Source organism: Hypomesus nipponensis, chromosome 7 (assembly GCF_054491055.1).
Source record: "Hypomesus nipponensis isolate SF chromosome 7, ASM5449105v1, whole genome shotgun sequence".
NCBI lineage: Eukaryota > Metazoa > Chordata > Actinopteri > Osmeriformes > Osmeridae > Hypomesus > Hypomesus nipponensis.
Window position 1 is genome coordinate 12,983,828 of NC_140367.1, and position 142,977 is coordinate 13,126,804.

Consider the following 142,977-nt stretch of genomic DNA (forward strand, 5'->3'; position numbering starts at 1 on the left):
GTTGATCTCTTTATTCAATTCCTGATCAGGGTTGTCCGCAGAAACATGTTTCTGAGTTTTGTCTGACATACCTGAAAATCACAATAGGCCACGGTTAGGATACAATGTAAAAAGCTATCATAATGGATAATCAGTTTGTTTCGAAATAGCCCTTTCAGGTAAGGAGCTCACCTGATTAAGAGGAGAGAATTTGGCTCCATTACTCCCTTGCTGCTGTGGTCCAGTAGCTTTTAAAGCTACCCTCGCATCTATGCCCATTTACTGTCATGATCTCTCGCGATTCGAAACCTGCCATTGACAGTTACTGGACTGCGGTGCGCCTCAGGCTGTGGTTTGTATAACGCTTTGACAGAGCGGCTGCTTGGCTGATGTTGGGCATCATGAGGCCGAGGGAATTGTGACCCATGTGCTCCCTTGAATACCAAATGTGTTTACTGGCAAGGAGAGATTGGTCCTTTCTTAGGGGATGTAAATAAAAAGCTGTGGCATTCGGTGGGCAATGTGACAGGTATTTTTTTCAAGTTGAAACCGGGCAGTTTTGATTTCCAGGTTCTGAAAATATGCATCCCCTATAGATTTCTTGTGATGAGTCTCTTGGGTCTTCATGATTCTTAGTTTCAGCGTTATAGGACAGAGTGATGTATTATTTTCCGTTTTCGTCTTTTATTGACAGAAATGACAAAGTCTCGGTTCCCCTCCCTACCTCTTCGTGCCAGCTGTAGATTCACATCATACCACAACTTCCGCACCAATCCAGTGGCTGTATCAGTAGAGAGAGCCAACGAGTCTTTTATGCGCTTCATGTCCGCAGGAGAGATGGGAGGATGGTGTTGGCTGGTATCTTTCCCTGATCTGCGAAGGTCTTTGATTACTGACTTGAATACACCATTGCTTGATTGAAATTCCGGACTCCGTAGAATGTCCAGCTTGGAGAAACAGTTGATGCCAGCTCGGAGGCTATTGTAACTGGCAACGGAATAACTTTCACCAGATAATTTCTGCACTGTTGCATAAAACGACCTTAAAGTCTGGTTTAAAGTGTCTGCATTATAGTTTTCAATACTCGCAGACATTCCCTTCTCCACTATGCTAACTTAACTAACTTAACGCTCATGTCAAATTCCAACGGGACATCAGTAACTGCTGTGTACTGGCGTTCGTCGAGACCTGGCTGTCTCCGGAGATCTCCGACACAGCGGTTACACCGTTGGGATTCACCATATACCGCCAGGACAGAACAGCTGATTCAGGGAAGTGCAGGGGCGGAGGTGTCTGTGTTATGTTTAACTCTCTCTGGGATGTAGCGTCTCTGTCTCCGGATGTAGCGGTACTAGCATCTCACTACTCTCCGGTCCTTGAGCTGCTAACTGTAAAAATCAGACCCTTCTATCTGCCTGGGGAATTCACTGCGGTCGTCATGAGTGCAGTCTACACCCCCCCCCCCCAAGCAGACAAGGCCGCTGCTTTGGATGAACTGTATGGGATTATCAATGGACTGGAAAATGTGCACCCAGAGGCAGCCTTCATTGTTGTTGGTGATTTCAACAGAGCCAACATGAAGTCCTGCCCAAGTACTATCAGCACATTGACTTCTTCACGTGGAGACCAGATTCTTGACCATTGTTATACAGCATTCAAGGGCAGTTACAAACCCCTCCCCCGCCCTGCTTTTGGGAAGGCTGATCACACCTCCATTCTTCTCCTCCCTGCATATGAACAAAAGCTTAAACATCATACGAGAGTGTGGCGACCCTCCAGGACTGCTTTGACACCACTGACTGGCAGATGTTCAAGGAGGCAGCAGATGGGGACATTAACGAATACACAGACACTGTTTCCAGATACATCCAACACTGCATTGATGACGTTGTCCCCAAGAAGTTTGTCCGGTCTTTCCCAAATCAGAAGTCCTGGGTTGATGTTGCGGTCCGGGCCAAGCTGAGAGCCAGCACTGTCGCCTTTAACTCTGGGGACCCTGGTGAGTACAGGAAGGCCAGATACAACCTTCTGAAGGCCATCAAAGCAGCGAAAAGGGCTTACAGGACCAAGGTTGAGTCCAGCTACCATGGCTTTGACCCCAGGAGCATGTGGAGTGGACATAAAGCCATTACTGACTACAAAGGGAGAGGCTACAATGAGAGCCAGTCCTCTGTCCTACTGCCAGACGAACTGAATTCCTTCTACGCTCGCTTTGAGAGTATGACTATGCACACCGCTCTCTCCCACCTGGACAAGGGGAATACCTATGTGAGGATGCTGTTCATTGACTACAACTCAGCATTCAACACCATCATCCCCTCCAGACTGGTCTCCAAGCTTGTGGACCTGGGACTAAGCACCTCCCTCTGCAAGTGGATCTTCCACTTCCTGACGGGGAGGCCAGAAGTGGTGAGAATCGGTGACCGCACCTCATCTGTACTGATCACCAACACAGGTACCCCCCAGGGCTGTGTGCTCAGCTCTCTCCTGTTCTCCTTGTTCACTCACAACATGCACAGGCATGTAAGGCAACGCACAGCTCCAACCTCCTTGTTAAGTTTGCTGACGACACAACCACCGTGGGCCTCATCTCTGACAGTGACCAGTCAGCCTACAGAGAGGAGGTTGACATCATGGTGTCAGGAAAATAACCTCTCTGTCAACATCAGCAAGACCAAGGAGAATATAGCTGCAAGCAGCAATGGAGGGGCCAAGCAGTCCAGAGCAGGACAAGGCCTCCATAGCACATGCGCAACAATGAAGTCACAGCAACCTGTTGCACTCATGCAACACACCAAGTTTGGTTGAAATATCTGTTTGCGTTCAAGAGTACTGAGTGTTCAAATTTTTATTTTGTTCTGGTATAACACCACAGGCCTCCTCTGCTCCTCATGGGAACGAAGGAACCGAAGTTTGGTGATGATCAGACACATTTTTGCTGAGTTATGCTCTCACGTGTCTTTTGCAGCTTTGCTGCCGCCTTTGATCAGCTCTAACGAACAAACGGTTTTGAAAATAGAAAACCCATGCAACACCTTTGTGAAGCTTGGTCTGAAGATCATCTGTGCCAAATTTAGTCAACATTGGACAAAATTTGGGGCGTGCAAAAGGTTTTTACACTTTTCCATGAAATCCAAAATGGCGGCCGCGTCAATTCGGTTATTATGAAATATTATCAATGGCCAGGCTTGATATCTCACAAGACATCAAGAGACAAAGAAATTACTTTATTAAGGTAAACACTTCCATAGTTATTAGCCAAAACACGTTTATGCTTCCGGCCACGCCCCCTTTTAGTCACATGACACCATTTTTGGAGGACATCCTTAGAATAAAGTTCCGAGTAGGCCTAACAACTTTGGTGTCACTGCTTCAAAGAACTGCTGAGATATGGCTTCACTTCCTGTTTGGCGGCTTTTCTGCAGAATTTGATTGGCTGTACTGGACAAACGGTTTGGTAAATCAAATATCCTTCCATAAATTTTGTGAGGCTTGGTCTGAAGATCATCTGTGGCAATTTTGAAGAAGATTCGACAAGAATTGTAGGAGAAGTAGGCTTTCAAAGGTTTTTGATAAAACCGGAAATAGCGGAAAATCTGTATACCGGAAATTGACGCCATGGTGTGCATTGAACTCGGCGTGATCCAGGGAATCCAGTGGTACCTCATTTTTGAAAATGGGTCATACGGTTCAAGAGTTGCGTGTGTAAACACAACTCAAACTTTGACCCGTTGGTGGCGCTAGAGTGCCAAAGCATGGGACATGAAACTTTGTGAATTGGACCAGGGTACTGTCCCCAATGAGTGTGCCAAATTTCAAAACTTTCGATCAAGCGCTTCTAGGGCCTGCCATAGACACCCAGTCTTAAGAATAATAATAATAATAATACTACCAATTACAATAGGTGCCTCGCAGCTTCGCTGCTTGGCCCCTAAATATAGCTGCAAGCAGCTTCGCTGCTTGGCCCCTAATAATAATAAATATAGCTGCAAGCAGCAATGTGGTGGCCAAGCAGTCAAATGACCCATAAAACACTTAAGAAATCCTCAGAACAGGGTTCCGAGGGCATGCAGCAAGTTTGGTGTGAATCCATCAAAGATTTTCTGAGATACGACCCAACTTCCTGTTTGCTGGCTTAATTGCACATTTTGACTCCCTGTACCGGGCAAACGGTTCTGAAAATAAAAAAATCATGTGAAACTCTTTGTGAGGCTTGGTCTGAAGATACTCTCTGCCAAATTTGGTGAAGATTGGACAACATGTGTAGGAGGCGTAAAGAAAAAACGTTTTTCAATTAATTCAAAATGGCGGCCGGATCAATTCGGCTATTATCACAAGTTATCATGTATCACACACGGGATGTCCCAACATATCATGAGACAAAGGAATCCCTTCATAAAAGCAAACAAATCAACAGTTATTGGCCAAAACACATTTTTGCTTCCTGCGGCCACGCCCAGTGATCACATGACACCAAATTAATTGGACAGCCTCAGATGAGGGTTCCGAGTCATCATATTAAGTTTGGTGTTGATTTCTCAAAGATTAGCTGAGATATGACCCAACTTCCTGTTTGGTTGCTTTGTTGCCAATTTTGATTGGCTGTACCGGACAAACGGTTTTGAAAATTGAATATCCTTTGATAACTTCTGTGAGGGTTGGTCTGATGATAATGTGTGCCAATTCTGGGGAAGATTTGAAAAAAATAAAAGTAGTTGAAGCAAAAAAACGTGTTTCCTTAAAATTCAAAATGGTGGAAAATCTATATAACCGGAAATTGACGTCATAGGGTGTGTTGAACTCGTCTTGATCCAGGGAATCCAATGGTACCTCATTTTTGAAAATCGGTCATACGGTTCAAAAGTTACGTGTGTAAACACAAGTCCAACTTTGACCAGTTGGTGGCGCTAGAGTGCTCCAATGAGAGACATGAAACTTGGTGAATATAAAGAGGGGACTGTGCTTAATAAGTGTGCCAAATTTCACAACTTTTTACCATACGGTTCTAGGGGCTGCCATAGACTCCAATGACAGAAGAAGTGTAATAATAAATATAACTGCAAGCAGTAATGGCGGATTCCTCCAAACACTGCGAACCATTGAAAAATGTTTATTCTTGACTAATTTTAACTGTATAGAAAAATGTATGCTGCAGAATTGCATACCAAATCTGAAATGCAATACCATCAAGATCCACAAGGGCCTTTATTTCAAGCCAGTAAGTGTAGGAAGGGGGCTTGGTGAGCTTATCCATTCCAGAAAGCCTTATATCTTTATGCATTAAGGCGTGGCCTGTAGCGCCACCTATGGGTAATGGTGGGCCATTTGTGGTGTGGTAGTTACTCTTGGCCTATACTATTAATATTTCAGGATTTTAAAAACTTTTTACCATTGCATATAAAATCGGAAATGCAATACCAACAGGATCCACATGGGCTTTGGGTAAAGTGTGGTAGTTACTCTTGGCCTGTACTGTCAATGTGTCAGGATTTAGAGACCTTTTTACTATTGCATACAAAGTAGGAAATGCAATGACACCAAGGTCCTCAAGGGCCTATGCTGATATTCAAGGAATGAGTGTGGGCTTGGTAAGCCCACACAGTCCTGATATGTTACGTGTGTGTCTTGCCAAGCCCGCGCGTGTCAAGGGAAGAATGAGTGTGTGAGAATTTGGAGCATGCGCGGGGAGGAGCAGGGGACACATTTCATTGTAAATTTCCTTAGAAATTAGCCAAGCATGCATGTTTCAAAGATTCACCAAAAATCTACCTTTTATCTTAGAGTCAACTTTTTCTCAGATTTGTGTACTAAACATTCTCAAGAGTCTTCATATGAACTTGTTTGACTGGCTTACGTGTAAAGCATTGCGAACCATTCAAAAATGTATATTCTTGACAAATTGTAACTGTATAAAAAAATAAATGCTGCAGAATTTCCAATGGGATACCAAATCTGAAATGCAATAACATCAAGATCCACAAGGGCCTTTATTTCAAGCCAAGAAGTTAAGTGCTTTAATCTTCACAAGAAGTGAAGTGCTTTGTGCTTTAGGGCGTGGCCTGTAGCGCCACCTATGGGTAATGGTGGGCCATTTGTGGTGTGGTAGTTACTCTTGGCCTATACTATCAATGTTTCAGGATGTTTTTAACTTTTTACCATTGCATACAAAATCGGAAATGCAATACCAACAAGATCCACATGGGCTTTTGTTAAAGTGTTGTTGTTACTGTTGGCCTTTACTATCAATGTTTCAGGATTTGGAGAACTTTTTACCATGGCAAACAAAATCTGAAATGCAATACCATCAAGATCCACAAGGCCTTTGCAAAAGACCAAGGAATGAGTGGGGGCTTGGTAAGCCCACACTCTCCTGAAATGTTGCGTGTGCGTCTTGCCAAGCCCGCGCGTGTGTCAAGGGAAGACCTATGGGTAATAGTGGGCCATTTGTGGTGTGGTAGTTACTCTTGGTCTATACTATCAATGTTTCAGGATTTTTATAACTTTTTACCATTGTATACAAAATCGGAAAAGCAATACCAACAAGATCCACATGGGCTTTTTGTTAAAGTGTTTCTTTGCCTATACTATCTATGTTTCAGGATTTTGAGACCTTTTTACCATTGCATACAAAATCGGAAATGCAATACCATCAAGAGCCACATGGGCCTTTTTTTCAAGCCAATAAGTGAAGGGAGGGGGCTTGGTGAGCCTATCCATTCCAGAAAGCCTTGTATATTTGTGCTTTTTGGCGTGGCCTGTAGCGCCACCTATGGGTAATGGTGGGCCATTTGTGGTGTGGTAGTTACTCTTGGTCTATACTATCAATGTTTCAGGATTTTTATAACTTTTTACCATTGCATACAAAATCGGAAATGCAATACCAACAAGATCCACATGGGCTTTTGTTAAAGTGTTTCTCGGCCTACACTATCAATGTTTCAGGATTTGAGACCTTTTTACCATTGCATACAAAATCGGAAATGCAATACCATCAAGAGCCACATGGGCCTTTGCTAAAGACCAAGGAATGAGTGGGGGCTTGGTCAGCCCACACTCTCCTGAAATGTTGCGTGTGCGTCTTGGCCGCGCGTGTGTCAAGGGAAGGCTGAGTGTGTGTGAGATTTTGGAGCACGCGCGGGGAGGAGCAAGGGAGACATTCATTGGAAATTTGCCTAGAAATTAGCCAAGCAAGCATGTTTCAAATATTCACCAAAAATCGACCTTTCATCTTACAGTCAACTTTTTCACAGATTTGTGTTATGAACATTCTCAAGAGTTTTCATATGAACTTGTGATTGAATCAGAGTATCAGTTTTTGAATGGCTGATGTGTAAAGCATAATTTTAGCGTTAGCGATAAGTTCAATTTGCTTTATATCAATCATTTTTTGAGATATGAATTTGCCTTTGCACATGGTAACATGTTGTAGTGTCTTCCTCCGATCTACCAAGTTTAGTGTTGATATCTCAAAGATTTGCTGAGACATGACTTCACATCCTGTTTTGCGGCTTTTCTGATGAATTTGATTGGCTGTACCGGACAGACGGTTATGAGGATCAAAATTCCTTTGATAACTTTTGTGAGGCTTGGTCTGAAGATCATCTCTGGTGATTTTGAAGAAGATATGACAAAAATTGTAGGAGGAGTAGGCTTTCAAAGGTTTTTGATAAAACCGGAAATGGCGGGAAATCTATATAACCGGAAATTAACGCCATGGTGTGCGTTGAACTCGGCTTGATCCAGGGAATCCAATGGTACCTCATTTTTGAAAATGAGTCATACGGTTCAAAAGTTGCGTGTGTAAACACAAGTCCAACTTTGACCCATTGGTGGCGCTAGAGTGGTCTAATGGGAGACATGAAACTTGGTGTAGGTATAGAAGAAACTGTCCTTAATGAGTGTGCCAAATTTCACAAAAAGTTGTCGATGGGGTCTAGGGGCTGCCATTGACTCCCATGGTACAAGAATTACAAAATATAACTGCAAGCAGTAATGGCGGATTCCTCCAAACACTGCGAACCATTGAAAAATGTTTATTTTTGACAAATTGTAACTGTATAGAAAAATGTATGCTGCAGAATTACCAATGGCATACCAAATCTGAAATGCAATACCATCAAGATCCACAAGGGCCTTTATTTCAAGCCAGTAAGTGAAGGAAGGGGGCTTGGTGAGCTTATCCATTCCAGAAAGCCTTGTATCTTTATGCATTAAGGCGTGGCCTGTAGCGCCACCTATGGGTAATGGTGGGCCATTTGTGGTGTGGTAGTTACTCTTGGCCTATACTATTAATGTTTCAGGATTTTAAAAACTTTTTACCATTGCATATAAAATCGGAAATGCAATACCAACAGGATCCACATGGGCTTTGGGTAAAGTGTGGTAGTTACTCTTGGCCTGTACTGTCAATGTGTCAGGATTTGGAGACCTTTTTACTATTGCATACAAAGTAGGAAATGCAATGACACCAAGGTCCTCAAGGGCCTATGCTGATATTCAAGGAATGAGTGGGGGCTTGGTCAGCCCACACAGTCCTGATATGTTGCGTGTGTGTCTTGCCAAGCCCGCGCGTGTCAAGGGAAGAATGAGTGTCTGAGAATTTGGAGCATGCGCGGGGAGGAGCAGGGGACACATTTCATTGTAAATTTCCCTAGAAATTAGCCAAGCATGCATGTTTCAAAGATTCACCAAAAATCGACCTTTCATCTTAGAGTCAACTTTTTCTCAGATTTGTGTACTAAACATTCTCAAGAGTCTTCATATGAACTTGTTTGACTGGCTTACGTGTAAAGCATTGCGAACCATTGAAAAATGTATATTCTTGACAAATTGTAACTGTATAGAAAAATCAATGCTGCAGAATTTCCAATGGGATACCAAATCTGAAATGCAATAACATCAAGATCCACAAGGGCCTTTATTTCAAGCCAAGAAGTGAAGCGCTTTAATCTTCACAAGAAGTGAAGTGCTTTGTGCTTTAGGGCGTGGCCTGTAGCGACACCTATTGGTAATGGTGGGCCATTTGTGGTGTGGTAGTTACTCTTGGCCTATACTATCAATGTTTCAGGATGTTTTTAACTTTTTACCATTGCATACAAAATCGGAAATGCAATACCAACAAGATCCACATGGGCTTTTGTTAAAGTGTTGTTGTTACTCTTGGCCTTTACTATCAATGTTTCAGGATTTGGAGAACTTTTTACCATGGCAAACAAAATCTGAAATGCAATACCATCAAGATCCACATGGCCTTTGCAAAAGACCAAGGAACACTCTCCTGAAATGTTGCGTGTGCGTCTTGCCAAGCCCGCGCGTGTGTCAAGGGAAGACCTATGGGTAATGGTGGGCCATTTGTGGTGTGGTAGTTACTCTTGGTCTATACTATCAATGTTTCAGGATTTTTATAACTTTTTACCATTGCATACAAAATCGGAAATGCAATACCAACAAGATCCACATGGGCTTTTGTTAAAGTGTTTCTCGGCCTACACTATCAATGTTTCAGGATTTGAGACCTTTTTACCATTGCATACAAAATCGGAAATGCAATACCATCAAGAGCCACATGGGCCTTTGCTAAAGACCAAGGAATGAGTGGGGGCTTGGTCAGCCCACACTCTCCTGAAATGTTGCGTGTGCGTCTTGGCCGCGCGTGTGTCAAGGGAAGGCTGAGTGTGTGTGAGATTTTGGAGCACGCGCGGGGAGGAGCAAGGGAGACATTCATTGGAAATTTGCCTAGAAATTAGCCAAGCAAGCATGTTTCAAATATTCACCAAAAATCGACCTTTCATCTTACAGTCAACTTTTTCACAGATTTGTGTTATGAACATTCTCAAGAGTTTTCATATGAACTTGTGATTGAATCAGAGTATCAGTTTTTGAATGGCTGATGTGTAAAGCATAATTTTAGCGTTAGCGATAAGTTCAATTTGCTTTATATCAATCATTTTTTGAGATATGAATTTGCCTTTGCACATGGTAACATGTTGTAGTGTCTTCCTCCGATCTACCAAGTTAAGTGTTGATATCTCAAAGATTTGCTGAGACATGACTTCACATCCTGTTTGGCGGCTTTTCTGATGAATTTGATTGGCTGTACCGGACAGACGGTTATGAGGATCAAAATTCCTTTGATAACTTTTGTGAGGCTTGGTCTGAAGATCATCTCTGGTGATTTTGAAGAAGATATGACAAAAATTGTAGGAGGAGTAGGCTTTCAAAGGTTTTTGATAAAACCGGAAATGGCGGGAAATTTATATAACCGGAAATTAACGCCATGGTGTGCGTTGAACTCGGCTTGATCCAGGGAATCCAATGGTACCTCATTTTTGAAAATGAGTCATACGGTTCAAAAGTTGCGTGTGTAAACACAAGTCCAACTTTGACCCATTGGTGGCGCTAGAGTGGTCTAATGGGAGACATGAAACTTGGTGTAGGTATAGAAGAAACTGTCCTTAATGAGTGTGCCAAATTTCACAAAAAGTTGTCGATGGGGTCTAGGGGCTGCCATTGACTCCCATGGTACAAGAATTACAAATAATAAAACCACCAATAACAATAGGTTTCCTCCTTACGGAGGAATCCTAAATATAACTGCAAGCAGTAATGGCGGATTCCTCCAAACACTGCGAACCATTGAAAAATGTTTATTTTTGACAAATTGTAACTGTATAGAAAAATGTATGCTGCAGAATTACCAATGGCATACCAAATCTGAAATGCAATACCATCAAGATCCACAAGGGCCTTTATTTCAAGCCAGTAAGTGAAGGAAGGGGGCTTGGTGAGCTTATCCATTCCAGAAAGCCTTGTATCTTTATGCATTAAGGCGTGGCCTGTAGCGCCACCTATGGGTAATGGTGGGCCATTTGTGGTGTGGTAGTTACTCTTGGCCTATACTATTAATGTTTCAGGATTTTAAAAACTTTTTACCATTGCATATAAAATCGGAAATGCAATACCAACAGGATCCACATGGGCTTTGGGTAAAGTGTGGTAGTTACTCTTGGCCTGTACTGTCAATGTGTCAGGATTTGGAGACCTTTTTACTATTGCATACAAAGTAGGAAATGCAATGACACCAAGGTCCTCAAGGGCCTATGCTGATATTCAAGGAATGAGTGGGGGCTTGGTCAGCCCACACAGTCCTGATATGTTGCGTGTGTGTCTTGCCAAGCCCGCGCGTGTCAAGGGAAGAATGAGTGTCTGAGAATTTGGAGCATGCGCGGGGAGGAGCAGGGGACACATTTCATTGTAAATTTCCCTAGAAATTAGCCAAGCATGCATGTTTCAAAGATTCACCAAAAATCGACCTTTCATCTTAGAGTCAACTTTTTCTCAGATTTGTGTACTAAACATTCTCAAGAGTCTTCATATGAACTTGTTTGACTGGCTTACGTGTAAAGCATTGCGAACCATTGAAAAATGTATATTCTTGACAAATTGTAACTGTATAGAAAAATCAATGCTGCAGAATTTCCAATGGGATACCAAATCTGAAATGCAATAACATCAAGATCCACAAGGGCCTTTATTTCAAGCCAAGAAGTGAAGCGCTTTAATCTTCACAAGAAGTGAAGTGCTTTGTGCTTTAGGGCGTGGCCTGTAGCGACACCTATTGGTAATGGTGGGCCATTTGTGGTGTGGTAGTTACTCTTGGCCTATACTATCAATGTTTCAGGATGTTTTTAACTTTTTACCATTGCATACAAAATCGGAAATGCAATACCAACAAGATCCACATGGGCTTTTGTTAAAGTGTTGTTGTTACTCTTGGCCTTTACTATCAATGTTTCAGGATTTGGAGAACTTTTTACCATGGCAAACAAAATCTGAAATGCAATACCATCAAGATCCACATGGCCTTTGCAAAAGACCAAGGAACACTCTCCTGAAATGTTGCGTGTGCGTCTTGCCAAGCCCGCGCGTGTGTCAAGGGAAGACCTATGGGTAATAGTGGGCCATTTGTGGTGTGGTAGTTACTCTTGGTCTATACTATCAATGTTTCAGGTTTTTTTATAACTTTTTACCATTGTATACAAAATCGGAAAAGCAATACCAACAAGATCCACATGGGCTTTTTGTTAAAGTGTTTCTTTGCCTATACTATCTATGTTTCAGGATTTTGAGACCTTTTTACCATTGCATACAAAATCGGAAATGCAATACCATCAAGAGCCACATGGGCCTTTTTTTCAAGCCAATAAGTGAAGGGAGGGGGCTTGGTGAGCCTATCCATTCCAGAAAGCCTTGTATATTTGTGCTTTTTGGCGTGGCCTGTAGCGCCACCTATGGGTAATGGTGGGCCATTTGTGGTGTGGTAGTTACTCTTGGTCTATACTATCAATGTTTCAGGATTTTTATAACTTTTTACCATTGCATACAAAATCGGAAATGCAATACCAACAAGATCCACATGGGCTTTTGTTAAAGTGTTTCTCGGCCTACACTATCAATGTTTCAGGATTTGAGACCTTTTTACCATTGCATACAAAATCGGAAATGCAATACCATCAAGAGCCACATGGGCCTTTTTTTCAAGCCAATAAGTGAAGGGAGGGGGCTTGGTGAGCCTATCCATTCCAGAAAGCCTTGTATATTTGTGCTTTTTGGCGTGGCCTGTAGCGCCACCTATGGGTAATGGTGGGCCATTTGTGGTGTGGTAGTTACTCTTGGTCTATACTATCAATGTTTCAGGATTTTTATAACTTTTTACCATTGCATACAAAATCGGAAATGCAATACCAACAAGATCCACATGGGCTTTTTTTAAAGTGTTTCTCGGCCTACACTATCAATGTTTCAGGATTTGAGACCTTTTTACCATTGCATACAAAATCGGAAATGCAATACCATCAAGAGCCACATGGGCCTTTGCTAAAGACCAAGGAATGAGTGGGGGCTTGGTCAGCCCACACTCTCCTGAAATGTTGCGTGTGCGTCTTGGCCGCGCGTGTGTCAAGGGAAGGCTGAGTGTGTGTGAGATTTTGGAGCACGCGCGGGGAGGAGCAAGGGAGACATTCATTGGAAATTTGCCTAGAAATTAGCCAAGCAAGCATGTTTCAAATATTCACCAAAAATCGACCTTTCATCTTACAGTCAACTTTTTCACAGATTTGTGTTATGAACATTCTCAAGAGTTTTCATATGAACTTGTGATTGAATCAGAGTATCAGTTTTTGAATGGCTGATGTGTAAAGCATAATTTTAGCGTTAGCGATAAGTTCAATTTGCTTTATATCAATCATTTTTTGAGATATGAATTTGCCTTTGCACATGGTAACATGTTGTAGTGTCTTCCTCCGATCTACCAAGTTTAGTGTTGATATCTCAAAGATTTGCTGAGACATGACTTCACATCCTGTTTGGCGGCTTTTCTGATGAATTTGATTGGCTGTACCGGACAGACGGTTATGAGGATCAAAATTCCTTTGATAACTTTTGTGAGGCTTGGTCTGAAGATCATCTCTGGTGATTTTGAAGAAGATATGACAAAAATTGTAGGAGGAGTAGGCTTTCAAAGGTTTTTGATAAAACCGGAAATGGCGGGAAATCTATATAACCGGAAATTAACGCCATGGTGTGCGTTGAACTCGGCTTGATCCAGGGAATCCAATGGTACCTCATTTTTGAAAATGAGTCATACGGTTCAAAAGTTGCGTATGTAAACACAAGTCCAACTTTGACCCATTGGTGGCGCTAGAGTGGTCTAATGGGAGACATGAAACTTGGTGTAGGTATAGAAGAAACTGTCCTTAATGAGTGTGCCAAATTTCACAAAAAGTTGTCGATGGGGTCTAGGGGCTGCCATTGACTCCCATGGTACAAGAATTACAAATAATAAAACCACCAATAACAATAGGTTTCCTCCTTACGGAGGAATCCTAATAATAAAACCACCAATAACAATAGGTTTCCTCCTTACGGAGGAATCCTAATAATAAAACCACCAATAACAATAGGTTTCCTCCTTACGGAGGAATCCTAATAATACCACCAATAACAATAGGGTTCCCTCCTACAGGAGGAACCCTAATAAAACCACCAATAACAATAGGTTTCCTCCTTACGGAGGAATCCTAATAATAAAACCACCAATAACAATAGGTTTCCTCCTTACGGAGGAATCCTAATAAAACTAACAATAACAATAGGTGCCTCGCAGCTTCGCTGCTTGGCCCCTAATGATTGTGGACTATAGGAGGCGGCAGGAGGAGGAGCATGCACGCCTACTCATCAATGGATCTGAAGTGGAGAAGGTCAGCTGCTTCAAGTTCCTCGGGATCAGCAACAACCTCACCTGGTCTGTTCACACGGACGAGGGGGTCAAATCGGCCCGTAAGCGTCTCTTCTTCCTGAGGAGACTGAAGAAGTTTGGTATGGACTCAGTCATCCTCACTAACTTTTACAGATGCACTATAAAGAGCATTCTTGTATTACAGTTTGGTATGGGAGCTGCACAGGCAAGGCCCTACGAAGTGTGGTCCGTTCTACTGAGTTCATCATCGGCAGGAAGCTCCCAGCCCTACAGGACACCTACCACACACGTTGCCTAAGGAAAGCCGGCAGGATTCTAAGAGACTGTTCCCACCCATCCTTCAGTCTCTTTAGCCCGTTGCCTTCTGGCAGGCATTACCGCAGCATCCTGTCGCGCACACGCAGACTGGACAACAGCTTCTACCCAAGGGCCATCAGGCTTCTGAATGGACACTGATATGGACATTGATTTACTGCATACTTATACACTGTCACTTTCAGCTACTGGTTGCACTCAGTAATCAGTAATCAGTAATATTGCACTACTGTACCTCACTGTACCTCGCCACCAGGCTCCTGTATGGTCAATGACATAGTCACTGATCTGCAATTTTGCACTATTGTACTGTACTCCATTTAGGTTAGAATAGGTTATAGGGTTGAAATAGGTTTTATGTGCATTTAGGGTTAGTATAGTGTATTATTTATTGTTATCTGTAACTTAGGAAATATCAGGAAATATTCACCGGCGAACGTTGGGATGGCCCATTCAATTCAACTGTACTTTTTGGAACGTTCTGAAGAGTCGTATAATAAATGTATTTATTATATGGCAAGGACGGTACAAGCTTTCTGGCTAATGGGTAGTCATGCCAGCCGCGTATTGCCCTCCACGCCAGTCAATACGAATCCGTATTGACCTCTTACGTCAGCTTCAAAATGAGCGATATTGACGAGTCAGCTGCCGAGTTTTACTATCCAGATGATGCTGAAAAGATTTGTCATCGAAAGTGAGGATGAAGACTAGACTCTTTGAATCACTTGTGTCGTTATTTTGTGTTGAAATTAAAGCCATTTTAGCAGAACCATGTTGTCCGCTTTCTATCAAAAGTAATGAGTTGCTAGGCAATACATGAAACACACATGAGAACACTTGAGAGCTAGCTACAATTAGCCTAGAGGTACCATTTATTTTCGTTTACAAAATGAAAAGAAGCTAAAAATGCCATATAATAGACTACTTACTAACCTCGACCGTTCAGTCCGTTTGACCGTTCGGTCAAATCTCGGCTTTGCCGTATCGACCGAGCGGCAAAGCCAAGGTTTGATTTTTCCCAGCATGACCTCACTTTCGGTTAGTAAGTAGTTTATAATTGTGTGATTATGATGTCATGTATATTTTCATTTTATGATCTGTCTTGTATTTCTCAGTCCAGATTATGTTGTCCACCGATATCGTGTTCGGTGCACCAGGAGCATGACCCTCAGCTGCCGAAAACTAAATGTCAACAAAACAATAGCTTTGACTTAGCCTCGCTGCCAGCCCAATTTAGCCCCGCCCTCAAAGAAATGTGGTCGGGAAGTTGGGTCTGGGGTCGCTAGTTTTGGGAAAAAGTATGTCCAAACAGGAGCTGTTCGGATAGGGGGGTCAGATGGCTGAGCGGTTAGGGAGTCGGGCTATTAATCAGAAGGTTGTTGGTTCGATTCCTGGCTGTGAAAAATGACGTTGTGTCCTTGGGCAAGGCACTTCACCCTACCTGCCTCGGGGAGAATGTCCCTGTACTTACTGTAAGTCACTCTGGATAAGATTAGTGCTTGAGGGGTAAATTGAATTTTCTCTGTATTTACCATCTTGGTACCAATCTGTAATACCCAATAATCAGTGTTGGGAATGTTACAGAAAATTAGTAATTAGTTACAGTTACTAGTTACTTAGTTCAGAAGTAACTGCATTACTTAACTAGTTACTGCATAGAAAAGTAATTAGTTACAAGGGAAAGTAACGTTTGTGTTACTTTTAATTCCCTGCTTCTCTTATCAAATTAAGATAGTTATAATATTTTAGTGTGGCAGTGGCACAGTGTGGGACAAGACAACTGTAAAATGTAATATCATTGTATGTTGCTAATTAGTTGTCTGACGGCAAAGAACTCAACTGTTGACATAGGTCGCATGTCTTGACAACATACCTGGCAATCAGTCTGTTGAGTTCTGCCTGGCTTAGAGACTGGAAATACTTCTGTTTGAAATCAAGCCTCAGCTGTTTTGATGAAGTGGCTCCGACTGCTTGATCATCGGAGCTTAGCACTGGGTTCTTTCACGATTAGCTTTGTAGAAGCGTGTTGTTTTACTAGGTACTTGTGAAGATTATAATTACTATTCTTTGCAGTGGATGAAGTTCTCGCACCTGCACACAAACTACAACTAACCACTATATTTGTCCAGCTCCTTGATCTGGACAAGGGAAAAATAATGTAGATATTTTCATGACAAAAAGCTTGCACGGTCCGAACTGTCGGCCATTGTGTGGGCTAGTCTAAAATGCGGATTGATACATACATACATACACTGCGTCGCCGTAAACTTGTTTAAGTTAGATTAAAAACAGGAAATTGGGAAATTCATGCAACAAAAAAGTAACGAGTAACAAGCCCAAATTTCAGTAATGTAACTGCGTTATTTAATTGAAAAAAGTAATTAGTTACATTACTGGTTACCGCCAAAAGTAGTGGAGTCCCAACACTATCAATGATACACAAAACATACCCTTTATTTTCTATGTAAATACCTAGTACTTAAGTGAACTGTAAAAGGAAGGGTTACCAAAGGTTCAAACTTCGTTGATGACATCAGCGGGGGCTAGCATCGGGCCCAACGCTGGGCCCCTAGGGTGTTCTGTTACTACGCATCAAAATTTGATTGGCTGATGACACACGTCAGTCAAAGTTATAATCAAATGGGACAAAAGGCTTGCAATGCTACTAGTGCTGGTCCACGGAACTGTGATGCCTTTAGATGACATGGAAAATCCAGCAACTCAAAGGATAACCATATTCTTTCTTGAAATATAATCATAACGTACTGAGTAATTGATTTCAGACACATTTAGACACACATACATTTTATTATGAAAAAATATATTTGATGAGATCACAGATGGCCCTACTGGCCCTGACAGCCCACCACTGGTGAAATGGCTTCTTTGAAAGCAGAGATGGAAATGAATTTCTGCAGTTTGAGGTGTTTTTGCAGAGCATTCCTATCAGAGGCGGACTGAAATGATGCAAGACCAAGGGTAGATTTAAGTTGGGGAATTTTTAACTGGATATGGAGAGAGGACCGGGTGTTGTGCGTGACAGGAAGAGGATGCAGCAGGTGAGATAGGCAGGGGGTGTCCAGTGAAGAAGGGTCTTGTAAATGAGGATAAGCCAGTTAATATTACGATGGGTCAGTTTACTATAGTCAGGGCCAGTTTACCAGGGAGTAAAGAGTACAGGAATGAGTTCTTACCCCAAGTGAAGGAGTTCTATTACCTCAGGGTCTTGTTTGCGAGTCAGGGGAAAATGGAGCGTTCACTGTACGCCAATTGACAATTGGGGCAGCGGGAGAGGTATTGCCTTCGCTGTATCGCACTGTTGTCACGAAAAGAGAGCTGAGCCGAAAGGCAAAGCTCTCGATCTACTGATCAATTTTTGTCCCTACCCTCACCTATGCTCAAAAAAGATGGGTCATGAAATAATTAGGTTGCGAGTACAAGGTGCAGAAATGGGTTTCCTTAGGAGGATGGCTGGCGTTGTACTTGTCGCGGGTCCACAGGCCAACGTTAAAGAGTCCCAACGCATGCTCGCCGACCAGATTCTGAGTGCAGAGCAAGCAAATCCGGATTCCCTGGTTATCGTACTCGGCAACTTTAACAAAGGTAATCTCTGCCACAAACTCCCCAAATAGAGACAATTCATCAAATGCCCTACCAGAGAAGGGAGCACTCTGGACCAATGTCATGGCAAAGTGTGCTGACTTGGGTTTTCATACTTGCAATATTGATATCAAGTACAACTTTAACACACATTAAGCAAAAATCCAACACGCTGGCTGGATGTAGCAAGATGTTATCTACTACTCACTATACTATTTTTTTAGGTATTGTATTCAGAGTGAAAGATTAAATGTTTCAGTACGCGATTGGACGTGAACGCCACTAATAGTATACAACACAGTCTCACAATATCGATAACACAACTTTTAAATACATAATGCAAGAAATCCCATACGCTGGCTAGATGTAGCATGATCTTATCCACTACTCACAATACTTTTCTTTTTTGTTTTTTATTTAGGGTGAAAGATTAAATGTTACAGTATGCCACCGGGCACTCGGGGTAACCAGTCGTGTAACGCCGACGGGGATAGCTAGCTAGCACAGAACAAAGTTACGTTGTGATACAAGACTGAATTCCAAAGTACATAAACACCACTAGGAGCAACAACATCGTTTCGCCATGCCTCATTTTTACAGGACAGCTGATTCAGGCAAGTGTAGGGGCGCCGGGGTCTGTGTTATGGTTAACTTTCTATGGGCCACAAATATAGCAGTACTAGCATCTCACTGCTCTCTGGTCCTTGAGCTGCTAACTGCAAAAATCTTACTGTTTACAGTTTACATCCCCCCCAGGCAGATAAAGCCACTGCTTTGGATGAACTGTATGGGATTATCAATGGTCTGGAGAAACAGGTCAGACCGGTTGCGAGGTCAGTCCATCGTTTGCTCCTCGCTGCCTCCCACCCTGGACCCTATGCAGTTTGCATACCGGTCCAACAGGTCTACAGACGATGCCATCGCCCTGACAATGCACACCGCTCTCTCCCACCTGGGTAAAGGGAATACGTATGTGAGGATGCTGTTCATTGACTACAGCTCAGCATTCAATACCATCATCCCCTCCAGACTTGTTTACAAGCTTGTGGACCTGGGACTAGGCACCTCTCTATGCAAGTGGATCTTCAACTTCCTGACGGGGAGGCCACAAGAGGTGAGACTTGGTGACCTCATCCACACTGATCACCAACACAACCCTCTTCTTGTTCTCCTTGTTCACTCACGACTGTGCGGCAACGCACAGTTCCAACCTCCTTGTTAAGTTTACTGATGACACAACCATTGTGGGCCTCATCTCTGACAGTGACGAGTCAGCCTACAGAGAGGTTTATACCCTGACATCATGGTGTCAGGACCACAACCTCTCTCTCAACGTCAGCAAGACTAAGGAGATGATTGTGGACTATAGGAGCTGGCAGGAGGAGGTGCATGCACCCCTACACATCAACAGATCCAAAATGGAAAAGGTCAGCTGCTTCAGGTTCCTCGGGGTAAATCAGCCATGATCTCACCTGGTCTGCTCACACAGACAACGTGGTTTAAGCGGCCTGGAAACACCTTCTTCCTGAGGAGACTAAATAAATTTGGCATGGACTCAGTCATCTTCACTAACTTCTACAGATGCACTATAGAGAGCATACTGACTGGTTGCATCACAGTGTGGTATGGGAACTGCACAGACATGGACTGCAAGGCTCCACATCATTGGTAGGAGCCTCCCAGCCCTACAGGACACCTACCACACACAATGCCTCAGGAAAGCTGGCAGTATTCTTAGAGACTGTTACCACCTATCCTTCAGTCTTTTAACCCTGTTGCCTTCTGGCAGGCAATACAGAAGCATTCGGTCTCGCACACGCAGCCTGGACAACAGTTTCTTTCCAAGAGCCATCTGGCTTCTGAATGTACATTGATACACTGTTGACACTTTCTCACTAGCCACTTTACACACTGTCACTTTCAGCTACTGGTTGCACTTTTAGCAATTTTGCACTAATTGTACCCCTTTAGGTTAGTATAGGTTTATAAGGGTAGTATAGGTTATTATGTGTATTAGAGGTTTAGTATACTGTATTGTATATTATATATTATTTTGTATATTTAGGAGGTTTATTATATTTTAGCTTATTATAAATGTAATCTATGTTCTGAGTACTTATATTGGGAAAATGTGTCCAAACCTTTGACTGGTACTGTATGTTATGCCAGGTTGTTTCGCGTTGTCTTATCCTAAGAATTTCAGTGCCCAGTCTGACCTTGTGTTGTTCTGTGCATCTGACAATAAAAGACTTGAACAAAAGGGAATTGTGCAGCATTGTTCTGTGGCTTCTTCATCTCCTGAGGCCTTCTCCTCAGCTCTGGCATGTCCTTCTCCTTCCTCACCTCTTGCTTTTCTCTCTCTGGGAAAGGCAGAGCAGTTTTCTCATTGCACTAAATTGCCCGTTCATGCTGCTCATTCAAATTCTTATTCTTATTTTTATATATATTTTATTTTTAAAATTGTTATATTTTTAAATTGTTTAGTTCTTAGAATTAGTTTAACTATTGTACTTTTTAACTTAATTTAAGACCCGTATATGTTTATTGTTTGCATCTTCCTGCCACAGTAAACTCCATGTTTGTGTAACATAGGCTACATGGCAAATAAACCGAATTCTGATTGTGATGGAGATGGGAGTGGGAGGCCACAATTGTTTCAAATCAAGTTCACATACATAGAGATTTCTCATGAAAATATTTGTATAATCATTGAAGAAATGTAACATGCCATAAATCAAAACAATGTAACGTAGCTTCGCAGAAAGAAGACCCTGGCCTCACCAGCAGTGCGCACGGGCCAAGCTTGCACCATTAAAATAGCATCTGAATAACGAGCCATTGACTTACACTACGTTTTTCCTGGTCAGTGGCGGAATTGTTTTTACGAAACTGCAAAATAGCACCAGGGAACCGCCCCCGGGAGCGCAAAGTCATTCCCTAATTTACCGACGTGCGTCTGTGGAGGGAAAAGTCCGCTTTACGTCGAGTGCAAACTAGGAATTATACTTGCGTCGTTGACAAAGTCAATTGCGCTGGGTGCAAGATACGGCCCATAGAGTCAAATAACTGCAATTTCCACTGGGATTGGCATTATTATGTGAATGTTAATACACTGTTAAGTTTCCCGTCTTCCTTCAAACATAGTGGAATTAGTTTTGGTTGTTTGGCCAATATTAAAACCCCCAACAGAAGTGAGGGTTAGTGCTTTTACAATACAACCTACATTTAAATTGTTGCTATACACTTAAAAAAAAAAAAAAATCATCCAATATTTTTCACAGAAACAGAGTAATGGAGCATTCGGCCACTTTTAAACAGATGGTTAAAAGGGATTGGTTGGTTGTCTTTTTCATGTGCAAGTCTGAATTCACCTATATTTATCACACTTAAGAAATACAATAGTATTCTCAAAAGGTTACGCCACTCTGACATTGACATTGTGGAGAATCACTGAACCTAAATTCAGTCTAAATACAATACACATATCTGACATCTAAAATCTGTTGTATTCTCTCATGTCTTGTTTCACAGTAACTCCTTCCAGTGCAGAGGAATCCAAGCAAACAACCTCTCCAGAGCTCGAAACTCAAGAAGAATTTGGTAATACTGTCTCTACAGATTCTAATATTAATTTGTCCAACATGGGTCATTTAAACCATTTCTTTAACAGACCGAAACATGGTGAGACTTTCTGCTATTTTGAAGTCATTCCCAAGTGCAATGCCAACTGAGACCTCACAAAAGTCTTCTGGCCAGGAGCTGTGCTGCATCTGCCACAAGACTATTTGTTTGCATTTTCTAGCTAAATGTTTGGGAGTAAAAAAAAATGTGTTGGCACTTCCATTTTAGTCTGAAAGCTGAAACACTAAAATATATGCCACTCTAACCATACTCAGCCAATTTAATTTCAACAAAAGCAAAGTTGGAAATAAGATGAATGGTTTAGTATTTTCAAGGGAATTATTTACCATGTTTTTCTTTCATAGGTGCAGATTGTATTCCTGAGGAGTGGTTGTGTGAGGCATGTGATGTGTTTCTTCATAAGAAACGGCCACTCCACAACTGAGACAGCGTGGTAGATGGCTTCTTCAGAGCCATTCCTCCATCCACTTATGTAGCTAAAGGTGAACCTGGTAGTATACCACCCTAGTATACGCTTCTTTTACCTTGTCATATTACTAAGATTTTGGATTTGTTTTGATTATCAGTTGTATTGAAAGGTTGATCACAGGTTGAAGAGCAAATGTGAACCTCACTTGTCCTGGTACAGTAGGTTTCTGTGTTCCGTCTGCATGATTAGTTGAATAAACATGTTCCTAAAAAGATTTCGAAGCTTGCCTTTTACCCACAGTGCGTGCTCCTAAATTATGTGCTCCTGTGAGCTCGCCCATGTCACTGCGTTCCTCATTACCTTCCTCATCCTCATTACCATGAATGGTAAAGCAAGAAATTCCCCACATTGAACATTCTTTAGTTAGTGTATGTTCTGTTAGCATAGTACTGAGTGATGTTGATAATATTTGACTAATTTGTCACCAGGACGTTATGACTTGTACAGACCCAAGTATATGTGCAATATCTGCCTGCAAAAGTGAACCCCAGAAGTCAGGGACCTGATCAGAAGTGGTTATTGGCCAACTACAACACATTCTCAAACCCTGTACTCTATTGACCTCCTAAGCTCATTCCAGGTCTGCTGGTGAGTGCATCAGACGTCAAATGACCACTCTGCTGAGTTATGATGGATTTTATCCCTATACCATGGGTTTCCCCGTTATGTCCAAGCATTCACACTAATAGACTATAATGCTGTATAATCTTACTGATTATTACACTTCTTTTTTTAATGAATTATTTTGATTTTATGTATTTTTGATTTTATTGACTGTGTGTAGGTGTGGTTTTGTAATAACACATTTTATTCAGTATAAACAGGAGGGAGATGTCAGAAAAATTGAAGATGTAACCTTTTCAGCACCAGGTTTCAGTTACTTTCCTCGGGTTGCAGGTTTGTGGCCAGGGTTTTTCCTTCATAGAGAACATTTTGGCCCGCGCCAAAGCCATTTTCCTGAGCGCCAATGACAAATTCCAAGCGCCAAAGCCCCCAAAAAGTCTGCAATGAAAAAAAAAAGGGTGCAATGAATGTCAGCGAATATGTTCTCAATAGTATGTTTCAAGTAGGCTACCTCTGAACCCTTGTTCTCTTTTGATCAATAGTAATCAAGTTGATAAGTCTTCTTGTCTGATCAATACGCAACTGTGAGGTGCACGAATGGACAGAGTGGCCACTAAACTGTCGTTCCGCTGCAAGGGCCAGACAGACGTGCATGAATACACCAGTACAAATGCAAATGAGATTTCCACTCAAAATGCTGACAAAAGTTTGATTCACAATGTCCAACGCAGCCTCCATTGGTATTCTTAACCTTTAATGATAATATATAGTGCAGTGTTTCCTCTATGGCTTAATTTCTGCCGCCACGGTATCAGAAATGAGGCTGTGCAAAATTTTAGGCTGTCTATCAGTGATTCAGCTGGATATCAGTGAATCAGTGATTGTTAGAGTGCATGACGGAGAATTGCATGTACACGCGCTTCACACCACAGTTGCGATTGCGTGTGTGCGTCCTTGAGAACTGTAAGTCGTATATCGTAAGTCGTATTTTCACATATGATGAGTTCATGGCACATAATAAGATCCTGGTAACACCAGGGGACTGCAAGAGTTTTTGGTGCAATGTCTTCTAAAATCGTTGTTTAGACATGAGAAAGTAATAAACATTAAGCAATGGTCCCCACCTAATATATTAAGCTGATGTGTAGGCAATATTGTTATTTCTCACCAAACTCACGAAATAGATTCATCAGAAACTGTCTTTACCATGTATTTATATATGTTGGAATCATTTTACGGACTATTGTTTGGAAAAATGTTTGGTTTATACTTAATCAATATTTCAGTACAATGTCGAGGAGGTGTCTTTTAAAATTATACATAGGATTTACCCACTAAATCATTACTTGGCAAAATATGCCCATTGTAAGGCTATTTTGGAAGATGTCTGTGATTTTATTTCAAAGGACGTTGATGTCCATTATTCTGGAAACATTAGTTGTTTGGTCTTTTAGAGAATTGTGGAGACAAAAATAGTTTATTATATACTAGTGTAATAATTGGACTAATACGCTGTTCCTATTGGTACAGAAGACATTCTCAAAAGTTTATTCTGTTTTAATCCGTTTATTATATGGCAACGACGGTACGAGCGTTCTGATTGGCTAATGGGTAGTCATGCCAGCCGCGTATTGCCCTCCTCGCCGGTCAATACAGATCCGTATTGACCTCTGACGTCAGCTTCAAAATGAGCAATATCGACGAGTCAGCTGCTGAGTTTTACAATCCAGATGATGCTGAAAAGATTTGTCATCGAAAGTGAGGATGAAGACTAGACTCCTTGAATTACTTCTGTCGTTATTTTGTGTTGAAATTAAAGCAATTTTAGCAGAACCATGTTGTCCGCTTTCTAATGAGTTGCTAGGCAACACATGAAACACACCGTGAGAAGACTTGAGAGCTAGCTACAATTAGCCTAGAGGTACCATTTCTTTTCGTTTACAAAATGAAAAGAAGCTAAAAATGCCATATAATAAACTACTTACTAACCTCGACCGTTCGTTCATGCCGGGAAATATCAAACCTCGGCTTTGCCGTATCGACCGAGCGATAGCGATAGCGTTCCAGCCTCAGTTTGATATTTCCCGGCATGACCTCACTCTCGGTTAGTAAGTAGTTATTATTGACCTCCCGAATGTTCGCGGAGGTAAATAAATGTTTTTAACCAACCAGAGAGTTGTTCTGTTCAGTTGTTGATATGTTGCCTTGGAGATGTAGTGACGTCACCAGTGCAAGTGCAGCTGATTGCTCGACAACATGGCGTCTGCTCCAGATTCTACGTGTTTGATTGGGATCTTCCCACGTATTGTTGTAGTATATAAGAAAGCAAATGTTTACTCTTCGACGGGTCAGCAAACGCTTTGTCGCATCGATTTGTTAAAACGATTTGTTTGTAAACCTCAACCTACGGTCTTGATTAACAAACATTTTAACAAATCTCAGTTTACAAAGGCGTTTGCAGACCTGTCAAGGAGTACAAATTTGTTGTTTATATAATATATTGTATTATTTTGATGGCAACATTTCATGTTCACAAATGTAAGTTTTCCTGTAAAAAAAACTTTTATATCAAGAAAAAAGTGGAACTTTATAATGACTCAATATGATATTCTTTTATGCAAAAAGAAGTTTTTTGTTGATAATTTGTAAACCTTTCAAATGTGTCTATAAATCTACATTACACCCCCACTACTGTTCAATTGTTGATATATCTATGTTTTCTGTTATCAAATATCTGTAAAAGAGACTTCCGGCTATGGCGGCGATGCGAGCAGCGGTGTAATTTGTGAGCTCCCAGATTGGTCCACAAATTTCCCCACTTCTAGAGAATTATTCACGCTAATATACACACAAATCTCATGGGGAAATATAAACTAAGGAAGGCTAAGAACGCTAGAACGAAAAACGAGGAAATGGCGACTGGAGAATCTGATCTAGATGTCGACACGGACGAAGCTAACGAGCACGCGGACATGAACGCTCTGCAAGCTAGTATCAAGGCAATCCACGCTGATATAAAGGCAGGACGCGCCGACATGAAGAGGGAACTGAATGGTTTCTGCGAGACAATTAAGCGAGACATGAAGGAAGAACTGGGGAACTTTAAAAAAGAAGTTAACCAGAAGCTGAGTGAGATCGGTGTGGAGTTAAAAAATGCAGAGGTCAGACTGGACGAAGTAGAGACTCGAGTGGCCGAGGTGGAAGAGTGGAACGCTACCGCAAAGAGCGTGCTGCTTGAAACTTTGCAGCAACAAGAGCACATTCACTCCAAATTAGTGGACTTAGAAGCACGCTCTCGCAGAAATAACCTCCGCATTTTTGGAATCCCCGAGGGTGAGGAGCATGACAATGCCTGTGCGTTTTTAGAGGAGTTTATCAAATCCGAGCTGTCGCTCCCCGACGTTGACCTTAAAATACAACGCTGCCACCGATCTCTCGGCCCGAAGCCACCTCCTCAAGCCGCCCCGAGATCCATGATCGCCTACTTTCTCGCCTACAGCACCAAAGAACTGGTGCTGAGCACTGCTTGGAGAAAGAAGGAGGTCCATCTCAATGGAAAGAGAGTATTTTTCGACAACGATTACCCGGTGGAAATCATGAAGAAAAGAAAGGAATATGCCCCGCTGAGGAAAAAAAAAAAAAAAAAAAAAAACACTACCCTACGTCAGAGTTTAATCACACAGCTACAGGTATAATATGTTTTAACAGGGTGTTCGTGGCTGATTAACGTTTGAATATCAGTCCTGTTGTTACTTTATCTGTTTATATACTATTGCTATGGTATTGAGTATACTTAGCCAAAACATTAGACACTCTCTGGACCAGTAATCTGGGGGGATTAAGCTGCACTAAAGCCGCTGGATGTGTGCTCTGATGACACTTATAATGTCAATGCACACCTGGAGGGGCCCTCCTCCTGAGGCCTCCCCTCCCTGTTCAGAAGTTACATTTGTACTTCACTTTTGGAGGTCACTGTTTTTTTTGTTTTATTGTACAGCACAGACTTTTTTTGTTTATATGTTCAGGTCATTGGAGGAGCATTATGTGTATATTAGACTAACGGGATAGGATGATAAACCAGGAGTACAGAGTTATTACTTTGAATGTTAATGGATTGCTTAACCCCATCAAAAGGAACAAACTACTAACTAAAATGAAGAGAGAGAAACAACAAATAGTTTTTTGGCAAGAGACTCACCTTTGTGATGAGGAACACGAAAAATTAAAACGCTTTGGCTTTAAAAATACTTATTACTCATCCTTTGGACGTAAACAAACAAGAGGGGTAGCGATACTAATTTCAAATAAGGTAACATTCCAATTTTCCAAGCAAGTAACGGACACAGAGGGACGTTACACATTAGTAAAGGGACATATAGACCAGAAACCTGTGACACTGTTAAACGTTTATAGACCCCCAGGCAATGATAAGATATTTATTAAGAAAATATTTGATATAATAGCTGAGGAGACCTCAGGTGTGCTTATTTGTGGTGGGGACTGGAATGTACAGCTACAACCCTCCCTTGACTCTTCTAACTTAACAAAAAGAACGAATCCTGAGACAGTTACAGTCAAAAAACTTCTTCATGAAGCAGGTTTGATGGATATTTGGAGGCAAATTCACCCGACAGAAAGAAAATTTACTTTTTTTTCCCACCCTCACAGAGTACATTCACGAATTGACTATTTTTTCATGTTCAACTTTGACAGGCATAGAATCATACAATGTGATATAGGTGTTAAAGATATATCTGACCACGCAGGTGTATATCTATCTTTACATCTGGATACCGAAGTTAAAAATACAACATGGAGGCTTAACACTAGCTTATTAAATGACCCATCATGTAAAACATATATTGAAAAAGAATTTAAAGATTATTTAGAACACAATGACAATGATGAAGTATCTCCAAGTAACATATGGGATGCAGCCAAAGCTGTAATCAGGGGAAAACTCATAATGTTGTCTTCTACTAAAAAAAAGAAAGGCAGAAACAACTAAATGACTTACTACTACAGCTAAAAAACTTAGAAATCAAACATATGGAACTTAATGATCCCCAAGTATTAGATCAGATAAAAGTGACTAAACAGAATTTGAATAGGATATATGACAGTCAAGAAGAGATGAAACTTAAATTTACTAAACAAAGATACTATGACAATGGGCCAAGAGCCAAAAAATTATTAGCCTGGAGGATAAAGAAACAACAGGATGAAAGGTCCATTCATAAAATTAAAGATACACAATCTGGCAAAATGTGCCATAAGTTGAAAGAAATACAACAATGCTTTGAAAAGTACTATAAGGATTTGTACACACAACCGGATAGTGCAGAATCCCCAAGCATTGTAAACTTTTTGAACTCATTGGACCTGCCGTCAATTGGCACGGAACAGAACAGAATAATGACATGTGAGATAACGAAACAAGAATTGGACAGTGCCATCTCGAGACTTAAAACAAATAAAATGTCTGGTGCGGACGGATATCCAGCGGAATGGTACAAAACATTTAGAGAGATATTATCACCGATATTATTGAAATGCTTTAATTTTGCGCTGAAGGGGGGAGAAACTCCAATATCATGGAGACAAGCGATCATTTCTGTCATCCCAAAGTTAGGAAAGGACAAATCTGAGTGTAGCTCGTATAGACCCATCTCGATTCTAAACATAGACTACAAACTTTATGCCTCAATAATTGCTAAAAGATTAGAAAATATAATTCCAGATATAATAGACGACGATCAAACAGGTTTCTTAAAGAACAGACAGACACAAGACAACGTAAGAAGGGCTTTACACCTGATGGAGCATATGAGTAAAAATGAAGATGAATCCATTGCTCTCAGCCTGGATGCCGAAAAGGCGTTTGACTCGGTCGGCTGGGAATATTTATATCTAACACTGCAAAGATTTGGTTTTAATAGCTCAATTATTCTATTTTTAAAAAACCTATACCACTCCCCTACAGCCAGAATAAAAATAAATGGTAGTCTATCAAACCCTGTTCAGCTTGGAAGAGGATGTAGACAAGGATGCCCCTTAAGCCCGGCCTTGTTTGCCTTATTCATAGAGCCACTAGCGCAAGCAATTAGAGAAGATCAAGAAATAGGAGGAATTTGGATTAAAGAGACTGAATATAAAATCTGTCTTTACGCGGATGATGTATTGGTTACTCTTTCCCAGCCCAATTTGAGCTTGCCTAAATTATTTTCTTGCTTGAAAACGTTTGGTCATTACTCAGGTTACAAATTGAATATAAATAAAACACAAATATTGTCATACAATTATACACCCGCAGCACAATTACTTAATCCGTCTGTCTTTAATTTGGACAATGATGTTGTAAAATATCTTGGGATAAACATCCCAAAAGATCTATCCAAAATATACACTATAAACTATTTACCACTTAATAAAGAAATAAAGGCAGATTTGAATAGATGGACATTATTACCACTGGACTTGCATAACCGAATAGACATAATCAAAATGAACATCTTACCACGATTACTTTTTTTCTTTCAATCATTACCTGTAGAAGTACCTTCAAAACAATTTAATGAGTGGAGAAGAATGTTCTCTGTATTTATTTGGAAAGGCCTAAAACCTAGAGTTAGATATAATACATTGCAATTACCCAAAGAAAAGGGGGGACTATCTCTACCGAACATGGAACACTACTATATGTCAGCTCAACTGAGATATTTAATTTATTGGTGCAACCCATGTTACAGTGCTAAGTGGAAAAATTTAGATCTGAATCAATTGGATATTCCCCTCCAAACATTACTTGGAGACAGAAACTTATACTCATCTGTTAAAGAAAATTTAAATTGCTGGACAAAAACACCCCTCAACATTTGGTTTGGTGAGTGTCGGAAATTAAAATTGGAAAATCATATCAAAATTCTAAGATGGGTTGCACACGATAAAGATTTTAAACCTTCCCACATGGATGGGAGATATAAGTATTGGTCCTTTAAAGGCATTACAACATATTGTCTTATCTTGGATGGCGGTGTACTGGTTGACTTTCAAAAACTTAGTGATAGGTACCATCTAGAAAAGCAAGACTTCTTCAGATATCTTCAAGTTAGATCTCACTTTAATAGCAATATAAAAACAACAGAAGAATGCAACACAGACCTAATAACCATCTTGATTGATGCATACAAATCTAAACTCAACAGAAAACTTATCGCTAGAATTTATTCATGTTTACAGTCACATAACGGAACATCCACCCTTTATATTAAATCAAAATGGGAAAAGGAATCTAAAATAACTATTTCAGAAGAGGATTGGCTGAACATTTGTGAAACCCATCGGAGCACTTCGAGTTCAGGACAGTGGAGGGAATTTGTGTGGAAAAATATGATTAGATTTTTTATCACCCCTAGAATAAAGCAACTGCAGAGGGGTTTGCCAGAGTATGGGCACTGCTGGAGGGAGTGCGGAGACACCCAGGCTAACCACTTCCACATATTCTGGGACTGCCCAAATATCCGACCCTACTGGTTGGAAATAGTAGGGAAAATTAACGTTATAATGGGCTTCGAGATCAAACATGACTTTCGCACAATATATCTTGGGAATATCTCGTCCATAATCAACTCTAGCGATAAGTATTTGCTCAAAATAATGTTGGCAGCTAGTAAAAAATGCATTACAAAAAGGTGGCTTAACAAAGAACCCCCGACAAGAGGGGAGTGGATTGGAATTGTAAAAGAAATGTATCACATGGAAAGGCTGACTTTCTCCTTAAACCTATGTATGGACAAATTCACAAATAGATGGAGAAAATGGTCAACTCATTTTAAAATTGTTTAGATAATATGGTACTGATAGGTATACAAGTAGAAAATTGTGTGTGAATTCATGATGATGTATATGTATGCAATGCATGTAAGTATATCCACCTGTCTAATACAGATAAAAACATAGGTCTGCTGCCCTTTGTATGCCTGCGGAATATAGTGCCCCCTTTCAACGAGCATCAAGAATTTCTGTGTACAACTGGACAATGGACTTTCACTTCGGACCTTTTTCTAGAAATGCCCCCGTGATACTCATTGTCGGGCCAAATGTCGGGCCCTATTTCTTAACATGGACCCTAGGAAAAGTGGTTATATATTAAGGACTTGATCGAAACACCTACACTGGTTAGTACCCCCCCTCCCCCCAAGCTAGTTATTTGATAATAATGTGACTCTATGACCTTTTTTCAACCCATTTTATTGCTGTGCTTTTTGCTTGTTTTTTGTTACATGTCTGTTTTCATAAAAATGCAAAATAAATAAAAATAAAGTTAAAAAAAAAAAATATCTGTAAAAGAATATTATGCCTAATCTTGTTTCTTATATACTAGTGTAATAATTGGACTAATACGCTGTTCCTATTGGTCCAGAGACGTTCTCAAAAGCCAATAAATCCAAATTTATAGACTTTTGAGAACGTATCTGGACCAATAGGAACAGTGTATTAGTTTATTGACCTCCCGAATGTTTGCAGAGGTAAATAAACGTTTAAACCAACCAGAGAGTTGTTCGCAGAGGTCAATAAACGTTTTTGCGGACGTAGCAACAAGCGGTTGCCTTGGAGATGTAGCAATTGACCTTAACGACGTGCCATCTGCTCGGCAACAAAGTAGCCTAAATTGCCTTAAAAACCCCTAAAACAACCAAATATGGTTTTTGCACAGGTCCGCAAACGCCCCGCAACTGCTTCCTGTTTTAAAGAAGTATCCGAAGCAGACAGAAAACGAATTCTGGTTGAAAGAAATAGCTCAAATACAAACATAGCAACTAAAAACATTCTCCGGCGATTCGACGTGTTTGATTGGGATCTTCCCACGTATTGTTGTAGTATATGAGAGACCAAGTCGCCTCGATTTGTTAAAACGATTTGTTTTCTAAACCTCGACCTACAGTCTCGGTTAACAAACGTTTTAACAAATCTTGGTTTACAAAGGTGTTTGCAGACCTGTCGAGGAGTAAACATTTGCTGTTTCCATCAAATAAGCCTGCTCCCTAGCAGTTTTAAGTTGATGGACCTGTTGCTATGACAACATGTCCAGGATGAGCGTTTAAGAACCTTATCATACAAGATCATGACAAATAGTCAATAATTAAATCCAGCTTACTGAGTCAGCCATGTACAGAGAACGGACCCCGGGGGCCTTTTCCATAAAGCCCGCTCAAAAAAGCTTGGATTTAAGTCCCAAACCTAACTTGAATTAACCTAACAAGTCAATCAGATATAAAGCAGTTAGAAGTTTGGTAATCATACAAAAATATATTTTTTGCAGTGGAACACTTAGAGACAGCAAGAATATGGATATCATGTGTTTATATGAGGTGCGTTGATTGGTTGACAAGCTTCAGCATCAGTAAAAATACATTTCTCAACTTTTTAAACGCTTTTTATCTGACTAGTCGTGCCTTGACGCCTCTCCCTCAATTTTTATTGACAGTGTAGACTTTTCTGCTGTACTATAGACCGAACTTTGTAATAGTTTTCTCCATTGATAAGTGAAATATGTACAGTAGTTAGTTACCTGTAAGTTAGCCACTATAATTTTATTCTGAAAATAGCATCTCAATACTCACTGGGGGGATTCAAACACATAAAAACTCATACTTTTCAGACCCTTTATGGTCCCTTTAACTTGCCTTAAAAGGGACATGTCTGTTGCAGTGTCAATAACCAAGTTGCTAGGAAAACACAATCACTACTGCAAAATGACATCACAAACCACACCATGGTAGATTAAATGGCAAACATTTGTATGATTAATTTTTTACACTTTAATACATTCAGTAGGCCTAAACATTTTCAGCTATGGTCAATTTAACCCCTACACTCCACCAAACATTGCCAAAGGGGTGTAGACTTTGGGTGGTTCAATGCAACTGCCTTAAAAAAATAGATAAATAAAAAGAGTATACAAACTTCCCATTAGGAGACCAAGGGGGTATATTCCAGAAAGTGGGTTTAACAAACTGTTAGCCTAACCCTGAACTATGAGTTGATTTACCCTAAAATGGGAAACAGACTTTTCGGTCCCAGAACAGCTTATTGAATGAGTTTTATCAACTTGGAGTATGTCCACTCTGAGTTAAGCGTGGCATGAGGACTATAAAAAGCCTACATCAATGGAACTCCAATACTAGGATCCACCATGGCACCCGGTGACAAAAAACATCCTCTTACTTCTCCCCACTTCAGTTAGAAGTGTTAATTTGTGTTTATGGTGATGCTAAGCACATATTCAGGAAAACAGCAACATGGCTGCAGGTAAATTCTGCATTTATTATTTTGTCAAATGTATTCCCAGTTACCAATAAAGTTGTACAAACTGCATGAAGCCAGGGAAAATAATTACCAAGAGATGGTGTAGCTGTTTGTTTTTGTAGGAACAATATATAAATACTCATTGGTTGATTTATATTTGTAGGCAATGAAGAAGACCAATTCAATGTCAATGATTTGTCTTTATATCAGTGCCAAAAAGCATTTGGTTGGTTCTGAATGCTCGTCCACAATGTGTAACATTAGCAATGTAAGGGCTGAGAATGTTGCAAACATGAATGATGGAGTGTGATGGAAAACGGTAATGTTCATCAGGGAATTAAATCTAATCACGGTCTTAATTCTTGAAATAGAAAATTACCATTCCTTAGGATGTCTATAATATTCTTTGGCCTAGAACAATTATTGCTTAGGTTTTAACTTCTGTAAAGCTAGCATAACCTTTTGGCCTAAGACAGTATTGCTTCAGTTTCCATTTGCTGACAAACATCTAACAAATTTAACTGTTTAACCCTGGTTGTTTTGCCCATACTACAGGGATTTTTGCTGACAAGTTTTTCTTTCTTGTCTCAAACTATGTTTTAATACTGAGCATCTGTATTAACTTCTGCAACTTATTTCCTTTTTCACTTTCTTGTTTATTGAAGAGTTTCTCTTTTGATGAACATGAACTATTAAACTAATGATGTAACTGTCTGGAATTACTGTATAAAAGAGTGCTCAGATCATAACATTTTTAGAGAGCCCTTCTACTCCAGACATCATTTATGATCCGGTTTTAGAACTGCTCCTCCTTGCTTGCAAGAATAATAAGATAAAGACCAATTCTTCTGACTTCAGACATTTAATCATAGAAATTCCACCACATCCTCTCCCGACGTAAGGCTAAGAGGTTGGTCGGCTGAACCAGGAAAGGACACCCCATGTCTGCCAACTATATCAGGCTCAGATAGTGGGAGGTGATAGGTAGAAATGCTACCTACCTAAGTTTGTTATGGAAAACCTGCGAGCAAGCAGGTTAGGTTCACAGAGTCAGTTACCATGGACACCGAAGTTTGCGTTACCTCTCTTTTTGGAATGGAAAACCCAGAGTTTTCCTCGTCTCAGTGTTAACCAACTCAGGGTTTTTACTAAACCTGCTTTCTGGAATACCCCCAGATCTAACTTACAAATTCATTACCTCATAATATATGTCACCATGATATATTGACTCCTTAAAAGGGACCTTGTTCTCTTTTTACAATGTGACAAGGCAGAAGGTTCTGCAGGGTTCCCTTGTACCACAGATAAACTACAAATTCTCATGAACTTTCACTCAGGGCTAACAGAAACATCACCTTCCCTTTCAAAATAAACAAAGCCGACCATCCACTCTATAATTTACTTGAAAAATATATTGCAAAGTGTATCCTCCGTGTAGACAATGGTTCATGTGGGGGTAAGGTGAATGGGGTCGGCAAGTAAGAAAATATTTTGTGTAAACCCAATGAAAATGAAAAGTTAGTGATCTGGCTTAGGCACTGTAGGGGGCTTGGTGGGAAAGTAGTAAGAATGAATCTGATGGGTTGAGAAGTATTTATCTAGTAGCCCAGAGGATCAATGGGTTATATAAGAGTAGCCCCCCAGCAGGGGAAGTTATCTTTGGGCTGCACACAAAGTGGAAAGGCCGTTGTATTTTTTAATAAACATGACATTCTTTACATGATTAAGTGATTACAGAGTACCATTACATCCAAATTAATATTCCATTAATGAATTATATAGGTTTAAGTAATCTATACGAAATACAGTCAATATTCAGAGATGACAACCTGCAAAAAGGACTACCATCCCTGAAGACATCTATAAATCATGCCTCTGACAAAGTGGCTCAAAAGTTGCTAATCTTAAATAAATAAGACAACCCTGCATATGATAGTCCTTCAGAAATCCGCCAAACAGCAAACTTGTGCATTCACTAATGCACTTTGCACAAAGTAAAGTTAGGCTGTGCAAAGTAAGCATTGGGACACTGTTAAGCTACTTTTTTAGTTAAAATAGTCAGATGCAGTTAGCAAAACATTTGGGTGGGGTGTTTTGGGTCCAGATCCATAGGTCAATGGGTCCAGATCTAAATAACATTTGTGAAGAGATCTGAAAAAAGCAGTTGTCAGAAGGAGGAGCACTTTGCTCAAGTAGCAGTCATAATGCCAGTAGAGAGTGGTATGAAACTATGGGAGGTGAATAATTGCAGTTATTTTTCCAAAGATTGTGCTACCAATTAAAAAGTCTAGGATTTAACATTTTTTATCAACCCAAAAAAGGATTAAAGAAGCGCTTCAAGTATCCATGTCCATGTTTAATAATAATGTAAACAGCTTGCACTAAACTCCATAAGTCAAAAGATTTTAGTACACCCCTAAACCCTGCTTCCACCCCTGGTTACCTCAGTGCTTATGTCTGGACGCGTCAGAGTGGATGATGTGTTAAAGTAGCATGGGGCCTTGGGAAGGCTGGGAATCGGGCCAAACGCTGCCTAAATCCAGTCCCCCGCTCCAGTTTCCTGAGCCGTCTTAGTTGTGTAGGGTTGTGCTAAAGCCCTGCACAATGGCTTGCACAGACCAATACACAAATTTACTCATGTGTGACCGAGAGGGAAGAATGTGTATAAGCCATAGTGTGTGTGTCTGAGTTAGTGAGTAAGTGAGCGTGAGAGAGAGAATTAATGCATTTCAGAGATGCATGATCAAATTATAAATAATGTCAAACACTTAACATTGACATACAAAGGCATACAAATAATTATATTTTGTTTAAATAATGAGTTTTGTTTTAAAATCACCTTCAATATTCTATTGCCCCTCAAGCCAGTATCAAACAAATAGTGGATACTGACAAGATAAATGGTTCAAAAACTGCAGTGATAGGTAAGGTAACTTTTATTGACACATTCAGCAATACATTGTAGAAGGAAAGATAATTTGTGAGAGTATTTGGAAAAGACATCTCATGGCCATCATGAGGGACAGACACATCTTATGGGGTCAATCCTATGGCAAGAGGATTGGGATGACATGGATATAGAGTTCAGTGGACCATAGTGAGATGATTTTGATCCTGTACAATTATTCTAGGAGTAAGGTCTAATTCATGTACCAATGATTAAAGACATAAAATCCTCAAAGTCCTTAAATCTACCAGTAACATTTAAATTAAACAAGACACCAATTGAACATAGCCTAATTACCTTTCTAAAACTGGTTGTTCCCATCCTTGATTGTGATTGGCTATATCGCGTTCCATGCAGTTGTAAAATCCAGCATAACCTCACAGGTTGTCCTCATAACATTCTTTAACATTCCATATTACTGCGCATCGAATATTTAAAATTGAAAAAGACGGCAAAGATGTCCATCTGGCTGTTGCGTGGCAACGATTTATGTAGGAACTATACTTTGTAGTAGCGGAAGAATGACAGTTTATTATTAAACTATTTTGTTTTTTAATTGTTTCTATTGATGAAACCATAACAAAATATTTATAGTAACAGTTTTAGAAAAGCAATAAGCCCCGCAAGGTCGTGGTTTACGCTGATTTTAGAAAACTTTTCTAAAAACTCCCTTTACCTGTTCTAAAATCAGCGTAAACCACGGCCTCTTGGGGCTTATTGCTTAAATTTGTGGTTACAGGTTGAAATTTACCCCTGTGTTTTGGATAAAACTGATAAATGAAGACACTACATAAATATATGTAGGACTGAATGTTTTACAAAGGTTAGCAGACGTGAAGCACTGCTGTCAGTATATTATACATGCTTAATAGCTGATGTGTCCCAGGTGGCTTGAGGTAATTGGATTGTGCTAGTGAGAACACACCCAACACACCCACACCCAATTAAGTACAATAGTTGGTTACAAGTAGGGGAAAGTGGGGTGAGTTGTGACAGTTTTTACTCAAAGTGACTTTAAAGCGAGGCCATGACAGTAATGCTTCCAACTAAAATATGTACATATATTTCAGGATGTGGTGTATCCCTGGGAACAATCACTTTGGATCTGAAATATAGTATTTAAGAAATATGGCTTTCTGAAAAAAAGTTGTCTCGTGGCACAACTTGCCCCCGGTGCGGGGTAAGTTGTGTCTTTAGAGAGAATACATTAGGGTCAATTTTGCCATTGATTATTGAAGTAAAACAGTTTCCATGTCAGAAACTGTGATGCTATATAAAAGATAGACAAATTCAACACAAAATTACTAATTTAAGTTTTATTTCAAGTTATTTTACAACATCAAAGGCCGATTTTCTACAAGCCTATTGTGCCACAAGTGCACATTAAAGACTTGATTGGTAAGTCCAGTTCTTTTATATCCTGGCCTTATTTCTTTTCCATCTATCTTTGTCTTCTCCGTGTATTGTTTTAATGACATCCTGCATATGTTCATCTGCCTCGCCAGCTGACGAATGGACTTCCCCTTCTCCACCTCTTCCACTGCTTTGTCCATGTCCTCTAGAGGAGTGGACCCCCTGCCTGTCTTCCTCTTATAACTCTGTGGCATGATGGTCTATTTCAATTTTCTGTCTAAAATTAAGAATGTCACATAGTTTTAGTGATAAAATCTAAGAATACAATGTACAATTACAATAAAATAATATGTTCAAAATATTAATAAGCGGCACAACTCACCCCAATCCCACGTTTTTGGAATAAATGCATCATCCATGACTGTTCAGACACAACAATAAAAAACCTTGATCATAGAAATGCAACGAGGCTCTCTTCTTTGCAGGATGAGTAAATTGTCTGACTTCAAAAATGTGTGGTCACTTGACCAATTTCTTCTATGGTTCCCTAGAAACAAGGGGTGGCACAACTTCCCCGCTGGCACAAAAACCCCACTCTCCCCTAGTGCTTGTAATGGTATGGTCTTTACAAACGGTGGTTTTCACGCACAGCTAATTACACGAATGCTTTCATGCGACTCAAGAAATATCGTTTTAAAGAAAACTAATCCTTTCAACTTCACTAATAGAACTAAAAGCCATACATTATTTGTAAAATATAATAACATTTCAGTATAACCAATGCAAGTCCATTATTGCTATATTAAAGTTAGCCGAGACAATTTATTTATTTATGAGGTCCGCTACGTCCGCCTTGTGTTTTGTTTTAAAATCTATACCAAAAATCTATTTCACCTCACTGCACCGGATTTGACGGGAAGAATCCGGGTTGTTTGTACACAAACCGCGTCATAGTCATCTCCTGGTGAAGATGAGATGCCACTCCCCGCCCTCCTCAGGCTGATGCAATGCTGATACATATAAAGGTACGGTCCAACCTTTCCTCGTTTAACGGTGTAGATTCCAGTTTGGCATCGCATCATCGAGGAGGGTTATTTTCAAATGACAACAAACGCATTTAATTGATAAAAGGACACCACACTGAACAGACATTCTGTCTAAAAAATACATTTTCGAACGTCTATTCATAATTTTATAAGGATAGGCTAAATTATTCTCAATATATTTTCGTATCTCGTTGGCGAAGGACTCGTCAAATACAATTTTCTTCGAAGATATCCACGTTTTAATACAGGGAGTCTTCTCAATTTCTAAGGTAAGATTCGACTTCCAAATTCGGGTGTCCCTAACATCAACATACAAATACCTAAAATATTGGATACCTTACATTGGCGTCCACGTCTTCTTCAAACTATTGTAGGCCTACATATGGTTATACTTAACTCAGGCTTGTATGGTAAAGATTGAAATGTTATCAATGATTTGTTTAACACAAATAAATAATGAGAATTATATATATATATATATATTTATTTATTTATATAAAATTCATACATCTTTAATAAACAGAATTGACAAGTCCAGTAAAAAATCCTGATGTAGTCTATCCTATTTAAGATTAAGTTAACTAGGCTACTGCCGATATGTTTTTAACTTCATCCTGAAAGATATCAAATAACAGTTAAGAAATGATGCAACTCGCTGCTTAAATGACCGCAAGAAGACACATTAGACTGGGCTCTGCGCAAAATGGAGCCATGCCCATAACATACAAGCACGTGTCTTTGTTTCTAGACCAACCATGTATCTAGTAGGCTAAAAAGAATAAATACATTGATAAACAGTAGGTAAGCCTATTATGGGAACAATTTAAATAAGCAAACTCAGTTATTTAAACTCAGTAATAAGTTATTTTAACCAAAACATATTTTCTGTAATAATAGCCTATTATAGAATATCAGAGATATTAACTTTAGCATAGCGCCTATCTTTGTCAAGATTTGTCTTTCAAGGCTTTCTGGCATTGATGATGCAGTGGCTTATGCCGACTGGTATTTTTCCACTGCCTTCACAGGATGAGTCACCCCCCTCTTTGTAAATGTCGGACACGTGACCATATATCTATAAAGTTGGCTGCGACAGGTTCCGTTTTCACGATCAAATATTGATTTGTAAGACAATTTAACCCAACCTGAAAGATTACTGTTGCGAAAGTATTACATGTTATTCGTTTTGTTTTATTCACAGCATGAAACAAGCCACTGCGAAAACAGAGATGAGCCGTTTTAACATTTCCCCAGATGAAGATAGCTGTTGCAGCTCAAATAGTAATGAATACAGTTATCAAGACTGCCACGCCAAGAAGGTCCCACTTAGCAGGTGAGAATATGGGCTTGACAATCCATCATATTAAAAGCTCAGAAATATATTTAAAATAAAAATGCAAACTTTTTTTGTACATCATTTTAAGCCAATACCCGGATATGGATGCAGAGAATCAAAACTTCCTTCCAGAAAACAACCTGGGCAAGAAAAAATATGAAACAGAATATGTGAGTACTGCCAATTACAGCACATTTGGAATTGATAGTTGTGGGCAAAGTGTCAGAGGCCTTTTTCTAACAGTGTTTTACCTCTTCTAAACAGCACCATGGCACTGCTTCCTTTGGGATGTCTGTCTTCAACCTGGGAAATGCCATTATGGGCAGTGGAATCCTTGGCTTGGCCTATGCTATGGCCAATACTGGCATTGCTCTGTTTGTGTAAGTATTCATACTTTTTTGTCAAGAATTATAAACCCAAATATGTAGCTACATTTGCTGAAATCTATACGTCTATGTGTCTAAAAATCTTGGCAATGTAGCACTTATAAAGTAATTAGGGACTACCATGGACCACTGGTCATATTTATGTGACTCATGACTAGCTAAGCTAACAGTCTGCTTTTACAACTACAGTCTAAACAGCAGCTGTGTCCTCTCAGCTGGATGACCCTCAAAAGATTGTAAAGATGACCATAGATAGTGTAGCTGAATTAAGTGGCTACATACAGACTGAAGCATTCATTACAAATTAGTTGAAGGGTAAAAAGTGTAAAAGATCCTTTGGGTATTATCTAGTATTAACTAAAGATTAAACACCCCTCTGTTACTTAATTAGAGCAAAACCACAATCACTTAAAGATAACTTCCTCCCACTCTGTGTCAACCTTAAGACAGGAATGTCATAGCTTGTGAACACCCCAGCTCGTATTTACAAACAGAAGGAGTAGAAATGTGAGTTGAGGTTGGGTGAGTGCAGCCCACAAGCTAGCAACCCAGGCTTTACTGGCTAGTCCCTGAAAGTTGAGAGAAGCTGCTTAGCAGTGGTAATCTTGCTGGCATTTGGGCCAGAGTTATATAAACTCCAAGGTACTTTTCCGGCCTCTCACATGATGTTGTATTGTACATGAAGGAAATGTTCTTTTCTGGACTTAACAGGAAAGTAGATTTGAACTAGCCTGGTCCTAACCAGACTCTCGTACATTGCATTTGTACATAGAGTCTGGGCTCGATCCATTGACAAGCGTTAACTTCCTTGAAGGCGGGTACTCTGTTGAAGTTTAAAACTATTGGATCTGCCCAGAGCCACTCTGGATCTGGCATATCCAATCGCTAGCATTCACCTTAGGCAAGTCCTTCACCTCTAACGGAGCTAGATGGAAAATCAAACGAACCCCATGGGGATCAAAGATTGTTCTTGCTCCGGCTTTAACTTCTGGATATTTGGTATCGTTTCCACAACGGACTGAAAGGCTTCACTCGCATCTTTCTCCGCCACCATTACATAACTACAACACAAACAAGCGCACAACATCGTCGTTCTCAGCCACTTTCTCTGTTTGCTGATTGGACCGGACTTTTTACCGGAGACATCTGACCAATATACCTCAAGCCCTGACGCAGTACAGAAGCACAATGAAAATTGAGCGGAAGTATGTAGGAAGGCAGGGCCAGGCTAGATTTGAACATCCCTAAACTTTGTTTAAATCTACACTCTGTGTAATATAGTTATACATAGTTTGAGCTGGGTTATTTGAGATTTAAGATATAAAACTCTTTGCTTGTTGTGAACTTTAAACTACTATACATATGTTTGCTGTTATTCAGTCATGTCTTCAGATGTCTATTTGCAATGTTGATGCCATATCAAACTGTACCAACTTCAAAATAGTTTTTCAGATTATTTTATGTTACAATACAGGCTAGTACATTCTGAATTGGACTTGAATTTGAGAGGACAAAGATGCTTTCACTGTCTGTTTGTCTTTGTTTTTTAGTAAATCCATATCTAGACTACATAGGAGTTATGTAAGTTATTGACTAAACAGTCGATGATATATCTGGCAATACATACAGCCATGAGTTCACAGCTAATTGCAGTCGGGAATAAAGTACTTTTATGGGAAAAATTGGAGAAAAACTTAATTTGACAATTGTGAAAATCATAATGGACCATATCAGAAAATGTCTGTTCTTAGAGGCACTATTGTCTGTCTCTCCCCAGAATTCTGCTGGTTGCTGTGTCCATTTTCTCCCTCTACTCAGTGCACTTGCTGCTGAAGACTGCCAATGAAGGAGGTAACTTAAAGTACCAGTTTGTTCATACATTACATTATACAGTAAATAATAAAAACAAGAAATGGCAACACTACAGTAAGGTAAAATTACCACGGAACTACATACCAATATACATTGTATAAGAACAATATTGCAGTTACATAGGTACTGCTATGTAGTTACACTACTTCATGATTTAGCGGTACAAGCTATTACACAAGTTAAAAATGGTATGGGGGAAGTTGGGCTTTTCGGGCATTATTTGATGTTGACATTGACTGCCTCTTTACAACATCAACTACAGCCTTTTTATACTTTTCACCTAAAAGTTAATAACTTACACCCCTAATACTATTTAATTACATATTTATCATACACACATACATATTCTATCATAGTATGGTAAGTAAAATTGGATAATAATGAGAAAACATATGAGGAAGTAACATGTTGGTCAATCCTTATTTCACATTGCTGCTCTTCAATCAGAGAAGAGCCGCAGGGGTGAAATAACAGTGCTACTAACTGTATCCTCTAAGTGTCATTTTCCGTTTTATTACCCCCCTTAGGATCCCTGGTCTATGAGCAGCTGGGCTATAAGGCATTTGGCATGCCAGGAAAGCTGGCCACATCTTGCTCCATCACCATGCAAAACATTGGAGGTAAGACAAGGAACTTTCTATCTAGGCAGCAAAAAAAAATCAATTTGTGGTACAATTGTCTTCATCAAGTTGTTCCAGAATACACTGCACAATTGCACACCTGCATTACACAATTGATGTCCACAACATTATTTCCACAAATCTTTATCCTTAAATAATAAGTAATGGCAACATTTAGTTGTTTTGTTTGTTTTTCAGCAATGTCAAGCTACCTCTACATTGTGAAGTACGAACTACCAATTGTCATTCAAGCCTTCTTTGGGGCCAGCAACGGGTAAGGCACTATATGTCTTATGTTGATATGCGTGTATGTACATAGGTATACAGTATACAGTACTGTGCACAAATTTCAGGCAGGTATAAGAAAAAACTAAGAAAGAAAAAAATAATAATAATGCTTTCAAAAATAGACACGTTAATTGAATATATTTATCAATTAACTAAATGCAAAGTGAGTGAACAGAAGAAAAATATACATCAAATCTATATTTGGTGTGACCACCCTTTGCCTTCAAAACAGCATCAATTATTTGAACAAAATCAGGGATTTTGTAGGCATATAGTCAGGTGTATGATTACATAATTACCAAACAGGTGCTAATGATGATCAACTCAATATGTAGGTTGAAACACAATCTTTAACTAAAACAGAAACAGCTGTGTAGGAGGACTAAAACTGAATGAGGAACAGCCAAACTCAGCTAACAAGGTGAGGTTGCTGAAGACAGTTTACTGTTAAAGGTCATACACCATGGCAAGACTGAGCACAGCAACAAGACGGAAGGTATTTATATTGCTTCAGCAAGGTCTCTCCCAGGCAGAAAGTTCAAGGCAGACAGGTGTTTCCAGATGTGCTGTCCAAGCTCTTTTGAAGAAGCACAAAGAAACGGGCAACGTTGAGGACTGTAGACGGAGCCATCGGCCAAGTAAACTTACTGCAGCAGCTGAAAGACACATCATGCTTACTTCGCTTCACAATCGGAAGATGTCCAGCAGTGACATCAGCTAAGAATTGGCAGAAAACAGTAGGACCCTGGTACATCCATCTACTGTCTGGAGAAGTCTGGTTAGAAGTGGCCTTCATGGAAGACTTGCGACCAAAAAGCCATACCTCCGACGTGGAAACAAGGCCAAGCGACTCAACAATTAACTATGAACCACGAAAACACAGGAACTGGGGTGCAGCAAAATGGCACCAGGTGCTCTGGACTGATGAGTCAAAATGTAAAATATTTGGCTGTAGCAGAAGGCAGTTTGTTTGCCGAAGGGCTGGAGAGTGGTACACGAATGAGTGTCTGCAGGCAACATTGAAGCATGGTGGAGGTTCCTTGCAAGTTTGGGGCTGCATTTCTGCAAATGGAGTTGGGAATTTGGTCAGAATTAATGGTATCCTCAATGCTGAGAAGTACAGGCAGATACTTATCCATCATGCAATACCATCAGGGAGGCATCTAATTGGCCCCAACTTTATTCCCAAACATACAGCAAGATTAAGAACTATCTTCAGCGTAAAGAAGAACAAGGAGTCCTGGAAGTGATGGTATGGCCCCCACAGAGCCCTGATCTCAACATCATCGATTTTGTCTGGGATTACATGAAGAGAGAGAAGCAACTGAGGCTGCCTATATCCACAGAAGAACTGTGGTTAGTTCTCCAAGATGTTTGGGCCAACATACCTGCCGAGTTCCTTCAAAAATTTTGCGCAAGTATACCTAGAACAATTGATGCTGTTTTGAAGGGTGGTCTCACCAAATATTAATTTGATGTGGATTTGTCTTCAGTTCACTCACTTTGCATTCTGTTAATTGATAAATATAAACTATTACCATGTCCAGGGCTCAACATTAAAACATTTTGCCTGGCCCCAAGACAATTTTTACTGGCCCCCCCTCCAAAAGTTGTAATTTATCAGTTACAACAAAACCAAAGACTTATAAGTTATGTTATTCTTTTACCAATAACCATTTATTAAACACAGATTAAACATATCTAGTGATAAAAAATGAACAGGTAATAGTCAGCAAAACTATTGACTTTTAATCTCCAACGTGAAGCGCTCTCTTCCCTTCTGGCAGCCATCTCTGCACAACTCTGTCTGGCTGGGACTGAAACCTCTAGTCCCTCAATGCAAATATAGAGAAACTTCCATAGCATTTCATCAGTATGATACCAAGTACCCAAGTCGACACAATTTTTCTGCTGCCCTGGGGAACGAGACGAACGGCTGGCCCATCGTAATTATGTGATAAGCCGTTGTTATAAGACGTTTTTTTTTTTTTTATATGCCGTTGTTATAAATCGTGCAATAATTCCTGACCAGCATGGTCAACGGCCTGCAAGATGGATTGTCAACCATCCGCTTAGCTGTCACGCACACCAGGTGCTGTCTGCTAGCATGGCTGGTCAGGGATTGTTTTCGAAATTTGTCGGTGCCAGTGTAAAAAGATCCACTTTTGTCTGCTTTGCTCTAGTTTGCTAGCCTGGCTGCCAGCCCAACTTATCCTCGCCCACAAAAAAATGTGGTCCGGAATTTGGGTCTGGAGGGGCTCGATTGCGGAAAAACTATATCCGAACAGGAGCTGTTCGGACCAATTAAATTGTCAGGGCGGGCTTTATACGATGATGGACAGATGATCAACAGTAACGTAATCAACAACGTCACCAAAGAGCGCTTGGGTTGAATTTGTTTTCAACAAACAACATATTACGTTGCTCTGATTGGTTGTAGGTCTATCCAATTCAGCGAAGAGGCATTTGTTTTACGAGCTCGGTTGACACACGCCCCATAGTCACAGCCCAACGGAGAGTTATCAGACTCATATCAGACTAGAATTTTGAGTATGACACCGTCAGGCTACTAGTTTGCTGCCATCTTCACGTTATAATCTCGCGCCAGTCTCGCTCCAGTTGATAAAAATGTATCAACATTATAGAATTACAATTTGACAACCACTCGTCACTCACTACTCAACTCTTGATTTGCAAACTGTGTGCCATACGAGCTGCAAAGTTATTTATGCATTTAGCAAATAGCAAAACATATGAATGCACATTGTTTTTTTCAATCAATAATTTGCAGTGGCCCGATCGGGCCAGTGAGTTGCTAGTTTAACTGTCCCAACGTTACTTTTTACTGGCCCCGGGCCATCGGGCTATCGTTATTGTCGAGCCCTGCCTATTTTTGAAAGCATTTTTTGAGGGAGAATGTTAGGAGGGGTCATATTCCAATAGGCATGTGAGCGACTATGTACAAATGTCCTTAAGTGTGTATTTAATGACTCGTGGTGTCTGTGTTTTAGAGAATGGTATGCAAATGGGGACTACCTGGTGCTGCTGGTGTCACTCTTTATCATTTTGCCTCTCTCCCTGCTGCGAAACCTGGGTAAGGGTGTACAGGAAGTGTGTTTTGTAGCTGTATATTTGAATGACAGATTAATGGATGTTCTCAAGTTTCATTTAAGTTAAGCTAACACACACACACAGATTCCTGGATTTATCAATAGATAGATAGTACAGTGTCTGTGATGCCCTTGCCTGTGATGCAGCCAGTGATTAAGATGTTTATTAGGTAATGCTAGTTGAGTCTGTGTTAGTTTAATGGGAGTTTATGCATGTTCACGAAATGCAGGCAGAGTTTTTGCATCAGTAAACCCATCAATTCACTAGCATAACAAAATTCACTGACCTATACTGAAAATAAAGTGGATACTTTATATTGTCAGTTATCGAACTAGCATTTCATCCAGGATTAAAACCTTCAGAATTAAGATGATTTAATATCGTCCAAGTGTGTCCAAGTGTCAGCTCTGCTTATCGGGCCGTATCTGCGTAATTGCGATAGGAAAATTAGCTAAGGGAGTTTGCCCAAAACATGTAATGATGCCTAGCAAAGCAATGGAAATCAAATTCCTGTAATCTATATAGAGCTGAACTATAGTGAGTTTGTATAGCCTACAGAGCAACAATTGTAACATTACAGAATTTGGCCTACTTACTTTTTTGGGTATATGGAGTCCAGTGACCTGTTTCGTACTGTCCACTTGACTGAGTTTGCATTTGCGAGAATTAACCATATCTGTGTTAATGTTGAGCAGCCCTTTGGATTGTCATTGCGAGCTAAGACAAAGCACACTGATTGGTTGAGCAGTTTGCCAGATGCATGGCTACGTCCCTTAGTGCAACACAGTCATGTTTATTTATAGTCCTTTTTATTTTTCTCTAAAATGGTTTCAAACACTTTGCATGCTTCAATGCACATCCTTGGATTATGATCCATACACCTGCCATATTTCAAGAGAGACCGACTCCTGGCAGTATGATAAATCTGTCTAGCAGCTCTCAGTCAGAAATAGCTTGAATTTAAATGCGAGTTCCGAGGTGTTTATTGGTAATGATTAATGAAACTGCCAAGGACACTTATGGTTCACACCTCAAAAACTGTCTCCAAAAGCAGTCTTTCATTTACACAGAAAATTCTAATGCATGTACTACTGACACATGTCTAGCTAATTATAGAAACTATTACTATACAGTGTGTACAAAGAGAAGAAGCCTTATGCACATTAACCATATTTCAAATCAAAGGAGCAGGAAACCAAAACAATCACAAAGACTCCAGTGATGTTTAGATCTCTCTGACCTGTCTGATCTAAAGTAAATACTTTAATTTCAATTTTCTTCCTTTTAGGTTATCTTGGTTACACCAGTGGTTTCTCTCTCCTGTGTATGGTTTTCTTCCTGATTGTGGTGAGTCCCCAACACTATTTTTTCTATAATGACACAATCATCCTATATCATGTATAGTTATTTCAATTTTCAACTCGTTGTCTAAAAAAACAATATGCTCAAATAAACCTTAGAAACGTTGGGGCGCTCTGATGGCACTGGAGGGGCTTACATTTGGTACTTTAACTGAAGGCTACTATTCTAATTCCAGCCTGGGCCATTTCTAGCAGCGTCTCTCTTTTGTATTTCCTATACTGTTCAATGTATTGGTCCCATGAAAATAGAAATGTGTAGTTATTGGAAGGTCTAAGTATCATGGTGTCAATGGATGAACTTGTGATGATTAACAAAACTGAACTGATCTGTGTTCTATTTAAGGTGATATATAAGAAATTTCAGATCCCTTGCCCTCTGGTGCTGGGGGACTTTGATGGTTTGAATGAGACTTTAAAGGTCCCGAACACCACTGTATCCCACCTTAACCGAACCGCATTGGCCTACGGTGAAGATGTCTGCACTCCCAAATACTTTGTGTTTAACTCTCAGGTAAATCCTGAAAATCTTGAAAAGACAATATATTGATGTTGGAGTAGTTCATTGGTTCATCTTAGAAAGGCAACGATTAACATTTATCAGCCTAAGTTTAAGAGAATTAGTATCTAAATCTGCAATATTGTGCATGAAGAAATATACATGACATGCAGCATATCAACACTATTTTATTTACTAGCAAAATTGTGGCTTACACTTTAGATTCAGGTGCTATTAATAAGTGTTAGTTTATAGGTAATAAAGCCTTTAAAAGATGCTTAACATGAAGGCATATGCATGAAGACTATATCAGTGTTAATATTAGGAAGGGTTAGGGTTGGTGGTATTGTAAGATGAGATGTGTTAGTTAATAGGTACTAAATTAACTGCAGCTTATGATAAGCACCAGGATCTAGATTTCACAAACTACACATTTCCCATAGCACTGGTCATGTGGCAGTCGTGTTTTGCCCATGGAAGGTTGCATGATTACAGTTGTGTGTTGTGGCATGCAAAGTACACAACACTGTGTGTTACCCTGTGAATGAGGCGTTGATTGAATGCACTTTTGTTGTATGGCACTGCAAGTATTTGTGTTTGTAGTTCTCTTAGTGATCTGCCTCAATGTGAGTATGCATTTAAAAAGTTATTTAAGTGATCTGCCAAACCCTAATCTTAAACTCTTCTCCTTAGACCGTCTATGCTGTTCCCATTCTGACATTTGCCTTTGTGTGCCACCCTGCCATCCTGCCCATGTACGAGGAGCTAAAAGAGTAGGTCATCCTTATCATTTTCACATGTCAAGCAGTGTTTACAAATACATCACAGATAGAACTCATGTCTTTATTCCCACTCTATTCTACAGTCGTTCTCATAGAAAGATGCAGGGAGTTGCCAATGTCTCTTTTTTGGCTATGTTCATCATGTACCTGCTGGCTGCCCTCTTTGGATATCTAACTTTCAATGGTAAGCCATAATTATGTTTTAATAATAAAGAATTGCAATATAATTTTACACACATGTATGGTCATTTAAAAAATCCTGCATATGGCAGTGAATGTTTAAACTTGCTGACAGTAGACACAGTAAAGTTGTATACTGCATCATAGTGCAATATGATGACTGTCGTATGTACTGCTAAATTACTAAGAACAGCTGCAGTTTATTGAGGCAAATAGCCAAGAATCAAGAAATGTATTTTTAAAGATCAGGTGATCAGAATAAGTCCTGCTGCGTCAATTATACAGCAAGGTTTATTAAATCTTAAACTTTGGCTATGAGCACAGCTGTTGTCATCGACAGGGAACTGTAATATAATATTCGAATTTGATCATTACGTTTGTCTTGAGGGTCTGTCCAAATGTTACACTACAGAATGTTGAGCATATTTGAGATTGTGTTTTTTTCCGTCCGGATTAGTGAACGTGGAGCCAGAACTGCTTCACACCTACTCCAAGGTCTACAAGGCTGATGTTATCCTACTGATTGTGCGCTTAGCTGTGTTGACTGCTGTCACTCTCACTGTCCCTGTTGTGCTCTTCCCTGTGAGTAATCTCTTTGTCTTTGTCTCTTTTATGAGACAGACACATATGGCTATCTTAATATTGATACAGTATCTATGATCATAGTAAACTACATTTGTATCATTGCAAGGTCAAGCTTGACTGTCTACTAACTTTGTGTTTCTGCTTTTCTTGTCTATGTAGATTCGCACCTCAGTCAATCAGCTCCTGTGTCCCTCCAAGGATTTCAGCTGGATTCGTCACTCCATCATCACCATTGTGCTGCTGGCCAGCACCAATGCACTGGTCATCTTTGTTCCAACCATCAGAGACATTTTTGGTTTTATTGGTGAGTGGCTGGCTCTTCTTTCTACACCTTATATACCAGAGGCCTGTTCCATAAAGGAAGTTTACCAAATAAGCCAGGCTTAAGTCAGTTAGCCAGACCAATTTCCAGTTGATTCGGTTCGATAAAGCCAGAGTAATGTAGTTCGAACTCAGTTCCTGTGGCAACATATTCTGAAAAACGTTTGACTTATGGTAGTTTGTGAAAACAAAAGTTTAGGCTGATGCAACATAAAAATTGCAATCTACATTACTCCAATAGAATGCTCCTAGCTACATAAATCATGTACAATTACAAAAACAAACCTAAATACATGCCTCTATCCTCCATTTTCCCAATACAAAAATCATGTTAAAAAGTTATTGGTTTATTGTCGGCTATTTATTTGAAACAATGTCAAAAATGTAAACGTAGATGTGTTTTGTGGGCCTATGATTTTTGTAATCAATGAAGTAAAGATCTATAAAAAAAAAAAAAATGGGGGGGGGAAACATGGCCGTTAACATTGTGTTTTGCCGTGGTGGATCCATGTTCAACCTCTCGGGCTGCTTAAGAATAGGGTGCACCTGCAATTATCTTGACTACTTGAATCTGACTTGAATTAGTCGCATTACGTGAACTAGAATTGGTCTTTATGGAACCGCTTTTGCCCTGACTGACTTGTTAGGTTAATTCAAGTCAGGTTTGGGACTTTAATCCCAGCTCTTTTGAGCAGTCTTTATGGAACAAGCCCCTGGTCAAAGTGGGACAAATCTCCCAGGGCCCCAATGGGGGGAGGAGACATTACCAAAATAGGGAGGAAGGGGGCCCAAAATTATTAGCCGTGCCCCTGCGTCAGGGTGTGGTGAGTTGATTTGATTTAAACTTTCGACTTTATACATTTTTATAATGCTTAAATAAAAACTCTGATCAAAAAATATTGTATTCCTCTGTTTTTCTATTTTGCAGGTGCCTCGGCTGCAGCTATGTTGATTTTTATTCTGCCCTCTGCTTTCTACATCAAACTGGTCAAGAAAGAGTCAATGAAGTCTGTCCAGAAGATTGGGGTAAAGAAAGATATACCCTAACCCTTTTTGGGTTGACAGATGTACAAATATGCAGTATACCATAACTAAATATACAGTACATAACTATCAATCTTAGATCACATACATTGGCAGAAGGATTGATAGAATACTAGTAGTTCGACTTCATGGTCAATTCAGTAGTTCTTTGTAAAAAAGACAATTCAATTGATACAAAATTATATCCTCCATCTCCAGGCAACCATCTTTTTGTGCAGTGGTTTCTTTGTCATGATTGGAAGCATGACACTCATCATCCTCGACTGGATCCACAACGCCTCAGCCCCTTCTAGCCATGCTGATGGGCACTAAGAGGAGGCTACCAGAAGAGGGCAATGGCATGCAGCTCAGGAGCAAAACATCTGATTGCAATGACTGCAAAAAAAACACTCTCACACAATGCTCGAACAAAACCTGAGAGCAAGAGACCATACCATTCCAAGAGAATGTATCTGAAATTGTACAGTATACTGTAAGGCCACAATGATGGTTTTTCTCTTATTTTGTTTTTATTTTTTATCTGTTTTCACATGCTTTTTGTAGTTCTGGTACAGTTTAAACCTTTGATGGTGCCTCAAACAGGGATGACTTACTCTTTAAATGTAGCTCAACTACAGGTCCTGCGGATCTTGTGCATGCTTGCCTAAATGTTTTCCTTTTAAGATTATATTCCGTACCTGAGCCACACAAACGTCCTGGACAGAAATCGATAGAGGCAACAGAGCATTTGAACTTAAGGTGAATTAATTCGATTTTTCACTTTGAAAATTTGTATTTGTAATACTTGTTTATATATTGAAAAGCACTTGATCTTTAGCACATTTGTGAAAATGTTGCAGTTCACTGACAACTACACTGCTTCAGTATTTGTACCAAGGCTTCATGACTTTGGTAATAGTGCCAGCTTTAATTGTATAATGCATTGTATATGCCTTCTCAATACACTGGATGCTGCAAAATATCTCTAATGGCAGTAGAATATTTAAGAGTATGATGCTTTTAGGACATTTACATTATTTGTAGGAGAAATGAGAATAGCTAGGGTAATCTGTTCCATCTCCCTAAGATAAGGAGGGAGTAAAACATTTTTCTGTATGGAAGAATACCTTGAATTTAACCACATGAAGTGGTTGTAATGTACCTGTTTAACATGCAAAAATGTTTTGACGGCAATGCCGCACAACCAAATATCACTTGTTATAAAACAGCTTCTATTGTACAGGCGAGTGGAGTTCAGGACAATGTATGTTGTGTTTTTTTATGTTTTAATGTTTGCAGATGATCCTATATGTATGTTCCACACTTGCAAGAAAAGAAATGAATAAGGGTGTGTCACGTCCACTTGTGATATAAGCCACCTCAAGCAGGTTACTGTGCTTCCAATGCTAACCTCACGCATAATTCAAACTTGTCCTATTATTTATGGAAGAACATGAAATCAGTGTAATTTAATCTATTTTACTATATTTATATATTGTGTACATATATATGATTTTAAATGTATGTATTGGACACAATGGAGCTGAGAACAAAGCTAGTGAATTTTGTGTTTGTGGATATCCCCCCTTACTATAATGCTTTCATGGCAAGCAGTGAGCTCTACCACCCCCCATGTGCAACAAGCTTGAATTTCTCCCTTAACAATGAGTAGACCCATTTGCTGTACACTGAAAGTCAATGTTAAGTGTGGAACCTACTGTAATAGAGGTGGGTGATCTGCGTACACACTAGTTTTAACCCTGATTGTAACTTGTGTACGTGTTATATGCACATCTTGGTTGGAGAGTACATCAGCCATCTCGTGACCTCAGGAGCAAAGAGGGCATTGCCCATCAGTGTTACACCCTTGTTTCAATGAAACACTATGTATATCCTGTAATTATTGTCCAATAAAAAAATCTAAAATGATCCAACATGGTTTTGTGTGCAGTTTATCTGTATCTTGTATTAGCAATCTGTGTTCATTAAATGCCTCTGGATTATCAGATAAATGCAGAATTCATCGTCAACAGACAAGTTGCTAGATTTAAGGGTTTTTGTGTCCATATATCAAGTTATGTAATGTTTTTGTAAGGTGAGGTTATTTAGTACATTTCCCAAACATCAATATTTTGTTTATTCCTCCTGTATTATTTGGTACTGATACTATGATTAATTAAATCCATCATCGGAAGCAGTGGCATCTTGCAAAATAGGCAGCAAAACTAGGCAATTTATTAAAAATTAAATCTTCCAAACTAGTTTCAAAAATCAACAAACAGTTTAACTTACATTACAAAATTACTATATGAATTGAATCAAAATGTGTGAAAATATAGTTTTTAAACATTCCAATTTATTTCACTGCTTTCTAGGTATTGTGCACACAGATGTTCACACAGCATATTGCATACTTTACAGGCCAGGAGTCATATGTTCCCTGTTTAGAAGAGTACAAAATGTGCGCTGACTACTGCAAGAAACAAAACAAATCCAGTCCCTGGTATTATCACACTGGATACATGGTTGTGGCAAGAGATTCATTCAGGCAAAACATTAATCTTGACACTATGTTCTGAATTCTCATCATACACATTTATAAAAACATTAACAATAAAAATGTACCTTGATAATTACGTAGGTCCAGGCATCGTACCAGTGGACATCTTTTGGGTTCATCTCAACAGACACACTAACCTTAACTACCAAACTACTCTGGGTCCAGTAGCTCCCACACAAAATATTTAATGCAAAATAAAGGGCTCTTGCTCTACAATTTCTGACTGATCTTTTTTTTTTTTACACAAAATATTGAATCTATAGAAAAATCTTCATTCAAAGTAAGCTGAAAGATATCAAAAATTGGTGCTCCAGTCTTTTTTTTCTGCATGGATGCCTCGTTACAGCTGGTTTAAATTGCACTTAAGCAGCTGATGGGCTTCGACTGTCCCCACTTGGCTGTTGTCATTTCTTGCGGACATGTTTGTATTTATCCACATAGGCCTTCACAAGGTTGGCTACCTTCCCAGAGTTCACCTCTCCACTTTTGCTGTGGCAGACCTGAGAAACCAAATAAAAAAACATGTACAATGCCTTTGTCCGGAGAAATAAGCATTTTTAGCACTAATGCCCGGAAACATTCCACATAAATGCAGAGTAACATATACTTTTTAGATTCAAAAATGGTTTTAAGATATCAATATCAGCCTTTCACATTAGAGTACTCAAGGCATATATAACAAGTGGTGATAGTTTGGTCCACGAGTAGGTCATCATGGTAATTCTTCAGTTTTTCACAGATCATGAAAGTGCAGACTAAGATTTTGAATTATGTATCATAAAATTAAAAATTTGAAGAAGAAATGCTTATTTGAATGTTGGTACCTCTTAAATCACCTATTTGAGGAAATCCCCTTAAAATTTTAAATTCTACAGGCAGATAATGGGTGGGAACAATAGCTGGTTAACTCAACCATATGGACATAGCTAACTTAATGTAGCTAACAACTGTTTGGCTAAGAAAGGCATACAAATTCATGACTGTTGATTCTCTGCATGTTTAGCACATAACAGCATCAGAAAAGCATGTACATGTTTTCCTACATATAACTACATGAACATCCAGTTCCTAAACAGGACAGACACAAACATATTTTACAAACCCAAGTAACATACCCAACTGTAAGTCGCTCTGAATAAGAGTGTCTGCTAAATTACTAAATGTAATTACAAAACAGTGTTTCACGGCAGACAGCAGTGTTGTGAATTGTGGAGGCTAAATGTAGGGCTGGGAGGTACGGCCTAAAATGTATATCACGGTATAATTTTGAAGCACATATAACGGTATATTAGCCTGGCTGCCAGTCCAACTTATCCTCGCCCACAAAACAATTTGGTCGGGAAGTTGGGTCTGGGGGGGCTCGTTTTGGGGAAAACTATGTCTGAACAGGAGCTGTTCGGACCAATGAAATTGTCAGGGCGGGCTTTATACGATGATGGACGGATGATCAACAGTAGCGTAATCAACCACGTCACCAAAGAGCGCTTGGGTTGAATTTGTTTTCAACAAACAACATATTACGTTGCTCTGATTGGTTGTAGGTCTATCCAATTGAGCAAAGAGGCATTTCTTTTACGAGTTCGGTTGAAACACGCCCCATAGTCACTAACGGTATATATAAATGTTATTAAAATGTCATGACAATGCAATCCACACCGCTGCAGCTAATCTACCGCACTCAGGCGGATTTGGATGGGGGACTAAGGCAGGTGTGTCGCATGAGTTGAATTTTTCCCAACTATTGCAGTGATTTGCCACGGAAGAAGAGCTAATATGTAGCTTCAACCAGTACGTTTATGGGATCACAAGGAATTTTAACTCAACTCAGTGAGCTATGTAAGGGATAATGCCCGACGAGGTGTCCAATATCACCTGCTAATGGACGATGCAGAGGCGTGAACCGTCCGACGCGCAGCGGAGAAACAGTAGGCTAAATATAATTTTACAGTATGTTTGACAAGGAGATTTGCTAGCCTGTTTTTTGCACATTCTGAAGTTTTTTTGCACTGTGAATTTGCACTGTCAGTTTTGTTTTTGAATAAAGGGTTGGAAATGTATGCTTTTTAGTTTTTGTTATTTTATCCGATTCATTGAAAAAAGGAATCGACAGATTAATAGATTATTAAAATAATCGTTAGTTGTAGCCCTACCCAAACCGCAACTCGAAAACAAGCTTTAAACAAGCCTTCTTTACTGACAAAATATGAGTATTTACTTATCCGAAAAATGTTATTATATTGAGTGACTTCTAAAAAACGTATCTTTTGTTATATGAAAAACAGTTGTTAATAAAAATAAAAACTTGCTTGCTTCCTAGCGCAATTAAATTGCCGACATGCAGATATTTTTACCAGCATGTGTCATATACAGCCGATTAGCTTTGATTAGACAAGTGTTACTGCAAAAAAATTGGCGCAATATGGAAATGTTAATTTGATCCACTTACTTTCTCAACGGCTTTACGAACAATCTCTTTATACTCCTCTTTTGTGATGTCCTTCTTTTGGTAGTAGGGTTTGATGGCAGTCTTGACTTCATTAACAGCTCTTTCTTGAATTTGCAGTTTCTGAATGAAAAAAAAAAATATATATGTATAAATAAACAAACTGAAGAGGGAACCATTGTTAAATGTGTACATGATACACATGCAGTTATAGACTAATATCCCATCTGATAGAAGCTTATAAGTAACTCCTAAAACAAAATTGACCTTGAAACATTAATTTAAGAGATGGGCAGTCTCCACAATACATCACAGTATGAACCAAAAGACTACTTACTGAACTTCAGAAGGTACAAAACAAGATGGTATACCCCGGAGAAGCTGGTTTAAAACTATTTTGCTACCATTTCTGTTATATTACTGCCAGCCTCCCATTCTGCCATTTCCCCCCTTACTTTTCAAGGCTGTGATTCTCATTTCTCTCAGCAGATGCTGCATGGGTTCCCTTATAGTTTTCTGTCATTCAGACATCTAGCCTGAAAATATTCATATTTCAACATAATATCCTATGAATGGTATAGATAGATAGAGCAAGCAGCTCAATTACGTTCAAGGTACTAGCACTGTTTTTGCCATCCAGCTGGTCCTATTGCAAGTGGATAATGATGACCACAGCAGTAGTTTTTACAGTTTTTCTCATTAAATAAGATTTGGTTCACATGATTTGGTTGCCGATTTACCCCTCCAAAAGGTTTAGTTATTTTCATGCTGTAATGTTGTTTCAATAAATGGTCAAAATGCAGCCCCTTTTGTATTTATTGTAAACAACAGTATACAGCTGACATCTGTCACATCATGTAATGCTCTTTGGAAACTGCGCTAGAAAGACATCTTGATACAAAAGGGAAACGTTGAAAAGTTTCAGCCATATCAGAGCATTAAATGTGGGAAACTAATGACGGACAATATGGCACTTTATACGTTTCCTTGTTCCAACACACCTGATTCAAGTGAATGGTCGTTAGCATGTTTCTGCATAACTAGATAACAACCCATTCATTGGAATCAGGTGTGTTGGAGCAGGGAAACATCTAAAACATGCAGGGCAGGGAGGCTCGAGGACCAGGATTGGGAACCCCTGGGCTGGTCCAAACCATGTCAGGCTCAACAATGTATGCATAACTATTGCTTATCTTGCTTGTCTTGTCATTCTGATAATGCTTATTCTATATAACAACCTAAGACTGGATTATACTCTGTCACCCAACATGTTGCCCAACCCAACAATTAAAATGTCCACATGGTAGGTAAATTTAGTGCAAGTACAGTTTGCTCGCCCATTGCTCATCCAGCCCAAACTATTGAAAAACAGTTGGGTTGAAATACAGTGAGCTGCACTACAAGCCCTATGGGGCTCCACTATACTCATGGCACTGGAGTTCTCCATAGCCATTGTGGAACTCAGCCCAATAGGGGTGCTCTTCTCCTACAGGGTATATGCAGGAATCCTGAAGTTAATTTCAATACCTTTTTAAGACTACCCTTTTAAGACCTTCTCAAAATATTTGAAGACCTAATCGCCACTTCAAGTTCTAATCTGCAAAAAACCTTAAACTTAATAAACAGTTGTAGTTTGCAAATAAATCTATAGAGCACAACCATACAACAGCACTCAGATAAGCTTGGAAGAAACAAAGCTCAAAATAATAAATTAAAGAATAAAAGGCAAGGTTTATAGAAATATTTGAATTTGAGTTCAGTGAGCATCGTTGATGTGCCACCCATAGCCACCCTGATGTCGGCAGACGATGGGGCAGAGGTCGCTGTTGTAGCTGTTTTGTTGGGTGGTGGTGTCGCTGGTTGAGCACAGAAACTGGCAATGGACAGCTGCTGCTGCTATCTGCGGCCAATGGCGGCCTTGACAGCGTTGATGCCCATCAAAGCTACGCTAATCTTCTTTTTACAATATGTACAGTAAGCCGGTTTTCAGGGACAGGCTTCAGCCATTGTATAAACTCATCCTTCTCCAACCAGGAGTCCGCAAATGTACATTTCCCCATTTCAGACTTTGTTTTGTGACATGTGGAGGGCGACACATCACCTAACCGTGCATTTTGCAAAATACGTGACTTGCTGACCGAGCACGTCGTTGTTTATAATCGCCCTGGGGAGGAAAATAAATATATTCATGCATTCTTTTTGGAGTCAAACTCTTTGGACAAAGTGTGAACAAAATCTAATACCTTGTAAAATTGGGATTAAGACTTTTTAATACCTTTTAAGGGCCTTAATTTTCCCTAAATGGATTTATCAACTTTTAATAATTTTTAAGACCCCGCGGATACCCTGTCCTAGTGGTTTAGGCGGAGAAAGTGAGGCCAGATATACTACCAGTGAGACTAGGTCCTAAGATGCAGAATCTTACTGGGGCATCCAGAGGCACACCTCATGTTTACAAGTCAAAATATGATTATCAACATGGGGTAGGTGCCAGGTCGTTGCATTCAGAATCAGAAAGGGATTTATTCACCAAGAAAGTTTGCGCAGACAAGGAATTTGCTTTGGCAGGAAGGTGCATACAATAAACATATAGGAATCTTAAATTTAAATATGTGGTCAAACTATACTAAGGGTACATGAACTAGCAATACTAAGTAGAATAAAATTCAAATTAAATAGATAATAAAATAAAATATAAGTTGCAGTAATTTACAATATAAAATACAAATATAACAAAAGATACAGTATCGTTATGTAGTGCAAAATATGAATTGTTTTAAGACATTTAGTCATTGAAGTCAGTGTAAACTCTTGGCCTTCTTAAGGAGGCCAACAGCAGCGTGTGGCGTGAGGTTTTGGTCCTAATGGACCACAGCCTTCTGCCGGAGGGGAGTGACTGAAACAGAGCATCCAGAATGGGAGGAGTTGGCCACAATCTTGTTCGCTCGCCTCAGGGTCCTCGAGGTGTGCAAGTCCTCAAGGCAAGGCAGATTGGCTGAAATCACCTTTTCTGCAGTGCAGATGATCCGCTGCAGCCTGCTCTTGTCCTTGGCAGCAGTGTACCAGATGGTGATGGAGGAGGTGAGGATGGACTCAATGATGGCTGTGTAGAAGTGCACCATCATTGTCTTTGGCAGGTTGAATTTCTTCAGCTGCTGCCGTAGGGAGTACATCCTCTGTTGTGCTTTCTTGGTGAGGGAGCTGATGTTCAGTTCCCACTTGAGGTCCTGGGAGAGGATAGTGCCCAGGAAGCAGAAGGACTCCACAGGGTTGACTGGGGAGTCACTCAGGGTGATGGAGGTGAGTGGGGCTGTAATCTTCCTGGAGTCCACAACCATCTCCACTGTCTTTAGAGCATTGAGCTCTAGGTTGTTCTGGCTGCACCAAGTCACCAGGTTGTCCGCTTCCCACCTATAATCAGACTCGTCTCCACCAGAGATGAGCCCAATGACGTTGTCCGTAAACTTCAGGAGTTTGACGGACGGAAGACTGGAGGTGCAGCTGTTGGTGTACAGGGAGAAGAGCAGAGGAGAAAGGACGCAGCCCTGAGGAGATCCGGTGCTGATGAACCGGGAGTTAGAGACTTGTGTTCCCAGCTTAACGCACTGCTTCCTGTCAGACAGGAAGTCTGTGATCCACCTGCAGGTGGAGTCAGGTACGTTCAGCTGGGAGAGCTTGTCCTGAAGCAGGGCAGGGATGATGGTATTGAAGGCAGAGCTAAAGTCCACAAACAGGATCCTGGCGTAGGATGCTGGGAAGTCTGGGAAGGCTCTTATCCAGAGGGACTTACAGTAAGTACAGGCACATTCCCCCGAGGCAAGTAGGGTGAAGTGCTTGCCCAAGGACACAACGTAATTTTTCACGGCCGGAAATTGACCCGGCAACCTTCTGATTACTAGCCCGATTCCCTAACCGCTAAGCCACCTGACTCCCTAGAGTTTTTGAGGGTGGCTGGAGGGTCCGGCCCAGCTGCGCTGCGGGGGTTCTGTCTCTTAAACAGTTTGTTCACTTCTCTCTCCTGAAAGGAGAGTCGTCACTGTAGAGGGGGGGAGGCCTCACGGGTAGAAATGGGTTGTTCAGGACTGTCAAATTGTCTTTCAAATCTACAGTAGAACTCATTCAGGTCGTTGGACAGGCTGGAGTCGTTAGTGGAGTGGGGGGCTCTGGGCTTGAAGTTGGTAATCTGCCTGAGCCCTCTCCTGTCTCAGTCGACTAGTCGATTTTCTGGTCGATCTGCTCTTGGTAGACTAAGATTTTTTCGATTCTGTCGAGCTGCCGTATGGCAGTGTGAGATCTGACTCCCGCTTGAGTCATCATTGCTGAATTAACAAACTGTTCTACAGAAACTGTAGATTATATTATTTAAGACAAATAAAGCAACTCTAAAAATACATAATTTAAAAGAAAGGGTGTTACTGTTTTCCCTTTCGTTATTCTGCGCTTTGTTTTGGTTTGGTATTTTGCACACGGCACAAGCACAATTGGCTGCAGAATTACAAACCCTGCCACAGCCTACTTTGTCGGTGTTATTAATCAAAATGGCAAATAAATCTGTGGTATGGCAGTATTTAATTAAAGTACATATACATTTACAAAGTACCGGGTGACTTGAAAAACGTTGAATGCAAACTGCCAACAACGGTTTATTTTTCATAGTTCGACGTAAAATATGAAAAACGTAAGTTGGCCTAGCCCTACTTCACTCATGCTAACGCGCTGGGTTGTAAAATGAATATGCCTATTATAAGAACCACATTAAAATCGAATGACATTAACTTCTCCGGCCAAGACAACAAATTATTTCTCTGTTGCACCGTTCCCCACTCAGCTTCTACGTAAGTTCGCATGCTGCAAGTTCAGGCAGTGATAAGTGCGCTCTGATGATTTGTATGTTAAACAAACAATATTTTTTATTTGTAGTTCATCGTAAAAGATACTAAATACCATCGGCATTCGGTTACAACAAGACTGGTGAGTCTTGTTATTAGTAGGCTATTAGTGGCTGAATCTGCAATGTCCAGCAGCCATTGAGTCAGATCACAAACATTTTGTACGTTTTTTACTTATTTATTTTAAAGCGTTTCAAAGTTCGATTAGTCGATTTTCAGACGTTTTAGTCAAGTCTTGGTAGACCAAAGAAAATCTTAGTCGGGGACAGCCCTAGATGTCACAGCCCCCGTGACCCAGTCGGTGCATTCCAAGCAAGCCCGCAGATCCTCCATAGCCTCACTGGTCCACTGTTTCGATGTCCTCAAAACAGGCTTACAGCGCTTTAGCTTCTGCCTGTATGCAGGAATCAGGTGGACCATGGCGTGGTCTGAGTGACCCAGTGCTGCTCGGGGAACCGCATGGTATGCTTTACTGATTGTAAAGTAGCAGTGATCCAAAGTGTTCCCTTCTCTGGTGGGGCATTTGATGAATTTTCTGTATTTGGGGAGTTCTTGAGTGAGATTGCCTTTGTTAAAGTCGCCTAGCACAATAACCAAGGAATCCGGATTTTCATGCTCCACACGCAATATCTGGCTGGCGGGAACACGTTGAGCCTCGTTGAAGCTGGCCTGAGGGGGCATGTAGATGCCGACCAGTATGAATGAAGCAAAGTCATGTGGCGAGTAAAAAGGTTTACAGTTAATAAAAAATGTTTCCAGATCAGGAGAACAGTGCTGCAGAATCACTGTCACATCTTCACACCAGCCGCTTTTAATAAAAAAACAGGGGAGTCACAATCCGCTCTCAGCAGTTTGAAACTTGCTAGCTCTAGCGCAGAGTCCGTGATCAGTTCACTCAACCATGTCTCCGTAAAGCACAAAATGGAAGATGAACGAAAGTCTCTGTTTTTCCACACCAGTAGCTGAAGTTCATCCAGTTTGTTGCTCAGCGAATGCACGTGGAGAGAAAATATCCCCGGTAACGCTCTGCACGCCGACGAAGTCGCACCACAGCACCGGCCCGTTTACCTCTCCTATGACGCTTCGCTGCTAGGACAAAGCTAAGGGTGGCTTTGACTATAATTCCCACTAAATCTGCCACTGGAAGCAGAAAAGTGAGAAATACATCTACAGGAGTTGTAGTCCTGATGTTAAGAAGTGCTTCTCTTGTTAGAGAACCCTGGATATCTTGGTAGAAGACTGAATTAAAAGGCAAAACAGTACAAAACAGGGCGCACCTAGCAACCGAGGCAGCCATGATCGGTGCCATCTTGACAAGCCAATTCCCTCCCCCTTTCGTACTTACTCATCAACCGGGTAGCTGGAGAGTATAGTTACACTCTCTTTCGTGTGAACAGTATGAAAAAATGCCCAATACAATCTCAAGAGAAATCACCATAAGGGGCCAGGCCAAAGTGACACCATACTCCATCAGCTATACTGAGGACCGAGTCAGCAAAGGCAGAAGACGAGACATCCCGAGACATTGGGGAGATATTCTACATGCAGTTGATGAAGAAAGTGTTTTGTCCGCCTCTTCATAAACGGAGTGACTAAGTTCAGTTGAGTTCTGGATTTTAATAAGTATTTATCAATCTGCAGATTGGGAGAGAAAACCAGACCTCTGACAATAAATGACAACACAACACCAGGCTTAGGTCTCAATCAAGTCTCTCTCCGCTCTGAAGGCCGGAGGACCATCTTTTATAGGGCACAAGAATGTAAACATAGATAGTGACAGTCAGGCAGTAATGACGTTACAACAGTCTCAGAGAAAGAGATTAACAGCTCCCAACAAATGACCACTCAAACTACCGAGTTCATAGTTGGAGCTCTCCTTGTAGTCATGACAAGGACCATTTAGCCAGTACATTCTCCTGATCTCAAACATCTATAAACCCTGACACATAGACACAATCTACTCTTATTAATAGCAAGCTTACATGAGAAAATACTAACTAGTATCCAATGACTAGTTCTCTTGATTAGTGAATAATGTAAGCACACAGGAAATCTAAATTTCTTCCACACAGTGTACAGTGTTTCCTCTAGGATTTTTTTTTACAGTGGGGGCAAGTCTGTCCAGTCTAATAGCTAATGTAATATTGGACATATTTTTGTCCTATTTCCCCTAAAGCAAGAAGGTTAGGCTACTTAAAGAGACCTTCCACTCATAAAGTATGTTCTAAATGGCATAAATGCTTCCAATTAATAATTGACGTAACAACTTAATGTAAATGGTCAGTAGCCTACAGACCAGTGTTTCTCAAACTTTTTCAGACCAAGGACCACTTAGCCAATAAATACAAACTGGCACCATACAATTGTTAGCAGCATATGATTTTCTAAGGGATATTGTATTTTGCTAATTATGATTTCCGCTAAGAAAAAATCCAAGTTTTAACACATTTATTTCCACACTACATTTATTTCTGTGCTGTATTTATTTCCGATCTCACATGCAAACGAGAGGGGCGTGGTTATCTTCAGCCCAACGCAGCTGCACACAAGATCGAAGGCAGAGAGGGACACCTATATTCGGTAGATAATGGAAGACATTAGCTGTGTCAGAGATCGCATGCTGGCCTTATAGATCAAATTGATCAGCATGGCTTGTCAAGATATATAATTTTGGAACATAGATATTGAAGTCTTAAATAGTTTGAGACTCATCGAGCACTGTTCATGTGCAAGATGTACAGGTAGTGGGGGGTGATTAGTGCCAGGTAATGTTAGCTAACACAGCTAGCAACTGTCGCTACGCCGAACAAAGAAGACAATCACTGCCACCGCTACATCGCTCTGCTATTATGTGGATAGCTAGGTCAATAAGGCACCTAGCTGTAACTATCTAGCCTCACCATTATGCCATGTCGGTATTACCATTTAGTGAGACGAGACCTGAAGTGAAGCCAGACCATTCCAGACATTACCCATACCTTTGGATTTACAGTACTGCTTCAAAATGAAGTCAAGTTTCTGAAAGCTTTGTTATTATTGGCAATTTAAAGTAGCAACAAGACGTGTCCAGACCAAGACCCATTCAACACGGTACACAATACCCAAACCCAGATATTATAATTTATGGAATTATTCAATATTAAATCAAACTACTACCACTAGACTCGTTTTAATGACCATTCAGTGACAAAACGGGTTTGGCTGTTTAGGTCTGTGCCAAAAAGAGCACAACACTACAGTAACTAGCTCTAGCTGAAATGGCCACACCGATGTCGTCCTTTTATTACACCCCCACCCGCCACCTACGGTCTTCTTCAGACAACCGCCTGGTGGTCCCACCGCTCAAGACCGCCGGGTCCCAACACAAGCTCTTCTCCTGCCTGGCCCCCCAGTGGTGAATCAACTCCCCACCGCCATCAGAGACACAGCCTGTCTCTCCACCTTCAAGAGAAGGCTCAAGACGCACTTGTTCCGGGAGTACAACGGTACTTAGGAATGGTTTGCTGAACCCAATGCTAGTTTCCTCAAGGATCACAATGACTCTTGCTTAGACTGTTGCTCTTGTTGGTTAGTGGTAGCTGATTTAAACTATTGTATTCTATTTAGTTAATCCTATTTCTATTGCTTTCCTACAGGTGCACTTGACTTAAAGATTCTTGTTGTTTAATTGTAACTTGCTTAACTACATGCTCTTATGGTTTCTTCCCTTTAGCACTTATTTTTGGGTTGTTCACAATGTGTACTTCTTGTTTTTGGCTACCCGCAATGCTTTGGGGCTATCTTGTTGTTATTATCAGTGACCTATACACTTTGTAAAGCTCTCTCTTAGAAGTCGCTTTGGATAAAAGCATCTGCTAAATGAATAAATGTAAAATTAGAGATTAAGTATATCTATTCTTAAACAACCACACTCCGCTGCAGTACTATGGATTTAACACTAGAAAAGCAGGGGTCATTTGACTGCAGGGAAGAGAAAAATTAATGTATCTTCACACTCAAATTCCAGGACTCAGCTTTCTTGACTTTTCCTCGATGTGTTTTATCACCCAGTATAAAAATAAAAAGAATGTTTTTATCAAATCGGGGAAAGCTAATTTAAGGCTATTTTGCTCATGTTTTGGTTTAATTGCTTAAGATATAGGCGTTTGTGTGTTGACTGGTAAGAGCAATTATGTCATGACATTGCGGGAACAATTGTAATCATAAAATGCTAATATGTTTGGAAAACGGATACACAACTAATACATTTATTTTGCATATTCACATATTAGCAAAACCAATCATATGACTTTAATAGATAGAAACTATTTTCCAAATAACTATAAATTAATATTATACGGTAGTAGGCCTAATAAAAGGAAATTAGTGCATGGGCTGGGGCTGTTATGATCATTGGATTCACGATAGTGTAACCGATCATTCTTGAAGGCTACTAAATCTCTTAATTCCAGAAATCTGTGTGTGTTTGTGTATGTGGGAGTACAAATTAGAATGGGTTTAGTTTCCCATGATCAGAGAAAGAACCGGGCAACTTCATATCTTGCAGGTGTCCTCTTTATAACCCAACGGAGTGCAGTGCAGCGTTTGACATTGTTTGGATAAGCATTTCGACATAAAATAAAATGAAATAAGAATTAGCTGCAGCTTGGCTTACTCTCCTTTTTTTTTTTTTTTTTACAGTAATAGTCTACATAAAATTGCATTGCCTGTTATATTACGAGTATGAAGACTCAGGCCCCTACAGCCACCATAAGTAGGGTAAACCAGCTCCGGGCTTCTAGTGTTGAAGGTTTATTATTAAACCATACAAAAAACAATTACTCTATGTAGAAACAAACCTAAGCAAACGGTAACTTAGAATGGCTACAGTACACGTATGGAATAGAATCTCAAAGGAAAGAAACCAAGCATTTGATGACGTTGACTAATTGCAGACAATGCATCGTGGAATATTTCACCAATATTGTGACCCACCTTCTCCTTTTTGGAGCTGTCTGCATGGGCCTTGCTGTGCTGGCCTGGGTGAGTGGTGGAGGATGGCACAGCTTGGCTGGACAAGGAATGAGCTTTGGGGGCACTATCAGATTTGATGAGCAGGAAGGGTGCTTTTCCATGGCTTGCCATGCTGCTCATCATCTAGGAAGAGATAGCCAAATATGTTTTCAAAGTTGATCTCAATTGTCAGATCTCAGTTCCAAGTAGCTACTGAAGGACTAGGCAATTAAAAAAACGTCTACTTGTGGTAGGGATTGGGCTCATTAGGCAGTGGTTAAGTTTGTATCATCAAATGTTAAATAAAGGTTATGACCAAACCTAGTTGTAATATATTCCAATAAAATGCAAACATTTACACAGAATTGATGCAACCTATACTGTGTACCACATTGTTTTTCTGATATGCAAATATAATTTTGCATATATATTTTTTTAAATAGGAAATCAAAATATAGTATGGAAAAAAAGTCGGAATTTCTTAAGTTTAGAATAAAAATAGATTCTTAGAGTAGAGAAAATATTTTATGTCTAAAATGTAATTTGTCCTGAATATATTTTTTATCAGCATTGAATACCAAAAGACTTTCAAACACTATTAGTAACATTATGTGCCCATTTGTCACACCTACTGAGGAGCATGTTTTGCTATGAATGATGTGAGCTGAACTCCAAAACATAAGAAAAAGACAATGGGTTGGAACAATCACTTAAGTTACCTTCTTAAGTTGGTACTAGGTCATTGAAGAAATCTACAAACAACAGTTATAGTGAGCTAAAGTCTGGGAAAATGAATAATTAAAAATCAGACTTGTACTAGGATTGAACATGTAACAACAACGCTTTTGTTGTTACTTGCCCTCCATCTTCTCCCAGTCCCTTGCAGAATACGACTGTGAGCCGAGCAACATGTCCCTGGACTTAAACATGCATCCAACTTACACATTCTGTGGGCCATGCACAATAAATTCTTATTTTTTAAATTCAAAATATTAAGCACTGTATATGAGATGAGGGCAAACGACACAGAAATGAAAGGGGGGTGATCGCATGCATGTGACTGACCTGAACCAAAGCAAAACAATTAAACTAAACTAGAATTACTCATAGTATTTGTTATATTTCCTACCCATATTATACTTCAGATGAAACATTAGCAAGTAACGTTTTCTTTACGTGTCTGCAGGGGGATTTGATCCTAACCTGGAAAAAGGGTATCAAATTGTTGGCCGGGAGCCTGACCGCCAGACAATTTGTTTTGTTTATTTACGAATGTTATGACATACATAATCTCTTTCTGATCAGTCAAATGTTTTCGTATCCATGCCTCAAGAAACCGACAAGTAGTCTGTGCACATTTGCAATGAACACCAGTAAACGCATTTAATCACAATTATTTTTTACTGTTCTATAAAGAAACTGATTCAATGTCATGCCCGCCAGCACTGCTCACCTGGCTGTATTGGCATAGTAAAACAGATACAAACATTTGCTTCTAAATGACAGTATACCCCAAAAACGTATTTGTGAAATGCCAATTGAAAGGTTGTCCAGCAAGTAAGTCTTTGTTTGCTGATACCTAACAAAGCAATAGAATTCAAATACCTGTTGTCTGTATATAGGCTAATGGTGCATGTACACTACAGCGTCATTTAATGCTCCACTTGTCTTGCCTTCCCAATACGCACCACGCTTGGGGGGGCGTGTCAGACGAGTGAATGCAGAGTGGAAGTTCTCTAAGGTCGCTGTTGTAGTTTGTATAATGGTGTAATGGCCAAGCATGCAAAATTGGGTTTATGTACTCACAATTTCAATCAAAATACAACCATTACACACAATGCAAGAAATCCGATACACTGGCTAGATGTAGCATGATCTTATCTACTTAACACAACAGTACTGGCTTTTTTGTCGTATTTCCCTCAGGTGCAGACTTGTGTTAGTGTATTTATAGTATTGTAATAGTAATCTGTTGCGTGCCGGCTGGGCTAGCTAGCTAGCATGGAATAAAGGTACGTAATGTGATGAGACTGAATTTTAAAGTACAAAAAAACTTACCAGGAACTCAGACAATATTGACATCCCTGTGCCATGCATTTTTTATTTTACATATTGAACAGGACTGGGTGTGCAGCCACACATACAATTTGTTTTTCCCTTCAACTTGTAACTCTGAAAGCTAGAAATGTTTACCATGACGAAAGGCTGCGACGTTTGAAGAAAATGATTTGATTGGTCGACGGTAGTGTTGAACTCATTTACATAAAATAGAGAATATTTCAGGTCGGGAACGCTCCGCTCGCCTTCCCACAATGCACGACGTAAGCGTTAACATTCGGCTTCATTGAAAATGAATGGGAAGCTGATGCTCCGCGTCGGCCGCTCCGAAACCCATAGTGAGTTGTGTAGTGTATACAGCAACAAATGGCTTATATCCTTCCAAACCTTTTCCCACTCACTTTCGCTAAAGCCGCTTTTCCACAACAGGAAAAGTGGAGGTACTCTGTGTTTCCACTACAAGAACCAGGGTCTAAATTAAGTTCTGGTTGCAGAAATTTATGTAAATTGATTGAGAGAACATGGCTCAATCATGCGCTCAATCATACGTCACCGGACTATTTGCCTACTCTGCACGGTACTTGAGACCGCGATGGAAACACAGACAGCAAATGGTCTGGAGGAACCAAAAGGTACCTTGAAAAAGGTTCCTAGGACAAATTGTTCAAATTTCAGAGGAAATTACTCAGGGGGTGTAGAGTCCGGTGGCCTGTAGTTTCTGTATCTTTAGCAGAGTCTGCTTGTCTTTCATGAGTTTGTCATAGAAAGGACTTTTTAGGACTATGACATTTTTACAAACCACTCATCAGACCAATACACCTACAGTATTTGAACGACACACAGTGTACCATAAGATCAGTGGCTCAAGCGCAACGGGACACAGCTCAATGCTGTGATACATTTTTCTCATGAGATTCATCCTGAGATGGACACATAAAAAATTACAACTTGCACATTACCCAGTTTGCTACCTAATTGTTCAACTAAAGTCCCACTAAAGTCCTACTAAAACTCCCACTATAAAACTTGCACAGACACACATTCCTTTCATTATTACTCCACACACTAACCTAGTTTAGCCCCCCATCCCCGATTTCCAATAACTGTTGTTACACTGTCCAGAAAGCTTATCATTAAGATTTCATGAAGGCCCATTTAGAGATGCAACTTCAGTTAGTTACTCTTCTAAGAGATGGATCTCAAATGTCAATACCGCCAATCCTGATGCTCTGTGTACGCTCATAGGTTATTCCTTTTCACATACTCTTAAGAATCTAGGGCCCGAGAAAGGCGTATAGGGTCTACTTCTCATTCTCGTTGAAATTCTGTCTCGGACCCAGTTTTTCTGCTACCTCAATTAATTTCTGTTCAAGAGTCATCACTCACTCTCTATGGAACCCAACTGTTGTTCTATACCCCCAGGCCGTCCTCAGCCTTGAGGAGCTGGAAATACTCTGGTGTTACTTCTATAATTATTTTACAAAACTCTGGAAAGAGCTATTTTAAATCAGATATCTCCCTTCCTAACCAAGAGCAACCTGCTAGACCCTCACCAATAGTTCAAAGGCAAACACTCAATAGGCTCCCTAAAAGCTTTCCACGCTGGTAGCAATGGGTATTGCTGAAACTGCCCTCAAACACATGGCTTCTCTTACCACTGCTACGAAGACTTTTCTCACAGTGTCACTTACTGATTGTACAGGATTCATGTTTCACCTGGCCTAAGGGCATAGAAAGCTGTACATTACTTGTTATGGTCCCTGGAAACATTCTGGATTTTGTATTTGAGATCCTGCTGTCACACTGTCTTGTATAAGACTGCACCCACAAATATTTATGTTGTAGATAATATAATTCATTTTTTCTATGTGTTGTCGTTGAAATGTTATTGTTGCACTATAGTTGAGATATTGCTATTGTTCCACAATAAACATTATTTGAGCTGTTGTCCTGTTAGCAGTGTTGGGGTAACGAGTTACAAAGTAACGGATTACAGTAACGATATTACTATTATAGGTAACGAAGTAAAGTAACGCATTACACTCAAAATATTGGTAACGACACTACTTTACTGGACCTCAGGAATGCGCTTTCCTGCGTTACCCAAGCCATTTTTGCCAGTCCGAAAAGTTCTCTTTTAGTGACTTGAAGCAGCCAACGGCATTCTCAGCTTCAAGGCAGCCAAAGCCGAAGTCAAACTCAGCTATTGACAACCCAGTATCACAATTGATACTAGGTTGGCGTAGGAGGGAAGCGGGAAAATGGATAAGACGGAGACAGGAGGGTTCAGCGAGTGGCGATATTCTTATTTTAACTTTGTTGCTCGAAAGGACAAAAATATTACAGTAAAATGCTGTCCAGGCGAGAGGTGTCTTTCAACTACTGTCAACTCAATGAGATTTTAAAGTGAGGCATATTTCTTTGGTCAGACAGTGTGGACAAGGTTAATGTTCGTTCAAGTGAATGGCTGAGTTTTATATGCAATTTTGTTTTACATGTTTAAAATTACAATACACTGTGGAAAGGCTAAGAGATGCCCTTTATTGAAAATTTTAAAATAAAGTGATTTTTTGGTAAAGTAACTAGTAGTAGTTACTTTTCAAATGCAGTAACTAATAAAGTAATCTAGTTAAAATTTTCAGAATTCCCTTCTAACTTGTAACTAGTTACTTTTTCTGAGTAGCTACCCCAACACTGCCTGATAGATAATATAGAGTAGCATATTAGCCTCACTCAGTGCCATTTGCAGAGCCTTTCAGCCTAGTTCTACGATTGTTCACACGATTACTTTTCAATTCTCAAACTGTGGCTTTTTCAGTATTAAAAATGTTGCTAACTTATTGTAACATAATAATACATTTAAGTTATAATTCATTATTTCATTGTGAGTTATAGCTCACGTTTTTCTGGAAAACTAGGCTAAAATATAGTTTCAACATGCATCGATTTTTAGCCCCAAAACTTGTGTGGCAACCTCACCCCGGTTGCTTAAATTGTCGTGTGAAATTGGGAAACAAACTGTACTCCTTACAGACCTTGAAAACAACTTGAATTAAATAAAACAATGCTTTTATTATAGGGTACATAGTAGACTAGGCTTTGTAGAACCCTACAAAAACATTCAGTGAGAGAAAATCTTGCTCAATTAAAAATTTTGTGATCTACCCTGTTAACCCTTGTCTACCCAAAATAGTATGCGACAAGGTGGAGTATCCACTTTTCACTTACCTGAGTGGTGCGGCTATCTGGCTGGGCGGCTGTCAGACTGCCATGCTGCATGGGAGGTGGTGGTGGGGGAGGAGGGGGTAGGCCCTGGGCTGTCACACAAGGAACCTGTAGGAGAGGCACTGTGGGATGGAGGTGTATGGGGACCTGAGGCGGCATTCCATATGGCGCTGCTGACTGCAGGTTCACCGGTACTCCATGTTGACCCAGGGGATAGTGGAGAACATTGAACTGGGGATGCATCACACCTATGGAGACTTGACTTTCACTCTGTGTTTGAAGAGTCAGATCATCTTTAGGGAGATCTACAAAAAGATACGTAGTACGAATCAGTCGCAAATATCCTAACTTATTTGCATTGGCTTCCTGTTTACTGTATGTCTAACAAAGCACTAAACAGGGCTTGACATTTCTACCATTTTGGTCACATATGCTCCAGAAATTGTATCTGTGAGACCTAAAATCTTATTTGACATTATTTGTGCGAGTGTTTAATACACATTTAATATTGGTTAATATTAGCTGTCAGTCACTCTTTGTACCTGTGCTCAGTTGTCAGATGACGCATTTGCCGTAAGAACTCAGGCATTTCAACCAGCTCTCACGCAACACCTTGTATTAACCCCATCCCATCTCCCAGAATTTTTTTACCCAAACGTTGACAGGTATGGTAATCTCAAGACAGAATTTTGATAAAACTTGAGCCGTGGATATCTATAACTTTAAAATTGTATTTGTGGTGCTCCTTAACATTCGGTGGGTGCTACAAAATATTTGCTGGTGCTGTTAACTTTTTAAAGTTGGGAGCACCAGTGCCACCAAGTAAAAAAGTTAATTTCAAGTGCTGACAAAATCATTTGGCCCCTAAATATTTGTCAGACCTACTCCAGTTGTATCTTCCATAAAAAAATTGAGATCTTCAGATTCTAATTTACTCTCTGCCTAGATCCAAACTAATAACATTCTGTGAATGAGCATTTGTAGGTCTGCTCTGAAGACTTTTGCAATGGTCCTTAGCATTGTGTACTGTTTTATCTTTGATTTGGGCAGGGTGATGCTAAAACACATGGGCAGGGTCATGCCAAAAGAAATTCTGCAAACGAATCATGAAAAACTCCCCACCACTGTTGGGGGTGAGGCAACTCAGTGGCGGCGGCACAGAGGGGACAGGGGGGGGCTGTCGCCCCTCCGAAAAATATGTTGGGGGGGCGTCGGCCCCCTCAATAAAATCCACCGCAAATGTCGAGAGAAATTCACGGCGTGCGGCACTGCCGCATGTTTAAATCATTGGTGAAGGTTTTAGATGATAAACCCTATTTTAAGGTCTTTCTATAGTATACTAGAAACAAAGACCAAAAACTCAGACATCAGCCCACTGTTTATCTGCCCGGGCTCTCCTCTGCTGATTCCCTTGCTTTGTGACGCATTTGACGTCAAACGCGTCGCAAAGCGGGCAGCAAGCACTGCTGCCTGTGGCAATGAGCACTTCTGCCTCCGGAGCAGACATCGCATTTACGCTGTTTTTGAAGCAATTACTGGATCGATTTAAAAAATGACAAAACGTTTGTACTCATAAACCTCCATATTCTTAATAGACAAGTTTATAATGAAATTCTGCCCCCTAAAATGCAGGAAATAGCGTTTGAGGGTCTAGATTTCATTTTTTTTGCAGGGCAAAAAATTCTCGCCCCTCCATCACAAAACGTGCCACCGCCTCTGTAAGTGAAACAAAACCTCAACTCAAACTAGGGTTGCAAATAATTTTAATAATCAATCTGTCTATAATTTTTTTAATTAATCAATGAATCTGATAAATAAAAAAAATGAAGCGTTTATTTCCAACCCTTTATTCAAAAACAGAACTGACAGTGCAAATTCACAGTGCAAAACATCTTCAGAAAGTGCACAAACAGGCACACAATTTTGAAAAAGTTCTGATTTAATGCTATTTTCAGAGATAAGCATTTTATTTGGATTTTGGTAAAAACTTGATTGAAAATTGAAAGGTTGTGGAAGTAGGCCAGACTTTATTAGAATAATCTATATTTTAGATTTTTCAGTACAATTCTGAAAAAATTAGCGAGGATTTCATACTATTTGATAATTGATTTCTTATCATTTTGTTTGAAACTTAATTGAAAATGTAAAGGGTGTGGAAGTAGGCCAGACTTTATTAGAATAATGTTGTGTATATTTGATATTTTTCTGTACAATTCTGAAAAAGTAAAGGCTGTGGAAGTATACTGGACATTGTTAGAATACTCTGGTGTCCATTTAAGGTTTTATATTCATAAAAATATTATAAAACTTATCATTTTTCAAAATGGTATGGGTAATTTTCACCCGGTCAATAACGCAACGCTGCAAAGTAGCGTCTTCCGAATGTGTAACGAAAATCGAATACAAAACTAACTTCACCTCGGTCAATTAACACACTTTTTCGATATATTTAGTGTGAAATGCTCCCAACACCTTGGATGACTTAGGTCGTACTGATTTCTCTGCCTCCGACATGTGTTTCAGAACAACATTACTCAACGTCTCTCCGATGGTCTTTCCTCTACCTCCGCCCTGCTCCGCGCTCAACTCAACTTTTTTTTTATACTCAAACATCTCTGCGACTTATTGAGTGGCGTAATAGTCACGCGACACAACATATCTATAATGGAAACTCCTTTAATAATTGATTTTTATCAATTTTATTGATTCGTGTTTGCAGCCCTAACTCAAACTCAAAGATATTTATGAATAACAATATGGCACTAGGTAACTACAGAGCCATCATTTAGCATTGTAATTATAGTGCTAGCTTTGAAAGTGGCATCTAACATTGCATATTTAACGTTGTGCTAACTATCAGCAACTAGACAGCAAAGCATTTTGTAGCTCACCATTCAGTGACCATTTGAATGGAATTATTTTCAGATGGCAAGGCTTTGTCTTCTGAATCAAACGTCTCAAACATAATATTGTAGGTCTGGACGAAGCAGATTTTATTGTGCCATTGCAGTGCATGACTGTTGCTATGAAAGATTGTTTGACATAAGCAGAGCTGTCGAGATGTCAATGAAACGTGATCAGCCACGCCTAACCAGACAGAAAAATGGTCTAAACAGAAAATAATTATGGTTTTAAATTAGATTTCTGAATAATTCTGAATGTTTATTTTAATTTAGATTCTTGTGGAAGCTAAATGAGACGCTTAACTTTAATATCATATATACATTTTTCACGATTTAAAACCAAGTTTCTTGTGGCTTTAACAGTAATGAATCAATTAATGATTAACATCCCTAAGCACAGATATTGCATTTGTTATTTCTTCCGGTATTGTATGTATCACCCTTATTAATTATTTTGTTTTGAGCATTCCCAATGTATGTACAAATGTGTCACCTGTTTGTTTTGTACATGTGATTTACCCTTATGTACAGCACTGTGTACGTACATTGTATCGGTAACCTGTTCATTTCTATAGTGTTTTAAAACATCATTTAGATTTCTTTATTTTTGTCTGGACTGCTTTACCGCTGCAATTTCCCCTTGGGATTAATAAAGTACATATACACTAGCATCACGTGCTATGGGAGACCAAACTTTCTAGTAGGCCTAATACCAATCAAGACAAATCTGTCAAATGAAAATGTTTAAACATGTCTCCCTAAACCACAAATTACATCAGAACTCAACTTTAACATTGGCATTCCTAGAAAGCTTGGTCTACCGTTGCACGTGATACCAAGTGTCTTTAGGTAGGTAGTAAGGTACTTTATTAATCCCAAAGGGAAATTGCAGCATTCCACAGGTCCAGATAAAAGTTAAGAAATCAAAATCAAAACAACCTAAATGCAGTTGAATTTGAAGAAAATCAGAAGTTGCCAATTGCCAAAATATACAGGTGGTATACTCCAAGTCTTAGAAACATTCAAGCATTAAAAAAAGATGTACTAACTAAAGAAGGCGTCTTCTCACCTGTTGTGGGCTGGTCTTCCTCTCGTCTGATCCAGCCTCCTCCTCCCCCAGCACCTCGCTCCCTCCTGGAGTAATAGCTCTGCACATCTGCTGGAAGTGTTCTCCTCACTGCCCAACTTGAAGCTGATGACCAACCTGATCGGTCAAGAGGCGACTCACCAAGATCGGTTTCTTTCCTACGACTACCTCGGTTCTCATTGAACCGGCTGTATGCGTCACTCCCTGAATTTTTGGCTGTCCCTGAGAAATTGTTTCTTGACTGCCAGCGATTTTCTCCTTGCTCCTCCGGCTGGTTGCACATCCGGTACTCTCCCTGCCCAGGAGATCGGCGCTCAGATCCACCGCAGCCGGTTGGAATGCCACAACGGCTCCATGAGTCAGACAACCCACTGCTTACTTGATCATCCCAGCGATTATTTTCATCCACCGACAAGGTCTCATGGCTCCTGGCACCAGCATCGCCCATGGTCTTTTCCTGAACCCAATCTGGATTGGTTAAACAGCCCTGATCAGGGGAAGGGTCTCCAAAACTGTCGTTTTTGAAGCGGCTCTTGTCTCCACCACCACCACTCCTGTGATCTGTCCTCCAACGTTCTCCACCCCATCGGTCCGTCTTCCAACTTGCCGACTGAGGCCCTGAAGTGGGCTGTTCAGGGGATGTTCCACGTTTGTACAGTCTTGTCCTAGACCTCGATCTTGAGTTGGAACGAGATCTGGTTCTGGAGAGGCTTTTAGATCTAGACCGCCTTCTGCTCTTTTCCTCATGATTGCATTCTTTTATGGATGAGTCCTTCTTATTATTCCCTCCCCTTTCCCAGCTGTGGATATGAGTGGAGTGACTTGAAGGCGGGCTGCCATCCATTTCCCTTGTGTGGTCTCGAGAGCCAGAACTTGAACCTCGGGATGAGTCTTGTCTGGAGTCTTTCTTTGGAGACCAGGTAGTGGTGGCAGAGTGGAAACGAGATTGGCGCTGTCTACCATTCCTTTTGTCCTGGCTCTCCATTCCACTTGAGCTTTCTTGTTCCTGTTGACTCACATTACCATCTAGCAAGCTCAGACTGGTGGGTGCCAGGAGCTCGGCCGTAATTATACTGCTTTCTATTTGTGGATTAATGGTCAGGTCATTGTTGTGCTCACTGCTAGGTGACTCACAGTCCATTGGTACACCATCAGTGTCATCTTTTGATTGATTGTCCACTTTGGTTGTGGTCTTAGAGATTTCATTCGTCCAGTCTTGTGAACTGTGAATACTTGCATTTCCAAAAGCTATATTTTCAGAGGTGTCTTGAGCTTTCAGGGGCTTGGTACCAACCAGAGAGTCAGAGAATTGAGACTCATCAGCATTCACCGCTATTGAAATGTCCTTTTTAAAGTTTTTCTCCACTGAATCTGCAAAAGTCCTTACAGGATAAGCATTCTCATCTTGTACTTCTTCTAAATGTTTGCCAGACTGTAGAAACGTTGGACTTTCCAATGGCAACACAGAGCTGGAATTGAGTGACAAGTCTTCTATTTGTCCTGAAAAAAATGTTTTTTTGTGATCTTCAGCCTGATTCCCATCAGATGACATGCCATGGCAATCGAGAGATGCTTCAGTTGGTGAAGAAGGAACCCCTTCTTCACTGTCCGTCTGCTTCACTAACAGTTGTTTGTCTGGAGAACTGTCTTTGTCTACCTGGCTCCTAACTTCGTCCTGCTCCAGTATGAAATTGCTTAACGACGGTTTAGGACATAGTTCTTCGTTGACAAGGCTAGAATTCTGATTCCACTGCAATGGAGTAGATTCAGCATCTGAGTTTCCAGATTCCACATTGTTTTCCTCTTTACCTTGCTTATTCTTTTCAATCTCCTTGTCAACTCCATCATCCTCTTCACTTGCTGTGAGCCTGTTAAGGAGTCTAGGAGTGGCTTTCCTTCTCCCATGGCCTGTCTTTTTACCTTTTGACTTTTGGCAAGCTGGCAATTTGCCCTTTCTAGTTGCTAGGGGGGCTTTGCCAAGTGGGGGTGACATGTTTGCAGACAAGTCTGAGTCTGAGGAATGTGACTGTGAGGATGCAGCATCATGCAGTGGAGCTTGTTCCTGGGCTTTGCTGGTAAGGTTAGAGCGTCTAGAAGTCATAGACTCAGTCTGTTTGAAGGGAGATCTTGAACTTGATGTCCGACCCCCTTTCTTCTCCCCTCCTTTTGGGCAGGTGACTGCATAACCTCGTCCCTGAAATACTGTGGAGCAATTATATTAAATGTGTTACATTTACATTTAGCAGACGCTCTTCTCCAGAGCGACTTACAGTAAGTACAGGGACATACCCCCGAGGCAAGTAGGGTGAAGTGCCTTGCCCAAGGACACAAGTTAATTTTCGCACAGCCAGGAATCAAACTGGCAACTAGGGGTGGGCGATATGGCCAAAATCTCCTATAACAGTATGAGTAATTTAATATCACGGTTACGGTATATATCACGGTATAGTAATTGTTCTGTTAATTCAATTAAGAAATGGTACAAAATAACCATACCGAAAAAAAACAACTGCCACGAGACAACACTTGAGTTAAAAACAAAAGACTCAAAAGAAAGTTAAAAGGTACGAGCGGGGGGGGGGGGGGGGAGTTCAAAATAATTCCTTCGTTAATAATTAGTTGCACAGAACTTTATTCAGGGCTCCAGACTAACTTTTTCCCTTGGTTGCACTAGCACCAGCACAAAATGTAGGTGCACCAAAAAAAAATCCTTGCGTCGCCACAATTTCAAGGTCACCTTTTTATCACGCTCCATATACATTCATATATATTATGTAAATGGTCTTAAACAAGAATAAGGTGTAGGTAAATATTGGTTTTATTTGAAGCACAATTAAACTGTATATAAAATAAAAATCTTGTAAGTGCTTCACTGAGCTGTCAAACTAAAATATTAGATGCAGCACAAAATTTAGGTGCACCCAAATTTTTCCTTGCGTCGCCACAATTTCAAGGTCACCTTTTTATCACGCTCCATATACATTCATATATATTATGTAAATTATCTTAAACAAGAATAAGGTGTAGGTAAATATTGGTTTTATTTGAAGCACAATTAAACTGTATATAAAATAAAAATCTTGTAAGTGCTTCACTGAGCTGTCAAACTAAAATATTGCAAGCAAAATAAAACATTTCAAAATAGAAAGTTCTACTGACCTAACATTTCATGGCTCAAAGTCTTATAGCGCCCCCCTTGCATGGCCTTCAGATGGCCAACACCTGTAATTTTGCTTTCTTACCCTTTGGCCTTGACTAAACCAGCTTGCCACACTCTCCCTAGCATCAAAATCCTAGCTCCATGGGTTAGCTCCATGGCTCCGCTCCGTAAGTCAGGGGTCGACAATTAATTTTGACAAGGTGCCACATGAGATGCACCTTCCTGCCAAAGCAAATTCCTTGTCTGTGCAAACTTTCATGGCGAATAAATCCCATTCTGATTCTGATGAGAAACTTGAAATGTGTTGGAGGGCCGCATCAACAATAACTTGAACTTAATTCTGCTCACTATTCATTTTCCCCTATTGTAAAAAGCAGTAAAGTATATATTTTGATTAGCTGTTACTGGTTATCAGAAGAATAAGGATATTCTGTAAATAGTTATATAAATATTTTACATGTTGTTCAACTAGGAAAAGACTATTGAAGTAACAGTAAACACTAAAATAATCATTACATCAGTGTTTCATTTTATTTGTAAATAGTTAATCTTCACAAACACTGAAAAGTTGTTTTGCAGTATGTAAAGATATGCAATTGATCAACTTTATACAGTAAGCAATACTTTTTTTCAGTTCATTTTGTTCTGTGAGAAGAATCCAGTGGGCTTGAACAAGTGCATCGAAATCTGGCTGAATGTCTGAGGTGGATAGGACAGCTGACAGGTGATGATCCGGGTCTGCAATTTAACTAGCAAACCATCAGCCCGCGCCCACTGAATCAGTCAAATTCTTATTATGTCCATGTTCGTTTTTTTCATTATTCCCTTAGTGCAAATTCAAATTATAATCCTTCAACACAGCGACCTTAGCGAACTAAGAACACAGCTTTGACTTTGACCTCAGTAAACAGATATTTAGAAGTCCATGTCTCGTTAAAAACTCTACATTCTGTATCAACCTTTCGTTTTTCATTTGAGGGCTAACCAACAGCTAACTCTCCTGTCGGTGAGGTTACGCAAGCGCACATATGTAAATCGCCTGATCACTAGTCTTTCAGGACTACACATTTACTACTGCTCAACACATTTATTTATTTTTAATTTTTGATTTACCTCCCACGGGCCAGATTGGGACAGCCTGTGGGCCGGCCCACGGGCCATTAAGACATGTTCGTAGGAACCTAGCGAAAAATATCCTAAACTTTCCAAGACTTTTAGCTAGGTTTATAGGTACCTAGCGAAAAATAGCCTCAACTTTCCTAGACTTTAAGCTACGGTACTAATGCAGAAGGAAAGCTGATATCGCTGTCTTACTAGAACGTCGTATCTATGCGTTGTTGCTAACGTGTACACCCAATGAATTCAACATTTGTAGGTCGCACATGCGCGAGTGCTTGTAAAAAATGCTTGCACTGTCTCCAAAACTGGTCGCAAAATGCGACCATTTGGTCGCAGTCTGGAGCCTTGCCGCAGAGTGTGCATATCAATTTGGTTTTATTGGATGTTCCATCTTAGTTTTTTTGGAACACGGACTTCTCATCCAGAAGTTGCAGATTGGATGGAATTGTGGTAATATTACGTTAAATGCATTAAACAAAAATAACGAATTAATCCTGTAATTTAATCCTATCGCGTTAACGCGTTATTTTTCACAGCCCTATATTAAATATTAAATGATTTAATATAAATACATAATGATTCACACCTTCACAAAATCAACCACAAACAAATAATTTCTGCATATGCAGGTAGCAACGCAAGTGCTAAATAACTATTTAACTGGTCGGCTCCATGAAGCCGGGTAAGTAACTAGCTCCTGAGACTTCTCACCAAAAGAACGAAGGGGAACCTTCAATGAAGACCAGTTGTGAAGATCAATGAAGATGTTCGTAGGTACCTAGAGAAAAGTAGCCTGAACTTTCTTAGATCTTTAGCTACGGGACTAATGCTGAATGCTCGCTGATATAGCTGTCTGTCTTACTAGAGCGGCGTATGTATGCATTTTTGCAAACGTGTGCTGACGTTGTGACTGTGTGTATGTGAGAAAGACGCGTGACAGAAAGATGGAGGGAGAGCAGGGAAAGGAAATGCAGCTGAAAGAATTTGCTGCGTGTTTTAACCTAAAGTGTTTAAGAAACGCAATATGTGGCGGCCGGTGTTGATTCTGTGGCGCACCATCACAAATTAGCCTATGCGTGGAAAACAATGAAAAGTATACCGTGGTTGAAACGGTATAGCCAAATCTCTCCCGGTAGACACATTTCTACCGTTGCACGGTATATACCGTCATACCTCCCAGCCCTATCGGCAACCTTCTGATTAATAGCCCGTTTCCCCCACCCGCTTAGCCATCTGACTTGCTTTAGTATTTGCAAACATGTCACATTTACAATTTCTGCAGATAAAAAAGAATAGGCTTTTCTTTTAATCTCTCAACATTAATGGCAGCACAATATGCAGGTGCTAAGTAAGCCATTTCTACACAGAATTGGCTTTTAAATTGAAATATTTCACAAATGTCAGTACTTTTTACTTTTTCTTACTATACATAGATAGCCATCCACTACTGAATTATATTTGCTGCTTGGGGTATTTAATTTAAATTCTATTAATCTCTGCTAACTAAGCCAATTAGTTATATAGAACGCACACAAAACTTACCAAAATGGCCAAAGCCAGGATGTGTTGTAGATATTGAGAAAGGTGAGAAGCTTCTAAGGGGGAACTGGCGGTTCCTCCAACCAGCGGCATTCAACCAGTGTCTATGGAAAGAACATTGCATTTCACAAACATGTTGAACAAACCACATCTATCTACAGTATAATTCCAGGAATCTGTGTGTTTGTCAGCCTGTATGTGTCTGTGGCTAGATTATATCCAGAACAAGCATTGTATGAAGTTGAAATATGGCAGGAGCTTGTTTGGAACCCAAGGAGTGGACCATGTTAATTTGCTTGGATGCACAGTTAGCAACAAATATTAATACAGTGCATCCGGAAAGTATTCACAGCACTTCAGTTTTTCTACGTTGTTCTGTTACAGCTGTTTTCCAAAATAGATTTATTTTATTTTTATCCTCAAATTTCTACACACAATGATAACGTGAATATATTTTTTTTGCTAATCTACATAAAAAATATAGCAATGAGATAGCCAAGCAATCAAATAACCCAGAAAAACAATTTAGACATTCTCAGAAGAGGGTTCAAAGGGCACGCAGCAAGTTTGGTGTGAATACATCAAAGATTTGAGATACGACCCAACTTCCTGTTTGGCGGCTTAGCTGCACATTTGGCTGTACCGGACAAATGGTTTAGAAAATCAAAAAACACATGAGAACTTTTGTGAGGTTTGGTCTGAAGATAATCTCTGCCAAATTTGGTGAAGATTGGACAACATTTGTAGGAGGAGTGTTTTTTTTTCATGAATTCAAAACGGTGGCCGCATCGAATCGGCTGGTATAACACCTTATGTGTCACACACAAGACCTTCCAAGATATCATGAGACAAAGGAATCACTTAATAAAAAGCAAACTAATCAACAATTAGCCAAAATGCTTTTTTGCTTCCTGCGGCCACTCCAGTGTTCACATGACACAAAATTGTTTGGACATCCTCAGAAGAAGCTTCCGAGTCGGGATACCAAGTTTGGTGTTGTTTCTTAAAGAGTTGAAAATCCAAAATATTTTGATAATTTGAGTGGGGGTTGCTCTGACGATAATCTGTGCCAATTCTGGGGAAGGTTGAACAAACAATGAAGGAGAAACGAGTTCTTAAAATTTTAAATGGTGAAAAATCGATAAAACCGGAAATTGACACCATAGAGTGTGTTGAACTCGTCTTGATCCAGGGAATCCAACGGTAACTAATTTCGTCAATTAGCAGATGCTCTTATCCAGAGCAAAACTCATTTTTGAAAATCGGTCATAAGGTTCAAAAGTTACATGTCACAAGTCCAACTTTGACCCATTGGTGACACTACAGTGCTCCAATTGGAGACATGAAACTTGGTGTAAATAAAGAAGGGACTGTCCTTAATGTGTGCCAAATTTCACAACTTTTTACCATACGGTTCTAGGGGCTGCCAATGACTCCAATGGCACAAGAATAAAAATAATAATAAAACTAACAATAACAATAGGTTTCCTCATGACGGAGGAATCCTAATAAGAAAAGGTAGAAACACTTAAGTGGCTCCGCGGCTTTGTTGCTTGGCCACCAATTACAAAAGAACATTGCATGTTCACAATTATTCACTAATAATTATTCACTATTCACTCACATTATTCACGAGAGCGTATAGCGTCCTACTGAAGTGAACTTTGTGAGCGCTGCATTGACTGCGAGTGATCAAGACTGTAGTATAATATTGAGTTTAGCTAAAACTTAGTCTCTTGGGTAGAACTGAAGGGTCAGCAGTTAGATAACCAGTTTGAACTGGTCAGAGAGTAGCTTGCCAGTGAGTCATTTTTGGTTTCAGGGTACTCAGGGTATTCTTTTGTTTGACAGTAATTGGGGGCGTTGTATCTGTGCATTAGCATATTTAAGGCAACTAGCACTACAGAGGCAGCCTCGTCTGCCAGCCTCGGCGCACGAAGACTCAGTCGAACAAAGACACGGGAGTCTACCTGCGGGAGTCCACCGAGGAAAGCCGACGAGGCGGATCACCTCTTCTGATTAGTATCAACTAGTGCTGTCAAACGATTAAAATATTTAATCGCGATTAATCGCATTAATGTCATAGTTAACTCGCGATCAATCACAATTAATCGCACCTTTTTATCTATTCTAAATGTCCCTGATTTCTTTTTGTCCCAATCTTTTTTCAAATTTGAATGCTCTTATCAACATAGAAAAGTGGTTCGGATTGCTTTGTGCAAATATTTTTTTTATTGAAAACAACATTGCAATCGCCTGGCTTTGACGAGGGGGCAGAGAATTCGCATCAGCTGTGTGCTTGGCCATCAAGTGGTATTTCAGACTGGACGTGCTGCGATGATAGCTCAGTTTACAACGACAAAACACACAGATCACTGGTCTTGTCAATAGAACCATTTGGCAACTTTTTAAAAGCAAACTTTCCATTCAGAATCTTATTGGCATCCATTTCGGCATCTCGCGCTCGTCATCCACTCAAAACGTAACGTTAGCCTACTACCAGAGAATGTCTAATATCCGTAAACGGGCTCTGCTACTACTCTTTAGCCAGCTCTCACAGTCGGCTGTGTTTGTGGCGCGCCTGTTGTTTTGTTTCCGGTCTAGCTAGATCCGGTGTGGTGTTGTAGTTTTTCTAACGTCGGTAGTTGTTGCAACAGCATGTGAAAAAAACTACAAAGTTTGCTAGGCCAAAAAGAGCGTTAATCGCGCGATAAAATAATTGACGCCGTTAATTTGGGTTTGCGTTAACGCCGTTAATAACGCGTTAAACTGACAGCACTAGTATCAACCTATTCACATTCATATTTAGATTATATTCTACCTAGAACTTATTCATAGCTAGCATGTCTTTCCTAAGCATTCCTGTTCATTACACTACCCGTAGACATAGATATGTCACAAAGTATATATGGTCAACTTCTAACCTTCACTACCTATCCAGATCTTCTCCACCTGCCCTTTCTCTTTCTTTAGGGGTTCTGGAACTGCCAGTCTGCTGTGAACAAGGCAGACTTTATCCCGGCATTTGCATCCCTGCTTCTCTTCATGCCCTTGCGCTGACAGAGACGTGGATCCGCCCAGAGAACACTGGAACTCCAGCTGCTCTCTCCGTCGACCAGTCCTTCACTCACTCACCCCGCTCAACCGGGCAGGGTGGTGGGACAGGTTTGCTTCTTTCCCCACAAATTAAATACACATCCACACTACTCTCTGTTACTGCCAAATCATTTCAACACCATTATGGGATGCTAACTGATTCTATCAAAGCATGCATAACTGTTCTTTATCGCCCACCAGGGCCGCTTGCCGACTTTGTGGAAGAGCTGGACATGCTCCTCAGCGTCCTCCCGGATGATGGAACCCCCCTGATTGTCCTTGGGGACTTCAACATCCACCTCCAAGGAACGCAGGCTGTCGACTTCTTGTCTCTCCTGACCTCCTTCGACCTGACGCTGCTGAGCATCCCGGTGACCCACAAGGCAATAGCAAACAGCTAGACCTCGTCCTGACATGTAACTGTATCACTGACTTAACCTCTGTAACCCCACTGCACATTTCTGATCACTATTTTATCCAATTCTCTGTCTCTCTCCCTCCAACCCCTCCTACCTCCCCTCCCCTCATAACTTTCCGGCGCAACCTCCGCTCCCTATCCCCCTCCCATTTCTCTTCTATTGTAACATCCTCCCTCCCTCCCTCCCATGGACGAGTTCTCGTCCCACCCCACTAACACTGCCACCGGCACCTTGTTAACCACTTTTAACTGCATCACTTGACTCTCTCTGTCCCATGTCAACCAGGCCTGCACGATCTTCTCCCTCATGCCCGTGGCTTACGGATGTTATTCGTGAAGGGACCTTGATAACTATCACTCCCTCCTTAAATCCTTCTCTTCTCTCACAACTGGTGCTAAAACCCTCTACTTTAACAAAATGAACTCTGCTTCAAACCCCCACAAACTTTTCTCTACCTTCTCCACCTGTCTTAACCCACCTCCCCCACCCCCTCCCCTCCACCCTGACAGCAGACGACTTCTCCTCCTTCTTTGAGAAAAAAGTCGCCAACATTAGCAGTTGGTTCCCTAAACCCACCTTTCTTACCCCCTCACCCTCCATGACTGACCCAACTAAATGTCTAAACTCTTTCTCTCCCCTGTCCGAGGCAGAGCTCTCTGACCTCATTCTCTCTCATCGCCCCACCTCCTGTCCCCTTGATCCTGTCCCCTCCCCTCTCTTCCAAACCACCTCCCCCTCTATCATAACTTTTCTGCTCCATGTTTTAAACTCCTCTCTTACCTCTGGCACTTTCCCCTCTGCCTTCAAACAGGCCAGAGTTACCCCTCTACTCAAAAAACCCTCCCTTAACCCTGCCGTCCTCCAGAACTACAGACCGGTATCACTGTTACCCTTCTTCTCTAAAACAATTGAACGTGCTGTATCTAACCAACGTCTAACTTTCTCTCTCAGAACAACCTGCTTGACCCCAACCAATCGGGCTTCAAGACCGGCCACTCCACAGAGACTGCCCTCCTTTCAGTCACCACTGCCCTCCAGTCTGCCAGAGCAGCTTCGAGGTCATCCGTTATCATTCTGCTGGACCTTTCTGTGCGGTTGATACGGTTAACCACCAGATCCTGCTCTCCAGACTTTCTGAGATGGGCATCACTGGCACTGCACTCCAGTGGATCTCATCCCATCAGTGGATCTCATCCTACCAGGTCTCCAGGGGAGGCAAACTGTCAGACCATCGCCAGCTCTCCACTGGTGTCCCACAGGGCTCCGTCCTTGGACCCCTCCTCTTCTCTCTGTACACCACCTCACTTGGACCAATCATCACCTCCCATGGCTTCTCCTACCACTGCTACGCTGACGACACGCAGCTGTACCTGTCGTTCCCCCCGACCGATCAAACTGAGTGATCGGCGGAGAAGGGCCTTAGTCAGGGAGGTGACCAAGAACACTGACAGAGCTCCAGCGTTGCTCTGTGAAGAGAACCTTCCAGAAGGACAACAATCTCTGCAGCACTCCACCAATCAGGCCTGTATGGTAGTGTGGCCAGATGAAAGACACTCCTCAGTAAAATGCACATGACAGCCCGCCTGGAGTTAGCCAAAAGGCAAACGAAGGACTCAGACCATGAGAAACAAAATTCCCTGCTCTGATGAAACAAAGATTGTACTCTGGCCTGAATGCCAGGGGTCGTGTCTGGAGGAAACCAGGCCAATCACCTGGCCAATACCATTCCTACAAAGCATGGTGGTGGCAGCATCATGCTGTGGGAATGTTTTTCAGCAGCAGGAACTGGGAGACAAGTCAGGATTGAGGGAAAGATGAATGCAGCAATGTACAGAGATAGACATCCTTGATGAAAACCTGCTCCAGAGCACTCTGGACCTCAGACTGGGCAACAACCCTAAGCACACAGCCAAGATAACAAAGGTGTGGCTTCGGGACAACTCTGTAAATGTCCTTGAGACACCCGATTGAACATGTCTGGTAAGATCTGAAAATGGCTGTGCAGCCACACTCCCCATCCAACTTGATGGAGCTTGAGAGGTACTGCAAAGAAGAGTGGGAGAAACATCCAGTCATTCTCAAAAAGACTGGAGGCTGTACATGCTGCCAAAGGTGCTTCAACAAAAGTATTGCGTAAAGGCTGTGAATACTTATGTACATGTTATGTTTTTGTTCTTATTTTTGATAGATTTGTGTGTATAGGGCAAAAAAGTAATTGAATCCATTTTGGAATAAGGCTGTAACATAAAAGTGAAGCGCTTGAATACTTTCCGGATGCACTATGCAAAATATGAAAATACAAAAACATTTAGTCTAGGCCTAGCCTACTGTAATAAGCGATAAAACATATGCGGTCACTACTACACATTTAATTTGTCAGCTACTTTTTGCCAGCCCTCTCTCCTGGAAAGATTGCAGACTTTGAGGTTCTCCCTGGCGTTCTGATTGAATCTTCCAATTCTGAATAAACTTCAAGCAAGCTCTTAATCTTTGGCTCTGTTGCAAACAAAACGGGGCACTCTTTTTGTTTTGCCATGGAGCAACCAAAAGCAGTATGGTTTGTATGGTACAGCCAATCAAAGTCGGCAACAAAGCCTCCAAAAAGGAAGAAAGGTAATTTCTCATCAGATCTTTTCTGCATTGACCCCATCCTCGGTATATGGAATTGGGACGTTCTAAAGACTAGGGCTGCACGATTAATCGAATTTTAATCACGATCACAATTTCGGCTTCCCACGATCAAATTCGTGTGATCGAGCGATATTTAGAATGCGTCATTCCGTTCATAAAACGCTCCGTATCAAAGTGTTTTTTTTGCAAAGCCAATCTAGCACTCCGTAAACCAATAGGTGCGTTCGACATCGGCTGTGGCTGCATGAAACGACCAGCGAGAGTTGCCGCTTGCTGTCGGGGAGGAGTTATAAACGGCTCCTTAAGTCGGAAAATGTGTCATTTTATGTAGCCTATTGGGTAAACTCTTTCTCCAATCTGCAGCAACTCTGACTGGCTCATGGAGGCACGTGAACAGACATTAGGTGTATTCGACTCCACGCTGCGTGGAGTCGAATACACCTAATGTCTGTTCACGTGCCTCCATGAGCCAGTCAGAGTTGTTCCTTGCACCATACTGCTCAATTTCTGGATGTAGACGATTACAGAGTAACGTGAGGAAAATTCCGGAACAGATAAAAGTCGGTCATAAGGCTGCTATCTTAACAAAGAAAACAAAAAAACTACCTGTGACCTGCCTTCGCTAATCCCTAAAGCCTTATTTTAGATACAGATAGCTTGCAAATACAGAGGATAGCCTACCGAAGTTGAGTTAGCCAATGTCGTTAGCGATGCTAGCTAACGTTTGCTAGCTGCATAACTTTTAACTGGATCTTGCTGCGCTGCTTGATTTACTGAAATTATAATGAAATGTTATGTTCTACTAGCCATTAGCCTATTTGCGCTTGGCACAGTTTTCCAAAGCCCTAGTGTAACTGAGACGACACACTAAATAATTCCTCTTTCAAGTAATAAGCCCCGTTCAATTGTTGAGCATTAAATTAGCTGCAAGGTCTGTAGAGATCTTGGGACTATGCCACTCGAGCGAACACAGATCTGTGTTTTGCTCATGCAGAATTCGGTTAAATAAAATCGGTAAAATAAACTTAATGAGTGGAACAAAAGATGAAGTAACGTGGCATTTCATTTTGTGTGAGTTTTAACTTGTCCAGTGGGGCAAGTACATTTCTCTTTCACTTGCCCTACAAAAAAATCCACTTGTCCCGGACAAGCCTTAATGCTGAGCCCTGCCGTATTTGTTTTTTATTGATTATATATTATGAGTTTTATACACATCCATTATGCAAGTACAATGTATTGTGACAATACAATTTGATTAGGTTATAATCAACAAATAATCGTGATAATTAATCGTGATCTCAATATTGATCAAAATAATCGTGATTATCATTTTGGCCTTAATCGTGCAGCCCTACTAAAGACGTGCAAAAAAAATTGCGCAATTTGACCTCTAGGGGGCCCTGCAATACACAAAGATTTGGCACAGGTCATCTTTAGACCAACCCTCACAAATGTTCACAGTTTTTATATTTTCGAAACCGTTTGTCCGGTACAGCCAATCAAAATTGGCAGCAGTGCCGCCAAACAGAAAGCTGGGTCGTATGTCTGCAAATTGTTTATGGATTCACACCAAACTTGCTACGTCTACTCGGAACCCTGTTTTTTCGTCATTTAGTCGCTTGGCCCCCTCATTGCTAGCCTGACGTTGTCATACTCATAATTCTAGTCAGAATATGAGTCTGAGAACTCTCCGTTGGGCTTTGACTACGGGGCGTGTTTCAAACGAGCCTGGAAAACAAATGCCTCTTCGCTCAATTGGATAGACCTACAACCAATCAGAGCAACGTAATATGCTGTTTGTTTAAAGCGAATTCAACTTAAGCGCTCTTTTGTGACGTGGGTGATTACGTTACTGTTGATCATCTGTCCATCATCGTATAAAGCCCGCGCTGGCAATTTCATTGGTATGCCCAGATTCTGGTTTTCTGTAGTTGTTCCCCAATACGAGACCCTCCAGACCCAACTTTCTGACCAAATTTTGTGGGCGGGGAGAGTTGGGCTGGCAGCCAGGCTACCTCATTGCTGCTAGCAGCTATATTTCTTTATGATTTGGTGGTCAATCAATCTCTTTTTGCTGCTAGCTTAAACATTTTCCCTCAAAAATGTTCTAAAACAGAATGCACACAAGCAGAAAAGAAAAACCTTCCGTGAACTACAACAATTTGCAAGGGAACATCTCACAAAAAAAACTGCACATGAATTCACAAAAAAATTGATAAGCCAGTCATGTGCCATGCTCACCTGGAGTCGCCCAAAGCAGAAACAGACACAGCAGCCAACAGCCATGGGAAATTCTCTATCTGGTGCCTACACTGTTTACGTCCAGATACAGAGAACTCCTCCTCCGCCACCCAAAGAGGCTCAGAACTGTTGAGTAGACAACTCAGTCAAAACACATGCAATGTTATTCTTTTGTTTATTGAACAAACAAAAGATTCAGTTGATGATACTAGACATTAAATACATGTTGTAATACTCTGTAGGGATGTATAATTGTTAAGTTACAACATAATTTCCTAAATATTTATCATTACACACAGACAATAAATCATCTGCTATTTAGGCAACTTCCTAAGCAAAGTTAAGTAAAGTATCCATATTCTTGCAATCCATAGGGGCCTACTATGTAGGCTACACAAAGAAATACCACTGTGTGCAAAATTCACAATACATAATCATTCGCCACATATCTGCCTGTCTATATGATGGGTAAAATTATAATCCAAGTAGAATATATTTATTGAAAATTGATATAATAACATATCTTTAATGTTGCCTTTAATGCTGAACAGCAACAGAGAAAATGGTCTGATCAAATATGTGTAGGCCATAAGAAAGCTAACCATATCCCTTGTATAATACATAAAAAATGAATGAAAATAAAGCGAGAAACCAGGAAGAGGATTGTAAGAGACACTGCACTTCTGTGTTAATCTAACATTGGATACATTTATCCAAGGATAGCATCCAATCCCTTTGATATCTTACATATTTATACTGTCTGAAGAACCCTTTTCATGCAAGAATGCTAGATCAAGTATATTATAAGCCCTTTATTGGTTTTACCAATATGTTGGTGTTGACATTAATATTAACATATTTAAAATATAAATATGCTAAACTGAGGAGTCATTACATGCTTGAGGTCACACTCAAAACCTTTGAAATAGGAAGTGCACAAATCATGAATGTAATTATACAATGCTTGATATTTACCTTATGGGATTCTGACAAAAAGTCTAAAAGGCTATTAAGCGAGTCAATTTCTACAATTGTGAAAGATAATACAAATGCGAAATGTTATACTGTAACTATGGTGTACCTTAATTACCACATCACATGCCTTCATTACCACATGTGCCTAAAACAAAACACTCGCTAGCAATTGGGTTGTCTCTGGATCCTGAACAAATACAAATGGCATTGTTAGGTGCAATAGTGTTAGTATATGAAGTTATAATCCATAGATGGTGTTCAATCCCAGCAAAATTCTCCTTATGTAAATACTTATTTACAAATTCTTGTGGAATTTTAAGATGACCTTGTTGCAACTTGGTACAAGATTATTTCAACAATAAATCTTTCAAACCGATTTACATTTCTTATTTTTGGGAATCTAAATCACAATTCATAACTAAAATAACTCCTCCATAGATGAATAGGGGTACTTAAGATTTATTTATAGAATGGAGTATGTTGTAATATGTTTTGGTATTGAATGTAGATGCAAAATGTGTGCTGGACAAATAATTTTGGGGGATTTGTCATTGTCCATTGGTTGAAAAGAATCACAACAATTATTCAACAGCATGTCAGATGCTCAGGGAGATGATGGGTTTAAACCTGCTGCAGGTCAGACAGTTCATCTATCATCTATTTGATTTCCACTACACAAGAATTAAACACAAATTCATGATGCAAGTAGGCCACTAAGATAAGTACTGTTGTACTGCCCTCTGTTGGTTGGCCATGGCATGGCTGCAGTGAAACTGGACTAGCCAATGATAACACACTCTTCATGGAGTGGAATGAACCAAGTAGCTTGGCCTTGATTCACCAAAGGGAAAAGGTGACTTCCTACAAGTGGATACGAGGCAACATCTGTTGTTCTGATTAAATGCATTCATAGAAACCGGTGGAATGCATTTAATTTCAACTAGACTTGCAGGGTAATTGAAGAACAGCGTATGCATTAGGCACAGAAAGGGAGTGGAGGATTTATTACACCAATTGTAATTTTGCATTATAGTAGCTCATTAAAATGCTTGTTTATTTACACGACAATAGATACAATTTTATAGAAGTTACTGTTTTATGAAAATGCTGTTTGAGGGTGGCTTACTTACATGCCCTGTATCAAAGTACCCAGTGTTGTGCCAGATGTAGACAGGGACCAAGTGAAGTGTAAAGATGGTCGAACCTGGTAAAAAATAAAATAAATAAATGCTACAACACAAAGTGCCTTCAAACTCCTTACGTAACACAGACTCAAAGTTCAATGCATGCTTTTGATATTGAAACAGGATCATCTTCAAGGACTATTGAAACAGGAATAGTCCTTACTGGACTGTGCTTACTAAACAAAGAAATTATGAGATTAACTCTAGTTCATGTAAACACTCACAAACCTTATTCCTGCTGATCACAGAAGGGGCTTTATCATTGCCTGTAGGAAACAATGTAGTGATATTGTAACACCTTGAAGACCTATAATTATAGATTCACGCATGGTAATTAGGAATTTGATTTGGGAATATGTTTTGCACACGCACATTTCTTAATATGGCTCTTTTCTTTGGCAGGAGTCCTTTGGGTCATCTGCAGCTCCTTTTGCTGACTCCTGAAATGAAAGGATTTTACAATATCAATTATGAACTGAAATGTTCCTTATGGTATTTCATAATGTAAGTATAATAATAAGTAAGGAATCTCTTTAGCACTTGCTTCAACAAACACCTCTCAGGCTCTAATGCGCCAATTTTCTTTGTCACTGGGACCTACAATAAGTAACAAAGAAGTAAAGTGAAACAAGGGATGAAGCTAAAACATTGCATACATACAAGATCATTTCACTACAGTAGTCAAGGTTCAAGTTATAAAATAGTGTGCTGAGATTCAATAATGAAATAGACAAAAGCCAAAATAACCTTTTCACTCACCAATACAAGTCCCAAAGTGGTGTCCCATTTGTAGATGACATTGAATGTCTGTCTGTCCACTGGACAAGACGGAACAGTCTGTGACTTTAAAACACATTTATAGTTTTGATCAAATGTTAAGCCTTGAATTTACCATTGCAGTGCTTATGTCTCCTTGGTTTAGAGGAATGGGTTATTAGTTATCAGGGATAACAATGAAATGCATTTTGTATTGTTAAGTGCAAAGTAAGATATAATGCAGTGCTTCCTTTGGGATTTTTTTATTTTTTTTTTACAGTGGGGGCAGGTCTGTCCGAACAACAACCCCCCCAGCAGAGACAAAGTTCACTATATTTCGGAGCAGGCTAATGTAATCGTCTACTGTTTAATAGCTAATGAAATATTGCACACATTTTCGTCCCATTTCCCCTAAAGCAAAAAATCTTAGGCTGCTTAAAGACACCCCTTCCACTCAAAGTATGTTCTAAATGGCATAAATGCTGCCAATTAATAATTGACGTAACAACTTATTGTAAATGGTCAGTAGCCTAGCCTACCAATTAAGGTAGGCCAATGTAAAGCCCGTGCACACTGCTTAATTTTATCTTGAAATGTAGGCTGAGCATTCTGTAGCAAATAATAACAATAAGCCCACTATTAATTACATTACCTTAAAGTGGAACTGAACTGCAATTAGACACAGTGACATTATAACAGTATATACATTTAATAAAAAAATATATAACATACAACTGTATGCCATATTCTATAAATAATCGAAATCTGTGTAAATTATGTACTTAAAAAGAACTGGGCGCCGCCATGTTTAAATGACAAATACATCTGACGTCACGAGTAGGGCTGCCCCGACAGATTTTCTTTGGTCTACCAAGACTCGACTAAAACGTCTGAAAATCAACTACTCAACTACTCGAAATTTGAAACGCTTTTTTTTGCGATCTGACTCAATGGCTGCTGGACATTGCAGATTCAGCCGCTAATAGCCTACTAATAAGAATAAGACTTGTATCACCAGTCCTGTTGTAACCGAATGCCGATGGTATTTAGTATCTCTTACAATGTACTACAAATTAAAAATATTGTTTGTTTAACATGCAAATCATCAGAGCGCGCTTATCATTGCCTGAACTTGCAGCATTCGATTTGGATGTGATTCTCATAATAGGCATATCCATTTCTCAACCCAGCGCGTTAGCATGAGCGAAGTAGGGCTAGGCTAACTTATGTTTTTCAGGTGGTAGGCTACATCATATTCGACGTCGAACTATGAAAAATAAACCGAGTTTGCATTCAACGTTTTTCGAGTCACCCGGTACTTTGTAAATGTAAATTTACTTTAATGAAATGCTACCATACCACAGATGTCTTTGCCATTTTGACTAATAACACCGACAAAGTAGGCTATGGCAGAGTTAGTAGTTCTGCAATTGTGCTCGTGCCATGTGCAAAATACCAAAACAAAGCGCAGATTAACAAAAGGGAAAACAGTAACACCTTTTCTTTTAAACTACATATTTTTAGAGTTGCTTTATTTGTCTTAAATAATATAATCTACAATTTCTGTATAGCATTAAGTTAATTCAGTAATGATGACACAAGCGGGAATCAGATCTCACACTGCCATACGGCAGCTCGACTAAAAACATCTTAGTCGACCAAGAGCATATCGACCAGAAAATCGACTAGTCGACTGAGTGGGGACAGCCTTAGTCACAAGAGTGGTTGAGCACAACTTCAACCTGCCAAACTGCATTAAAAAAATTATAAAATCGACCCATTATACCTATCCCTGTTCATCCTATGGCGTATGCTTTCAAACCAATACGTAATTTTGTACCCGCAGGTAGGGCTGCAACGATTAGTCGACGTTATCGACAACGTCAACAATAAAACATTTTCAACAAATATTTCTGTTGTCGACAAATCGTTTGATCTCATAGGACCTATTTTAAGTGCCTGCAATAACGTGATTTGACCAGTGCAGCGCTGTAGCGCTAGACTAATTCAGCCCTCCCGTATGCTATCCAATAGAAGAAAACAGCGGTAAAACATTTTAGGGTGCAAACCAAGCCCCCACCCCCCACCCCCGATTTACATTGAGCTGAATGAGCCATAGACTTATATTGAATGAGCACAGGGAGAAATGGCTTGAGTTGCCTGCCTTGTTGTAGCGAGTTTAGCAAATCGTTGTCACACATAGGCCTACATGAAATGTTGTTAATATAGTTTATTCCCGTTATTTTCAAACAGATTTGATTTTTCGTAAAAATGTTCATGACATGATGGCAAATATATTATGTTAAGAGCGAGCTAACCCTAACCCTAACCCTAGAATTTTGACATGTCTATCTGGAGCAAAGACGAAGATTAATACTTTAACTGTTAAACACAATAGGAAATGATATATATTTAAATAATATTAGTCTTGCCTTCAGAAGCTTTTGTTAAACACACCCATTATTCTTTTTTTGATTGTGTCATCAAGCCAGACTGCTTTTGTGGGACAATGTTTCACCCCCACTTACATCTGATGGAAACGTCTTGTAGCCTATGGTTCTATGAACATGCCCCTTTCAAAGGCAAATGTTCAATAAAGTTTATTTTAGACACACTTCTCAAGCTTTTATTTATTACATTATTAACACGTCTTGTTAGATCACGTTATATCCATTAATAGACGTTTGGTTTTCAAGGTTGAGCATGTAAAACACAGGTCGCATTTCGACACTGATGTGAAATTGAAGGCAGTGTGAATTTTGTGGCATTTTGTTTGAATATAAAGTTGACAGTAAGCCAAGGTAAGTCTGCATTATGGAAGATTTCGATTACCAAAATAACTATTAAGCTTTCTTTGCCTGGCGAGAACAACGATGGAGCTGTTCATGTTAACAGTTTATTTCATCCGATACAATGCGTTGTAAATCATACTCATATCACGAAGAAAAAAGTGACAGAATACATTTCCGTTAAGTTTGCATCATGTGTCTGATTCTTGTCGGACTTGTACCCCATTCTGCCCATAGATTCTGCAACTGCAATGCCAACACGCTCGTAACCATATAAATCTATGCTCGCGACTGGTTGTCGCAAAGTATGACGTGTACAGCTTGTTGCAAGCGTGCATGAGGTCTCGGAGCTAGGGAAAAAAAGAGCCACTGTTTAAAACTAGACCGGAAGACACGGAAGTGGAAAGATGGCTGCGTCCAGTCTCTCGCTCTCGCTTGCCTCGCTGCGCCACTGAGCACTTTTCATAGAAATGAATGGGGACGCCATCTTGGAAGACAGAAGTAGCTGTCTCTAGTTATATTAACTCTATGGTGCAAACGGGCCTGAAAAAGTATTGTGTGGGAAAGTTTCACCAAAGATCCAACTAAAAACACTGTAATATGTAATGTGTGCAAGGCGGAACTTGTTTTCCATGGCAGCACATCGTGCATGTGTAACAGACGTGGTATTGCAAGTTCCGTCAGAGGTATACAGGCCACTGTCCGCTCCCACCGGGAGTCGAACTCACCACCTCTGACTTCCCAAGGGCCACCACTACCAACTACGCCAACAAAAAGCTAGCAATTCGCTGACGCGGGTGGCCTGTTACATACTTGAGGAGTGAGTTTCACCACACACCGGCTACACATGCATGAACATTTAAAACGAAAGCATCCCCGCACGAGAGGAGATGGAAACGTTTTTTTCAAAAGCTGAAGTAATTTCTTGGTTTTATTTATTAGTTAGAATAATCGATCTAATAATCGTTAGATTAGTCGATTATCAAAATAATTGTTTGTTGCAGCCCTACCCGCAGGACTGCAGTTGTTCCATATGATGCAGAATATGTGGTTTTGTCGGAAGATATAAATACAGTTAACACTGAGAGGTTGAACAACACCGAGTGTTGGTAGTCAACCAAAATGATCGTTCAACATTGAGCACGGGCTCTTTTCCGTGCTGTGTGAGGAGAAAGACCTTTTATGTTAGCTTATCATAGGTGTAACCTATGAATCATAGATCTGAGTAGGCTACTTATATGTCATGCTATGCCAGGTTGACTTGCGTTGTCTGTCCGTCCTAAGAATATCAGTGCTCGGTCTGACCCTGTGTTGTTCTGAGCATCTGACAATAAAAGACTTGAAATTGAAAGTTTGGATCGCCCTATACATAGCTGGTAAGTTTCAGTTACTAGTAGCCCCTTCAAGTTGTGTGAAACATACTCACTGGTTGAGTTGATAACTTATTCGCTGCTCGGTTAAACAAACTACAGTGTAGGAAACGTTACATACTGTAACGGAGCTAGCTTTGGCTACAATCAGATGTGAATTTAAGAGCTAGAGCTAGCTAGCGTAGCTATGTCAAAAACGCCAGCGTGTGTATGTAACGTTAGCGTATTTAACAGGTTTATAAATATAATCCACTTCTGTAAAGTGAACCCTGCAAACTTAGAATCCGGGGGCAACTGGCGGGCTTTGGCGCTGTATAGCTACAAGCCATTTTCATAAAAGCGGTTGCCGCTTGGCAACATGATAGTAAATGCCTTCTGTCTTGTAAAATGTGTTTGTACAACAAGCCAATAAGATCCTACTTTGCACCTTGTTTTAGCTGGTTCGTTTAAATCAATTTTTACCTCTGTTCTCCCTGACAATCTTGATGACAACCAGCAGCCGGCAGTCACAGTATCTAACCATTCTCGTGACGTCACAGACATGACGATTCAAAGATGGCCCAGTAGTATAGTAAAGTTTTAAACGTTTTTTTATTAACAAATGGAACATCTTGCTCTTTTAGTAGTCAGATAGTTTTGTGATCTTATTTTAATAATTATATGAGCCGTACTTCATAAATCAGTTCAGTTCCACTTAAATGCAATGTAACTACTTCAGCATAATGATGCACCTAAAATACAAACGTGAGCAAGGGCGTTCAGCAATCACTATCGAATGCAATTTAGCTAGCAGGTGAAGAATACAAACAACGAAAATCACCAGTTAACTTAATTTAAATTTGCAAGAACTATAGACTAATACAATAACAGACTTAAATGAACTTACAACATAAGTTATACAACTTCGCAAAGACGCATAGTGGTCCGTGCTATTCTCCGACATGCACTATAACAATCACTGCTAATAGATGGCCTTTTGTACAGCCCTATTTCTGATACCGTGGCGGCAGAAATGTTGCCGTGGCGAGCCGCCACGCCAAAATCAACATAGAGGAAACACTAATGACAATGTACAAATGTCAGAATGATGAACCTTAATACCCATTCTGTAACCTTATCCTCTTATACCAGCACTGCAAAAAGAAGTTACATTTTGATGTGCACTTTAAAGGGGTCATTGACTGCAAAACAGGGCTGGGCGATATATCGAATATTAGCGATAATATCTCAATAATTTTGACAACAATGTTAAATTTGAAAATGTTGTGAATATCAAATATAAAAAAGAAATGCTGTTCCTTGTGTTGCTTTTGTTTTAAAATCATCGTCTGGCTCCTCTGTGATCACATACACACACACACACACACAAACTAAAAATTGCACTCGCACAGGCACTCTCTTGCTCTCTTTTTGTCCTGTCACATAAGGACCTCTACATGAATTGTTCCATGTGAGCTACATTTTATCAAGTTGCAAGTACCATGTTATGGCAACTGCTTAAATTTGCACTACACATTTTGTACTTTATAACAATAGCTGTTCCATCTAAATAGTTTTTTTGTTTTCTCATGGACGCAAAAGAAAATCATGTTTTTTAATTATTTAAATGCAAATGCAAACAAATCAAGAAAGAATTTGCACTTCCACGGGAATTACAAAGAAGAAGGTTTGGAAGTTTTTCAAGGATATTTAAAATGGACTAAGGTCATAAATACAGTGTTCCAGCCTATACAGGGAATACTAACACTTTCATAGTCTTCCCAAGGAACCAAACACTCGACAAGCATGGCTGATGTTGCCTATGAGAAGATCCCTGCGAAGTTCGACACTCCATAATTTATTTGCTCAAACCATTTTCCCAAAGACAGTTTTGAAAACCTTGGACAATATAAAGCAGGATTTACTAAGCCGCTGTTACTGAAAAGAAGTGCTGTTCCGACCGTATGCTCATCACAACCGCAAGCTGTAGTATGATTTTGTTGCTAACAGTTATTAGCAATGCCAACGTATCCTGCATCTAGCATAGGTAGAATGTGTGATTTATTGGCAATGGGGCTAACGTTATTTTATTTTCCTGAATGTGTTTCATTTGAATAAATAACCTGTGTAGTCACGTAAATCTACAATTCACAATGCATGTTTGGCTATGTTGCGTCTTTGCTCCACAGCTACGCTCGTTGTAAACCAACCAATCAGCGTGCAGCTCATCTATATATTCATGAGTATACCACAAAAGGGAGAAGGGCCTGGAATAAAACGAGAGGTTATTTCACAGAGTTGCATTAGGGCGCACCCGGGCCCTTTTCAGCCCAACCAATGTTACATACCCTATTTGGAAACAATAAGGAATAGTGTGAAATCCCCTATTAATCAGTCAATGAACCCTTTAAAACCTCAATTTGTTTTACTCCATACCTGCTCAGATCTGCAATATACATCACAATTCACTTAATTAACTACAGTGTTTACTCTACATGCATTTTGACTCTTTCAAAATAATATTGATCTGAGGAGCTGTCCGCTCCATGGAACTCAAATGAACGGTCTTCTGCTGCTCTCTCTCCAATTGGAGGATGAGCAACTGAACAGTGACAGGACGTCAATCACTCGCGAAGTCATGACACCTGAAAAAACTACAGCGAGAGTGCAGCAGAGCACTTTCTCCTCTCTGCTCAGCCTGGTAGTGACAAACAGGGCAGAGGATAGATCTTTCAGATGCATACATTTAACTAGCTACCGTAATTTTCGGAAAAGAAGCCACAGCTTGTACTCCGATTTTACAGTTCTCTTGTGCTTGTATTAAATTTATATTTAGAAGTGGCTTATAGTCCGGTTTTAGAACAGAGAAGTGGCTTTATCTCAAGATCTCTACAGACCTTGCAGCTAATTTAATGCTCAACACTTGAACGGGGGCTTATTACATGAAAGAGGAATTATTTACTTTATTATTTACACTGTATTGGAAATACAGTGACTTGCTAAAGTAGGCAAATGGCTAGTAGAACATAACATTTCATTATAATTTCAGTTAATAAAACAGCTGCAAAACCCAGTGAAATGTTATAGGCTAGCTAGCAAAATAACGTAAGCATCGCTAACAACATTACTAATTCAACTTTGGTAGTGTAACGGAGCTCTTTGTAAGTTTGTTTTATATATAATTGTATATATAACCGTGGCTGGCGCAACGGTAACGTTGTTTGCTTTTACAATGTTCCAGCTAGTTCAGTAACTTTAGCTAGAGCAAGAACTAGACTTTAATCAAGCTAGCTAGACTAGTGAACGTAACTTCAGTAATGAAAATAAATTATGTTTAAGCTATGTGTTAAAATATTGTTGATTGTATTTTCAGATTTTGTTAGCTATAATGTTTCCTTCCAGAAGAGAAAGACGGCTGATTGCTTCAATGAGGAAGATAGTACCAGTAGTACATTAAGATTCAGATAGCGAGGGGGTCAGTGTATTTATGCCCCAAAATTTTGAACAAAAAGAAAATGAACCCTAGAGGAAACACTGAACTAAATCAACCTCATTCCTACCTCTGCCCATGTGAGAATGCAGCCGAGACAGAAGATGTGGCAGCAGCTGTCAGGCATAGCTAGGTTGTCTTGGCTCATGACTCCGAGGCAAATGGGACAGCGCTCTGCCACTTCATTTACGGTAAACTCCCTGAGTCCACCTGATAAAGGACAGCCATTGAAAGACAACATGTTAATCACAAAACACAAGCACAGAGTGGTATTCAGAGGTGGTCACAACATCACATTTCAAAGGTATTCATTCACTTTGATTACATGATTCATATTTAAAAACCCCTGCAGAATACATGAAATGCTAAGACTTCTGAATACAAAACTATTCCCATTCACAAAATTCAAAAAGGTTGAATTTTGTGTCAAAAGAAAGTGAGAAGAACGGATTTTGTTATTTTGCAATGACAAGCTTTGTCATAAATAATTGACCATACACATTATTGGCCAGTCACTCAGTGCTTATTAGGAAAAAACATTCAGCCATTGATGCATTCTTAACTCTCGGTCTAAATTACCAGTGTTAATTTTATAAGCTAAAAACCTTCACTTTCTTTTTTATGTGAGGGAGACCAGACAAAATAAATCAAAGACCAACATCACAACAATGTTACAGGTGGAATTTACACTATGCTGTTTTTCTTTTGTATCCTCTCGTGCATCAGGTTAAACAGAACAAGGCTTACGTTTGGTACCCACAGAGAAAGGCTTCTTGAAAATTACCAAAAAAACACATTTCCTATAGTCTTACTTGACAAACACTAGCCTGCATGACATTTTCTTTGAGTTTACCATTTTCCGATTTTCCAGCCATCTTCAGCACTTCACAGCTTTAACCCTGATGACCACAAGCCAAAAAAGAGAGAGATTATCATTAACAAACACTGAAGTTGGAAATTTGGACAAAGAAAAACAAAATGTGTTTGTCATGTTTCAAACATTTGCTTGTATGTAAATGAAAAAAAAAAGGTTAGGGCAATGGGCAAGTGCACTTGATTACTGGGGCCTCTAAGAAAAACAGTAGTACTCTGTTCCTAAGGGATGCACCAAAATGTAATTGGCCAAAGGCCAAATACAATTTTTTATTATTTTGTGTAAATGTTTTTGCCATTGCATAAATTAAATGGCCTAAATGCGATTTTTACGTTCTCTTGCTTTTCCAATAAAAAAAATCTATAAAAAAAAAACTACAATTAAAACTATTAAGATTTTGTAGATTCCAGCAGACATTACACAAACAAAGCAGAATATAACTTAAAATAAATAAATAAGTAATATCTTTATTTGGCCATTGTTGAGCCCCTCCTCCTTAAATAGCCAATATTAGGCCTATAACTGACTGCTGAAAGAATGTAACATACTCTACGCCTACAAAAAAAAGTGAATTAAAAAATGCATTAAAAAAAAATACAAAAGGGTGGATGAACCCAAAACAAATGAAATCATCCGAGACATAAGCCTACTTCTTTAGTAATTTGTTGATACACAGTAGTTTGTTGATTGAGTTTGTGGGTACAATAATTGAAGGATTTAGAGAAGGTGCGCTATTTCCTTTGCCAAACAAACGTGCTTGTGCATGTCCCATAATGTCTTAGCTCAGGTACAAGATTACGGTTGCAATGGTTCATTACCAACAAAGCAACAATGCTGAAATAGTTGCAATAGCTGTGTACTGAAATAAACCTTGTTTGTGCATGTGTAGTGTTAGGGTTGTGATGGTCATTTGAAATATGTATTTTTACTTCCAACAAACCATAACACAATACAGTTGTTGTTTTTCTATGATTTCCTGCCCCCTTACTATTTTGCTAGTAATCTAATAACAAAATTCATTGCACAATTAACACATCAACCATGAAATTGTATTCAGAGTTGGAGGCGGGTAGGCAATGTTGTTGAGAAGCACTTTGTCATATTTGCTGAAAAATGTTTCAAAAGCTTTATGGAAGGTTTAGGAAATATTAGACATTATACCCACTTTATTGTCCTCAAATGCATGTCATAAGACTATTTTGGTCCAATCAGGAGCGAGTGGTCACCCCATGGTAAAAGTTAGGCTAGTTAAATTAGCTGAAGGTGGATATTACCCTGATAAAATTATTAATTAATGTTAAATTAACCTACCATGTTCTTTTGTGTTTTTTGGCATGACGTGTCAATAGACTTATTAGTAAATAGACCAAGCATCAAAGCAGTTTAAAAATGATGTCCCATCAGTTCCTATGGAAGGTACTCAGTGGCACGAGGCTTGAAAAGCAGAGATATTAGGGATGTGCATCTCCACCACTGAGGACGATGCGATACACATCTCGATGCACTGCCAACGATCCGATACATTAAAGATACATAAAAGCAACTACTAATGTGATACGATACGATTCACCTCTATTGCGATGCAGTGCGATTCGACACAATGCGATTCAATGAGATGCGATGCAAAGGGAATATGATGCTATGCAATTTAATATGGTACATAATGATTTACTTTTATGCTACACAGCAAATTAAGCAGAGTTAAAAGTCTGGTGTTGATAAAGATAGTCAATTAAACTCTATTTGGAATTGATCTAAATCTTTGTTGTTAAATCAGTTGGATTTCACACTGCACCACAAAAGAGTTGGGGTCAAAATGGAGTGTTATAATTGTTATTGTGAAACCAACTCTCAGAGTTGTCAGTATCACAGCTAGGGTGTTACTACCTTCTAGCCTGATGTGAACAAGAATCTTGTGAGAGCAACCATATGGCGGGAGTCAAGTAATTTACCTCAGTCGCAGCACAACTCAACTGGAAGGCACAGCAGTTTTTTTGTTCGAAGTCAGTTGAAGAAATCTTGTTGCATTGTGTCGGTAAGTAACAGTTAATTAGATTACCTAATGAGTGATATACAGATGGAAATATGTATTTAGACATTGGTAGAGCTATGATATTTAAAGCTAGCTAACTGTTAGGCTGCCGTTTTTACTCAAGCCAGGCCTAATGTCAGTTAGCTAGCAACCGTAACGTTAGCCCAGAGCGGACAAACTAAGTATTCGCCTACTGTACAGTAACTGGCAAGCTAACGTTAGCAAGCGTTTGTTTCTTCTACTGTCACACGTTTTCTGATTACTGGTCTATTAAGTCTAACTGTGAGCTAAATTGAATTTCTGTTGAGTTTCTAAAGTTTGGCAATGTAAGTTATGTGACGTTACTTCAGTTATGCCAATATTCTTTTGAATAAAAAAAAATACTAGTTAGCTAACATAGGTAGTCTAGCTAAGAGCCCCCACGTGTTAGCCGCATGGAAGCAAATATTCTGATATGAGGACTGTGCATATGTAACGTCACTGTGTCCAAACCCGAACTGTTTTTTTGCCACCATTTTCTTTTGCAATCGCTAGCAAAGTGTAAGTAATATTATTTTAGGCATACCAAACAATCTACGTGTCAAATTTCATAAACATATATGGACGTTTACATGTCTAAATAATTTAGGAAAGTTACATTGATGAGAGAAACCCGAAAGACCACTCGGGCGACGCTTTTTACTCTGACATGAGAAGAGTTCAACAAAACATCCAGCAGTTGGTGGTAAACAGTCGAATTGAGATTTTATGCATAGTTTGGAGATGTTGAAGCGTGATCTCTATGTCGCCGTATATATTGACAGCATTGTGGTCAGTTTGGTGACCCTGGATCAAGTTAATATCCACGGAAAAACAGCAGCAGCGAGTGTTTATTACGAGTATAAGTGCGGTCGGGTTTGGACAAGTATGGCGCACGGCTAATTTACCGGCGCCAGCATCTTTTTACCGGCTCTAGTAAAGGATAAGCTAACTCATTTTTTTTTTTTTTTTACAATATTTAGCTCGAAAGGTAAGAAGTTAAAGCTTAACATGAAATCAGTAAATCAGCTGAAAACGTGATACAATCATTTTTATCAATATTTGAAGTGGCATTTTATCAGAATATTAGCTAAAAAACGGTCGGGATTGGACACAGTGACGTTATATCTAAATAACATTTTGATTATCAGACGTGTAGATAGTTAATTTGAAGTTACAATAGTACAGTTAATTTGAAGAATCCCTTTCTAAAAGAAGGGTTTTGTGCACATTGTCCACTCAGCGCCACGAGTTACATCGCGTAACGCTCTTCACAATCGAATGTAATTATTTAATGCAACATATGCGCAAACTTTGAAGTGCATAGCAACTCCAGTTTGACTACCGTTAGATATAAGCTCTGCTTAGGGTTGAGGTTAGCTAAGCTCTTCAACTTTTCTGCAGGTATCTAATGATAATGCTTAAAACAAGTGCACGTGGGTATTTATTTCCTACCGACTGACTCAGCCAAAATGGCTGCTGGACAAGTGGAAATTCAATGGGCTTTGATAAAAGACTACTAGTACTGTGCTAATTCATGTTGTTTTCATGTGCTAATAACTCTTGTTTTAGAGAGGCATGACTCTGGCTCCTATTTGGTATTAGTCTGGCTTGAATAACATGTTTATTCTATATAATTTTACAGGAAATGTTGGCTAAAATTGAGATTGCAGGAGTCCTAAAATATGTGAAAATTCCAGAGACTGATGAAGTATTTCAATTTGATAAGTTCCTTCAAGAAGGTTTGTAGTTTATGGCTATATGTTTTGCATTTAATACTGTTCTCACTGAAGTTGAACATTCAATGTTAACCATTCTCTGAATAGAGGTCAAAAGTAGTAGTGTTATTAGAATATTAATGACAGTTTTGTCTCCAAACATGAAAAAATAATCTCCATGACTAATTTATATTGTTATTGCTGTGTACTATACTTTTTATTCTTCAAGTGAAAGATGAGTTTAGTCTGCAGCCAGACAGCTTCAGTGAGAGCCAGCTCACCATCACAGATATGTCAGGAACAGGGGTGGATGGAGATATCTTTGATGAGCTTGTGAAGTCAGGTGTCTTGACCTTCAAGATTCCTTAACCAGTAATGGGTAAGGATGTGAAGGCAGGGATTTGATGAGGTATCACAGGCAGCGCCAAGTAGAAGGCACAATGTTTTGTTTTAAATATATTTTTGAGGGACCTCAAACTATGCAATAATTTGATATACTATTGATCATTATCTTAAATACATTTTTTTTTTTTTTTTTAGTTTTGTTACTGATAGGTACATTTAAATTGTCTTTGTTCTGTCTGCCATTTTGTAGATCTGGATGTTGAGCTGGTTGCAGATCAAGCATCCTCCTCTGTGCTTACTTCACTGTCCCCAACTTCATCCCATTCATCCTTGGTAGTGACAGAGACTGCACTATCCCCAGCTTTATCCCATTCTTCAGATTCTACAGTTATTCTTGAATCCACAAGAAAGAGGAGGATTCCAACAGGGTTAATGGATCAGAATGAAGCAAGATAAGTAAGCTTTGAATACACACATTTCAAATCCTCAATTGATTATTTTGTAAGTGTTTTGTAAATATATTCTGAGGAAAGTAATGCCATTAGAATAATGTAATTCTTAAAAAATCCCACTAAATTAACATTAGCATGCCATAACAATGTAATTTTTGGGGGTAGAAAGTTGATGGCGTTTTAAGGGCGAATCCAAAGGGTGAGGAAGTCTTCAACGAGTATGATAAGACTAAAACACTAACAGATGCAACACGTAAACAAATGGTGAACATCCTGGTTGCAGACATGATGAAGCTATATGGGTAAGAATTGCATGTCACTTTGTTATTGGAGCAATCTAGCCTGATGTTGTCATACTCATAATTCTAGTCAGAATATGAGTCTGAGAACTCTCCGTTGGGCTTTGACTACGGGGCGTGTTTCAAACGAGCCTGGAAAACAAATGCCTCTTCGCTCAATTGGATAGACCTACAACCAATCAGAGCAAGGTAATATGCTGTTTGTTCAAAACGAATTCAACTTAAGCGCTCTTTTGTGACGAGGGTGATTACGTTACTGTTGACCATCTGTCCATCATAGTATAAAGCCCGCCCTGTCAATTTCATTGGTACGCCCAGATTCTGGTTTTCTGTAGTTGTTTCCCAATACGAGACCCTCCAGACCCAACTTCCCGACCAAATTTTTTTGTGGGCGGGGAGAAGTTGGGCTGGCAGCCAGGCTAGGAGCAGTCATGTTTCGTAGCTAAATAATGCTGTTCTGCGTTAGTGGTAAAGGTGTATTTATTCTTACAAAACATACATGCTTAAAAGTAAACTGACTTATTTTGAACAAACAAATTATGCACTGGGAATTGTGACTCTTTTTCCATACCTCCAAGATCCATTCTCCAAACATGGATATGTTAGTTCTTGGTTTCTATCTGAAAACCAAATCAGTGTGATTTCAATATTTTCTTCAGTTTTGTAGTTTGTACTCATCTTGTTTCAGATGAGTTTTTACAGGTTGCTCACCCTTGCATTTTCCACCTGTTTTTGTAATGTTTTGCAGTATATTCACTGTCTACAATTATTGTGTTGAGTAATTTATTCTTAAAGTAAAGCACAAGATGCCTCTGTTTGGGTCTTTCTTTAATAAGGAACACTACTATGATCTAGGGATGGAGATTTTAACTGATTTCACTATTCGAATAGTATCCAAAATTATTTTCGAATATCCGGATAATCTATTTTGTTAATGTGGTTCCGTTATGTAATTAGCCTGACGTGACGCAAAGCATACAGTAAACACATAAACCACCACACATACTGGCAATAATTGGGACTGTTAAGATATTAGATTAAATAAGGGTTGAATAAAGAAAACAAATGAAAGATCAATTTATTAACATGCCAAAAAGACAATGAACTTGAAAAAACGCTGCGTCTTCAGACGTAGGCTCTTAATTTGGCGGAGAAGCGATTAGCCTATTATTATGTGAAATTAAAAGTAGGCTACATTGGACTAAATTAAACACATTGGGTAGGCTATCCTCGATAAAAAAGAAAGACACACATGGAGAACTATTGCATATTAACTTGGATATTAACTTGGATGCGGAATCCTATAGGATACGGTGCGCCACCACAATGCAAACATAAACAGCCGATTACGCTAGCTCTAAATGGCTACTGGTAAGAAAATAAATGAGCCACAACTGCATTAGCCATACGCATTTTTATTCAGGAGAATTAGCATGTAAAAATGCTCAGGGGAGAGGAGGGTACGGAGTCGATTTACGAGCAGGCCGGCGTAGAAAAGACTGCAGGACCTGAGGTTGCTGCGAGCTACTGCTTAGCCAGGACACTATGCTTCTTGTAGCGCCAAATGAAATGAAAGGAGACACGCAGCAGAACACAGGCATAGCCTACCTTTTGTGACGGTTTTCATCATTTTCTAACGTCACAACTATTAGAATTCACAACACGATGCAACGTTTTTTCAATAAAAGTTTTTTTTTAAATTAAACTACGCTCATAAGTATTCGAAAAGTATTTGAATACTAACTTACTTTAGGATATTCGGATATTTGATTAACCACGTCCATCCCTACTATGATCCTAAGGGTAATACTGGCTTCATTTCATGGAGGATCAAGACGGTTCAACGCAACACCTTTGCTGGCTCACAGGCTCGTTCCAAGACTGTTCTTCAGGATGGTCCGAAAACCAGACGAGAATCACTGTTAACCTGTCAACAGCTATTTGGTGAGGAGTGCAGGGAGGCGATATCTACAATAAGACATTCCAGCGATGAATCTGTAGTCAAAGAGAAGATGAGAGCGACTTTCCAGTATGGACAGAAGATGGTTGGTGATGATGCATCATCTTCAGTCCTAGATGTGTTCCCTCATTTCCCTGATGTACCTGGATTGGTAAGAAAAATATTTTGCTTTGGTAGTAGTATTCTAGCCTGGTCCTAACCAGACCCTCGTACATTACATTTGTACAGAGGGTCTGGGATCTCTCCATTGACAAACGTTAACTTCCTAGAAAGCGGGTCCTCTGTTGAAGTTTAAAACTATTGGATCCGCCCAGAGCCACTCTGATTTGCCATAACCAATCGCAAGCGTTCGCCTTAGCCAACTCCTTCACCACTACTGTAACGGAGCTAGCTGCCGTAGCTGGAAAATCAAACTTTTCCCGAACCCCATGGGGAGGAGGGCCACAACATCATGGCCACCAACAAAACTCAGCAAGGAATGTTCTTGCTCTGGCTTTAACCTATGTATATTTAGCAGCGTTGCTGCCACAACCGCAGAATAGTTTCGCTCGCATCATTCTCCGCCGCCATTACTGAACTACTCAAACTAGTGCACGACATTAACATCATCGTTCTCAGCCACTCCCTCTGTTCGCTGATTGGACCTACAAAAAATGTGTTTCTAGAAACCGACTTCAGAGCCTAGCTCCCAGACCTACTACTGAAGCAAAATCCAAATTGAGCGGAAGTACGTAGGAGGGCAGAGCCAGGCTAGTAGTATTCCTGTCCAGTGAACAGTAATATAGTACAGTGCAGGACAATAAAATAGTCTACTGCACTATACTATAATGTCTTTAATTTTCTTTCCATCTTCCATTTCAGTATTTGACCGACCTTTTATCAAATTTGTCAGGTATGCTTAAACCTTTATATTAAAATATTGTTTTCTTTGTTTGTAGATCGACCAGGATTTCTCGATGATGTTTGGTGACAAAGTTTCTCAGAAGTTCCTGTCAAAGTGGTCAACTTTCTTCAAGCCAAAAATCATCGCAGACTGCAAGTCTTTAAAGAATATAGATGAGTTGCTGTCAGCAACGGAACCCGAACCTGAAGACAACAACGGTCAGTATAAAAAGTTTTGCTAAAATATATATTTCAATGTTATACTAAATAAATACATATATTTTCAATGCCTTTAGGATGGGACAGTGATATGTCCTCAATCCTTTTGCTGCTGCATCTGCTCCCTCCAACTTCAAGGGGCCAGAAAAAAACTGCCAAGATCAGTTCAGCTCAAGCAACCAGCCATCTTGTTAGATATCTTAAGGTATGCAAAAGTTCCTTTTTAAACATTATAGATATGAATCTACACCAAGAAGCTCTGAATGGATGTTGGTATTCTGAGACAATTGTCATTTTGCTCTATATCTGCAGAAAGAGATGTGATAGTAATTTATGTCCCTTTACTTACCTACAGGAAGGAGCCAGTATGACTACCTTCCTTGAGAGTGCCGATGCAAGACAACCGTTCCTCCTTTGCATCGGTGAGCAAAAGAAAGATATCCAAAGGTTCTACCTTATTATCGATGGAAAACCAATCCCATGCAAGGCACAAACATCAGTGGCAGCTTTTGATGAACTGTTCAAAGCTCACTACGTCTTCAGTCTCATATGACGAAGCTCTCTGTAATTTCTACACATTTATCCAAACTACTATTTATAACATCGATGTTAAAGAATGTGTCCTTGGGGTGAGACTGGATTTGCGCAGAGATAGAATAACAAGGGCATAGAGTCAGGTTCCTGTAACAGACAAGTGCATGTATATACCCATTCTGGGTACACTTGAATCCATATTCAAAACTAATCAAGTAAGAGAAAGCTTTCTACAGGACAAACGAGTGAAAATTGCATTTACAAAAACATCAATGATGGGTCATATTGCCAAAACCATGCCCTATTCTCACAGCAAAAGCATGCTTTACAGATTCTACTATATTACGATGACTTTGAAACGGCTAACCCTCTTGGTTCCAAAAAGGGGATCCACAAACTAGGTTGTGTCTACTTGACTTAACTTAAAAAATCTTCCACCCAAGTGTAACTCAGTTCTGATGAATGTACATCTTGCAGTTCCGTTTCACTCTGAAGATCTGAAAAAATATGGTTTTGATGTGATACTAAAGCCTCTTATTGATGACCTGAAGCTTTTAAAACTGAAGGCCTAAAGCTTCTTTGTTTTGAACAACCATTGTTTGGCTCAGTCATTCAAGTAACGGGAGATAATTTGGCTTTAAATGGCTTGTTGGGCTTTGAAGAATCATTCAGCGCAACCCATTTCTGTAGATTTTGTTTAATCAGTAAGCAAGACATTCAATCTATATTTACTGAAAATCATCCTGGGTTAATTGTCCATTCCAAAGAGCTTTATACTGAACATTAGAGCTGCACGATTAATCAAATTTTAATCACGATCACGATTTCAACTTCCCACGATCAAATTCACGTGATCGAGCGATATTTTAAATTCGTCATTCCGTTAATAGAACGCTCTGGATCAAAATAATTTTTTGCAAAGCCAATCTAGCGCTCCGTAAACCAATAGGTACGTTCGACATCGGCTGCGGCTGCATGCAACGACTAGCGAGAGTTACCGCTTGCAGTCGGGGAGTAGTTATAAACGGCTCTGTAAAGGTCGGAACATTTGTCATTTTATGGATTGGGCTATGATAAACCCTTTCTCCAATCTGTAGGCTGCAGCCGGCTACGGCACTGCATGGAGTCGAGTAAATGTAAAAACGCATACATGTCTGCGTTTGTACCTCCCGTTCACACAAATACGGCGTAATCGGACACTGAAAACTGAGCTTTTCGAATACGCTCTCCTAGCCGGAGACATTTGAAAACGCCGGGTTTGCGTAGTAGGCTAGTGTGGACGGGGTCCACGGAGCTTTTCAGATACTATGACGTTCAGTTGCTATGGCATTGGGGTTAGCTTTAGCTAATGTCAAGATGAACATGGAAGGTGAAAGAAATATGCTGCTCCATCTCTATAATTTATTTACCAGTTTAGTTAGTGTAGGCTACTTCAGGTACAAGTATTAGCCTATCATTTAATAGATAGCCTATGCGTTACTCCTACGCAGAAGGTGATTTTTGTAGCCTGCTCGGTGTGCCTGAACGATAGGGGGACAAGGCAGAGGAGACGGTTTAAACCAAACAGAGCGGCGATTCTGGGTGAGACCTGGCTGAACAGCTAGCTGGTGGGACAATTTTAAAACACCAAATAGTATTCCCAGAGGATTATGTAAACAGGGCACCCTGGCGGGAGGGAGGGAAGGTCAGGAGTGGCGTAACCATGACAACGATTGTCATGTACCGTGTTAGTGTGGACGGTAAACATTTGGAAAATTATATGAAAACGCTAGCGTGGACGGATATCGTTTGTTTTTGTATATTTTGAGTTTTATTTACATCCATTCTGCAGGTACAATACATTGTGACAATCAAATTTGATTAGTTTAAAATCAACAAATAATCGTGATAATTAATCGTGATCTCAATATTGATCAAAATAATCGTGATTATCATTTTGGCCATAATTGTGCAGCCCTACAAGGTGGGTCAGATATTACGGTACTGAGTACCAGGATGGGTTGTACATATGCACTGGATGTACCAATGATCTCCCTGTGCTCAAAAAGATCTGTGATATTATAATATATGAACAGCGTGCTTTCATAATATCCTGTAATGTAGAAACAATGTACTATGATGACCACTTAATGCATACTGTATTGAAGACCAAATGAATTAGTTTTCTGTCATCTCTGTGAAGGAACTGACTTATTTTAGACCATTTGACAAGCAGTGCTCTTATGAGAATAGTCGAAGAGCGTACATAGTGCCTTATTGTTACATTTAGATAAATTGACAGCAAGGAAAAAATATTAAGTAATGTTGATGCATTTGAAAAAATACAACTGTTAAAGTAATCAACTCATTCATATTTTTTATCGACCAAGATTTTTCATTATTGACATTTATATTAAATATTTGGGGGGAGGGGGGGGGGGAAGGAGCAGCAATAACACTATAGTGTTAATGAGGCAGCTCCTTTATAGTACACAAATCACACTAAGAGTTAATTAATTACTCCTATGAGTGTTAATTTCTAACACTACCCACTGGTGTTGAGAAACTAACACTTGAGTAGTGTTAAATTTCAACTATAAGAGTTCAAATTAACTATATAACAGTGTTAAAATGGCAAAACTTTAAAAAGTGTTACATTGACACTGTGGAGTGTGGACCCCATGGGACACTTTAAAAGTGTTAAAATTAACTCCAATAGTGTTAATTTGAGTCTGTCGATTTTGCTGTGTATGATTTATTTATTTGTCAGACTGCAAATCATCAATTAACTTAACAAGTGAATGTTTAATATGTGAAATAAAACTAAGTCTCTGACAAAAGATTAAATAACATCAGGCCTGGACCTTGCCTTAAACCAGTCCTTCCTGTTGAATGTGATCTCTGAATGTAAAAATGGGTAAACTACTGCCAGTCACAAGCTGCTGTAAACACTGTCATAACACTACACACTAAATTGAACTCATATACGTCCTACTTTTCCTACTCATATGTCCTACTTAAGATTTTTCTCAATGACTCCGCTATCTCTCGTCTTACTTTGTCGTACACAACAGGGATTTGTTTTGTCGGAGAATAGCTTCCTATTCTTGCTAGGGGTACTGCTGGAGCTAGCCACTGACTGTAGCCATAGCTGAATCCGAGGGGGAGGCAGACGTCTCCACACAAATACCATGTAACCTATTCAGGTGACTACCTGAATTAGCCGTGCACTGCCTGAGTACTTTATAGCAGTACGATATATCTTGCCAATTGCATGGGTCTTGTCAAATTGCCCATCTTTCTTTTAAAGTCCGAAGTGTTGCCAAACCTTGGATTTATTGCAATTTGCAGGAACGTGTAACTCTTCCTCCGCCAACACCTGCCCGAACACGCCTCCAACTCGCACGAAACTTTGCGGAGAGACCTCATGAGCCAGTGACAGCAGTGGAGAGAAGAGCGTGCTTAAGAAACAATCTAAATATAAAACTGTTGGTCACAAATCATTGGTCAGATTTCTAAATACTAAATGTGTTTGCATACACATAATTCTATATAAATACATCGGATTATACCGATGCAAAGATGTTGCGATGCATCGCGATTTCATCCCACATTGTATCCGGTGCACACTTTTTTGATCCGGGCCATCGCATCGTGAGCATTTATGCCGATGCAAATCGGTGAATCTTCCCATCCCTAAGACAGGGTTCTTGCAGGTTTCAGTTGTCTAGATTTATATATATAAAAAAAAAAATTATACTCAGCGTCTCCCATTTTTCTAAAACATTTTTGTTACCGAAAGTGTCAAAATATCATGTGGTGCGACCGGTCAGGCATGAGTGCTATTTTGGAAACTTAAGGAAATTTGCTCATAATGTTTTAAAATTAGGGCTGTCAAGCGATTAATCGCCTTATTTCATATGATTAATTGCAAAATTATTCAATCTTTATTCCGTTAACGGACAGACGCACGCACAGAGTCGGACAGAGTCGGACGGATTGGTTGAATTTATACTACTCCGACGGCTCTGCGTGCTGAAAGCAATTCACCGCTAGAACTGTAGATGGCGCTGCACTGCAATGCTCGCTAGGTTATCGAAAAGTCGGAGCAAATTTACAAATTAGCCTCTTCATCAATAAAATAAGCACATTATTAGCAACTACACTGCCCATTTCTCATCACATTTTAATTCAGATGCTGATTTACATGTACTGTTTAGCTGAAATATGAATTGTAAAAACTTACATCAATTAAGGTCAAAGGATTCTGTTCTCTTGTTGGTCACGGCAACCCCACCCCCGCCCCTGACGCAAGCGGTTCTTAATACGGACCAATCACAGCCAAGGGGTATCCGTAAAATGACGGACGGACAGTCAGGAAAATCAGGAGGTACACGCAGAGCTCTGCGAGAGGCTCGGAGAGGACACGGAGAGGGCGTTTCTTGACGGAGAGGGCGTTCCCCGTGTGCGCCAACAACGTGTTTCAACATGTTGGCTGTGTGGCAGTACATCACAGTGTCAAAGGATGATGACAAAATGGCTATTTGCGGAGTTTGTAAAGTGTCAGTGATGCGAGGAGGGGCGAAACAACACTCGTTTAACACGATCAACTTAATTTCACATCTCAAAGGCCATCATGCTGACCTACATGAAGCTTTTCTGAAAGCTAAGCCTGAAAAAACGGCGCCAGCTAAGACCTGCCAGCAGCCTCTACTTCAGTCACTTGACATGGCTAAGAAATTAGCTAACGACCACCCAAAGGTGACAGCTCTGAACAAAAAAATAATTGAGTTTATTGCTCTTGACAATCAACCGTTCAGTGTGGTGGAAGATGTTGGCTTCAGCAGGCCATTGATGCACTTAGAGCCACGTTACGTTATGCCTAGCCGTCGTTATTTTTCTGATGTGGCCTTACCCGAACTCCAAAGTGCGGTCTCCAATTACGTAGAGAAGCTCCTCACTGATGCCACCCATATCAGTTTTACTTCAGAAATCTGGACATCTAGTGTGAGCCCTGTCAGCATGTTGAGTCTCACAGCTCAATGGTTCAATGAAGACTTCATACTTAAAAAGGCTGTACTACAATCTCAGGAGTGCTCAGGTTCTCATACAGCAGCTGCAATAGCATCCGCTTTTGACGGCATGTTTGGGAAATGGAAAATAGCGAAAGAGATTGTGCATGTAGTGGTGCGTGACAATGCGCGCAACATGGCAAAAGCAATGGTGGACTATGGTGTGCCAAGTCTCCCATGCATGGCTCACACGCTTCAGTTGGTTGTGCAAGAAGGTGTCCTGTCCCAGCATAGCATTGCGGGTGTTGTGGCCGTGGGAAGGAAAATGTTGGGGCATTTCAAGCACTCAGGTTGAATACAGTCGCTTAGAATATGTACAAAGGGAGCTCGGAATGCCAATAAAACGTCTTCAACAGGATGTTGTGACTAGATGGAATTCGACATACTACATGATGCAGAGCCTAGTCGAACAGAAGAGGGCATTGGGTGCATATACCGCGGATTTCGAGCTCCCTGCAACACTGACAGCAAATCAGTGGGGAATACATGAAAACATGATCATTCTTCTCGCTCCCTTTGAGCAGCTGACCAGAGAGATAAGTTCTGCGGAGGCCTCTGCTGCTGGTGTGATCCCCGCTGTTGTAGCCCTTACACGACTACTTAGTCGGCCCAGTGACACAGACAGGGGCGTACAGACAGCCAAATGTACCCTGTTGGAAGCTCTCAGTAAGCGATTTAACGGTGTGCAACGTGAGGCACTTTATTTGGTGGCAACAATGCTTGACGCTCGTTACAAAGATCACTACTTTGATTTGGAGAAGAGCAGTGTTCGCGACCTGCTTCTGAAAGTCTTGAATAAAGTGGATAGCAGTGGAGATGGTGGTACGGGGAATCCTCCAGAGAAGAAGACCCGAACAGGATCGCTGTTGGATGCATATGACGAAATTCTGGAGGAGAACATGGTGTTTGAAGGGCAAGCCAAAATCGAAATTGCGTCACAGGTAAGCTTAACCCCTTAATTTATACACTAGGCTATTAAACTATCGGGCAGTACATTTATTAACTTAATTTATTGCTTTATCATTGCCAAAACTCAGTCTGCTATTTCTGTTATTTTGTGGTTATATGTACCTAGCTGAACCCAAAATTCCTAGGACTGCCAGCCCTTTGGAATACTGGAGAAGCAACCAGGCCCGCTTCCCTGCTCTTGCGCGTGCTGCACGCAAGTACCTAAGTGCACCCAGCACAAGTGTTGACAGCGAACGGTTATTTAGCATTGCCTTCCACGTGATAGATGAAAAGAGGAATAGAATAGCCTGTGAAAAGGCAGAGGTGCTTCTATTTGTTCAGAAAAACCTACCTCTGATGTTAAATCTATCTGAATGCTAGACCATACCAAGTTTGTCTGCCTTGTTTACTTGTCCCACAAGGGTGGTGACTTAAGTTCACACTAAAAATGAAACCACTGCATAGCTCTGTTTGATTTGGGTTTTAACATTCTAAGTTAGGCCTACCCAACTGAAGTTTTTTTTTACAGTTTTAAGGCCCAACTGAAGTTTTGGAAGGTCTCATTCATTTTACTGTACATTTTAAGTTTACAGAGTTACAACTGCATTTCTGAGCATTTGTGTCAAGAATGTGTCAAGAATGTGTCATTGTCACTAACACAGTTTTAAGGACTCTTCAAGGAGGTGCTGTTCAAGTATGAAAATTGTGATGTGAAAATATAAATAAATCTGCCATATTTGAAATAGTTTTCATGAGTGAATGTCTATTTCAAAATGATACAAATCAAGTTTTTAATGTCCCGTATCTACAGCAAGTACCCTATCATAATAACAGATTAATCCTAGTACAGAAGAGACTTTTCAATAATTAAAAAACAGAGGTGTATATATCGGTATCGGCAATCGGCCAAAATGAGCTTGTAAATATCGGCATATCGAATATCGGCTAAAATTCAATATCGTGCATCCCTACTCACGATAGTGTTTGTAGTGATAATAGCAAAAAGAATACTGACATTTATTCTGCTTTTGCCAGTCAACAGGCAATTGATTGTTGTATTTATGGATCATGACAACATAAAACGCGGATCACATAGTGCTTTTAAAGTGCAAGTTGTAGTCAGGAACATCAATATTCTGTATAATAATATTTGGTTGCATAACTGATTTTTCTGTACAATGTTCAAGTTAAGAAGCATTTGATACTTCGGCTCAAGCTTGGCCACTAAACTTTTAAATCCTTCGCCAGAAAAGGGACGTAAATCACACGCTATGTATTCCGCGATGTACCTCGTGATTTCTTGAGCCCTTGCGCTGTTGTGTGGCATAGTTGTTGAAAATGCCTCCTTTAGGGTTTTTTGACCAGAGATTACTTTCTTTGTGAGAGAATCTGCAAACTTTTCGGGATGATGGGTTGTCGGATGACTTCGCATGTTGCTTGTGTTTCCCGTGTTGTATCGCAGTTTACTGTGGCAGTGCTTGCACATAGTCAATTGTCTGTCCACCACCTTCTCTCCTTTTGCGTTTTTTGACACGGCGAAACCAATTTCTAGACATCTGATTTAAAAGCTGCAGGGGCTGGCACAATCTCAACTTCTGGGTTTTTGTTTTCATCCTTACAAGTATCGCTGTCGGCCATGCTGGCTTGCTGTGAGCTTGTGTGGACAGCGTGCAGCGTGCAATCCTATTGGCTTAACAATGGTTGTTGTGAAGACGCAGCGCAAAGGATCATGGTCTATGTAGTTAACAATGATTTGTTCCGCGGGACTGTGGTTATTCCTCTTACTTTTTGACGGACACCTGTCCTTTTAATATTGTAACCCAACCACGACGATATCGAGACACGTTTAACACCACCGCGATAGCGCACTATCATCAATATCATTACATCCCTAGCAAACACTGACTAATATACCGAAAGCCCAGACCTAGTACAGAAGCAAAATGAAAATTGAGCGGAAGTACGTAACAGGGCAGAGCCAGGCTAGCATTAAACAATCAATATAAAAATGGGGGTCTTGTCACTTTCATATGGAAGTTTGGTCAACAGTAATTTCAGTGTACAAAATAGTGGCCCCATCCCCAACGTCCAACCATCTTAAAGGCTCCATGACATGAAAACTACACTTAAAGAGGTTATTAAACATTAATATGAGTTCTCCTAGCCTCCCTTTGGTCCCCAGTGGCTTGAAATTTCGATGTGTAAACCAAGCCCTGGGTATTCATCTCCGCCTTTGAGAAAATGAGAGCTCAAATGCTCAGTTTTGAAAATCCCCCTATTGTGAAGTGACAATAGGGAAAGTTACCTTCACTTTCTCGGCGTTGCCCACACAGAGAATTTGTCCCACTAATGAAAAAATGAGCTACATTGGTTTTTCCTCGAAACATAATGGCTTGCAAACGTCCGAAGCATGGCAGTTAGCCCCGCCTATTTCTTCCTCATAGCATTTAAAGCTACAGACACAGAAACGGCATGTCCTGAGGAAAGCTCATTGTGGGAATGTTCATAGTGGCTGTAATTCTTCACCAAGGCTGAATTTCGGGAACTTCAGATACAGTATTAGGGGGACCACTAAGGCCTATATAAAGCATCCAAAAACAGCATGTCATGGGATCTTTAACATTCCAGGCCTCGCCACTGCTCGTCATTCAAGGTTCAAAGATCAAACCGGTGATCTCAGTTAAATGGAACTAGAAATGTACAGACGTGTATGGTGATTGCATTGATCGCTTGGTAGCTAGCAAATCTAAATAAATGGGGGCGTTGGTAACATTAGCTTGACGAATAAGTAGCTCTAGTCTACCTACTTTACACTGTTAATTGACGACTACGCAGCTGGTTGGCTAGATACCCAGTTTCTAACTAGCAAGCAAGCGCAAGGCAGATACTTAAAGTTGACCTTCTAGCTAGCCTAGCTATGGAGGTTTGCAAAGTTGTGGGCATTCTCTTTGGACACATAACAACGCGTAGGTAGCAAGCTAGCCAGTTGCAAGCTAACCGCACACGCACTAGGCTAAGCTAGTTAGCTATGTTAGTTTTCCAACCAGATCAAGTCATTTAGTTAACCCTCTCTTGAATCTCACTGATAACTATTTTCTTCCAACGACCAGAGCTACAGCTAACTAGCTGACGGTGCTGTAGCAGAAAATTCCCCGTAAGTCTAGGATACGCACAATTGGAACACTTGTTATGACCACTAAGTCAGAAAAAAAAACTGCTACTCGAATGTTCCTGGCACCACAGTAGCTACTGTAGCTAGCTGCCCATTTCAGTTAAGCTAGTTAAGCTACGCTTCTTGGCGGAAAGTGTTTGCAAATTGTTTGTTTACCTACCCCGTAACGTATCAAATGTATGCGCTGAGGTTGTAGCTCAGAATCCAACTTGATTCCTGGTACACCTTAGATTATGCAGCGACCATGTTAACCAACTGTAGGAAGCATTTACATGCGAAACTCAAAGCGGCCAAGTAAACGTCTCGGCCACATGTCTCAGTCTGTCCAGAACTTGTATGAACCCAGACCAAATCTGTCTGGCTCGTCAGTTTGCACCACATGGTGTCGCCACACAGTCTTCCGAGTATTCACTGCTATCTACTTCCGGGTCTTCACATATTCGACCCTTCCAACTTTGAAGTTGTAAACATGTATTAGGTACATGTGAAGATTTGATACGGATTAACAATTAATCCCTGCTTTTTTATGTAATTATTTAAAACTGGTTATCTGCAGGGGGCGACACGTAGATGCTATGGGGGTTCGGCGGCATGTCCTCCCATTATTATAATTTTTATATATCACTTAAATTATCGTTTCTAAAGACTTTAGGGAACAAACTGTACACATTTGTGTGGTTGCAAGTGGTTTGCAGTGACATAAGATTGATAATACTAAAACTGGGGAGGGGACATTATAACAACACTGCTGTACAGTCAGAGAGACTATTATATAACAAGAACAAAAACTACTACCATGAAAAGTACATTATATACTTAATATCCTAAAGGACAAACCAATGAAAATACACCCCAAAAAGACAACCACGCTGTGACAGTGCCTGGTAAGAGTGGTTAGGGCTAAGTGAAACACAGGTAATGGAAATATCACAAACTACTAACACTAGTAGCTAGTGTTTTAAATAAACAATTAGCCTATGTTTGATTAATGTTAATGAAGTTGCATTCAGTAACAAACATTAAAGGGGTCATTGATTGCAGAACCTGATTTACCTTGTCAAAGACTGACGTCAGTTCGGTGGCTCCACCTTTTTTGGCTCTGGTCTGTACCTTGGTCACCCCCCAAAATTTGCTGTGCTGCACTGTGTACTTCCACAGAATTACAAAGAAAGAACGTTCTTCTAGCATATTGAAAATGGACTATGGTGGTAAATGCAGCGTTCCAGGCTGTACAGGGAATGCTGACACTTTTCAGAGTCTTCCTAAGGAACCACTCGACGGGCTGTGATGTTTGTCTATGAGAAGATCCATGTGAAATTCGACCGTCAATTACACATTTGCTCGAACCATTTCACAGAGGAAAAAAAACCTGGGACAATGTAAAGCAGGATTAGCTATGAAGGTGTTGCTGAAAAGAGGTGCTGTTCCGACCTTATGTTCATCACAACCGCAAGCTGTAGTATGATGTTGTCGCTAACAGTTATTAGCAATGCTAACGTATCCTGCCTGTATCTAGCATCAGTAGAATGTGTGATGATTATTGGCAATGGGGTAACATAATTTCATGTTCCTGACTGTGTTTTCATTCAAATAAATAATCAGTGTTGTCATGTAAATCTACAATTCAAGATGCATGTTTGTCCAGATCTATTTTTCAGCAAGATAGCTAGAGCTAACTGAAGCTGAGTTGAATCACAATAGCTTGTTTTCTAAGCTGTAGTGATGGGCTGCTCGGTACTTAGGTGTCGATACTGTCCCGACACATTCAACACTCACTGCATCGGAACAACGTTTCGAGACAGGTTTTTAAAAACCCTTCCGGTCACGTGTCAAAGTGTTTCGAAACGTTTTGTGACGTGATCTTGAACAAAACCTGTCTCGTACTTGCCAAAAGACTGAGCGAGGGCAAGATGGCCTCGCTGTAACATCACTTTGTTATCGCTCTGCAATGAAGTAGCAAACCTCGGTTTGTTGAACAGATAACATGAATTGAGGGCTTCCTAATGCTATCCTAATACTTGACAACCCGGAGACTTCTTTAAGAATACGTGTTTCTACGCGTTTCCTTACTTTTTCGGCTTTTTAAAAACCGGCTAAAGTTAGTGGCTATCTAGCGTTAACGCAAACCACTCTTCAATAATCTAACTAAGTGTTACAGTAACGCTAGCTAACTTTACAAACGGCACAGACTGTTATCTCTTCTATTTGGCTTTTTGTACTCAGTTGACCCAGATATTCTTAAAAAATGGACAAAGAGGAAGATATTAGTAGCATTATGCACTCATATGACAAGAAGGCTCCGCAGGTCAAGGAAAGTGAGATGGAGGTGACTTTGGCGGAGCAGGTGGGCTCGGACTTGGCGCAACCGTTGCCAAATGCACCGAAGCCGCAAGCCGCTGAGAGAAGTAAAACATTTGAGGACAATGAAGGTCAGTCTGTGCCCAATTCTGTTCTGCTACCAGTAATGGAGAGGGTTGAAAAAATGCAAGAAGAGTCACTGAGGAGGTTGCAGTCATTGGAGGCAACAGTTAAAGACAATACTTGCTCCATAAAAAGTGTCACTGATGCTATGGAATATATGAAAAAAAAAAAAAAAAAGCAACAGACAAAGTTGACACGCTAGAGGAAAAAGTTGGATGCCTAGAGAAAGAAAACGGTGTCCTCCGTGACAGGTGCAACGAGCTTGATAATTACAAGAGGAGTTGGAATCTACGTGTCGCTGGGGTCAAGGAAGAAGCAGGAGAAAATATTTTTAAAATTATGGTGGACTTACTCAGCCAGGTCTCAACAGATATCGCAGACCAACTGGCCTTTTCGGTGGACATCGCTCACAGACTGGGACCCCGCTCGGGAGATGCACGTTCCAACCGCCGTATCATTGTGCAGTTTCTATCACAAACCCACATTTCGCGCATATTGATGGTAAAAGGGTCACAGTGAATAACATTTAAGCAAGACCTCTGAACTGCTCTATATGCTTAGGCTTGCACATGAGGGTCTTAACTAAGGTACGAGCAGGTTTGGATAACTGATTGTGGTCGGGACTTTTAATGTTTTATGCTCTACCTCTGGGTGGATTATGCATCTCAGGAGTACAAAAAAAAAAACTGCCAAATTCTACTGTAAACAATATACAACAACCAAAATCTGATTTTAAAACAAAAAAGGATCTAACTCACATGAAAAATAATAATTAAAAAAAGTGTTTTCAAAGGGTTTACTTATTTACAAAGGCACCCAAGGTTATCTACGTATTTATTTTCTTCTTTTGCTAGTGTGAATAATAGAACCTACTATGAGTTGTATGAATGGTAGCAACTGTCCATTGATTGAATGACATGAATATGGGTCATCTGTAGATGGATATAGGCCTTTTTGTTTTCAAGTTTAGACGTAATGCTCTCAATGCTGAATATCCTTTTCTGGTTAGGACTCCAGAAAAGGTGGGTAGAACAGAAAAATGACGGGTACAGTTAAAAAGCACAAGTTAAAAGGACAGAATTAAATGTTTTTTCCTTTGTGTCAAAATGTTTATGCTAGGCAACTAGTCGAAGCTACTTATGGTTCTTGTAGCTATACTTTCAAAATCAGTTTATTGTAAGTTCATTAGTGCTTGTATGGCCTAATTGGAGAAGAAAAAAGTAATAATCTTTCAATGTTTTCCTCAAAGGACATCAACATATTTATACAGATTTATGCATGCCCGTGGTCTTTTGCTAGGGGTTTGTTTTTTCTATTGCAGAGTTTATAACGACTTTCTAACTAAGTGTTTAGAGAGAATCTTGTGTATGCTTCCAGTATTCAGGTTATATCTGATATTGTTCTTTGTCTATTAATGCCAGGGGTCTTAAAAAATAGTGTCAAACGCAAGGCTCTGTTTTTGTTTGCAAAGAAAAATAAGACCGATTTTTGCTTTTTTTCAAGAATGTCACTCAACAGCAAATGACAGTAATTTTTGGAGGTCACAGTGGGGAGACAACATCTGGTTAGTACATGGATCAGAACACTCAGCTGGTGTGGGAACCTTTAGGTACAATTTTAATGGGAATATTCAAAATACTGACTTAGATTCTTCAGTGCACTTTCTCATAATGGTAATTACCACAAATAATCATACAATAGTCATTATTGACATATATGGATACAACTCCTCTGTGGAGAATAACATGCATACCATAGAGGAAAAATATCATACTGGTTGAACAAATACCCTTATGCCTCTTTAGTTGTGGGAGGAGATTTTAACAAAGCGATGAGTAATATGTTAGACAGATGGCCACCACGGAGGTCAGGGTCTCCTAACTCTTGTGTTAAGTTGTCTCATGGATAAATCTGACCTGGTTGATGTTTGGAGGGAACAGTTTCCAAATGTCAGATAATATACCTGGTCCAATAAGGACTGCTCAAGACAATCCAGAATTGACTACTGGTTAGTTTCCAGATGTTTAATGAAGAACAACATTTCAGTCAATATCAGTAAAACTTCATTGACCGATCACAAAGCGATTTACCTCTCAATAACTCTGTCCTCGGATCAATCCTCTGGCCCAAAAGCCGCATTTTAGAAACTTAACCTATTGAGGAGTGAGTTCTAAATATCACTGACGCTACCACCAGAGTGAGTTATTTTTTCAGAACGGAAGCTAGCTAGCTTTAGTTAGCTTCCGTTACCTAGCAACCTAGCATAATACTCGCAGCAATGCTACTACCTTCTAGTGTTGCTTGTTAGCCTCCTAATTGTAAATTTTGAAGCCAAACTATAGCGTTTGTCATATAGTTTTTGTCTATCAGAAAATGTGTGACGTTACTCTGTGGGGCCCGCTAACAAACGATCATCTATGCGTGACGTTACTAATGAATAGTTCCCTCCTTGAACATGATCAGGTCAAACAAAGAGTCAAATAATTGATTGCAAACTTTTGGATAAAGCAGACTCTCAGAAAGCTTATGGGACAAATTGGGAACTTCTAAAATATGAGTTGGGGAAGTTTCTTAGGAGGTTTGGTGGGGATCTGGCCAAGAAAAGACAAGCAGTTGAAGATGAGGTTATTGAGCAGCTAGTGTTTCTTTCTCAGCAAGAGTCTCTATCTAATGAGGAAAGCGAATATACAAAATTACAAAATAATTTAGATGACATTTATAAATCAAAAGTTAAGGGAGCATATATAAGGTCAAGAAAACGATGGATAGAAGAGGATGAACCAAATTCAGCCTACTTCTTTAGACTTGAAAAGAGCAAAAATGCACTGGCTACTGTAGATCAAATTAAAGTGGAGAGAAAACTTATTGAAGATCCAAGAGAGTTAACCGTCCACTGCTATAATTTCTATAACAATCTCTACACATCTAATTACTGCGAGGTAACAACTAAATCATTTATGGACTCTATCAGCCATTGTAGAACTATATCCCCAGAAGATAGAGACTACTGTGATGATAGCATTACCCAAGAAGAGGTGATGAAGGCGATTACAAATCTCAAAAACAACAAGAGGCCAGGGTGTGATGGTATAACTGCCGAATTGTACAAAATGTTTGATGATTTACTAACTCCCTTTCTGGTAAAAGTTTTCTCAGAGAGCTTAGAGAAAGAACCTTTTCCGACAACTATGACGCAGGGTGTCATCACATTGATTCCAAAACCAGACAAGGACAAAAATTGCCTAGAGAACTGGCGCCCTATTTCTCTCTTAAATAACGATTACAAAATCTTTGCATTAGTTGTCACTAATAGACTTAAAGAAGTGTTAGATTCTATTATAGATTAATCACAGTCTGGGTTCATGAGGAAACAACATATTTGCAAATAATATTAGACTAGTGCTAGATTTGTTGGATTATAATGATCTTATCACTGACAACAGCTTCATTCTGTTCCTTGATTTTTATAAGGCGTTTGACTCGCTTGAACATGGCTTTATCCTGCAAGCGCTTAAAAAGTTTGGATTTGGAGATGGTTTTTGCAGAACGGTCAGGACCCTGTATGAAAATGGTATTAGTACAGTAAATTTGAAATTTGGTACTTCCCCTAGATTCAGAGGGTCACTGTAATGCCAGAGCTTTCTGCAGTTAATTGGCTGCCACGCTCGGCATCCCCATAGTATTAGGACAATCGGCTACACCTGTGTCTTGTTTGGTTTTGGTATTTTAGTGTCTGTTTTTGGTTTGTCCAGTGCAAAGTCTTGATCTTGTTTTGCAGTTCAGTCCGAGCCTTGTTGAGTAATCTTCTACTGTTGCTGACCTTGGTTTTCTACCCTGTTTTTGGATCTCCTGTATTGCCCTGTCTGCCGTGTACCAAACCTTGCCTGTCTGACCATTATATTAAATCTGCGCTCTGCGCTTGGATCCAACCCCGTCTGGTATATCATTAGTCACATGGAATCAAACAAGGGTGCCCAATCTCCCCGTACTTGTTTTTGATCGCCTCCCAAATCTTATCTCTACATGTCTCTAACAGTGCCTTGGAAGGAATAACATTGGCTGAGAGAAGTATCATCCTTTGTCAACTGGCTGATGACACAACCATCTTCCTGAGAAATGCCTCCCAGATTCCCCCTGCGATAGAGTTGATCAGAGGATTTTCACAGGCTTCAGGTCTCAAATTAAACTTACGAAAATGTGAAGTAATGGCAGTTAAAGAATGTGATGTGCCAAGTATATGTGATATACTTATAGAAAAAATAAATTAAACTCTTGGCTACAAAGAAACTTATCCTTGAGAGGAAGAGTGTTAGTGACAAAAGGGGAGGGAATTTCCAGACTTGCTTATTTGGCGGCCTCTTTGGATGTTGATTGTGGGGTATCGAAAATAATTGACAATATGTTGTTTAATTTCGTGTGGAAAAGCAAAACTCATTTAGTCAAAAAGTCTGTAATAATGAACACAAATCGGTTCGGGGGCAAATTTTTTTGGACTTCACAACTTTAAGCAACACATTCAAAATAAACTGGCTCAGACAATTCATAAATAATCCAACATCACTATGGAATTTTACTCCAAACTATAGTTTCTCTAAAATCGGTGGCCTGAAATTTCTGTTATTCTGCAATTATAATATTAGCAAAATCCCAATCAAACTGTCAAATGTTCATAAACACATGCTTTTGGCTTGGTCTCTCTTATTTAAACATAACTTCTCACCCCATCGATATTACATTTGGCATAATAAGGACATTCTCTACAAAAACAAATTTTCATTTTTTGACAACTGGTACAGGAATAATATTTTACTTGTTGGCCAACTCTGACACAAATGGCAGACTATATAGTTATCCCGATTTTTTGCGGAAATTTCAAATTCCTGTTTCGATTAAGGAGTATGCAATTGTCTTTGATGCAATTCCTTCTGGAATCAGAATGCTGTTGGGAGGCATTCATTTCCCATGGCCACAGACTCACAATATGGATTTATCTGATACTGCTGTGGGGAATTTATGCTTTTCTGCCGCGTGTCGGACTAAAAATAAAACAATTAGGAATTTATACCAAAAAGATATTGTTACTATTCCTTATATAATCCCATATTGGAACATCTTAACCCTCCTCTTATCCTCAAATTTACTAACATCTTTCGTCCTTGGGGTCAATTTGACCCCAGCTACTTTAACCCCCAGAATCAGATTTGTACCCAGGTTTTTTTGTGTCAGGTACGTTTTTTGACACACCTAAATAGCCCTTTAAATAAAAAATAATCCCCCCCCCCCTTTATACATCAAAACAACCTTTTGCCTGACTATGGAAAATATGCAAATCACTCAAATTCAATTGAATTACCTAAAATTTGTAATAAATATGTTTTCAGTTTTGTTGGCTTTATATCGGCTTTCCAACTGTACCCATACACGTGCCTCCCCTCTTTGTTTATAATCTCAAATATATCATTTTCAATTGAAAACATTACATTACAATTGATGGAGCTGTATGGACTTGGTTGACAGTGTGTCTGGTGCCTCCTGAACCCACTTTGATGACATTAGGAGCACTAAGTCTACCCTATCATTCAAGTCGGGAGGGGAACCATAATATCTTTAAATTTTTGGAAGGTAGGTGTATGCTGGTGGTTGAACCATAACAGGATGGTTGATACTAAGAGTATTATTCTCATCAGAGGATGCCTCATAATCAGGGTCCTCAACATTATCATCTATTCTGCTTTATGTCTGCTCTGTCACTTTCACTGTCAAAGACCTGTGTCAAAACATAATTGACAGCATACTTTTTTTCAGCTCATTTTCAATTGAGAGAGCACATATAGCATAAAGATAAAGTTTATAAGGCTGCTCAGGAAGCTTTTATTTGTTTGTTCCTCCCCTATGTTGGGTGAATTATGTTTTCCCACCCTCCGATGTTATGGAAATAATCAGTGGTTCTCACAATACTATAGAGTACTAAAGTGTTAGTTTAGGACCCTAAAGCAGAGGGACACGCTGTAAACATTATAAAATGTATTGTTATTGTGACCCCTATAACATTCAAAACAAATGTATGTACATTTAGATATTTCTTGTATGTTTCATACAGCTAGAACAGCCTGGGGTCAAAATGACCCCAAGAACATCAATGTTACAAAATGGGTAGAGGACACTTAAAAACATATAATCATGTTAAGTTTGTGATTAACTTATTGTCCACTTTAAATTAGGAAAATTAATTAAATAAGAAGCAAAAATAATTTAGTTAAACATGTATTCTGTGGTGTCAAATGTTGAATGGGGTCAAATTGACCCCAAGGATAACAGGAGGCTTAATAGAGAATGACCATTGGAAAAACGTTTGGTCCTTGCCTTTCAAATATATGCTTACTAATAAAGTGAGAGAAGTTACGTTTAAATTAATTCACAGATTCTACCCAGCAAAGTGTGTGCTTAAGCGGTATAAACCAGATATTGAATCTGAATGCTCTTTCTGTAAAAGGTCATATGAAGATATTTCCCATTTATTTTGGAAATGTTCCTACACTGAAAAATTCTGGTCAGATGTCCTTGAATTTATCCAAACCTATTTTGTTATGGATTTCTCATTTTGTTTTAAGGATGTTTTCTTTGGGGTGGTCGAGCTTAAGACAGACAAGGATGTTCTTAACTCACTGGATTTACCGTGTATAGGGGAAGCACAAAATGAAAAATTAACTTCTAGCATCACCAAGAAGGAATTAGATGACGCGATTAGTAGATTAAAAACAAACAAATCGCCTGGTAGCGATGGATTCCCGAATGAATGGTATAAGACTTTCAGAGAGGAATTGTCTCCCCTTCTCCTCAACTCTTTTAATTTGACACTTAATCAGGGAAAGCTTCCACCTTCCTGGAAGGAGGCTGTAATATCAGTTATCCCGAAAGAGGGCAAAAATAAAGAATATTGTGAGTCCTACAGACCTATTTCCATTCTTAATGTGGACTACAAATTATATACTTCTATTATTTCTAAAAGGATAGAACACTTCCTGCCAGATCTTATTGATGAAGATCAGACAGGGTTTATCAAGGGTCGGCAGACTCAAGATAACATTAGGCGCACATTACATATTATAGACCACACTCAAAAACAGGAAGTTAATTCGCTATTAGTCAGCCTTGACGCAGAAAAGGCTTTTGACCGTGTTAATTGGAATTTTTTGTACCAGGTATTAGAGAAATTTGGATTTAATACACAAGCAATACAGTGCATTAAAACTCTTTACCAAGAGCCAACAGCAAGGATTAAAATTAATGGTAATTTAACTGATAGATTTACTCTACAACGAGGGACTCGCCAAGGTTGCTGTCTTAGCCCCACTCTTTTCGCGTTTTATGTTGAGCCCCTGGCACAATTAATCAGACAAAGCAAAGGTTTGAAAGGTATTCAAATAGGAGGGCAGGACCATATTATTGGATTATTTGCTGATGATGTCATTGTGTTCCTTCAAGACCCAGATAGATCATTTCCCAACTTAATGTCGATTTTAGAGGAATTTGGCCGGTACTCAGGATATAAATTGAATGTAGCAAAGACTCAAATTCTCTCGTCAAACTACTTCCCTGCCCCGAAAATAAGAGAAAAATACAAGATTAATTGGAAGGCAAAAACAATTAAATATTTGGGTGTGGTAATTGCAAAGAAACTTGATAAAGTATTTGAGATTAATTATAACCAAATTAACGCCAATATTCAAGAGGATTTCAGAAGATGGTCGGCCTTCCCATTGGACTTTGGCTCACGAATTGAGGTTATTAAAATGAATATATTGCCAAGATTGTTATATTTATTTCAATCTATTCCACATATAATCTTAGAAACCCAGTTTAAAACCTGGGACAAATGGATATCCAGATTTATATGGGCTGGTAAGAGGCCAAGAGTAAAATATAAAACACTGCAGTTAAGTAAGGATGAGGGAGGATTATCTGTGCCTAATTTAAGGGAATACTTTTTTGCAGCGCAATTGAGGTTTTTAGTATGTGCATCCTGCCCTTTATACAATGCGAAATGGAAAGATATAGAAAATATCATAGAAACATTTCCAGTTCATGCTACATTAGGAGATAAAGGGAATAAATTACATCAAAACAGCCAAAATGAAATTATTAAACAAACATTGAATATTTGGTGTAAAATTGTTAAGAAGTACAACATGGAGGGAGATGCCAAAATATTAATCTGGCCGGCACTAGACCCTAAATTCAAACCAGGAACCATAGATGTCGGATTCAGACAATGGTGGGATAGGGGCATAACAGCGTTATGCACTTTGACCAAAGGGAATATATTTAAGAATTTTGGAGAACTACAGAAGGAATTTGAATTAGGAAATAGAGATTTTTACAAATATTTACAAATGAGAGATTATTATGATAAAGAGATCAAACCTGAATTATCTGAGGAAGGCAATGAAGTTATTAATGTTTTCATTAAAGCCTATAAAGAGGACAGTAAAAAAGTAATTTCCAAACTATATCAGGGTCTTCAAAAACAGAAAGGAAACAATACTGAATATATTAAGCTAAAATGGGAAAAGGAATTAGAAATTGAAATATCCCAGGAGGATTGGCATTTAATTTGGGAAACACAACATTCAACAACATTCTCCAAGAGGTGGAGAGAATTTGGCTGGAAGAACCTGATCCGCTTCTTCATCACTCCCCAAATTAAAAGTAAATCATCCAAGTCACAACAACAGTGTTGGAGACAGTGTGGACAAATAGATGCCAATCACTCACACATTTTCTGGACATGTCCCAAAATTAAAATATTTTGGAGTAATATATGTTTAATTTTGAAAAAGGTTCTGGGATACGGTCTACCTATTGATGTTACGGTCCTGTATTTAGGTATAATAAGAGATGATGTTATTGATAAAAAGGACTGATATTTGTGTAAAATATTGTTTATTGCTTGCAAAAAAGCGATTACAAGGAACTGGTACAAACCTGAGCCTCCAAGCCTTCAACAATGGAGGGATATAATCAAGGAGATCTTTACGATGGAAAGGATGACTTTTTCTCTAAGATCTAAAGGAGAAATTTTCCTCAGAAAATGGGAGAAATGGACTGTCTTTATATCAGAAGAATTGGACGCTTTTTCACTGTGAGAGTCTGTGGACATTTAAAGGTCATTTGACGTGGACATGTGGAATTATCTATGCTCAACTGTAGTGCCCCACGCTATGTTCTGTGTGTTGTTTGTACTTTGTGTAAACATTTAAAAATGCTATAAATAAAGAGTAAAAAAAAAAAAAAAGACAGACAAGGATGGAAAATATTTTATTATTAATCTATTATTCCTACTCGCTAAATATCACATCCATAAGTGTAAATTCAGGGGCTCTAAACCTCTCTTTACTGTGTTTGAAAGTGAAGTCAATACATATTTGGACTCTATAAGATATTCACAGTACTGTAAAGCTCTGAAGACATACGCAGATATACTCAACCCTTGTGACATCACGTGACTGAATGAATTTGTAATTCTTCTTACTGTAAGTGATGCTATGATTTGGACTCTTTGCTAATGAGCCTTGCTGGACTTTGCAGACTCCCTGGGATATGATTTGTTTATGTTTTGTTTGTAGTTGTGTGTGTATATGTACTTGTATGTGCTGTTTGTAACTGCAAATGCTTTCAATAAATTAACTGAATTGAAAGAAAAAACTTGCTAAAAATACTCTGACATGTTGGGGTATAGAGGGTTTTCACAGACGTCACGTTCTGGGCGGTAAGCCGGATGCGCGGCCATATTGGAGGCACTCGGTGTAAACAACTGAACGGAGTACAACCAAAGAACGTATACTCTTTGGTACAACTGTAGCCATGTCTAAACGACCGAAAAGGTCATCAAAACGCGTCCAAGATCCAAAGGCATATAGGGAAGGACTTGGACCTCAAGAAAAGGGTTGATATTTTGAGAAATTGGGATTTATTGGCGGTGCAGATCCCTACCAGTTAACCTAGCTCCCTCTACTTGGATTTGTGACGACCCGATGATTCTGCCTTCAGTTGGATATCCTGATACTGTTAACTACCTTTCTCGCCAAACCCATACACATGCAGTAGTTTGATATGAATTATATTATGTCAATGTCAGCTTTACAGTAAAATAAGCACAGTAAAAACAATAAAAGCAGAAATTGTTTTTACTATTTACTATTAGAAATATTATCATTACAAGAGAACATTTGTTATGAGCCGCTGAAATAAACATTTCACAATATCTGACAAGAAATGTGCCGAACAAATACGGATGTTGTCCAGATTTTCCCCTTGTAGATCTTGGTTGAGCTTTGCCAACCACAAGCGCCTTCTTTACTCAGATAATCTCTGGCATTCCTCTCCCTGATTTTTAATTACTTTTGGAAGTCGATACTATACCAAATGTTTTTCTCTATCTGTCCTATTGGTACAACCTGAAACACGGCAATAATTCAACATTTTCCTTGACAACGTTCGGATATAGGCTACTTCAGTGCCAGTGCTTTGTTGTGATGCCCCAGCTAACACATGACATTGCGGAAACGTTGCCAGTAAGTGCTCAGTTGGTAATCTGCGACGTTACCTTCTGGCTTCAGTTGGTCCCATGGATAACTTGCCACGACGTTGTACCTTGGTCGGCTGGTTACGTTATTTTTAGACCCGTGGGCAACGTTGCCGCGACGTCGTACCTTGGTCGGCTGGTTACGTTATTTTTAGACCCGCGGGCAACGTTGCCGCAACGTTGTACCTTGGTCGGCTGATAACGTCATCTTTAGGTCCGTGGGCAACGTTGCCACAACGTCGTACCTTGGTCGGCCGGTAACGTCATTTATAGGTCCGTGGGCAACGTTGCCACGACGTTGTAGCCTACCTTGGTCGGCCGGTTACGTTATTTTTTGGTCCCATGGACAACGTTGCTGCGATGTTGTACCTTGGTCGGCTGATTACGTTATTTTTTGGTCCCATGGACAACATTGCCGCGACGTTGTACCTTGGTCGGCTGGTTACGGTAATTTTGGTCCCGTGGACAACGTTGCCGCGACGTTGTCCCTTGGTCGGCTGGATACATTCATTTTTGTACCATGGGTGAAGTTGCCGTTAAGTCGCTCTTTGGTCACAGGACAACGGATCTCGAGTGCAGTGGTTTATCCATGGAGAGATCACACTGGACTGCTCTCAGTTCTGACACTTTTGGAATGTAGCCATAGTCTACATGAATTCCAATCACACAATATTAAATGTTGCACCCAGCACATATAAATGTAGACAATGTATGTAATTCATGTGCAGCTCAGCCCCAGCATGGTCATCAATTTTCTCATATGCAGGAACATAGCTTTAATAAATAAAAGACTGAATTTGGAATATAATTCTTATATTCTTAGCCTTAGGCCTATATGTAAAAGTATTTCATCCTTTACATGTACAAAAGCAATCAATGTGTAATGTGTAACATGATTAAGCAAACTCTTTGTCCAGCACACCAAAGCTGTATGACACACAATGCAAATTTGAGCTGCAATAACTTTGTAATACAAAATTGTTAAATGTAAGGTAAAAAGGTAAGCGATTCTTAAGTTTAATTTCCAAAGACAAGTCATCACAGAATATTCCAATTCTTCCTAGCTAACCTGCCCCTCAGTCTTCCCCTGAGCAACAACTTTGCGCATGCTCATTTGAACGCATCTCTGAAACTTGGATTTCAGAGATTTTGCAGGGATTCAACCGTCTTGAACGCATGGATTTCAACTGGAAATTAGCTACTTCAAAGGTGAGTTTCTTTACAGAAATAATTTTAAATATACAAACATATTTTCTGAAATTGGATGGAGCATGCTGTTACGTATAGGTTTGAAATGTAGGCTATTTAGCCTGGTTATCTGTTTCAGATTCACATTGTTTACGTTAGGATTTCGCTACTAGTAGTAGTGCTAGTATAATGTACTGTAGAGGTAAGGCTAAAGCCTCCAGAAATTTATGTTTAAATAAATACAAATATATACATCAAAGTTTAGCGTCTTACAAATCACCCACAAAAGAATGAGTGAAAATAAACGTTCAGAACTGTTAGAAAAAACCTTGTCCGAAAATAGTTTATTTAGCCCTGGATTTTCAAAGACTGTGGAGCTAGCGCGTGGCTGAGCACGTTTTGATCAGTCGGTCATGGCATGCACAGCAATGGCGTCTATAAAAGTATCATGTCATTAATTCTTCCAATTTGTACATGACATCTGTTTTTGGATACGTTTATTCGTTTTAACCTTAAGATGCGTGAGTTCTAAATAATTCCGACGCTTCCACAAGTGAGTTTTTTCCAAAACGGCAGCTAGGTAGCTTATATTAGCTTCCGTTACCTAGCAACCTAGCATAATACTTGTAGCAATGCTCCTACCTGCTAGTGTTACTTGTTAGCCTACTAATTGTCAATTTTGAAGCCATACTATAGCGTTTGTCACATCCCAGATAGCAAGACGACATTGAATCAATATTGATTTTCCATCTAAATCATCAGAATGGTTGACATTAAAATCTCAATGCTAAATAAACGTTGAATCACTATTGCAATATCGATGAAACACAGGATACATTGGAACAACATTGATTTATAGTTGTCCTGAGTAATTGATTAAACATCGATTTGTAGTTGACCGGGAACAATGATTGAAAAGTCATTGAATTATAGTTGACCGGGAAATATGATCGAAAGGTCATTGAGTTATAGTTGACCGGGAAATATGATCGAAAAGTCATTGAGTTATAGTTGACCGGGAAATATGATCGAAAGGTCATTGAGTTATAGTTGACCGGGAATTATGATCGAAAAGTCATTGAGCTATAGTTGACCGGGAGACCATCGTTTGGTAAATCAACGTCAGATGAACTTGTCCTTCTCATTTGTGGATCCACATCAGGTAAGCAGAATATTGATCTAATGTGAAATTGTACCAAATGTAATATTTGCAGATGTTTATCGTTTATTTACATTGTCTATATTAAATTCAGTCATAGTCAAGTTTCCATCAATATTGTATTTATTGAATGTGTATAGCCAATTTACCAACTCTGTACTGGTACTGTAGCTAGCTAGTGCTAATGGCTAGAGCTATTTCTAGTCCCTCGTCAGAAATGTGGATATAAAAAAAAAACGTGTGACAAAACGTTGTACTTTAATAGGTAGATACATTACAAGCTCAAAACATTCCGGCTTAAAAATCCAATGGTTATGTCGGGAATTGTCGTTTTCTCAATTTGGTAGAGCTAGCCTAGACTGTGTTAACGTATAGAGCTAGGCTAGTCTACCGGCGTGATCGACAGCCCAGCCACTTTCAATAGAGAAATGTCAAGTTTGACGCTGCACAATACAATTATGAAAAACTACGTGTTAGTTTGAAATAGTGGTTTAGATATATCAATGTAGGAGGCTACTTTTCTTAGTTGCTGTGGGAAATCTTTAACAAATGAACGTAAGAAACTGTCGTAACTGTAATGGGGTGGAACTTTGGAAAGTTTGACTGCAGACTTGATTACACAGCGAACATTCATCAGCATAAAAAATCACAACTGAAAGTTATAACTTTGTGTTTGTTTGTATGTTTTCTGTTTTAGATGCCCTAACTCAGCAAATGGGGACAGGAATCTCAGAATTTGCATTTGCCCAGGCCACACAAAAATGACTTCGCTATGCCCCAGACAGTGGGGCTGGACGCCCAACAGAGCAGGAGTGAAAGTTTTGTTTGTTTTTTTTACAAATAAATATTTTTACTAACAAAAATTGTATTTTTTCATTTATATATCACATAAACCTAATGTGTAGGATAGCCTTCATAATATTTATTCTGGCTGTTAGCAGGACAGTTTCACCTATTATACGCTTTCTGTGGTTTAATATCGATTGAAATACCATTGAAGTCATGTTGATCTATAGTTAGGTTATGATTACAACGTTGTTGCAATAGTAATATTGTTGGAAATACCATTGATATCGCGTTGATTTTGCGTTGTGATTTCAACGTTGTTTCAATATTAAATAAGGGTGCAAAAACATCAGAGTCTGACGTTGATTCAACAAAATTAGCGTTGACAGCGGAATGTTGATTCAACGTAGTTTCAATGAAGTTTGCTATCTGGGATAGTTCTATCGGTCATACTATAGCGTTTGTCACATAGTGTCTATCGGAAAATAGTCGCTTGGAATGTTCAGAATCACACATGTGCGACGCTACGCTGTCGGGCCCTGCTTTCAAGCATTCACACATGTGCGAAAAATAACGTTGCTAGGAGGTTGTGGTTACGGACTGGCAACGTCGGAAAATAACGTTGCCACAACGTCGCGGTTACGGACTGGCAATGTCAGAAATTTAGTTGCTAGGACATTGCGGTTACGGACTGGCAACGTCGGAAAATAACGTTGCCACGACGTCGCGGTTACGGACTGGCAATGTCAGAAATTTAGTTGCTAGGACGTTGCGGTTATGGACTGGCAACGTCGGAAAATAATGTTGCCACAACGTCGCGGTTACGGACTGGCAACGTCACAAGATTACGTTGCGGCAACCTTCTGGCGTCCCACAGATGCACGGTCCCGCAACGTCTTTGTAAGGCGCGTAAGGGCAACATAAATATGTTAGCTGGGGCGGAGTGCCTCCAAGATGGCGACTTCCAGTCCAATGACGCGTTTTGAAAACCTTCTATAAAATGAGCCACAAAGGTTTTGAATGCGTAAGACTATATTGCGTGAAATTAGTGCCAGGAGATGGAGCTCTGTAAAAAATGATTTGTGTACTTGTAGAAAAGATTTGTAAATCAAATATAGACAAGTGAGATTTGGAGTTTGAGACAGTCAGAGACGGTTAGAGAACGTTATATATGAATATGTAACAACTGTACATTGAGTTTATCGTCTCAAATAGTTTGAAAATCATATTTGGGCTTATTTGTATTGTTGGATGAAAGCCATCGCTCCCGTATTCGAAACCACGCCATCTGCATTGCACACCGGCAATAATTCTGTTCAACCACAAGGATCCTTAATGTGGAACTGAACTGCGATTAGACACAGTGATATAATAATAGTATATACATTTAATCACACTAATAAAATAACATAAAATGTAATGCCATATTATATAAATAATCGACATGTCTAGTGTGTAAATTATGTACTTAAAAATAACTGGGCGCCGCCATCTTTAAATGACGTATGCAGCTTACGTCACGAGAATGGTTGCGCTCAATTTCAACCCGCCAAACTGCATTGAAAATGGAAGAAGATCGACTTATCACACCTATCCCTGTTCATCCCATGGCGTATGCTTACGAACCAAGATGTAAATATGTTCCCGCAGTTGTCCCAGATGATGTGGTTGTGTCTGAAGATACAAATAAAGTTGACAGTTCTGACAGGTTCAACTTGTGATAACTGCACGGCAATGCCAACAGAGACTGAATCCATCTGTTGCAAAGAGGCAGACCTGCATGACCTGGGTGTTGGCGGTCCAGCAAAATGATCGTGCATCATTGAGCACAGGCTCTTCCCCATGCTGTGTCAAGAAAAATACCTGTTAGAGGTGGCCATGCTTTTCCTGAAACATGTTCGTGCGGAAAGTTTGGAGCGCCCTATACATAGCTGGTAAGTTTCAGCTACTAGCTAGCTAGTACTGTGTTACCTTCAAGTTGGTCGATTTGATAACTTGTTAGCTGGACTAGGTTAAATATAACAAACTACAGTGTAGGTAGAGCTAACGTTAAGGAGCTTTCTAGCTTTTTGATCAAATCTGAATTTAGGAGCAATTAGGCTAGAGATAGAGCTAACTCTAGCTATGTCAAAAACGCCATCGTTTATTTAATGTTTTTAGAGCCACGGCAAGGCTAGTACTTGCTTCGTAATAGCTATGTCTGTTACTAGGCTTACGTTAGCTTCTGTGTGTGTGGTTATATTAATTTTACATTTGAATTGAGTAATTGTGCTGTTAAATAGGCTAACTGTAGGTAGTATACCACAACATGTATTAGAATCAAGGCTGGATCTCAGTTTATTCAAAATTTTAAGTTACTCTATTGTTAATTCATGTCAAGACTAATTTCACAACTGAACATATCACAAATGAACAAGTGTTCCACTCTAATCAATATTCAATTTCAGTCTTTACAGGTTGACTGCCTATAGGCAATTCACCTTGTGGGCCAGGGGGCACTTGGGAAAAAGGAACAGAGTGCCTATACCAGCTTGTGTGGTCCAAGCAATCCGGTCCAAGTTTCCCTCTGAGACATACAACGGCTTCGAATATGCTTTTTTTGAGTAATTGTTGTTGTTGTTAAAATAGGCTGTAAGTAATTATTAAAACATTTGTTTTATGGAGTATAATTGATCGAGAGACCACACTGTAGCCATTTACTCATGGAAGCGACTGAGATACTTAGCAATAGATGAGCCCTTGTCTGGTTTCTCAATCCCTCTGTGTTGACCAAGTGTAATTCTCTGGCATTTTTAATTTTCCCTCAGCACTTCCTGGATGGTCTTCTCTCTGCACCGGTTGGCTATTCCAACCATGATCTCCTGCCTGAAGTTGTATGCCTTCTCTTTCCTCTGTTGGACAGCAACGCACTGCTTTGCTGCCTTGGAGAACTGATGCCTGAACTGCAGTTTCCCGTCCCTTGTAACTGCATTATCCCGTGCCACATTGCTGTTGTGGTCTAAGGCAGCCACATGTAGACGTGCCTCCAAACTTTCCTGGCTATATTTTTTAATTTTTGTAGCATATTTTGTGTAAAGAGAATGTACACTCTCTAGCTCTCCTGTGTGGGTGCCTGCAGTGGTTTTCTCCAGCTTCTTTAGCAACAACTTATCCAGAACAACCTTTTGCAGACCCTCAAATGCTGTTGACTTCTCCTGGATCCAGGGACGGCACCTTTCTTCTTCAGGTGTATATGGAGGGTGTTCACACCTGGAGAATGTTTCACTGGACAGCCACTCGTGCACATTGGTGATATGATGCAGTATAGAGATCCACTTCTCCTTCAGTTTTGTCTTATCCCCATTGCATGTTGCCACAGAGAACCACAGGTGGTTGGATATGCACTTAACCCATTCCATCAGATCTGGTGACTTGATCTTTAGTAGTCGTTTTTTCATGTTCTTTACTATGTGCCACAGGTCATACTCATGCTGTACTGTGCTATGCTGTTCCTTCATGATCTTCTGAACTGATGGGTGGTAGTCTGTGGCCAGGATGGAAATTGAGACACCATGGTCTGCAAGCTTGGTGAGGCACCTCAAGGCCTGCTGTCTCAAGCCTGTAGCTGTTCTTTACTTCAGTCACCTTGACGGTTTCCTGAGCTACTACCAGCTTTGATTTTGTATCAAGCAATGTGTATGTGCCAAAAGTAGCATTGTGACCTGGGCTATCATACCTGGCATCTCCAGAGAGGATGAGCTGCTCATCCCCGACCGCTGCCATGATACTTTCATTGTGGAGGGTCCACTGGCGATTTACTTCAGGGATGACGTATGCTTTCTGTATTTTGTACCATTCCCTTTCTGATAAGCTCTCCAACTCAAGACATTTACACATTTCCAAAAATGAAGCGAATCACTATGTTGCACTCCATAACCCCCCTGATTAGAGGCTGGGAATGCCAGACATAGCTGTGACCATCCAATAACTCTGTCTTAATGGTAAGCCCAAATCCTCTTTTCACAAGTTGTGCTGGTTCTAACAGACATTTACCACAATTCTCATAATGACAAATTGTAAATAACTGGCAAAGTGCTTTTGCAGATATTATGTGCTTGGTTTCTTTTGTAGAGTCAGCTGTTATTACTTCTTCGTCCTCTTCAGGTGTTGTGTTGTGTTGCTCCTCATCACTTGGTAGGAAATCTGAGTCACTTGTGTCTTACGTAAGTCTTCCTGCCCTTCAGATAAGAGGTCTTCTTCACTGTTGTCAACACCAGGAGGTTCCAGGTCAAGTTTGGATGTTGATGCCGTTGAGAATGTTGTCACTGGCGTGCTGTCTGACAGTACTTTTCTCATTAATGCACTGTAGCAGTGGTCATTCCTAATTACATTTTCAACAATATTGTCATGTATCAATGTGGATTTTGTGTCATGTTTAGCCAAGCTCTCTAGAGATTGGCACTGTTCTACTGGGTCAGTCTGACTGCCAACAGACACCATACTACTCTTTGTGTTTGTCTGCTCTGATGCTCCCAGCTCATGTAGCTGCCTGTCAAAACTAGAGGCTTGTTCTGATGCTCTTTGGTCATGTCCCTCTGTCCTGCCTGTTTGGGTAACCTATATGAACAAATATGGCTTGTTGTTATTTCTTAATTTGCTAAGACAATGTAGTTGATTGGAATTCAGCCTACAGGGCCTTTTTACCATAGTTTTTAATTTTTTATCAGAGGTAACTACACTCACTCCATGTAAAAAATACCTATATAATGGTCCAAAATAATGATGTTAATACCTTAAATAGTAGGATATAGGAAACAAGTATGCCAACACTTTTCCCCAAGATATATTACTCAAACAAAATAAGTGATTGGTTTAAATAACATTATGCAAATGAACCCCAAAAGAAAGCTCAAAGGTGGAATCTATTACAAGATCAAGTCACAAAGCTTAATTGTAAAGTTAAAAACTGTCTTTATTTTTTACAGAATATGTTACAGCCTTTTAATAGCCTTAACAAATCAATATTGTGTGCTAAGATAGTCACAGAAAGATGGTTATTCCAAGTAACTTCGGGAGCTAAGTGGTCACACTCGCAACGATCACAATATAGCTAGCAGGGAGGAATTGGCCCAGAAGCGGCCCTTTTCCGGCCGGCCAGTACCTAATGAACCGGCCCAGAATCGGCTGTCGGACTCGGGCCGGAATCAAAATGAAGAATCGGCCCGTGTAAATCGGGCCGATTCCGTGTACCGGAATATAACCGACAATGCCAGCATCTCACCAGAATCCCCCCAGAAGCGGCCCGATGGACATTTAACTACATTTAAATTACCCAAATGTGGATTTTTAAAATAAAATATTACGCTATAATTCATTTTACAAACAGGCTTACAAATTCATCCCAATCCACAACATATTTAACGCTGATCAATTGCCTTTCACAAAGTATCGATAATACTAGGTGACTTAAAAAGGATAAACTCATAGGCGTAGACTAAGTGAATAACATTTTTATTTTTGGATTTACAATCTATTTTGTAAAGCTGTGCCAGGTATTCTGGGATATGCATCACTCTTCGGTCTGGTCACTTCTCCCTCGCTCTCTCCTTTTTCTTCCTCCATCTCTGTCTGGGGCTAGCTGCATCCATCGCTTGATGTACATTTCGATTTCCGAATCAGGAACTCCAGAATGGTTACGACGCACAGAACCTTATTAGAAATACAGAAAATTTAACATGTATTCAAATTGTTTATATGAATAAATGTAGTCCTTGTAATATTACTCATGGTTAATGGATTTTAATTTTAATCAAGGGCTTTTTGTAAAAAATATCCCATTCACTATATTCTTTCTTTCACAAAACGGTGTTGTCATATAAACTGTGTTGTTATGAATTTCCTTTTCTGACAATCAAAACAACAGCTTGTTCGATTCAAATAATCATTTCTGTGAAGTTGTGCCTCTGCACCAGCCAGTGGTCATGAAACTTACCGATGACAACACTTTTTAAGGCAAGAGGTTCAAAAGCCTGTTTCCAATTGGCCCCTCTCCAATACATTTTCATGACCAGGGCATTTGTAAGGAGCTTTGAGAGTATTCTCCACACTGTCCTTGGTGGTCATCCCTCCAGATAGTCCCAAATATGCGGTCTGAAAAACAAAACATTTATATGACGATTATATAACCAATTTGAAGAAAGCTTATGAATTGTAGCCTACTCGGTCAGATTGTGGCTTGGTTGATTACTTTTCATCAATAGTGACAGTTTAGAATGTTTTGCTCCATGCCAAGTTCTTTTTTTCGCCTTGGTCTGAAAGTTGTCCCTCAACTCTCTTCAAATCTTCCAGTGAAGACATTGGAAGTCGAAGGTCGGTCAAATCTGGAACTTCATCCAATTATGAATTTGATGCATTTGCCTGCAGCTTTTGCAGCTGCAGCAAAATCTGCCTTTGCTGCTGTTTAAGGATCTCAATTGACGTTAATATCTCACAAAGAATAGTAGTTGTAGCCGGGTGGTGAATTTGTTGTAACACCCCCATCACTTTTATTTCTGGGTAAATACAGTGTATATGTAAATATATTTTGTTATAAACCTGAAAGCTACTTTTTTTTTTTTTTTTCGGCCACTAGGTGGCGGTGACACAAGCCAAGTGTTAACGCGGTGCATCTTGGTCATTCACTCTTTTATTTTCTGGCCGATCATGGAATCAATCAGAAAACATCACCAGCGGTAATCTAAAGACCACCCAGTGGTAATCTAAAGCCAAACTATTGATAAAATGTAAGACCCCTAAATTATGTTCCAGTGGAATACAATTTTCGCACCACCAGGACGGTCATCCTCCGTCTGCAGATCCGATTGAACCACTGCCATAGGAAGCTTATGGCGAGTCTCTTCATACGTGTCTGTTAGAGAATATTTTAATGTGCTGTGTTTAGAATGTAGATGCATATTGTCTCAGTAGGTTGATGTCACTTATAAGTAGTTGACTGGAAATATAAGTTACACTCACTTCTTGTGTACCTGATGTTCACATCAAACAGACCCCATGTTTTGTCAGGTGCTTCTTGACGTTTCACTGCCCTTGTGCAGCGTTCTGTGGAGGAATAAGGCGGCCAGTAGCTCATGCCGTCCTGGACACATGATGAAGGCACAACTTCGGTTTCCTTCTCTGCAGAGATAAAGTCCACAATGTGAAACATGCTGTGTACATTGAGAAGTAATTAGCATATTTATTAATCCCACAATTAGCTCACTAGATTGTGTAGGATGTGGTAGGTACATGAAACATGTACCTATGTATTTTATGATTATTTAAAATACATTTTACTTTCCCATGCTTGTTGGTGACTTATGTAAAGGCTAATCAAAGGTTTGCAGTGTAGATCAATATGACATGAATTACTTTAGACACACTCATGCACCTTTGTAAAGACACATTTGTATTTATAATAGTTAAACACCAATTTCACACTTTCACACAAATATTGTTATAGTATTTGTAAACACTATTTACAAACTTTAAAACAAATTGGGTAAGGTCAGGTTCCCATATTACAAAAAAAGTTCTGGCATCCAAAATGTTTTACATGTAATAGTAAAATACCATCGAGTATCTGCCAATATCTATTGGACTACCGGTACAGATTTTATCTGTTAACCTTCCACTAAGTGAAGAAGTGGCATGCCCACAAATTTGTTTTTGAATGGCAAGAGCACATACTTTAAAAGGCTTTCATCTACCTTGACACATTTCAAGTTTGAAGACATATCTGACAAAAGAAAGACTCCCAATTGTGAGGATTTAACTGGGTAGTCAAAAAAGTCAGTAACATAAGTAGGGATGGGTATCGTAAATTTTTATCGATACCATTTTCGAGACTGCTTAACGATTCGAGTCTTTATCGATACCACTATCGATACTTTTCTATTTCTTAAGTAAAACAGATAGAAATATAGCTGCAAGCAGCGATGCGGGTTCCTCCGCAAAATGGCAAAATATTGTAAACATGTACACTGTAGAAGATCGAGACTTGGACAACAAGAGAGCAAAAACGATTTCATGTTTGGCCAACATTAAAAGGCTGAACGGGGATTTGAACTCATGAGCAAGTCGGTCTCTCTAGCCTCTCTGCTACACATCAACAGCTGAGGAATTATAATTGGTAAGAGCTGAGTATTAACTTTCCATAGAATATTGTAACTCTTCTTGAGTTGATCTCTTTCCAGACTCTCACTCAAAGCACAACTAACAAGTCATGTGGACAATCGGGCTAAGGCAGAGGTCATATTCATCGCCTTGTAAAAGTAGCCTGTGACGGTTTAGCAACCGACTCTCTGGTCCGATTAAACTACACAACATACACAATCAGGGTGACCAACAAGATTATATTAACTAACAAACAATAACATTACAAACATCTACCTGAACGAATACAACAACTGAAATCCCACGCAAGGCTGTTGTAACCGAACTATTTTCCACAAGTCTTTGCGTTTTTGGACATGCCACACTGCATGCTGGGTACCCAAGTGGCTGACGCTGATTATCTAGCTGTGCACCGACTGCATGATATGAGTATTAGTTTTTGGTCAGCTTGGGACAAA

General features: G+C 39.8%; 2 protein-coding genes, 2 long non-coding RNA genes and 2 pseudogenes across 11 annotated transcripts; 3 read left to right on the forward strand and 3 right to left on the reverse strand.

Annotated features, from left to right (window-relative positions):
- Positions 1-36,815: 36,815 nt before the first annotated feature.
- LOC146276866 (uncharacterized) lies at positions 36,816-38,469 on the reverse strand. Its single transcript, XR_014762427.1, has 3 exons — positions 38,329-38,469; positions 37,817-37,855; positions 36,816-37,711 (listed from the first exon to the last, which is right to left on the reverse strand). It is a non-coding gene; the product is annotated as an uncharacterized LOC146276866 (long non-coding RNA).
- Positions 38,320-52,770, forward strand: slc38a2 (solute carrier family 38 member 2). 2 transcript variants are annotated; one of them, XM_084701171.1, is made up of 16 exons: positions 38,320-38,459; positions 39,682-39,813; positions 39,905-39,986; positions 40,081-40,196; positions 41,980-42,053; positions 42,602-42,694; positions 42,893-42,968; positions 45,994-46,076; positions 47,382-47,440; positions 47,798-47,965; positions 48,644-48,723; positions 48,816-48,916; positions 49,370-49,494; positions 49,657-49,801; positions 50,747-50,844; positions 51,061-52,770. In XM_084701171.1, exons 2-16 carry the CDS (start codon positions 39,683-39,685, stop codon positions 51,172-51,174), a joined length of 1,545 nt encoding a protein of 514 aa, XP_084557297.1. In that variant the 5' UTR covers positions 38,320-38,459; position 39,682; the 3' UTR covers positions 51,175-52,770. The 2 variants fall into 2 exon arrangements, with proteins under 2 accessions (XP_084557297.1, XP_084557296.1); XM_084701170.1 differs by lacking the exon at positions 38,320-38,459 and adding an exon at positions 38,474-38,749.
- Positions 52,771-53,042: 272 nt separating this feature from the next.
- Positions 53,043-118,624, reverse strand: scaf11 (SR-related CTD-associated factor 11). 6 transcript variants are annotated; one of them, XM_084701166.1, is made up of 15 exons: positions 118,411-118,624; positions 100,600-100,645; positions 99,817-99,956; positions 92,122-92,205; positions 91,919-91,959; positions 91,735-91,802; positions 91,591-91,628; positions 91,309-91,382; positions 89,204-89,329; positions 80,820-80,920; positions 74,981-77,200; positions 71,012-71,313; positions 65,708-65,869; positions 55,848-55,967; positions 53,043-53,901 (listed from the first exon to the last, which is right to left on the reverse strand). In XM_084701166.1, exons 2-15 carry the CDS (start codon positions 100,619-100,621, stop codon positions 53,806-53,808), a joined length of 3,594 nt encoding a protein of 1,197 aa, XP_084557292.1. In that variant the 5' UTR covers positions 100,622-100,645; positions 118,411-118,624; the 3' UTR covers positions 53,043-53,805. The 6 variants fall into 6 exon arrangements, with proteins under 6 accessions (XP_084557292.1, XP_084557289.1, XP_084557291.1 ...); XM_084701163.1 differs by having other exon boundaries at positions 91,907-91,959; XM_084701165.1 differs by lacking the exon at positions 118,411-118,624 and adding an exon at positions 104,948-104,965 and having other exon boundaries at positions 91,907-91,959.
- Positions 60,905-62,285, reverse strand: LOC146276869 (uncharacterized; annotated as a pseudogene).
- On the forward strand, positions 102,377-106,657 carry LOC146276870 (uncharacterized). Its single transcript, XR_014762428.1, has 5 exons — positions 102,377-102,655; positions 104,316-104,412; positions 104,618-104,767; positions 104,984-105,189; positions 105,555-106,657. It is a non-coding gene; the product is annotated as an uncharacterized LOC146276870 (long non-coding RNA).
- LOC146276871 (uncharacterized) lies at positions 107,257-109,580 on the forward strand (annotated as a pseudogene). Its single transcript, XR_014762529.1, has 5 exons — positions 107,257-107,595; positions 108,383-108,545; positions 108,623-108,750; positions 108,901-109,174; positions 109,557-109,580. The product of XR_014762529.1 is annotated as an uncharacterized LOC146276871 (transcript).
- Positions 118,625-142,977: the final 24,353 nt, after the last annotated feature.

Coding starts and splice junctions, on each gene's coding strand:
- slc38a2 (XM_084701171.1), top strand. CDS start 39,683: ATGAAACAAGCCACTGCGAAAACAGAGATGAGCCGTTTTAACATTTCC. Junction 48,917..49,369: donor TGGATATCTAACTTTCAATG/GTAAGCCATAAT, acceptor CGTCCGGATTAG/TGAACGTGGAGCCAGAACTG. Junction 49,802..50,746: donor AGACATTTTTGGTTTTATTG/GTGAGTGGCTGG, acceptor TCTATTTTGCAG/GTGCCTCGGCTGCAGCTATG.
- scaf11 (XM_084701163.1), bottom strand. CDS start 100,621: ATGGCTGGAAAATCGGAAAATG. Junction 91,803..91,906: donor CCTGAGAGGTGTTTGTTGAA/GCAAGTGCTAAA, acceptor CTTTCATTTCAG/GAGTCAGCAAAAGGAGCTGC. Junction 53,902..55,847: donor TTCGTAAAGCCGTTGAGAAA/GTAAGTGGATCA, acceptor TTGGTTTCTCAG/GTCTGCCACAGCAAAAGTGG.